Here is a 144,179-nt window from a genome sequence, read left to right as displayed (position 1 = left end):
TCCAGCGTCTGGGGACCCTTGGACTCCAGAATCCCATTCTGAGGCTCAAGGAGCTGGTCGGACTTGGTAAGTGCTTATAGTTTCACCAGCCGCGCCCTGGCCCCACGGCCTGCGGCCTGCATCTGGCCTGGCAGAGGCTGGGAGAGGTGGTACAGGCCTTGGGACTCCCAGGGGCGGTCTCCTGGGCACTGGGCTGTGCTTGGCACCTCCTGAGGGGTGATGTGGCCCCAGACGGACATGAGACTGCTGGGCTTCTGGCCACGGGGATGGCTTTGGCTTTTATTCTGAGAGATGGACGTCCTGGCAGGGTTTTATAGGCCCCAGATAATGATGTAAGGGGAAAACTGAGGAGCTGACCCTGAGCGGAGCCGACACCCAGACCTGCCTCACTCACTCCTCCCCTGCCCCAGACTGCACCCCATAAACACAGCCTGCCGGGCCCCCCAGCCTGGCCCAGGGGGCAGCGCTTGGCCGCACCAGACACCCAGCTTGGCCAGGTGAGCAGGGAATTCACCTCAGTGGGTTGGTTCATTTTGGGGTCGTAAATGAAATGAGCTGTCAAACGGATGGGGGCGGGGGGAGCCCGAGTGAAAGAATGAACTGTTCCTTGCGGAAACGCAGGGTGCCCCCCACTCCTCCCCATGAGGGCCGGGGAGCTGGGAAGGGGTGAGGGGCTGCATCCCCCCAACATCCGCATCCACACCTGTGTGGTCCAGCAGCTAGAGGAGCCTGGGGAGCCGGATTCCAGGCTTCCTATTTTTAGTTTTGCAGCTAAACGCTTGCTGTTTGTTTTATATATTTATATTCACCCACAGAGGGAGCCTGCCCTGAGCCCGGCCCAGAGGAAGCCCTCAAGCGAAGGGGAGTGGAGCAGCCCCGAGAGCCAGCTTTCTGGAGCCACCCTTCCTTTGTGCCCACACCGGCTGCTGTAAACAGTTGTGGCCTTGCTGGTGTCCTAATGGATGGCAGCTGTTTGGGCCACACACCCAACTCCACTCTTTGGGCCTGAAGCCTGCAAGGCCTTGGCCAGAGTTCATTCACTCACTGACCAGAGACCCAAGCCCCACACCACCCCCACGTGCCAGACAGCAAGAAAAAAGCCCTAAGACACAGCCGTGCCCCCGGGGAGCTCGCAGGACGGACAGACAGGAAGACAAGTGGGATAACCCATGGGATACATGGTGTGGTTGAGACAAGATGGGAAGATGAGTGGAAATTTACCAGCAGAGAAGCAGCAGGAGGGCCTCTGGGTAGAAGGAACTGCATGCGCAGAGGCCTGGAGGACAGGGTTGTGTATGAACTGGAGAGGACAGTGGGGAAGGTAGAGGCATGGTGAGGAAATACAGGAGACCAGGGGGTCTGGGGGTTGAAGGTCAAGCTGAGGGCTTGGATTTGGTCCCACAGGCACTGGGTAGTTGGGGGCAAATTCAGATGCGTGTTTGTCAGGGGATCACCATGGTGACATGGAGTGCGGACTTCGTAGGGGTGTAGAGACCAGCTCACAGGCTACTGCAATAGTCCGGGCAAAGGAGGGCAAAGCCTGTACAAAATGGTCAGAGGAGGAACTAAGTGTTCCCTAAGGCATCTTTAGCACAGAAGTCACAGGAAAAACCCTGTGACCCAAACTTCAGGTTCAAGTGTCTCTGAGTTTCTCAGGTTTGTGGCATTTGATGGAGCCTCTGTGGACAAATTCTTGATGATAGTTTTCGTTATTGCCAGCTGTACAATAATAACAACCCTGCCCTCACCCCGATCCTTTTCCCCCCAGGTTTTAGTGAAGCCTTATGTCCTGGCTCATGACAACCCCTTCATCACCCCCAAGGCCACAAGCATCCTCTCAGACTAAAGGGTCCAGGGCTCCGAGTCTGGTCTTGCCACCCTACTCTCCTGTGGCCCAAAGATGTAATGTTATAAGACCTTGGGTCTGAGGTTCCCAAGTTACATGTATTAAATTTTAAAATCACATTTTTTAAATTGAAGTATAGTTGATTTACAATGTCATATTAGTTTTAGATGTACAGCATAGTAATTCAATATTTTTGCAGATTATATTCCATTAAAAGTTATTGTAAGAGAATGGCTATAATTCCCTGTGCTGTATAATATATCCTTGTTCTTTGTCTATTTTTTTTTAGAGGGTTTTTTTTTTAGTTGAAGTATAGTCAGTTTACAGTATTGTGTCAATTTCTGGTTTACTGCATAATGTTTCAGTCATACATATACATACAAATATTCCTTTTCATATTCTTTTTCATTTTCATTATAGGTTACTGCAAGATATTGAATATAGTTCCCTGTGCTATACAGTATGAACTTGTTGTTTATCTGTTTTATATATAGTAGTGTGTATCTGCAAATCTCGAACTCCCAATTTATCCCTTCCCATCCCCTTTCCCCCCTGGTAACCATGTTTGTTTTCTATGTCTGTGAGTCTATTTCTGTTTTGTAAATAAATTCATTTGTGTCTCTTTTTTTTTAGATTTCACATATAAAGTGATATCATATGGTATTTTTCTTTCTGTTTCTGGCTTACTTAGAATGACAGTCTCCAGGTCCATCCATGTTGCTGAAAATAGCATTACTTTATTCTTTTTTTATGGCTGAGTAGCATTCCATTATATACATATATTTTATATATATATATATATGACATCTTCTTTATCCATTCATCTGTTGATGGACATTTAGGTTGTTTCTGTGTCCTGGCTACTGTAAATAGTGCTGCTATGAATATTGGGGAGCATGTATCTTTTTGAATCAGAGTTCCCTCTGGATATATGCCCAGGAGTGGGATTGCTGGATCATATGGTAAATCTATTTTTAGTTTTTTGAGAAACCTCCATAATGTCTTCCATAGTGGCTGCATCAAACTACATTCCCACCAACAGTGTAGAGTAGTTGGTATCTGTTTGTATAGTCGTTTGTATGGGTTAATCCCATACTCCTAATCTGTCCCTTCCCCTTTACTCTCCCCTTTGGTAACCCCCAGTTTGTTAGAGAATATTATGCTTAGTGAAATAAGCCAGTGAAAGGTAACTACTGTATGATATCACTTGTTTGTAGAATCTAAAAAATGATATAAATGAATGTATATGCAAAACAGAAACAGACTCACAAATATAAAATCACATTTTAAAATTACACTAAGTAATATATAGTCATGGGGAAAAAAGGAGATAATACAGATTAGCAAAAAGAGCACAAGAAAAATTACCTATAATCTTGCCTCTCCAAAGATAACCTTTGTTAATATTTTCAGGTCTTTATGTAGATTTTTACTTTCTATAAATATATAAATGCTTTTCTAAGAATAATTTTTTTCTAGCCAGGTACACACTGTATATACAACATATCATTTAAGGTAATTAAAAAATAGAAATAAAAGGAATCCAGGATGAGATCACTGGAAGGATATGGTTATAGCTATTGTCTGTTTTCTTCTTTATATTTTTTGGTGTTTTTCAAGTTTTCTAAAGTGAACATATTTGTTAGTGGGACAGTATATTGAACTTCTAGACCTTGATAAATATCCAAGCAAAGGAGTTCAAAAATCATGCTTAGATCAACTCATTTGACATTAGCTGAGGTGTCACCTCTTCCAGGTAGCCTCCCCTGATAACCCTATGCTAGGTTTGGTGCCTTCTCTGTGTGTTTATCTTTGGAATAATAATAATAGCTAATACTGCATGCCAAGCACTATTACAAATGTTTTGCCATTTTAACTCAGCTCCTGGAGGTACGTATCATCATTATCCCCCTTTTACAGATGAGAAAACTGAGAAACAAGGAAGGAATTCCCTCCCAATTCTAACAAGGGCAGAGCAATACCTGAAAAAGTTGAGTTTACATTTCTCATCAGCTAAAGGTATTGGGGGCTCAAGGTAAGAATTAAGCTGACTTTAGGAAAAAGGTGTTATTTCTTGCACACCTGAGTCTGTGCGCCATGACTCATCCTTGCCATAAGGACTGACCATCAAGGGGAAAAAGAAAGGGAAAAGACATGAGAAAATATCTTTTTCAAAAACCCAGAAGCAGGAAGGATATAGGACTTACGGCCCTTTCCCCGCATCTGAGAGTGATGCATCCACCTTTCTGAGTTTTGAGTCTAAGATTTCACAAAACATGAAATTGAAAGACAGAAATCACCATCTCTGGACCCTCAGGCACCCCCCAGCCTGTCCTCGTCCTGAACATTCAAGAGGACGCCCTGTGAACGAGGCCTCCCCCAGTGGGGGTGGACAGGGGGGCCAGCCTCTTGGTGGCAGGGCCCCCCTACCCTGGACAGACACACAGTGGGACTATCAGTCGAGGTGGCAGTCTTCCCCACCTCTAACAAGTGCTAGTTCTTTTTCCATGAAAACAACTCAGTTCTAAATCACTGACGCCTGAAATTAGAAAAATACGCTGCCCATATTATCATAAAAAGTATTTTAACATGGTGGGGCCTTCTCAGTGGCAGGAGGGGTGGCCAAGAGCCCCACAGAAGCCCCTTCCCGTTGCAGCCCCTGGAAACGCTCAGGGGGACAAGAAATTTGGTTTTCATTAGCGGCCAATGTGAGTAGTTCTGTGGCTCTGAATGGACCTTTGATTCTGGCTGGTGGTGGAATCTTTCCAGGACCAGTGAGTTTTGTTTTGTTTTGTTTTTTTCATATAAAATGGGCTAGGCCCTTCTAACTTATATCTCCCCGAACTACACGGGAATTGGGCAACACCCCAACCTCTTGACTTCTAAAGTCAACAGCTGGGGCCTGCAGGAGAGGCACCCGAGACCATTTGGCTTTATTGACTCTGAGGTTTTATTAAAAATGTTATGTTTCATTGAGGTCTGCGCCAGACCCAACAAGAAGACTGGCCAGTGAGGGGCTTGACGGGCAGAGGGGATTTTCACCTCCTGGAAGGCAGCCCACCTTGACCTGCTTCCTCCCACCCCCGTGACCCCAGAAATGGCCTATAGTTTAGAATCTCCACAGAAAACCCTATTGCTTCCCTTCTGTCGACTTCAAGTGAAAGAACACGGGCCTGCTCTATTTTTTGTTGTTCATTTGACACATTTCAGTTAAGCACCTACTGCAGTGTTGGGGGCTTGGGAGGCAGAATAAGTCAAAATCCCCATCCCTCAGCCTCATTGGAGAGAAAGACCATAAACAAACAAATACATGATGTGATTTCAGAAAAGAATAAGGGCTATAGAAAATAAAATGGGAGAATATGATGGAGGAAGATTGGGGGTTGGAAGGCGATATGAGACAAGGGGGCCAGGGAAGGGCTCTCTGCAGAGGTGAGTGCAGACCTCCAGGTGCTTAGTCAGGTGCCACTGAATCTCGTGCTGCATGTGGTACCTTCACTGGGGCGGGTCAGCGGTGCCTGAAATTGACACCCATTGATCTGGCCGACTCTCTCACGATGTCTGACAGCAGAGAGGAGCCAAAGCAGTTTGCCTTTACCTGGTAGGGACAGCAGATCACTTTCCAGGCCCTGCCCCCTCTCCATCATACTGGCACTTTCAGGGATGGTCTCAGCTCAGATTCCCCAGAAGCAGATCCAGAGATAGGGATTTTTGTGGGATGTGCCCCCCAGGCAGCCAGCCTTTTGTACTCCCATGTGTCCAGTCAGCCAGGGGAGTAAGAGAGGGAAGTTACCTCACTGGTAAGATCCCTACTATAGGGCAGAGAGCAATTCTCCAGAGAAAGGGGCAGATATAAGATGCTGGCAGCCAACACTCGCATGATATTGACATGCTGGCCCAGGGTGGTGTCCGGAATGATAAAATGATCCAGGACTTTGCAGTGGACGCTGCTGGAACATTACCCACATCCACTTCCTTGGACCAGTGCCCCAGTTCCCTGCTGCTGTACACCTGGAGGGCAGGAATTGGCAAGAATCACGTGCCAGAGGGTGAAAGATAAACCCCCTGAAGATGCCAGGGTGTTTGTTGATGTCTTCATGTTGATGAAGACATTAAGGAGCCAGGGAGCTGAGGCATACCAACCCCTCACCTCCAAGAAGAGACAAGTTGTGACACTTTGCACCTTTTACTATGCAGAGGGCAAAACAAGTTCTCCCATCAAAAGATATGTCAGTGTCCTTATCCCGGAAACCTGTGACTATTACCTGATTTGGCAAATGGGTCTTTACAGATGTAATTAAGGATCTCAAGAAGAGAATATAATCTTTAGGTATCTGAGCAGGTCCTAAATCCAATGACAAATGTCCTTATAAGTGACACACAGAGAAGAGGAAACAATGTGACCACAGTCACAGAGATTGGAGTAGAGAAGCCGCCGGCCCAGGAATGTCTGGAGTGACCAGAGGCTGGAGGAGGCAGAGAATGGATTGTCCCCTAGAGCCCTCAGAGGGAGCATAGCCCTGCCAACACCTTGATTTCAGACCTGAGACCTCCAGGACTTGGAGAGAATAAATTCCTATTGTTTTAAGCCTCCCTCTTTGGCCTCTGAATTTTGAAGCAGCATATTCCACACTTGGGAATACTGCTCTGATCTATTTATTAGGTGACCAGAAAGCTATCAGCTTTGTGTGTGTGTGTGTGTGTGTGTGTGTGTGTGTGTGTGTGTGAAAACACATACAACATAAAGTATACCATCTTTACCGTTTTAAGTATATAGTTCAGTGGTATTAAATGCATTCACATTGTTGCATAACCATCACCACCATCCATCCCCGTAACTCTTTTCCATCCTGCAAAATGGAAAATCTATATCCATTAAACAATAACCCCCAAGCCCCTGGCAATCACCATTCTATTTTCTGTCCCTGTGATCTAGACTACTCTAAGTGTCTCATATAAGTGGAATCATACAGCGTGTCTTTTTGTGACTGGCTGATTTCACTTTGCATCATGTCCTCAAGCCTCATCCATGTTGCAGCATATGACAGGATATCCTCCTTTTTTAAGGTTGAATATCATTCCATTGTATGATATACCACATTTTCCTTATACATTCATCCATCCATGGATACTTGGGATGCTTCCATGTTTTAGCTATTGTGACTAATGCTGCTATAAACATGGGTGTAAAATATCTCTTCAAAACTCCACTTTCTTTTCTTTTGAGTATATACCCAGCAGTGGAATTGCTGGATCATATAGTAATTCTATTTTTAATTATTTGAGAAGCCGCCATACTGGAGGGGTGGGTTGGGGGATTTTTTAGTTGATTTACATTATATTAGTCGCAGGTGTACAACATAGTAATTCAAAATTTTAATAGATTATATTCCATTTAAAGTTATTATAAAATATTGACTATATTCCCTATGCTGTACAGTATATCCTTGTAGCTGACTTATTTCACTAAGCATAATACCCTCCAGATCCATCCATGTGGTTGTAAATGGCAAATTTTTCATTCTTTTTTATGGCTGAGTATTATTTCCTTGTGTGTGTGTGTATGTGTATATATATATATATATATATATATATATATATATATATACCACATCTTCTTTAGCCATTCATCTGTTGACGGGCACTTGGGTTGCTTCCATATCTTGGCGATTGTAAATAATGCTGTTATGGATGTTGGGGTGCATATATCTTTTTGAATTAGTGTTTTCATTTTCTTCAGATACACACCCAGGAGTGGAATTGCTGGATCATAAAGTAGTTCTATTTTTAGTTTTTGAGGAACCTCCATACTGTTTTCCACAGCACCAACTTACATTCCCATCAACAGTGTCCAAGGGTTCACTTTTCTCTACATCCTTGCCAATATTTGTTATTTGTGGTCTTTTTGATTATAGCCATTCTGACAGCTGTGTGGTAATATTTCATTGTGATTTTGATTTGCTTTTCCCCAATAATTAGTGACGTTGAGCATCTTTTCATGTTCCTATTGGCCATGTGTTTATTGTCTTTGGGAAAATATCTATTCAGGTCTTCTGCCCATTTTTAAATCAGATTGTTTGAGTTTCTCTTATTGTTATTGAATTGTATGAGCTGTTTATAGATTTTGGATTTTAACCCCTTGTCAGTCATTTCATTTGCAAACATCTTCTTCCATTCAGTAGGTTATAGTTTCATTTTGCTAATGGTTTTCTTTGCTGTCCAAAAGCTTTTAAGTTTAATCAGGTCCCATTTGTTTATTTCTGCTTTTGTTTCCTTTGCCTTAGGAGACGGATCCAAAAAAATATTGCTACAATTTATGTCAAAGAGTGTTCTGCCTATGTTTTCTTCCAGGAGTTTTATAATTTCCACTCTTACGTTTAATTCATTTTGAGTTTATTTTTGTATATGATGTGAGAAAATGTTCTATTTCATCCTTTTACATGAAGCTGCCCAGTTTCCCCAGCACCACTTATTGGAGACACTGTCTTTTACCCATTGTATATTCTTGCCTTCTTTGTCATAGATTAGTTACACCATAAATGCATGGGTTTATTTCTGGGCTCTCTATTCTGTTCCATTGATCTATGTGTGTATTTTGGTACCAGTACCATGCTGTTTTAATTACTGTAGCTTTGTAATATAGTCTGAGGTCTCCAGCTCTGTTCTTCTTTCTCAATGTTGCTTTGGCCCACCATACTGTTTTTCACAGTGGCTGTACCATTTTACATTCCCACCAACAGTGCACAAGTGTTCCAATTTCTTTACATCTTCACCAACATTTGCTATAAAAAGTTATCATTCTTGAGACAAAGGAAGAGATAACTCCACAGAGGTTCAAGCTGCAGTGCAAACTGCCCTGTTATTTAAGCTGCATGACCAAGAAGATTCCACAGTGCTAGATAAAGATACTGGGCAGAGTCTCCCACAAACTTCAGTAGAAGAACATGTGTGCAGATTCCTAGGGTTTTCTGCATTAGAGAACCACTCTTTAAAAAAAAAAAAATTCTGGCATTTTACTGAATCCTAATAGAGACTGAATTCTTGACCATGAAACACCGAGTAACTACACCATCTGCACTTCCATTGTGAGCTGGAAATTATCAAATCCACCAAGTCGTAGCGTTAAGAGGCCACAGCAGCAATCCATCGGAGAATGGAAGTGATGTATTTGGAACTGGGACTGGGCAGGTCGCGAAGATCCGAGCAGATTCTATGAAGAGGTGGACCAGACCCCTGTGTCACTTACTTCTGTTGCATCTATACCTGTCCCTCCACACACTCCTGTGGCCTCACAGTCAAAGTTCCCTATGGTCAACTGTCAGAGGAGTAAAGGACTCTGGTCTGGGTCATGGGTCGGCACACGGGACTGAGTGGTAGCTTTGGTCATCCCCTTCATATGGAGGAAGAAGTGCTACACGTTGGCACAAACTCCCAGGCTGGTTGGCCAGCAGCCTGAAAGGACAAGATTCGAAGATCTCAGATGGTGTGGTTGGGAAGACCCGTCTGAGCAGGATGTGCAGGAGACACCTCAGTGTTCCCAGAGGGTGTTTCCATTCACCAAGCACCACCAGCCATGAGTCACTGAACCTTGGGACCCTGTAAAGTGGGTCCCTTCGTGGTTCCCCTGGGCGGGGTTCCCACCTCAATCCTGGCCACAGCAGATGCTGGGCTGCCCAGAGCAGACTTTGAGAAGAGGATTCATGTGAATGTGAATTTCTGAAGAAAGTGTACCCAGGACAATCCGCAAACAGGGTAGGGGAAATTGGACATGGAAAGTGAACTGGTCAGCTTGGGCCTGACCTGTGGGGGGCTCTGGAGAGTCAGTGCCACCTCAGAGTTTGCTCCCAGCTGGAGGCAAGTGAGCTGGACTTTCACATCCTGCATAAGGACTGGTCAGTCATTATTATGCTAAGGCCCCCCAGGGACATACATGCCCAGGCACTTCCAGCTCTGTGTGTGTCTGTGTGTCTGTGTGTGTCTGTGTGCGCAAGCAAGCAAAGTAGTTTTAGTAGCTCAAGGGGAGGCCTCTGAGGAAAGCCGCAGGTGCAGGCTCTTAGAAACAAAGGTGTGCAGTAGGGGCTCCCGGAAGGGGAAGGTCAGCGACAGCCGCCTTCGCAGCTATGCCCTCAGTATTGCCTGGTGCACAGGGTTGCATAGTGTCCCCTCCAAAATGCATGCCCCTCCTGGAACTTCAGAATGTGATCTTCTTTAGAAATAGGATCAGTGCAGATGTAATTAGTTAAGATGAGGTCCTAACATCATCATGAGTAGGGTGGGCTTTTAATCCAATGTGACTGGTGTCCTTATAAGAGGAGAAAAGACACTGAGACAGAGACACAGGGAGAAGGTCATGTGAAGAAGAAAATGGACACTGGAGTGATGCTTCCTCCACCCAGCAGAAACCTCAGTCTGGGCTGTGGACAGCAGCACCATTCGCCTGGTCTGGAAAACACATCTAAATGTTCCCGAGGTTGTTTTTGGAACCACATTTGGCCATATGGGAGAGGTGCTGGGCCTGGCGCTGGACCAAGGCCCAGTTAGGGGAAGAGGAGGGAGCGGATGGGCACCAGGTGAGCAAGCGATGGGGTCACTCTTCTTTGCTCCTGGAGACCCTCGTCCATGAATGCAGTTCTAGGAAGAACAGAGGCGGAGAAGCCTGGCTGAGATCTCGGCAAGCTGTCCCTCTGGGTGGGAGACCTGCGGCCATGTCGCCTCAGTCCTGGCATCTTTTACCAAACAGAGCATCTCCCCAGGCCAGAGGAAATCTTCAAGGAGCGAAAATCAGTAGAAACAGCATTGCCGAACTTCACTCACTCAAGTACCGCCTTCCCACTTTTTGCCATTTCTGGCACATATCAGCTACAGTAGTATTTTACTTAACATTTTTTTCTTTAAAATACTGCCTCTTTCTAGTCTCTTCAGTAAATGGTAATGGACCAACTGGCTATCCATGTGCAAAAGAATGAAGTTGGACCCCTACCTCATATCCTATATAGAAACCAACCCAAAATGGACCAAAGACCTAATGAAAGCACTAAAGCTATAAAACTCTCAGAAAAAAATGTAGTGGTTAAATCATCACGATCTTGAATTTAGCAGTGAATTCTTAGTTACCTAAGCACGAATAACAAAGGAAAAAATAGATAAATCAGACTGCATCAAAATTTTTAAACATGTGCATCAAAAGACACTATCAAGAGAGTAAAAAGGCAACCCACAGAATGGGAGAAAATATTTGCAAATCACATATCCTATAAGGGATTGCTATCCAGAATATATAGAAAACTCCTGAGACTCAACACCAAAAAGACAAACTGATTCAAAAATGGGCGGAGGACTTAAATAGACCTTCTTCAAAGAAGATATCCAAGTGGCCAGCCAGCATATGAAGAGATGCTCTCAACATCAGTAATCATTAAGGAAATCTAAATCAAAACCACAGTGAGGTTCCACTTCACACCCACTAGAATGGCTACAATTTTTTTTAAAAAGAAAGAAAATATCAAGTGTTGACAAGGATGTGAAGAAATTAGACCCCCTCATACATTGCTGGTGGGGATGTAAAATGGTGCAACCACTTTGTAAAACAGTTTGACCCTTCCTCAAAAAGTAATACATGTAGTTAGCATATGACCTGGCAATTCTGCTCCTAGATATATACCCAAAAGAACTGAACATAGGTATTCAAACAAGTACTTGTAGGGAGAGGGTATATAGCTCAAGTGGTAGAGCACGTGCTCAGCACAAACAAGGTCCTGGGTTCAATCCCTAGTAACTCCTCTAAAAATAAGTAAACCTAATTACCTCTCCCCCCCCAAAAAATTTAAATAATAAACAAACAAACAAACAAAGTACTTGTACATGAATATTCGTAGTTAACACTATTCACATTAGCCAAAAAGTGGAAACAGCCCAAATGTCCATCAGTGGATGAATGCGTAAACAAACTGTGGTACATCCATATAATAAACTATTATTCAGCCACGAAAAGGAATGAAGTACTGATACACACTACATCATGGATGAAACTAGAAAACTTGATGCTAAGTCCAGACACAGGAGATCACATATTATATGATTCCATTTATATGAAATATCCAGGATAGTAAATCCATTGAGACAGAAAGCAGATGGGTGGTGGCCAGGGCTTAGGGGAGAGGAGTGACTGCCCAGTGGGTACAGGGTGTCCCCTGGGGGTGATGAAATGTTTTGGAACTAGATAGAGGGTATGGTTGCTCAGCACTGTAAATGAACTCAATGCCACTGAATTGTACATTCAGTGTACAACGAAATTAACAAAAAGTGGAAACAATCCAAGCGTCCATCAGTGGACGAACGGATACACAAAATATGACGTAGCCACAAAAGGGAGGACTATTAGCATTATTTGGCCATAAAAAGGAAAGAAGTACAACATGGAACAAGCTTGAAAACATCATGCTCAGGGAAGCGAAAGACCACATGGTAAATGATCCCGTTTGTGTGAAACTTCCAGAGCAGAAAATCTACAGAAACAGAATAGACTAGTGGTTGCCAAGAGGAGGGGAGGGGAATGGGGAGTGACTGCTAAAAGGTACATCATTTCTTTGGGGTGCAATGAAAATACTCTGGAATGAATAGTGATGGCGGCATGACCTTGTGAATATACTAAAAACCACTGAATTGTACACTTTGTAAAAGGGTTAATTGTATGGTATATGAATCACAACTTTTTTTAAAAAAAAAAAAGCTGTTTTTCAGTCTAGAAAAATCGAGGACCATCGGCTTAACTGAGGCTTTTACTCTTCATGGTAAAAGTACCTACTTCACAGGATCGATGATGACTGATGAGCTAATGCCTTGATTCTCAGCTTTTAGTTTGCAACAGAGTCTCCTAGAGAGGCTGTTAAAATGAAGACTGCTGGCCACATTCTGGGGGTCTCAGATTCAGCAGGAGCCCAAGAATTTACATTTCTAACAAGTTCCAAAGTGCTGCTGCTGCTGCTGGTCCCTGGACCACACTTTGAGAACCACTGAATTAATTCATGGAAAGTACTCTGGGTCTGGTCCCAGAGCAAAGACTCACTGTCACATAAGCACATTGTAACTATTCCCACAACCATAACTGAGAGGTTTGTGAGTCAGGGTTATTATCTTGGTTTTCCAGGAGGTGAAACTGAGACCCAGAGAAGACAGTGACCACCTGGCATCATGAGGAATGGAGGTGGCTGGGGGTGGCAGAGCTGGGACTTGAGCTCAGATATTCTGGTTGAGGCTGAAGGCTCTTCACTGGCCAGGAGCAAGCAAACTTCCCTCTGAACTGGGCCCCAGTCCCTGAAAAACACACTGGGTCTGTTCCAGACTCCCAGCGCGCCAACCCTCTCACTCCATCTTCAGCAAACTCACTGCAATCTCCCTGCTATTTTGAGGTCTTATCTAAACCCACTGCTCTGGATCCACTTCACCCTGGATGCTGCTTCCTGCCACCCCCTCTCCCAGCCCTAGAGCAGGTCCTCCCTGCCACTCCCTGCCTGGCCCACCAGAGACCCAGGCTTTGGCCGGCAGCCTAAACCAAGTCACAGAAGACCAGAATGGTCCCAAGGCCTCCAAAGGGAGATAATGATGCTCTCAATTAACCCCTCGGAGCTTGTGCGAAGCTGATTTACATACCATCCTAGTAGTTCCTGCCAGTGTCACAGAGAAGCATCTCTCCCATGGGCAGAGAGTCAGGCAGGCTGCAGAATGACACATCTCCACCCCCATCTCCCTTGCCCATTCATTCACATATCTCCAGGGTGCTTGCTCCGTGTCAGAGGCCTGCTGGGCTGTGAGAGAACACAGTTGCAAAAGGTCACAGCCAGGTTGGGCAGACAATGCTGCCCCAGAAACAGTCATCACGAGTTTGTGCCCGAGGTGAGACCCCAGAAAGGACACCTTGAGCTATTCTCGGGGAGCACAAGTCCCACCTTTGCACCCAGAAAAGATGGTCCAGAGCGGCCTAGTTTCAGAGCCACGGTTTCCCTCTCTTTTGGGGCCAGAGGTAGCAACACCTGGCTGACCCCGGAGAAGTGGGCAGACACCACCTGGTTAGGGACAGGGCGACCAGTGAGCACATCTGCCTGATGGGGCTTCATCATCGAGACAAGCTGCTTCTCAAAGGAAACTGCTTCAGCAACGGAAGACGTTCAAAAGAGTACTAAGGCACTCTACGCCTGCGATTCTAAGAGGTGCTCTTTTTCACATTTTAATAGCTCTGAAATTGGGATGTGTCTCCCAATCTGCTGGCCGGGGGCCCTCTGGATGGAGTTACCATCGCCTGCCCAAGCCAAGCGTCACTTGGGTATGGGTTTCTGTGGCTTGGAAGAAAACCCTGCAGACAATAGAGGAGTATTCTTCTAACCTCTAGGAACCAGCCGGCTGTGGGTACTGGTGGGGGAGGTGGTAAAGCAGACGTGTTCAGCAGCATTCCTCCCGCGGAGTCAAATGTGGGAAGAGCCACAAAAGGTAAAGCCAGTGCAAGGGCCCAGCGCCTTAGCTCTCGGTCCGTCTGCAGATTCTTGTGAGAAACGCTGCTTCAGAGAGGTTCCTTGGTGGAGAGGGGCCGGGGAGAGACAAAGGGGCCTCTGGGTGCTGGAAGTCTCTCTCCTGATCCTGGCCGGGGAGAGACAAAGGGGCCTCTGGGTGCTGGAAGTCTCTCTCCTGATCCTGGCTGATCATTACTCTCAATGAGGTGCTGGGAAACCAATCTCTCAGGGCAAGGGGGAAAAAAGCCCTGAACTGTAACATTTGCCAATTTCCAGAGTGTAAATATTTCCACCATGGCTGATTCTAAGCGACAGTTTAAAACTGGTTTGCAAAATTCCTGGATATTTAACAATCAGCCCACCGCTGAGCACAGATGTATACGTACATGGATAAAAAACTCATCAGAAAGGCTTATGATTTGTGCACTTTATTATATGTAAGTTTTAGTTCAATAAAATTTCTTTGTTTTACTCTTTATTGAAGTCTAGTTGATTTTTTACAATGTTAGTTTCAGGTGTACAGCAAAATGATTCAGTTATACATATACAGACATATATAAAACAGAAAGGGAGAGAGGGGTCTGTGTTACTAACGCTGGCCTGCACAGACGACAATGTGTAAAAAAGCATGGGCCTCGGCCTCTCTTGAGTCAGAGTCAGGTTTTGAATGTGAAGAAGTTTATTTTCATATAAATTTGTTTTCATTTCACATAAATTTCCTTTTATGTGTGCACAAGAGTGATATATATATATACACACATACACATATGACATGCAACTAAATCTAAAGAGCTCTTTTACTAAATAGGAAATTTGAAAAATTCTAAGTGATAAAGTACCATGTCTTAGTTTAACCGATAGCATCTTTATTTCCTAGGGTATGTAAAATAGTGGTGTGTCTGTGTTCCATGATGTTGTAGATTTGTCGAAATAAAGTAATATTTTTTTTCAGTTTTATAGCTGTTCTCAAGAGCTGGTTAGAACACTGGACCAGGAATCGAGATGGGTTCAAGCTCTGGATTTCCTGCTGTGTGTCCTTGGGCAAGTCAGTTATCCTCTCTGAGCTACAGTGTCCCTACTTCTAAAATAGGGATGATAATATCATCTACCTCCTACAGCTGCTGAGATTAAAGGAGATACTGTGTGCAGTGTGGTTGAGCATCACGCTTGTAGTGAGGCTTAAAAGGTCTTAATAAGGGCTTAATAAGGGCAGCAAATTATTGCCATTGTCATTACTTAGCTTCTCTGAGCTTCCATGTATCAAATAGGCCCAAGCTCCAGGTTTTGCTGGAAGGATCCACTGAGCTGATGCGTATAAAAGTGCTAGGCAAAACAGAAAGTGCTCTGCTAATGAAAAGAACTGTTAAGAACAGTCTAAAGATTGTGTGCAATAGACGTGAAACACATCAGAGCATCAAGACCACGACTAGACACACCACCCATGGGAAAAAAGTGAAAAGGGAACCGTGAAAACACGCATCAAGGCTCCAATCCCACTTCCACACGTGGAAACATCTGTCAATCTGTGGTTAGACCTGCCGTCCCCGCCTGGACTCTTGGTCATTTCAGAATGGAGAAGTGGCCATGGGAAAGGCCTCCTCGTCTGTAAGGGGCCAATGTAGAGGCTTGGACAGAGGGTGGGGGACGAGGAGCCAATGCTGAACTGAAAATGTTCCCAGTGAGGCGTCCTATGCATTTCCGCCCCGCTGCACAGCTGTACTGTGGTGAGACCATGTGGGCCGGCCCCGTTACGGAACACAGTCTTCACAGCCAGAGAAGTGGGTTCAAATCCCAGCTCCAACCCCCTAGAGCCGAGTAGGCTTGGGACCTCTCCCCTCTGAACCTCAGATTCTCCAGCTGAGAAATGGGGATAATGATACCTAATTCCAGGTTATTGGGAGAATTAAATAATGTCGGCAAAGCATTTAGTAGGTTAGCACTGGGGAGGCCAAGTCAAATCCATCAAGCTCCATGCCCTGATGAATCAGGTGGACAAACAGGGAAATTCGTGTCTAATAGGATGTAGTTAGTGCTAAATAGAGAAGGAGGCACAAGGGGCTTTGGATGGGGGTACTGTCACCCTCTATGGGGCTGCTGGGAGGTTTCCTGCAAGAGCTGAATCTCATCAGTCGGATGAAAGTCAGCTGAGCCAGGCTGGGTGGGGAGGGAGGGCATCCCTGGTGGATATGCAAGCATGAGCCAAGCCAGGAGGCATGAGGCAACCACCTTGCACAAAGGGCTCATGCTCCAAAGATAAACCCTCATCTTCAGGTTTGGGGTCACAAACATTTCTTCCTTATTCTGAGCCAATGTTCATACTCAGCAAGCAGCAAAATGGGCTATTGCTGTTGCCTCTAGACTTAGACAGTGAGCTCCCCAGCACCTGGAGCATGTAAGCACAAATCATCATGGACCAGTCCTGGACCTGCAGCCTCCAGTACATTCTGTCTGTGTCGTAGGGGGCTGATGCTTACGGGCCGCGTTGCCCAGGCTCCCTCGCCAGCCACTTTCCGGCTGGGTTCTGCCACGTCCAGCACTGGGGGAGATCAAGGAGAGCGGCGTGAAGGGAGCAGCTGGAATATTCTTCCCCCGTTTAAGTCTGCCTCAGGTGGGGTGAGTGGCAGCAGCTGCATTTCCATTTCCTCTGTGCTCCACCCAGCAAGTTTCCAGGTGGCCAGGGATCCCGGGCTCTGACACCCCACCGTGGTCCTCCACCCCGGGCAGTTCCCTCAGTGGCTGAGCTCTGGGCTGACTCATCATCCCTTCTTTGGTCTCTCAGCTCTGCCACACACAACCTGTGTAGCCAATTCCCTGTTTTGAGTCCCTTTCTGAAAGACCCAGGGTGTGTCTGTTTCTTGCTGATTCTGAAATGACACCAGTCCTTCTGGGAGCCACGTGACAAGCCCATCCTGACAAATCATTAGAGGCTGATCTGTGGGGTCCTTTGTAAGCCTGCAACTCTTTCCCTGGTGTCCATGGCCCCCCTCCCACCTCAGGGCCAACTTCCCCCTGACAGGGTGACAGGCCAGGCCCACCCAGACAGGTCCTAGAGTAGAAATAGAATCACCCCAAAGCACCAGAAAAGTCCAATTGCCTTTCATGGTCAACAGAGCAGAGAGAGTCATTCTGAACGTCAGGGAAGAATTACAGGACCTGGAGAAGAGCCCTCGGCTGTTTTATGGGCTTCATCCCTGTGTGAGGGTGAAGAAACTGAGGCTCAGAGAGGGGAAGTGACTCTCTCAGAACCCAAGTCTCCTGGCTCCTGGCCCGGTGCTCTTTCCCCGCCTGCATGGCCCTATCCTTGGCCCACTTCCCAGGAATCAGGCTCTTGGGTCTATTGGCACCTTGACTGCTGTGGCCCCGCCAGCGTAAGGTTTCCTACATGTGCCTAAGGATGTCAGGGAAGGGGCGCACTGCAGCCTGGTTTAAAAGTGGAAAGCTAAAGATAACCTAAGTGACGTCACTAGGAGGTGGGTCAGAGAGCATGGCACGCTCACACTTTGTGCCCCTGGGCAGCCATTAGAACAAAGGCAGGGTGAGCTGCCCTCCCCAGTGTGTTAGGGGCCCAGAGAACTCAGAGCAGGGGTCGGTGTAGACAGTGGGACGGGGCATGACTGGTGTTTCATGGTAAAACTTTTATGCTATTTACGTGGCTGCCACGGGCACAGCACTGTTTTAAGAACAGCTAATAAAATTGTTTTTCATGTTTCATTTTAAAAAATAAGAAAGAATAATATTGCACTGTATGTGCCAACATGGAAGCCTGTCCCTGACAAATGAACTTTCACTGGGTGTAGTGTTCCCTTTGGGAGGAAAGATTTACCTCCATGTGGAAAGAAAAATGTCTTGAAGGAGCCAAACCAATCTGTCGACAGAGGTTAAGATTTGGGGAGGGGGAGTGATGCAAAAGGGCTTTGCTTTTTACTCTATACATTTCTGACTTGTTTCACATTTTTACAGTGAGCATGTTTTATTTTTGTAATTTAAAGATCAAAAAGAAAAAACATATTCTCAGTTAAAAATCTCTGTGGTTTGTCGGGATCTCCTCTGGTCTCCGGACACATTGCTGGCTCAGTCTGACCCTCCTCTGGCTAAGGAAGGGGGCAGACTAGGAGCCCCAACTCCATGCCTTAGATGGCCGTGGCTGTGCTTTTAGGATGCCTGGAGAAAAGGAAGAATGAGAGAGAGAGAGCTGGCAAAGGTCACGGCCTTCCATAAGCCCACTCCATATAATGAGGATGCCGGAGGCCCCTGTATCTTCTCTGAGTCCTGCACCCAGAATCTCATGCTCAGCCCTGCATGGAAGAAGGATCCGGACACATGAGAAGTGTGGGAGGTGGGAGGTAAGAAGAGTGAGGGGCCTGGAGCATCTGCACAGAGGCTGGCTGGAAGGACCAGAGAGGAGACCCAGAGAGATGTAACTTGTGTGTGCATTGGACTTGCAATGTGCTCCAAGCAGCCCCAAGAGAAAGGATTGGAACCCATAGGAGGAGACCCCAGGATATAAAGCTGGGCACCTTATCAGGAGGAAATACCAATAGATTTGCCTAAGACAGAATGTGCTGCCTTGATCTCCTGTCATCAGAGGAGATCAAGCTGAGGCTGTCACTGCCCAGCAGGACACCACAGAAGTGATCAATCAGAGGATGGAGGGGTGGATTCTCTGACCTGACGAGTCCCTTCCATCAGAAGAGTCTGTGATCCTATGACTTGAGGACCCAGGACTGGGACAGCCCCCATTGCCGGCTTCTCACTAGGGGCCAAGTGCTGAACAGGGGGTTGTGTACACTCTAGCGCCTCAGACCCCTCAAAGCCACAAGAAGGGGTGCTACTGCTCTCCTGCCTCCCAGATGAGGAAGAGGAGACCCGGAGGGACACTGTCAGACTCCACCTCCACGGGGCAGTGGGTGGCACTAATCACCCCCTGAGACGTCCCACAGACACCTCAATCAAACTATATGCACTGGGGAGAAAATGGTATTTCTGGAAAGACCCTTCTAGCTAAGGATCATCATGACTGGTGAATGGACATTAGATGTCTAGGGTTTTTAGAGGGTATAGGACATCCAGGTTACCAATCCAGACTCCTGCCTCTGCCGGGGACCCTGGAAACCTGCCTTGGAGATGTGTTCCAGAGCTTCTGTAGGACAGACTCCAGGTCCCGAGTCCTGCAATCTCACCGCCCCTCTAGGCCTGCCCACATCTCCCTGCATCTGGGGACCTTGGGCTCCTGCTGCCCCTTCCTCCCCTTGATTTGCCCCAGGGCCCATTTCCGCCGTTTAATCCTGCCTGCCTCCCGGCTTCCCATTGGAGCTGCTCCAAGGGGTGAGGGGCTCTGGAGCGGTGCCTCCTCCTCCCGCTGCCCTAGGGCCCTGCCCCAGGGCCCTCATGCTTTCTCCCCTATCCGGTGGTGAGGCCTCTCTCTGTTTCAAGGAAAGGACAAATGTCCTCAGACACACGCCCTCCTCCTGAGACCTGTACACAGGCCCCACCTGATAGGCCCTTGGCCAGGGTGGGGCAAGGAGTCACGCAGGCAGCCCCGGGAAAGCCATCTGCTGTCCTCAGCAGTCCTTGGGACTCCAGCCCTGCCCCTGCCCCTCACTCTGCTCTCACCGCCCTGGTCCCTCAATCACACCAGCTCTTTCCTTCCTCGGGGCTGTCCCTCTGCCCGTGACACTTCCCCTAAAGAGCTTCACACATTGACCTCCTACCTCTTGGCCCCTGTCAGAGGTCACCTCCCCAGAGAGGCCGGTGAAGGCCTCTGGCTGGCTCAGAGCCCAGCCTCTGAGGCGGCTCCATCTCGCCGCCGCAGTCCTCTATCCTCACCCTCATCACCACCCCTGAGCCCTCTGGTTCCCCAGATGATTGTCTGGCTCCAACCTTCGTAGGTAACCTCAGGGCACCAGGACCTCCTCTGTCGTGTTTGCTGCTGTGTCCCTGAGCCTAGAGAAGGGCCCGCCTGGCATGAAAGCAGGTGCGTTATAAATGCTCATTTCAGGAACAAATAAGCAGCACTTTACAGTTTACATGTTGTTCTCATGTCCGCAACATGCTCAGTCCACGCAAGCCTGGCAGGTAGGTGGTCTCTCACCCCTTCTAAAGATTCACAAACTGAGGCCCAGAGAGGAGAAGGGACCTGGCTGAGGTCACAAAGTCAGGAAGTGGCAGAGCTGGGACACAAGCCCGTCTTTTTGATGCCAAACCCCTTGGTCTTCAACATGATGTCATAAATTCCGTCCCCGGTAATACATTCTTTGGGCTGTTTCCCCCTGTTATGCGAGGAGTTTGCTCTGAATCCTGCCCTGCAGAGCCAGCTGCCCAGTGGCTGCTGTGATCAGTGTCCATTTGGGAACTGACAACCCACCTCCAGAAGGCAACTGTACTTGAGGTCAGAATCTGCCTCAGCCTTTCAAGGCCGTGGGAGCCTGGGCCGGTCATCTGCCCATCTGGGCTTCATTTCCCCATCTGTGAAATGGGCATCGTAATAATCCTCACTGCCTGCTATGGAGCCGGAGTTCAATAAGTGGAGGCTATTATTAATGTTATTTATTCATATACAGATATACTAAAATATTTTCAATACAGAAATGGAACCTCAGTACGTTCCTGTTACAAAACTATTAAAAACATTGCAAATAAAGCTAAAGCACTCCTAGCAACCACTATTGGTTTGGTGGGTAATTTCCAGACCTTTTCCTCATCTGGAGAGATAAGGGGCGGGGGGGAGGTTAAAGTAATGAGCATCACCATCCTCTGTGGTTCAGCCCTAACTTGGTTTTCCTGTCAGCCCTTTGTCCCAGAGACGTCCTCATGCTTCGTCTTTCAGGGAAGTGTTTCCCTCCCACCTCCTACCTTGACTTTCGCAGGACCTGATGGGAGCTGGGCAGGCAATATCCCCATTCTGCACATGGAAAAACTGGAGTTCCAAAAAGTACATGGCACCTGCCCAGGCTCACACAGGAGGAAGGGGTGGGGCCACATCCCAAAGCAGGATGGCTGCATAGCTGCCTTCTGGGATGACCCACCCACTCCCGGACAGACTGCTCAGCACAGTTTCATTCATTCATTCACCCTTTGCCGGGGGCCTGTCATAGCCAAGCCTCCTGCTGGGGTAGAGACTCCAACACGGGCCTGGAGCAATTTCCACTCCGGCCCAGGGATGAGAAATCTACAGCTGCTGGGGAGACGGCGCAGGCCGTGTTCTTGCCGTTGGGAGGGCGACTGGGACCAGAAGAGGAGAGGACCTTCATGTCTAATCTGTTTACATCTTAAAGACAAACAGACATTTCTTCTGTGACTTAAAAACAAAAACAAAAGAAGCTGTCGGAAGTCACGACAGAGGTTCAGCAGGTAAAGCCGGGTGAGAAAAGGGTGATGACCGGGCTCCCGGCAAAGCTCAGACACTGAGTGGGTAAAGCAGGGAAGCGGCGAGCTGTCAGCAGCGCTCAGGCCCCATTAAGAAGGCCCCAGGACCCCAAGGTCATTTCCTCCTGCGCGGTGGATGTATTTATTTTATGGATCTGGCCAAATGCAAGGGAGAAACGCGCGCTGCCGAGTGGAGGGGCCGAGAGAGAGAAAGGAGGGAAAAGAAAACATCGTGGGGCGGTGTTTTACGAGCGGCATTAAATCCTCTCACACGATGAATCACGCAGCCGCTAACGAGGACGACTCCGGAAAGTCTAGGGGACGGCGGAGTCCGGGGAGACGCAGGAAATCGGGTAAAGATGGATGCAAATGCACGTGTGCCCCCCACACACACACTCTCTCACACACACACACACACACACACACACACCCCAGATCTGCTCCAAAAAAGAAAGGCTGGGGGAAAACACGCCTGCAAGGTTAGGACTCTGGAAACCATCCCAAGCAGAGTCCCTTTGTTAGGCCCTCCAGGGTCATGGTCACCTGCACCACACCCAAGGTCTACTTCCTTGTCCCCACTGCTCCACCCACAGGGCACAGGACTTGGGGCTGCCAAGACGCAGTATCTCCCTCACACTCACACACTCATTTACACACACACCACTTTCATAGCAGGGGTCTGCTATAGGGATAGGCGTCACACAATTGCCAAAGCTGGTGTGAGGCCTGCGTCATTGCAGGTCACCCAGACTGGCAGTCAGAAAGGAAAACTGGATGTGGTTGAGAGAAGGGACAAACTGGGTCTCCTGAAGATAGGGTCCGTTCATCAACCACTGAGTCTGGATGGGGGTCTGGGGGGATATGGGCTCAGTCACCAGGAGCAGGAACTGGGGTGGCCTGGAAAGATGCCTGGTGTCTGCTCAGTTGTCCATAGACGCTTTGCCTCAAACCGTGTGACACCTGGCTCACCACTGAGTCTCTGGGAATCTGGGGGCCAAATCTCCCCACAGATTTATGGCTCAGGGACCCTGCCCTTCTGGGCCTACCAAGAACGTTCCCTCCACCCCCTCCTTGCCCTGAGTCTCCATAGCTCAGGCAACAGCCAAGAATTTCTACTAATTGCCTCTCCCTCCAAAACAAACAGACCAGAAGAGGTCACAATCCAAGTGTGTTTTTGGTCTGCTGCCTGATCTCCTTTAAGCTCTGCCTAATTTCTTCTAGGCCCAGTTATACAAAGCAGTACCTTACCTGGCAACTGAGAAGCCACACCTGGTTCTGATGCTGTGGGCCACAGCGAGGTGTTTGTTCTGGAGAACAGGTCATCTGGCAAATCTTAGGCTGGTGAGCGCAGAGCTGAAGTTATTCAAGGCCACACCCGAGCCCTCCTAAGCACCTATCCAAACTGCGGAGGCTCTGTGGTGAATTTGTCAAAAGTAACAACGGGTTCTGCCAGGAGGGAGTGTCCGTCAGAACCCGCAGCCCCGTGAGCCAACTTCTGGGCAGGCGAGCAGTAAAGTGTCCATTGTCTGATGAACAGCTCCATGGGTTGGGGTACATCAAGGCTGGAGACCCCAGAATCTGCCTGCGGTCCATGGTCTCCTGCTCCTTTAGGGAATATGAGCTGGGGGCTTCTGGAACCCCTGACATCAGCCCCCGCAGCCCCACCAGGGCTCCCCAGGCCCCAGCTGTTGTCATAGCCAGGGAGAGGGGAACCAGCAACATCACCCCGCTTTCTGGAGTGCCCAGGGCAAGTCGTGTTCCCCAGTCTATCAGGGACCACTCCGTAGGCAGGGAAGCCAGGGTGACTGGGTGCCTTTGTGGGTCACAGCCAACCTCACCTCCTTTCTGCAATCCTGCCCCATGTCTGATGCCCCAGGGAGGGGAGTGACAAGACCACAGCCCTTTGTGGCCCTGGTCACAGACTTCCCAGCGCCTCCTGATGCCCTGTGCACTTCCAGGTGATGAGATTTCTGCCTTGGGGACATACAGGTCAGCCAACAGCCTCCGACAGTGACCAAGAGAGGGCTGGGGCCTTGGATTTCCAGAGTTCTTGCCACCCAGTGATTCCTAATGGGGTTGTGGGGTGGGGGACACATCAGGGTCCCCAGGGTGGGGTGGAGACTCTTTTGAAATCTGACTGCTCAGACTCCACTGCGGACCTACTAAACAGAACCTCTAATGGCCTGGTCCTGAATTGGGCTCCCAGGTCCCTCACAATTACCATGTGAGGCACAGTTCTTAAGGCACAATCCCAAGAGCCAACAGACCTAGGACAGGGCCCTGATCCAACCCCTTAAGAACAATGCAGCCTTGAGCAAATAATGGAAACCCTCTGAACCTGTGTTCTCTCAAGTGAGGATAATACTGGCTGCTCTCCCACTTGGTCACGAAGAAAACACGAGAGAATTCTGTACAGGGCTCAGTATAGAGTAGCGCTCATTAAACACCACTGTTGTCATTGCTGTTGCTGTGTGGCAGGGAGTTGGCTGTTAACCACTACCTTGCTTGCTTTCAAGCTGGAATCTCTCTCTGCCCCGCCTTGCTGACCAAAAGGCCCCTCCCAGTCAGGGCTGCCACGTGAGGTTGCTTACTCTGCGCACTGCCCAAAGTGCTGTCACTGGAATGGGGGCTTGGAATCCAACGTGACTCCACTAAGCCTGGCGCACTGGCATGTGAACTGTGCCCACCGAGGCACGTTTTCTAATCTGCCCAAAAGCACCACAGGGGTGCTAATGGGCTTTGCGGAGGCCTGGCCACTGCCTGTCAGAGGACCAGGGTCAGTGTTTGCCAAGGCCTACCATCCAGCCCCAGCTCGGCCACCCTGAGAAGATGGTGGCCAGTGTCTGGCTCCCAGTCGTTCCCTGACGGGAAAATGCCTGTCCCAGTCCCACCCCCTGCCTCCACCTCCACAGCTGATGCAGGCTGTGGGAACTCTGGTGTCTCCACCTGCCATCACCACTGTCATTGGTGGGGGTTGCTGTGCTGGCCGGGGTAGGAAGAGTAGAGAACGGTGATCCACTGAGGCCTGGTTTGTAAAACTAGATATGGAAGACAACTTGGGAAATTTGAAAATCAATTTATTATTAGATGATCTTAGGAAATGCTTGTTAATTTTCTTAGATTTGGGGTTATGTAGGAGAATGTCTATATTCTTAAGAGACAAATGTTGAATTATTTAGGAGGGCTATGCTATGAAGTTAACAACTTACTTTGCAATGTTCCAGCCAAAATAAAGGGATACAGATAGAGAGACAGAGATAATACAGGTAGGTAAAGCCAGCACGGCCAAGGGTCACCAGCCATTGCATCTAACGGTACATATACTGATACACATTGGACTAGTCTTGTATCGTTTCTGTATGTTTGAAATTTTTCATAATAAAAATATTTAATAATAATAATTTTTTAAAAGGGAACAGAGAGAAAGGGGCTCCAGGGTCGTCTGAGTTCCCATGGTCCTCTCCCCAGTGTGCACCAGCGTCTTCACCTCCCAGAGGGACCAGCTGGGGCAGGCCCCTGCCTCCCTCAGGGCTGTGGGGGTGGTCCTCCCAGGGTGACATGGTAGAGCCATTCAGAACCCAGTGCCCTGGGAAAGGCAGACCCTCACCATCCCTGACTCGGCCTTCCCAGGGGAGCAACAATGAGCCGCTCGTGTCCCCCTCCCCGCCTCATCTATTTCTAGAGGAAGATCTAGAAGGTGGCCCACTGAGCTGTTCATAGTGGTTCCTTCTGGAGTGTGAGAGGAGGTGAAGAAGAAACTCACCTTCCACGTCAATCACATTCGCGTTCTTGGAAACTGCTTCCAGTTCTAATAGCACACATCTCAGGGCACTAACTACCTTCTGGACAGTGTAACACCACCAGTCCTCACGTGGCACTCACTATGGGCCGAGAATGTTCTAAAGGCTTCATGCATTAACACATTTAATCCACATACAGTTTAATCCACACATTATTATCTTCCTCTTTCCCAATTTGGAGGTGAGTGCGGCACAGAGCAGTTCAGTAACTTTCCCAAAGGCACACAGCCAGTTCGTGGCAGAGCTGGGGTTTGAACCTGGGCCATCCCTTTCCACCAGTGGTACCATAGAACTCTCTTATATCACCTCAGAGGCCTGTACACACATCATTGCATTTAATCACCACAGAGCTCTCAGAGGGACTCCTCCCAAGAGGAGGACCCCCTCCCCCCAGAGCAGCCGAGATGGCCCAGGTCCTAAAGCGACCTGAGTCTGAGGGGAGGCTCATCCTTTCCTAAGAAGGAGAAGATGAGGGCACCAGAGAAATAAAGATGTCCATATGTGTACAAGCTACAAAGACACCTCTGGTCCACACAGTGTTAGAGCTGCAGATTAAGGCCCAGCTGACCATTTGACAGATGAGGGAACTGAGGCCCTGAGACAGGAAATGCCCAAGTCTGGGTGAGTTTGTTCAGGGCTTTCCTTGCAGTGGGGAAAGGGAAGAATGCAGACAGTCCTGTCCCCCGAGGGGTTCCTGGTCTTGCTGCCTGCAGGCTGCAAGGACGAGTCTGGAAATCCTATCTGCTTCCCACGTGCAGCAAAAGTGGGGCCGCCCGGAAGACCTGTCCCTGCTAGGACTGGTTGGCTCCAGTGCTCACCCCTATCCGCAGCAACTCTGGGGCCTGGACAGAGGTGTCACACTGGCCCAGAGCCACACCTTAGAATTCTGAGAAGAAGTGGCCCAACACCCCAAGGAGACACACCCAGATGTTAGCAGTGACAGGTCTGGGGCGTGAAATTGCGGGTAATTTTTTATTTCCTTCTTTGTACTTTCCCACAGTTTCCAAATTTTTATTCGGTGAATGCACATCACTGTTATAATTAGAAAAAGAAATACTATACTTTTTTTTTTCCTCCAGGAGAAACCAAGGACATATCACAGGAAGTATTTCAGCCAATGGGGGTAAAACCTGTGAGCCTTGTTAAACCAAGGAGAGGAAACAGGACAGGGAGAGAGGGAGAGGACCAGCATTTGCTGGGTGCCCTCTGTGTGGCAAGCATGGTGCTGGGAATACCACATCCGTTATCCCTTTAATCCTCACAACCTCCCTGGGAGTTTGGTGCCAGGAGCCCCGTTTTACAGACAGGGACACTGAGAGTAAAAGCAATGTGTTCTTTCCACTCACCATGTTGCCTCCCCATGAGGTGACAGAAAATGCAATTTCAAAGCCGGTTTGATTTTAAAGCATGCTTTATACCTACTATTCGGGGCTTCTTAGAGGAGAGTCACCAGTTCCTCATGATACAGATGCCCTGCCAGGCCTTGCTAGACTGTAGCCTGGAACAGCAGCTGGTGTCTCTTGTTTGCCATTTTCTTGAAGACCGACTGTCATTTCATGTTCCGTGTACCATGTCTTGTCTGGTGGTGTTAGTGCCTAATATGGACGCAGCTGCAGTGGACTCTGTCCACCATGTGGCTGCAGCAGCACCGAAAATCTGCACAATCCTTTTGGAAGTAATAGGGGCCAGTGGAGCAAAAGTCACGAACAGGTTGAGATCTTTGGACTCAGGAATTCCATTCCCAGGGATGTAAGTTTCTAAGAACTACTTGAGCAGAAAACCAGATAGCTATGTGCAGAAAGATGTTCCTGTCAGCATTAACTACAGTAGCAAATAACTTATAATCCAACAGTAATCGGAGATGAGATAAGAAGTGATCTTTTCAATAGATAGATGGTTTATCCATATGTGGTAGCCAGCCTCCAAGGGCCCTCCACGATCCTCACCTCTTGGTAGTCACACCCTGGTGAAGTCCTCTCTCAACGCTGAATAGAGCTGACTTGGTGACCAATAAGATCGTGTGGAAGTGACCACATGTGGCTTCCAAGGAGAAATCCTAAAAGATGTTGCAGCTTCTGCCTTGGTCTCTTGATTATTCATTCTGGGGGAGGCCAGCCACCATGTCATATAGAAAAGCAAGCTTTGGAGAGGCACTGAAGCCTCCCACCAACAGCCATGCAAGTGCGCCATCTCGGGAACAGACATTCTCAAGCCCCAGTCCAGCCTTCAGATGACTGTAGCCCTACTGGAAGTTTCAAGGGCAACCTCATGACAGACCCTGAGCCAGAACTGCCCAGCTAAGCTGCCCCTGATAGTCTTAACCCATAGAAACTATGAGAGCTAATAAATGTAGTTTTAAGTCACTAGGTTTTGGAGTAAGTTGTGCCCAAGCAACAGACAACCAATGCCCCACGTGATGGAAACCACGCAGCAATGAAAGTAAAAAGTGAATGAACTCCTGCTACACACACAATACAGGTGAATTTCACAAACATGATGTTAAATACAGGGAGCCAGATACGAAAGAGGACATTCTCTGTGCATCTGTTGATATGAAGGTCCAGAGCACTCAAGTCCGTCTACGAGCATAGTGGTTCCTTTGGGAGGGGGAGGTTGGTGACTGGGACCAGTCCGGAGGGGGCCTCGAGGTGCTAATAACATTCTGTTTCTTGTATAGTTTAGATCATGGGTATGTTTTGTTTGCAAAAATTCAGCAAGCTGTACCTTTACGATTTGTGCCCTAGTTTGTATGCATGCTGGTATTTCAATACAAAATGTCTTAAAATGATCATTTTATAGGCAGTCTTTGAAATCCAGAGACCTACGATCAGGCTCTGGTCTGCACCAAGGGCAGACCCTCAGGAGAGCCTGTACAATGATTTGCAGCCCTGTAAAATGCAGGCACACATGGAAGACAGGATGGGAAAAAATGAAATGTTTGTGTTGGGAGGCAGGGATTCTGGGTAACTTACAAATCTTTAAGTATTTCATTTAGGAATGTATTATACTGTCTTGTCAAAGAGAACAAATAAAGGGCTGAGAGGTATAATACATGTTCACAAAGTGTCTAACCAGAAACTAAAATACAGTCCTCTAAGGAGTCAGCTTTTAGTCACCAAAAATCTGGCCACCCAGAATAAGTCCTTCCCAGAGATTTTACAAATTGTTCAAGTGCGGTTTCTCCAGCAGAATTGGTTATTGAAACTGCCGTTTTCATTAAGGCAGAAAAGTGGAGGTTTGCTTTCAAGATTCGCGGTCTGGGCCAGGCTTGGAGGGAAGCCATGACCAGCAGGGAGGAGGTGTCGGCGACAAGTATCAATTTGCTGTGAAGTGAGGAAATTTGCGGGCCTGAAGGAGCCTTCCCAGCGTTGATAGTAACAGAATCAGAGCAGAAGTATCACCCTCTAACACCAAAACAGCTGCAGACTCAGAAGACAGGGGAGAGAATTCTCAAGTTTCACTGGACTAAAAACTTTGGATTTCTCATCATCGCTTTCCAGAATAGGTTCCACATTATTCCCAGTAGAAGTCACACATTCCAATATTCAGGTGTCATCCTGAAGACATGGGTTCTGCTGGGCAAGCTCTTCCTATATGCCATCTCCCAGCTCAAAAGCAGTCAGTGGGTCCCTCACCTGCAACCCCAAGCACAGCATTGAAAGGCATCCCCGATCTGGCCCCAAGTGACAAATCCAACCCACCCACCCAAGACTGTGTCACCTCTGGCCTCCTGGCCAAGGCCTTACTGTATCCTTCACCTGGGAATTCCCTTCACCAACTGATCTTTACATCCTAAGCTTCGAAGTCGTGGAAGAAACCGCAAAGGAAATGCTTGACAGATCCACGCAACATAAAAACAAAAAAATTCGGTGTGATTAAAAAAATTCAAGCAAAATTAAAAGACAGATAACTGGGGGGAAATGTTTGCAGCAAATACCACAGGCAGATGGTTAGAACCCTTACTTTATAAAGAACCCACACAAATCAATAAACCCCCCACACTCACACACATACACACACACACACACGCACATACACACACAAGATGCCCATGGATACAAGGCGCAAAGGACATAATAAAAAGCAAATATAAGTGACCAGTGAATAACTGGGTTGGGGGGGAGAATGCCCCTTCTCTCTAAAGGCCAAAGAAGTGCAAATAGCAATAAGATGCATTAAGTTATCAAAGACACTGCTCCAGGCAGGCTGAAGCACAGCGGGCGGGCATTTGTGCACAGGTGCTGGGTATGTGTAAATTTGTGAGATATTTCTGGCAAGGCACTGGGTGATGTTTATCGAAAGCCTGAAAAATGTTCCTATTTTTGATCACATTTTTTTTTCACCATTTCTTTAGAAACTTTCCAGCACATAATTTGGTGTTATTTATCAATCTTCTTAAGCTGTTTGTACTTTTGACTCACATTTCTGATTATTTCCTCCAAAACCTAAAAGTTGAAATAGGGCCAAAGATGTACGTACAGAGATGTTTGCTGCAGTGTGAACGTGTAATAATGAAAAGCTGGAAAGAACCTAAATGCCCTACAGTCGGGAGCAAATGAGTCAAATACTGGGCATCCATGTGACTGAAAGCATTGGGTAAAGAGCCTTACAACAGTCAAGAGTTCCAGATGACGTGGGAAAATGTTTGTGATGTAATAGATTTGAGAATGGGAAGCAAGCTCTCAACTTCTTAAAGAAAAAAAAATTTCTAGCTAATAGGCTGGAAAACACACCGCACATGGATTGCCTCTGGGTGGTGAATTTGGGGGAAATTTGTATATGTGCTTCTTTACCCGTTTCTGTACTTTCCAAAGTTTCTGCAATGTGAAGAATTACTTTGATAATCACTTAAAGAGTTAAAAATCTGCAAGAAAAATTATTCCCCTTGATACACTGTCAATTGTCCTAGTGAAAAGTGATTGTTTCCTTTGTGAATCTGGCACAAGGTAGGCTCAATAAATATTCGTGAGTGAATGAATGAATAGTGCTTTTAAGTCTCCGGTGAATCATTTCTCACCTTCTGCTTTTATTGCCTGGTTATTTGTGTTTATGTCTTTCTCCCTTGTGATCCTGGAAGTTCCCAGAAGGCAGAAATCACATGTCTCCATTTATTCACATCCAGCCAGTGTCTTGCAACCAGGAGGAGCACCATAGTGTTATTTCTTAATGAACAGAGCATCTTGTACAGTTAAGTGTGTTTTAACATGAGATAAAGATTTTGGATGCCAAGAATTATTTGTTAAGCCCATGCCTTATGAAGTCAGGGAACTCCCTGAAAGCCAAGGACAAGGGAATTGAGATGGGGTTCTAGTGGCAACACTGTCCCTACCTGGAAGCCATCACGTGTTTATGCCAAATCCTGTCTAGTCCTGAGAGCACTGTCCTAGGAGTCTCCATCCTGCAAGTAACTACCTGTGGGGACTTGGGCAAGTCACTCACCCTTAGTTTATTCACGGATGAGCCAAAGGTGCTGGAGTATTTCTAGTTTGCTCTCACTATGATTTCTACAAAGCATCTGATCATGAGAGTTGGTTTAGAATACCAAGGTGAAAGGTAACTTGAGAACACTGAAGGATTTTTCTTTAAAAAAAGAAATCTCCATTGATAATCAAATCAATAATGTTGCCCAGTGAGTTGGGCCGACTTCACTTCATCTACATTTTTTGTCGTTACCTTCGATTTTAAAAATAATTAAATTAAATTAGGCAACCTTTTCTGACAAGGACCATGGGATTCTTGGAGGCTCTGAAGAGATTAGGAACAATTCCTTCACAGTAAACTATTTCAGAGAATGAGATGACATCGTCGAAATGACAGTGTTTCCAGTGAAGGAAGGAACTGGAGAGGGCCCTGGGCTTGTCTTCTGCTCCTTCCTTGGTTGGGAAACCTCCTGGTCATCCATCAGCAGGATGGTTTTGCTGGCTTACAGTGACCTCTGCAGACAGCAGGGAGTTGCACGTCTATCTCTAGTCAAGGAGGTGGAGAGGCCACTTCCGCTCTTCCTGGCTTCCCAGAGTCCCCTCTCACCAAACAAGACCCTCCCTTTTACACAGAAATGAAGCGTCGGTGCACTTGGTCCATAGCATTAGAGCCTTAAGCTCTGCTCACATTGTCCTTGCTGGCCTGTGTGCTTTGGAGGCTGGAGCTGGGCCCAGTGCAGCTAGGAACCCCCTGAACTTCCCCTAGAAAAGTCCACTTGGGGAGCTCCGGGCTGCTCCACTGCTGGGCCGAGAAATCAGCCTTCCTGAGTCCACAGCTTGAGCCCCTCCCAATACAGAGCGGTGACAGCCCAGAACCCAGTGCTCTGAGGGTGAAGCTCTGGAGCCAGACGGTCGGTTCCTGGCTATGTGAGCTTGGACAAAGTATTGAAACCTCTCTATGCTTAAAGTTCCTTATCTTTAAGATGGGGTTAACAATCATCCCTGCCGCAACAGATTGTTGACAAGATTAAAAGACTTGAAGCATGTATTTAAAATAGACGTATTTATATTTATTTGTTTTATATTTAAAACATTTATATATTTAAATTTATTTATACCTATATGTATATAAACTCAGTACAGTAACTGGAACATAGGATTCAGTGAAAATCATTTATTCTTATGTGCCTGAGGAAATTAGAGAAAGAGGGAACACTAGAAGAAACTGAAGTATATTGATTTCTTATAAAATAAGAAATGGCATCAGAAATGTGTCACTGGCTGTCTTTTTTTTCCCCCCAAAGGCAGCTTCCCTCGCTTGAGGCCACTCGTCCCTCCAGGGGCACAGGGACCCTCCTCTTAGAGACAATGTCACCATTCAGTTCGCTCACGGCGTCGGCTCTTGCTGGGCGGCGGCGCCGCGTGGTGGTGCACCTGCGGGAGCTGGGACAGCCGCGTCGCCGCACCTGGCGTGGTGGCAGCGGACGGCCGGCAGTCGCAGAGGCGAAGGGGGCAGGAGCCTGGGACCAACCGCAGCAGCTTCTCCCCGCCCCCCCCCCCCCCCCCGCCTCGTCCCAACTGCCACGAGACCTGTTAGTTTTGCTTCCGAGGCGCTTCTTCTAGCCGCCTCGCCGGCCGGCGAGAACTAACCGCGTGCAGAAGTGCAACAGGGCTGCGAGAACCAGGCGTGCGCGGCGCTGGGGCCGGTGGAAGCCAAAGCCCCCGGCGACTTGACCTCAAAGCTGGGTCCCACCCCCCAAAGAAGGCTGCGAGCGGGACCCGGCCCGGCCTCTGCGGGCGGGAGGCGCCGAGGTGTAGATGAGCGGCTGCGCGGGGAGCGTCCGTTCCACACAGGAAGGAGGCAAGAGGCCGGAGATGCCTTCACAGTGCAGCAGCCCTGACAGATCTGATAAAGAGGAAGGAAGCCCTCCACGCGGCTGAACCGAGCTGCCGGCTCCCCAAACGGACGAGGTCCTGCAGCTGGCACGGCCCTGTTTGCAGCCGCGGAGCCGAAAAGAGAGGAGCCTGCGCCCCCTGCCGGTCATTTTTAAACGGCGGCCATCGGGGTCAAGGAAAGCCAGCCGGGGCTTCAGGGACAAGAGCGCCGCCACTGCCTCCTCCGCAGAAGGTGGTAACACCCCTGGGGTGGTAAGTCCCCTGGGGTACGCGGGGATTGTCTGGGCCTGGATCCTTTACCTTTGGCTCCTTGCAACAGCCCTGACTCAGAAAAGAAACACAAAAATAGATTTGCTCCAGCTGAGCTCTGCTTAGCTGGCAACCCAGTTACCTTGGCTGTCCCAGGTCAAGGAGCCAAGTCCACCCTGATGAGAAAAGCAGCCGCATTTCTGCGTATTGCTACATTCCTTGGGCGCTAATCTGGGCTCTGTTACTTACTAGCTGTGTGACCTTGAGCAAGTTTCTTAACCTTCCTGTGCCTCAATTTCCTCATCCATAAATGAGAATCATGGTCTCGATCTCACAGGATTGTTAGGAAGAGTGAATTAATATCTGTAAAGTGCTTAGAATAGTTCCTGGTCTACTGAATGTATTTGTTAAATTAAAATGTTTACATTTAGCATAGGGTGTAGGCTTGTTGCACTTGCTGTAACTGGTTCCTTATTCTGGGATTTTCTTACTGTCTCTCAACCGTTGATTTCTAGTTCAATGCCACTGCAGTCAGAGAACATACTTTGTATGATTTAATTCCTTTGAAATTTGTTGAGGCTTGCCTCATGGGCCAGCATATGGACTATTTGCTAAAAGCTCCGTGTACACTTGAAAGCAATGTGCATTCTCCAGTTGTTGGATATAGTGTTCCAATGTCAATTAAGTCTGATTAGTTAATTATTTCTTACTCTGTGTGTGTGTGTGCGCATGTGCAGTCTTTTTCTTGTTCTGTCAGTTAGTGAGAAAGGTATGTTAAAAATCTCGTTACGATGGTGTATTTGTCTACTCCTTTTAGCTTCGTTAACTTTTTCAGCACTTTAAAGATTCTGGCTTCCAAAGTTTCTGCTGGAACGTCAGTCATTGTTCCTTCAAAGGTTATGTGATATCTCTCTCTGGCTGTCTTTAGGATTTTCTGTCTTTGGTTTTCAGCCATTTGACCATGATGTTCTTAGGTGTGATGTTTTTTCTCTTCATTTTGGTTTGGTTTGGGTTTTATTCCATAATAAGTTTGCTGAGTTTTATGAATCTGTGGGTTGATGTCCGTCAGCAGTTTTGGAAAATTCTCAGCCATTTATTTCATCAAATATTGCTTCCACCTCATTCCCTCTTACGTCTGGGACCTCAATTACATGTATTTTTAGACTGACTGTGTCCCACATGTTTCTTATGCTCTTTTCTTGTTTTGTTGGTGCATTCTTTTACTCTCTTTGCTTCCATTTGGATTTTTTTCTATTGACCTATCTTCTGTCTTCTGCTGTGTGGGCTCGGCTATTAAACCCACACAATGAACTCTTAATTTCAGATTTGTGCTTTTATCTTGTTTTTCAAACAGCTTTATTGAGTTATAATTTACAAACTGTAGAATTCACCCATTTTAGGTAAACAAAACTAAATGATTTTTGTTAAATTTATAAAGTCTAGCAGCCATAAGCACATTCTTTTTTTACCCTTTCCCCTTTACGAATATATTTTGGATGACATTTAAAGTGAACTTTAATTCAAACACAAAGGAAATAGACATCACTAATGTTGCCAATCAACCTATCAATACACTGATTATCCAAAACTTTTAGCCAGGCAGAATTGCTCCCTTGCAATTTTTAAAGATTGAGATATAATTCATATACCATAAAGTCTACCCTTTTAAAGTATACAATTCATGGTTTATAGTATATTCACAAAGTTGTATGATCATCACTAATAGCTAATTCCAGAACATTTTCATCACTCCAAAAAGTAGCCTGTACTCACTAGCAGTCACTCCTCATTCTCTACCCCCAGCTCTTGGCAAATACTAATCTACTGTCTATCTCTATAGATTTGTCTACACTAGCCATTTCATACAAATGGAGTCTTTTAATATGTGGCCTTTTGTCTGGCTTCTTTCACTGAGTGTAATGTTTTCAAGGTTCGTGTTGTAGCTTGTATCAGTACTTTTTTTTTTATAGCCAAATAGTATTTTTACTCTTTGTTTATCCAGTCACTGGTTGATGGATATTTGAGTTGTTTCCATTGTTGGCTTCTGTGAAGGATGATGCCATGAGCATCTATGACGTAGTTTTCAATTCGCCTGGTTATAAGCCTAGGAATAGAATTGCTGGATCATGTGGTAGCACTATGCTTAACTTCCTGAGGAGCTGCCAAACTGTTTTCCAAAGTGGCTGCACTATTTTACATACCCACCAGCAGTGTATGAGAAATTTGCCTAATTTCTCCACATCATGGCAAACACAGAATTGTCCTGATTATAGCTATCACGGAAGGTATTTTTTGTGTTTTTTTAACACTTCCCTAATGACTAGTAGTGTTAAGCTTCTCTGTGTTTATTGGCCACATGTATATCTTCTTTGGAGAAGTGTCTATTTAAATTCTTGCTCATTTTTTACTTTATAATTTGAGTTGTATGAATTATAATGTTCTGGATACTAGACCCTTATCTACAATCCATCTTTAGAACGGAGCCCTCATGCCTGTTTGCGGTTAATTCCCACCCCCACCACCAGTGACAGGCAACCACTAAGCTGAAGCTGCTTTCTGTGTTTCAGGTAAGCCCTGCCTCTAATGAAATTTTGTCTCCTAAGTATTGTGTGATTGTGGGAGATTTCACTCTGCCTTTTGGAAGCTGTGGGTTTAGCTTCTAGCAGGGCATGTAGAGCTCTGGAACTCAGCAAATGTCTTGTGAGAAAACCAGTCATGTATTTAAGGAGCCTCAGGTTTCCAGTGTGCCCTGTCACCAAAAGCCTTGTGATTTGTTTTACCCAGTTGAAAAAGAAAAAAAAAAAAAAAAAAAAAAGTATGTTTTACTTGGCATGGACCAAACCCAATCCTCAGTTCCAGGCCCAGAATCAGCAAATGCCCCTAGAGGAGAAAATGGCCAGACCATCACTTCACCTCAGAAAGGCTTCCTCTTCTGAAATTCCAATTCGTTTACCCCTTATTACTCCCACAGTTTTCCAATGTTTAAGATTATTCTGGTGTTTTAAACTAGTTCTTCTCAGTACTCGCAGCAGGAGTGTTGTGTCGCTGTGACCTACTGTATCCTCCCCAGCAGTCCCTATAAGCTTAAGTCGTTACATCTTGTCAGGCAAGTTACCTTCTTTTCCCGCCCCACTCCAGATATAAGTTGGCTGTTTGGGAGGCATAATTCTTCCATATGAATGTTTTAAATCCATTTATCTGGTTCCCAAAAAAACCCTCTTGGGATTTTACTGGGAAAAATGTACTGTATTTATAAACTACTTAAGACAGAAGTGCAATTCTTATGCTTTTAAGCTCTCCATCCATGAGCACAGTACACCTGTCTATTGAGCAGATTTCTGTTAGGCCCATTGATAGTATTTTGTACTTTTCTCCATAAAGGAATTGCACATTCTTTATTAGATTTGATCCTAAATATTTTACAGTCTATCTTTTAAAGCACTTTTTATTTTTTAGAATAGGTAATATACTTATGGTGCAAATTTCTAAATGCTCAAAGTATACATTGACAACTTCCCATCCATTTTTCTCAGTCACCCAGTTTTCTTCCAGAAGAAACCAATGTTACTAATTTATTCATTTTTAATGTGATTAATATTAGTATACAGTAATTATACTGATTTTTGTTTCAGTCATGTATCTGGTAAGCATCTGAATTTTATTTTCTAATAGTAGGGTATTTTAGATTTCTTTTATATAAACGCATCATCTGCAGAAGAGAAGTAATTTGGTCGATTCTTTCCGATTCCTTATTCCTCTTGCTGATTTCACTGCATTGACTTAAGATGCCTCTAATAAAGCAGCTGTGGAAAGTAGCTGAATAACAGCTGTGAATGAAGGCGACCCTGTCTTATTCCTGACTTCAACAAGAGGACTCATGTGAGATTTCCTGTAAGTTCTTGGCAGGTGTCTTTGTTGGGTTAAAAAAAATTAATCTCTGGTCCTATTTTGCTAAGAATGGGTATCGTGGAAGTTTTTATCAAGTTATTTTATGTACCTATTGAGATGATCACAGGGTTTTCTCCTTTAATCTATTAAATGTGCTGAACTGCCCACTTATGAAAAGACAGTAGTCTCAAATAAAAACACTTTTAACACAAGTTGTTATTTATTTTCATGAGGGGAAGAAAGAACCTTTTATGATAGTGAAAATATACTTTATTTTTTTAATACAATAGCTGCCAGCAATATACTGGTTCCAGAAAGAGAAAAGAAAATACAAGCTTTCTATAATAAGCTTTCATTTGTCTTTTCAAGTAATTCTAAAGAAAATACTCCAATTGTGTTCAACATTATGATTTGGGGGGGGTTGAAGTGTTTTTCCATGACAAAAATATAATTTTGACAGCCCCAACCTTGGTAATTTGAAAAGGATGGAATAAAAAAGAACATACAGTAAATCAATAATGAATGAGTCCCTCTCTTTGAATCAAATGCTGATTATAACCAGTGTAAGAAATTGGTTAATCAATAAACTTGATGAAATGTGTATCAAAATGTTCCTGAAAAAATACATTTCTATTTCTTCTCATTTTTACCTTGTAGATACTTTCTAAGTGGGTATTTTTAATGCACAGCAATAAAAGCTATCTACATGCAACTCTGGAGAGAGTCAAAACTCAACAGAAGTAAATATTCCTAAATTCTAGAGTCAAACAACTTAGTGTAAGAATAAATGTCAGAAACCTCTTCATTGTATACAGATTGCTCAGGGATAAGCTGTATAAGCCAAAGATACCAAGAAATAAAGTCTTACATGAATTTTATCACAGAAGTCAACAATCCTGGTAAAAGAAAATAATAGAATTGTATAGAAAATCTGCATCTACATTTTAAAAAATGGAAGTTATATCAACCAAAATAGTAGAGCACTTTCCAACTGCTGAACACAAAAAATTATCAGAATCCCTTGGAAATTAGTAAGATCTTCCAGTCAGACTCTAATCTCCTTGTTTAAGGGGAACAAGAGGGGTTTAAATGAAGGGGGAAATAACTTAGTAGTTGCAGAAATAATATCAGATGACTTCTATTATGTTAACCCATACATTACATGAACTGCTATGAAAACGTTCATGTCCCAAATCTCCCAAGGTTTTAAGCTATCCTCTGTCCACAAATGCAAGATACGTTAGAAAGCACATTCTAGGATCATCTTTTTACTAGCTTTTGTCCATTTGCCAATCTCATCCCATTTGACTAAACCTCCCTGATAAAGTAATAAGATCTGCCTTTCTACAGAGAAAAATAATCCTGCCTTCATCAAAATTATAACAGAAAGACAGCCTTCCTCAGACATCCAGAGAGGCAGCCAAGTGTAATCACAAGATAAATTTTAAGAAAAATCAATATCCAGAGTAAAAAGACTTCAGAATTGAGTTTCAGAATGTATCTTTCTTCTCTCTGTTTTGAGGAATGCAGCTCTTTCCCCATTAGCCTTCTCCTCTGCACCACTTAAGTCTGCCATTCACTTGTAAGAACAGATACCCACCTCCCTTCTCTTGAATCTTTTTCATACTTTAAGCTATGAGGCAAGATTCAGTATCATCACCTGAATGCCAAGTCACCACTGATTTACAAGTCAGTGGGAAGTGAAGATGGCTGGCCGTGTACTGGCGCAGGTGTGACATTTTCACCCACAGAAGCTGCTGTCATAGAATTTTTCAATAGATAACCCAACAGTGCTTGTTCTTTGAACCAGATAAAATCATCCAATATTTAATTACAAAAAGGTGGGCACTCAAACTTTTGATCAGCAGGAAGGAGTTCTAAGAAAAGTAAGACAAAGAAATCTCCCTGAGCCAAATGGATACAATATGGAGCTTTCCCTATCTTTCTATACCAAGCTAATTAGTGATGGGCTTCAAAATGCAGAATGCTTTTAAAAATCAGACTGCTCTCATAAAGTCAGTGCTTAGTAAATGTTAGCATATCAAGAGGAAGAAAATATTGCCATTTTAAAGCAATATACTTAAAATTTCCAAAAACAGCCTATGAGAAATAGCATTTCGTAAACAAGTTAGGTATAAAAAATTACAAAAACATTATTATAGTCACAACCAGTCTTTGGAGTAGTACTTAAAAAGTTGCTGGGTGTTGTTTTTTTTTTTTTTAATGAATAAATACATAGCAAACTTTGTTTTATTTTTACCAAGTTCATCCTCCCTTGTTACAACACAAATAATTCCTGCTTTAGGACTTCAATTTAAGAAACAAAACAAACATGCAGAGTGCTATTCCTCAATGTAGCTGCAGAAAAATTTAATTGAAGGAAGTGCAGTGATTGAGATTAGGCAAAACTGCAGTAAATATGTAGTCACCTTAACAACTATAATTTAGTCCAAAAGAAGTGAACCATCCTCTACCCAAAGTCTTAACAGTCAGTGGAAGTGGAATGGTAATCTGTGTCTTTTTTCTCATTTTTAATGTAGGATGGATAATTCATTCTTTGGATTATCCACATTAAATACACTTTAGAAACATTCTACTTGATATTTTCACAAACCCACGCTACATTCCTTAGGTTAATTTTTACATTACTAATCACTGTACTGCTATAGCTAAATCAACTAATTATCAATTTATGTAGTGTTGCTCAAAAGATCTACAAACAGCAAGACCTATGCTTACCTAAAAAAGGAGTTTTTTAAAATAAAGGAAAAAAGCAATAATGTTCCAAATGAATGGCACTGGGCAAAATACATATAACCAACAATATATTTAGACAGAGAGTGTCAGGTGCCCATTGGTTTCTCTTATATGGCTAAAATGCTTGAGGAAGATCTTGAAAATATTCCTCTCTCTAAACTTTTAGCTTCTACATAGTGTCAGGTGTTCTAATTGGTATGAAATATAAATGTTTTTAGGCAAAAGTAAAAAATCCATGTACAAAGTAAAATAGCAAAATCTGTAGTGACTTTCTGTGGAAGGCTGTCTCCTCTGGTGGTAGCGTCCTTTAGTACACATCCAGGATAGACCGAATTGAAGCAGTATTTTGATACAGTAGCAACCCCTTCATATACTCTTACTAAATATTATAAACTTCCAAAAAATACATAAATATTCCTTGTACCATGCATTATGCACCAGTTTGGGCCTGACTGATGAGGTCATGGTTACTGTTTTAACAGTTAAACAACGCACCTCAAAAGTTCTGCCATCTACACACAGTGAATGGATACAGTGGTGAGGGCTCTAGAGAGACGGCAAACTACCTTTAAAGTGAAGAGCTTGTGATGGAGTGACTGCAAATAGAGGAGAGGAGGATACCAGGTCGGGGAGGTAGGCGGGGTAAAAGATTTTTAAAATAATACTGCTTAGGAGTATATATGTAAAGATAGCTACTATACCTGGTCTATCCTTTGTCCTAGTCTGGAATAACTGCATGTTCATGCAAAGTAAAATTTCTACTGTATAGGAAGAGGAGCAGTCTGTTAGGGAAAGCATGGTCTTAGTCAGGGGAAGATGTCAAGACATCTCTCTCGGAAGTACTGTTTTATTTGGTAAGTCTTTTGGCGACATCACTATATGCTATTTCAACCTCCTTATCACTGGGGCAGGTATTGGTGAACTCATCCCTACTATAAGCATTAGTTAAGTATCTCCAGATGCCCGTCATTCCTTTTGGAATATCAAAGTTGCGATATTTTTTGGCCACCACCTGAAATACAAAGAGATCAAAAGTTAACATTTATATCCCATGTCTTATAAACCAGACATATCTCTGATTTTAGGGCAAATTAATTCTGTGAATCTCTGAGAACTGCTTCTACTTGAAAATAAGTCTGTCACCTTCATACCAACTAGAGTTTTAAATAATAACTGCAAACGACACCAGAGATTCAGAAGCAGTGACTGCAAATGCCTGCCTTGGCCATCCAGAGAAACAGCCAAGTGTAATCACAAGATAAATACTTTAAAACATACACACTAGTTTAGATCCCTGTTTTCCTTGATCTTGATCTTTGTTGCACAACTATCCTATTCAGCAAAGTGTCTCACACAATAAATGCTCAATAAATACTGTCTGCCTTGAACAGAAAAAGCCAGGTAGGTGATCATAGAACAAAGCTTAATCATATATTGTCAGTGTAGCAACCAATTCAAAGTTACATCTTTAAATTTTTATGCAGTCACAGAAAACAAATTCCTATTTTTCATATGCCTCAATTTTAAGACATAATTTTCCATTTAATTAACCCTACGGTGTTTCACCTATTGTCCTGACAGCATTAAGTTACACTATTTGGGGGATTCTAAATAGTGTGTGTCATATGTCAAAAGATCAACAAAGTTCTGCACACAGAGGAAGGGCTGTCTTAGCAAAGAGGTACTAGGTATCAGAGCAACGTGACCCTGCAGGCCTACCTTGACAATGTGCAGTTTGGGCAGCAGGTTGCAATCAGCTAGTGTCATTTCATTGCCATCCAGAAATTTACGTGTGGAAAACTTAATGTCCTCCATACTATTCTCATCAATTTCATCAGGGAGGGGAGAATTCAGATACTCATCCAGTTTCTGCAGTGTCTTCAAGAGACCCCTCTCCAATGCTGAAAGAAAGAGGGAGGTACTTTAAGAAGGAAAACCACCCAAGTCCAAAGTAGAAACATTATTCTTTCAGTCAATAAGTGTTGTCAAATGCTTAATCGACACTAAGCACTGGAGAACAAAATAGACAAGGTTTCTGCTCTCCTGAAGTTTATTTACATGGGGGAGAGAGATAAGATAAAAGAAATTTATGGATAAAATTATAGATAAATATAAAAACAAGCATAAAAATTTCAGATAATGGTATCTGTAAAAATTTGCTAATAACTAAATGCCCCACATACAAACATATCATGGCACAACACAGCTGATGTTTAAATTGTAAAAATGGATGAGAAAAGGCAAACCTATTATTTCAAATCTAGAGAAGAAAATCTTGCCAAGATAGAGATTCTTGCCCTCAATTTTAAGTCCTGCTCCCATAAAAATATTTGGATTTATATCCATGAAATGTGTTGAGAAACTCCAATCCAAACAATCCAAGCAGGGAAGCCTGAAGTTTTTGCTCTGTCTTATAATACACAATAAGCCAAAAACAGCACTATTTTATAATAACATGAAAAGCAGAGGTCAGGTTAGAGGGTTCAACTTACAACACTGAATTGGAGGCCTCTTTAGCAAAATAGATTAAGATGCTGTGCCTGCTATGATTCAGAGAGAAGCAGGACAGAGACACCCCTGTATATCTGGAAAGTCAAGGTTAGTGACTTAGCGAAGGGCAGGTGGGAACATCATTAGAAAGGAATACGGAATAAAAGGCAGATCTTCTTTCATCACGTCTAATCCTTTGTCTTCTCAATTCACCTTACCCTCCCACTCCCAGAACAGACGAGTTCACACTGATGATTACAGTACTTGGCCATAACAGAAAATTAAGTATCATCAGGTGGCACTCTTTGTTAGTTACGAGTTTGAATAAAGTTGGATCCGTTAACAGATTAAGGCAAAAGTACACATGCTGCAAATTAGGTATTTCACCAGCAACATAAATGCCCTAACCCAATGCCTCTTCTTCCAAACTGCTCCCACCCACTCATCCCTTGGTCCCTTCGAAGTAGTCCAGACGACAGATGGTAGTCTTAGCTAGGTAGGGGGCCACAGGCATAAAAAGAGTTTTAGATGTTCTTAGTAGATAAAAACTTACAGAGCTTGGAAACCAAACTGAATTATGGAAAAAGGAGGATAGAAGTACTCAACAAAATATAAATTGAGACCCTACTACATGCCAAGTTTTGTTCTAAGCATCGTTAAATTCACTCTCAGAGTTTATATTTTGGGGAATGGAGTAGTACAGAGAAGCTGGTGAACAAGATTCCCAGAGTGAATACTGGTACCACTGCTGAGACATGTGCCTTCCTAGAGGAGAAGCGGATTCAGAGGATGTGGAGATGAGCTCAGTACACGCCTGACTTAGAGATGTCTCTAAGACATCTGAGCAGAGATGTCCAGTAGACAGTTGGGTTCTAGTCTGGAACAGAATGGGCTAGGGCAATATATCTGTAAGTCCTGAGAACATAAATGAACACTGAAGCCATGGGAATGAAGGAGAAGCAGAAGGCCTAGGCTAGAACCCTAAGGAACATCGGTGGTAGTTTCGTACAAGGCTGATAATACATTTTCATTGTTATGTAGCATTTTGTTATATGGTTATATAATAAGTATGCATCCATTCTAACGTTAATGAAGTCTGTGCTATTTCTAGTTTGGGGCTTATGGCTAACGTTTTTGTGCAAATCTCTTGGTGCACATCTATTCATATTCCAATCAAAAATGGAGCTGTGGACAAGATATCATCTCAGACCTGTCAGAATGGTCATTATCAAAAAGATAAGAAATAACAAGTGTTGGCAAGGATGTGGAGAAAAGGAAACCCTTGGGTACTTTTGATGGGAATGTAAATTGGTGCAGCCACTATGGGAAACAGTACGGAGGTTCCTCCAAAAATCAAAAATAAAACTAACCAGCAATTTCACTTCTGGGTATTTATCCAACATGCAAACAACCTAAGTGTCCATGGACAAATGAATGGATAAAGAAAATGTGGTGTGTGTATATATATATATATCAATGACATACATATAACGGATTATTATTAAGCCACAAAAAAAGAATGAAGTCTTGCCATTTGCAACAACATGGACAGACCTTGAGGGCATGATGCTAAGTAAAATAAATCAAACAGAGAAAGACAAATACCATATGATCTCACTGATATGGAGACCCTTAAAAAAAAAATCATAATTACAGAGAACAGATTTGTGGTTGCCAGAGGCAGTGGTGGGGAGGGGTAGCAAAAAAGTCAAAGGTACAAAATTGCTGTTATAAAATAATGAGGATGTAATGTACAGCATGGTGGCTACAGTTAATAACACTGTATTGCTTATTTGAAAATTTCCAAGAGTAAATCTTAAAAGTTCTTATCACAAGAAAAAGAATTTGTATTTATGTGTGGTGTTTGATGTTAACTAGATTTATCGTGGTGATCATTTCACGTAAGATACAAATATCAAATCATTATGTTGTACATCTACGTGTACAACATGCAATGTAATGTATGTCAATTATACCTCAAAAAATTTTTTCCGGTTTTTTTAAATGGAGTTGTGGGTTACAGGGTATGCATGTGTTCAGCATTAGTAGAAACTGATCAATTTTCCAAGCTCAACACAACAAACAGCAGTGTATGGGCATTTCAGGTACTTCACATCTTCAGCAATGCTTGGTTTGTTAGTCTCTATTTTTAACCATTCTGGAGATTGACAAATTAGGTTTAACATCTTTTCATACTCATTGACTTTGTCCAATATTGGTGTAGCTTTGCCAACTTTCTTTTGGTTAGTATTTACACTATTTTACTTTCAACTTTCCTGGGCCAGTCTGTCTGTCTATCTGTGTGTATTTCATATGTAGGTGCATGTGTATGTATTCCTTCTTGAACATAAGCAACATATTTCTAATCCAGTTTGCAAGTTTTGTTTTTTACTTGGAGTATTTGAATCATTTACATTTAATGTAATTACTACAAACTTTGGTTTAGATCTGCCATCATATGTTTGTTTTCTATTTTCACACCTGTTCTGTGTCCTTCTCTTCTTTCTTGCCTTCTTTTGGATTAAGTTCTGAAAATTTTATTATTCATTTCCCCCTCTGTTGGTATATAATACGTTCTTTTGTAGACTCTGCTAACTTGACTTATTAAAGTTTAACTTTTACCACTTCCAGGATAATGCAAGGACCTTAGAACACTCTAACTCCTGCCTTACATGCTACTATTGTTGTATATCAAGTTGACACATATTTTAAATTCCACAAAACATTACTGTTTTATACAGACAGTATTTATTTCATTTTACAATATATTTATACTACTCTTTGCTTTTCCTTCCTTCCTGCATCTCTGAGTGTTTATCTGAAATCATTTCCCTTCTGCCTGAAAAACTACTTTTAGTATTTTGTTTAGTGTGAGTCTGTTGAGATGAATGTTCAGTTTTTGTTTGAAAATGTCCATTTTGACTTCACTATTAAAATCCATAAATAAAAAACCAATATGTTCATCGTTACATTCTGACAGTATTTTTCAGTTTAAAAAACTTGGTGAATACATGTTAAGAGAACTGATTCTCAGAGCAGCCATGAGACATAGGAAGAGTAGATATTATCCTGTTTCATAGATACTGAAATGAAGGAGAAGTTGCCCTTATTCTCAACATCAAAGAAAGGAGATATGACATCTTGGGATGTGACCTGTTATAACTACTAGAAATTATAAGTTGACTGGTGAATTTTAGAGGCTCACAGAAGAGGCAGTAAGGAAAAGCTGACTGGTTACCAAGTACATGGATCACGGCTATAAATATAAATGGCACATCTTGAGGCAAAAGTGAAATATTTGGATGTGCTTGTTTTTGCTTTTGGAGAGTTTTCCACTGCTTACAGAATTCTAATTCACTTCCTTTTAACTCTTTGATGATCTCACAACAGTATCTTCTGAATTCCACTGTTTTTGTTAAGAATCAGTGCTCAGTCTTTTGCTTTTATCTTGAAGAGATTTCTCTCTGCCACTTTTAAGATTCTATCTCTGGTATTCAGCAATCTAACTATGATGTAAACAGGTATAGTTTTCTTTTATTCGTGCTATGTGGGTTTTGTAATCCTTGAATCAACGGCTTGTTATCTCTCATCAGTTTGGAAAATTCTTGGCAATTATCTCTAACTCCATTTTCTCCTCTCCTTCTAGGATTCCAGTTACACTTTTTTCATTGTGTTCTACATGTCTTACATTCTTTCCTGTGTGGGTTGGTTTTGTTTATTTGTTTGTTTTTTTGTCCTTTTGTCTCTCTGTGCTTCCATTAGATATTTCCTTCAGCCCTATCTTCAAGTTTACTAATTCTTTCTTATCAATGTCTAATCTGTTAAATTCATCTATTGAATTCATGATTTCAGATGTATTTTTAAGTTCTAGAACTTCCATTTGATTTTTGTTTGTTTGTTTAATGGAGGTACTGGGGATTGAACCCAGGACCTCGTGGACGCTAAGCATGCCAAGCATGCCCTCTACCACTTAGCTGTACCCCCCACCATTTGATTCTTGTTTATAATCCAGTTCTTTACTGTTCTTTGTGTTCAGATCTTAATACAGGCACTTCCTATTATTATCAGATTTTTTAAGCAGGTAGATTTTTAAACTCAGGGCTGGTTTACTAAATCATGAACTTCTTCCTTCAAATTCTTATTATTAAATTAATGCATTATTCTTGCTCCCCAACTGTACTATATGTTCTTTGAGAGTAAAGTCTGTATCCTGCACTCTTCTGCATAGCCCCTAAAATTCACTTTATCTAAGTACATATTGGATACTTGGCCAACATCTGGTCCAGACTGAGAAAAGTTTTGAGTTTCTTAAAAGTATGGAGGGAGTTTACAGGGAAATTAGGTGAAAGGGTAGAATAGACACTTTTTAAAGTCAGATAAGTGAAGATAACTTAACTGTTATATCTTTGTGGGAAACTGAGAATAAAGTAGGCACTCCATTTTGCTGTAGAACACATAGCCATTCAAAAAATGTAAAGAAAAATTGGTAGTAATTTTTTTACTTAGGTAAATATCGAACAAATTGGCATGTGTTACAACAAGCGAGAGACAACAAGATTAAGATCAAAGAACTACCTCTTTTATTAATAAAAGGTCACACTAGCCATAGCCAGGAACAAGTGAGTTTATTTCTTAAAGACAATGGTTAAGAAGCAGGGCAATGGAACCCAGTAAAATGAAGCTGAGGAATTAGGGGAGCTCAGTTGCAACTGGGGGAGTAATAGGGAACTGAGCCATTTAAAAATAAAAGATCAAAAATACAAAGGCAATAAATATAACCTTTTATGAATTACATACAAGCTATTAATAATGCATACAGTAAGCTGAAATGTAAAGTTTATAAATTAAAAAGAAAATGCAATATAAGAAATAGCTAGGTTGGTAAGGAGTCCAGGGCATGATGGAAAACTTTTCATGGTTGCACTTAAAAAGGAAAAAGGAGACAGAATCTCAGGGCTGTAAAAGAACAAACTTTTAAAGATTCAATATGCTTCCTGTCAAAAGCAGTGGATACAGAATAAATACATACTAGATATAAGGTCCTGTTCTTTGATCAGATTACAATGAATAGGGTCATGGCCTCTAAGGAAGATAATACTGCCTGAATTCATACACTGAAATAATGTCTCAAATGGCACTTGAGTGGCATGGCAAGTCTGAGCAAGTTTATGATCTCTGACATGCTCTAAATGAATACTATTCCTGAACTAATTCTCAAATGTATCCAATAGATAAATAAAATATTCCCAATTTACAAGGTTTATAACATACAAAGCTTATGATCCTAGATGTAAGGCATAGACTAAAATTAAGAAGCTAGCAAAACATTACAATTACTGCTCTTTCTATAATTTGGGACTTAGCAAAGCACCTGCAATTAAGTTGAACATTCTATACTCGACTAGAATATTAGTGATTTTTCATTGTTAAGAATGTCAGAATAAAGAATGCTGAATTCGTTTGATAGAAATTTTAGTCTCAGCATAAGGAATGGACAACAAAATAAAGAAAAATCGAGGTAACAAGAGTGTCATTTAATAAACATAATAAAGTTTTGAAGACAAATCATAACAAAAGAATTTGAAATTGGTAAACATAAAGAAACTGTCAAGATTAACCACTAGAAGGCAGTAGCAGGCCATCAGAAAGTAGCTCCTTGTCTTTTTTTTTTTTTAGCTCTTTGTTTTTTTGTAATTAATAACTAGCACTGTAATTTTCTAATACCTCTGCTGTAGTAATGCTGTATCTCTAAGAAAGTACTTCAAAAGCTCTCCAAAAAAATTACTCAGTGCAATACAGGCCATACAATCAATTTTAAGTTAACTATGAAAGTCAAAAGATTAACACACTTTCACACACACACACACACACACACACCCCAGGGTCAGAAGCGTGCAGAAATGAATACTTCCACATCAGTGGGACTATAAACTATCATAGTCTTTTGGAGACTAAAACCTTTTGACCTATTTGAAATCTAGCACAAGGACATTCACTGGCAGCATAGTTTGTCATAATAAAAAAAAAAAAAACCAATCTAGATGTCTATCAATAGGGGAATAGCTAACTAAAAATCCAGATTATGGAATATTAAGCAGAATTTCTAAAAAATGAGGTAGATCTACATTTTGATATGGAAGGATTTCTACCATACAATATGTGAAAAAGACAACCACAGAATGTGTGTATATATACATACAAATACACATTTAAGTAAAATTTGTGCATAGAGAAAAGAAGGATACATAGTAAGTGTTGGGAACAGGTTACATGCTGTGTTAACTAAGGAGGGACACTGAAAGTTTATTAAATTTATTTCTGCACTATTTTAACTTTTTCAGTAAGCATGCATTACTCTACTGTTTGTATAAATTGAAAGAGTAAATGCAAGGCAGAAAGCATTAAACATAACAAGTCCGTTTCGTTGTAGAAAAACAATATAATTTAGAACAAAGAAAACAAAAATTATGAGCACTTACATGGGTAATATTGTATTTTAAGCTACTGCTAGTTTTAATAAAACAGTAATCTTACTTGAGCAATTTTTAAAGGCGCGGTAACACGTTAGCGGAAAACAGGGAGAGGTAATAAGTATTTAAAGGTGATTAAATATCCAGTGCAGTTTCTTTGCTTCAATGATGAACAACCATCCTCTGATTCCACATACTTTTCCAAAGAGGGATGGAGAGAGGGAAGCAGGTAGGGAGGGGAAATAAACCTTGAATAAAAAGAAACTAATCAGAACCTAAGATTCCTTGCCTCCATTTAAAAATGGGAATTTGGACATTATGAAATATGCCTCAGAGCATATAAATGGCAGACCTCATTACTCCTAAATTCACTGATCTCTTAAGAATATTATAAATATCAACAGACTAATAAATTATCTATCAGTTACATTTGGGAGCTTGACAAATTCTTTAAATTAATGAAATCACACAACTAAAAAAACTTACAAGATCTGGAAGAGGTCATATCTAATCCATCCCTACAAAAGGAATTACCCATTAATTTCTCTTTTAATGCTTCAAAAGAAAAAAAAACTTACTCCTAGTCACCTTGGACATATTACCAAAGAATTATATATTTTAGCTAGCTAGCTAAATCAATCAATCAATCTATCTATCTATCTATCTATCTACCTACCTATCTATTTCCTTTTATTTATTGTATTCTTTAACTCTGCTTTCTTTACTTTGTACCCCAGTCTAAGCACTGGCCCTTCTGTTTCACTTTCAGTAGTCCAATGCTGTAGCATCTGTATCTAATCCCTTACTTAGAATTAGGTCTTAAAAGGTCTTAAAATTGTCCAAACATATTGGATTTTGTAAAATATTTAATAGCTTGGTAAAACTAATCAACAAGTTGCTTACTCTGCTTGACCACGTAAAAATGACAAATCCATCTCTGTGTTAAGTTGTTTATTGTTTGGGGGAATGAGGAGGTACATCACCAAGGCTTATTTAAGGCATTTAATTGCACTAAAGAAACAGATAAGAGACCTGCAACAAATACACATAGGGAGACCCATTAAGCTCCAAAGTGATTTGGAATTTTGTTTTCTAAAGTCTCATGGCAGTGACAGGCCACTGTGAGGGAAGGTTGCTTGGCAACTGGAGTTCTTATTTACCAAAAGGTAATTTAATATAAAGACTTCTGCATTACTTAAAGTAATGCACTGTATAATCCATTATGTTGTTTGTTCTTATTGGTTACAGCACTTTAAGAACAGTAAGTGTAGGTGGCTACTTAAGACAGTAACAAATTGATAGGAAAAAATAGAATACAAAGTTATACTTAAATGAGTCACTTTCTTCCCTATTCACTCCATCCCTCAAAGCAATTGCTTTTTTTAAAAAAAGCAAACACATTGTATTTCCCTCTCCTCCCCACCAAGGGTCAAAAGAAATTCAACCACCCTCCAGTTTCTAAAAGCCACACAGAGAAATAAAAACATTATGTCTTTAACTAAGAGAGTTCAAAGAACTATGCAGCAAGAGCATCTGGGGATAAAGAGAACAGTCACCTGCATGAAGGAAGTATAGCATAGAAAAGATACTGTCTGCGGATAGGAGGGGCTCCAATGTAACTGATCACTTCGTGTATAAAATGCTTAGACAGAAACATTAGTCAGAAAAAAAAGCCAATTACTAAGGAAAATTACTCCCAAACCAAGGCAGCTGTTGAAACACATTTATGTAAGGCAGCCCTGGGCCCTAAGGTTCTTCTCTTTTTTCCCTTCACTATATAAAAGCTATTTCATGCAGTGAATATTATTCCAGAAACCACTGAAATTCAATACTAAATTGTAAAATGGTGCAATTTTAAAATTTAATAATAAAAAATAATAGCCTAAATAGCTTGGAAATCTACCCACTGAAATAATATAAGGAAATCAGCAATTGTTTCAATTTTTTAAAAGACGTTTATTCTTGCTTAACCAACACTGGTATTTTTTCCTTTTGGTATTCTTGCTCATTTGGTGCCATAAGCTCTACCCAAAAGAACCCCACCCAAGCTACCAAATAGTCTAAAACTGTGAATGGATTAAAGTGTCTTTAGAAGTTGCCTCTTTGGTTATTATTGTTACTTTTAATTAAACACTAAGACTCTCTTTATATAGTTTCCCCCAGAAAGAAAAATGCTTAATACCTCAAAGAAAAGAAAAAGGAAAAAGACTGAATGGTGTAGTTAAGATAACGTTCATCAAATGAGGTCCTTTTCAAAGAGGCTTCCCTTCACTATTCGTAAGTTTGGTAAATGAAGTAGTAAGATAGTGTCTGTTAATAATTTAAAGAAGGAAGTTGCATCTGTACTACATAAACAATTCTCACAATGAAAATATAACTTGAAACTAAAATCCTACTTTTAGGATGCAGAGAAATTTGCAAGGCTAGTGAATCTAAATGCTCTCTTAGAGCAACTCCAAAAACTATTTTTTAAGGGTAATTAGCACAAAAATCTACCCAGGCTGATTTTAGGTTGCTGGCACAAAACAATAAACGAAAGATTGATTAATAGTTTAAATTAAGTTGTGTCAGTCTATTCCAAACCACCACAACCACCCAATCTATTGTTTGAGGTACTGTTAATTCTTTGCATAGCTCCCTTCATGGTAACTCCTCAGAAGAATATGAGAACAAATTCACTCAATAAACATTTTATCACACACCCCACTATATGCTAAGCACAGTCCCACTAGCTAGAAACAGGAAAAGGCAATTTAAGGACTTACCCTGGCTTATCAAATCTCTGATCAACTCTGAAAGCCAGTTTTTAATACTTACAGGAATGTATGGACTACAAAAGATTCATGTATAATCACTGTCATAATAGGATTTTTTTGGTCTTTTTGTTTTGTTTTGGGGGGGCAGTTTGGGCGGTAAGTGTGGTTCTACAGCATTAATTCAAGCACTTGGTGTTTTTTTGTTGGTGGTGGTGGTGGGTTTTTGTTTGTTTGTTTGTTTGTTTGTTTGTTTGTTTTACCTTCATTAGCCTCTGGCCTTGAATTCTTGATATATGCAGAGAATTTGGCAAAGATGTCCATTCCAGCAGTATTTGATTCTGGGTGTTTTGGTGAAAGCTTTAAGTACCTAAATGAAAAATATAATAATGGATTATAGATCCTCCAAAGATACATTAGCATAAACTCTCCTAATCAAACCATTGTGCTAGCAGTTACTAGGTATCTTTTAAGTTATTACCCTAAGAAATGCCATCATCTGTTTTCTATGATATTTTTAAGATGTGTTTTTTCCTTAGGAAATGAAGTTCCGCACCATTTTGCTCACATATTAATATTCTTGGCAACCAAAGGGCACTTGTACTCCACCTCCATTTCATAAATTAGAATGTTGGGGAAATAGTCTACTTGTTCAGAGACTTGTGCCAAGCCAAAGGGTCTCTTAGAAGCAGAATTCTAGGGCAGAGCTGTCCAAGAGAACTTTCTGTGATGATGGAAATATTCTGTATCTGAATTGTCCAACATGGTAGCTGTTGGTGACTTGTGGCTATCTAATTATGAATTTAAATTAATCACAATAAAGACAAAAATTCACTTCCTCAGTTGTACTAGCCACATTTCAACTGTAGAACTTTCTAAAATAGGAATAATATCAACCAGATAGATCTTTGGCGTGCCATGCACTGAGACAGTCCCATACAGCAGCTCTGCAGAACCTGGCAGTAGGGAAAGAGCCCAGGCTGGTCAAGCATCTTGATCACCCACGGCAGGTAAAGGACAGAAAAGCAGAAGGCTGATCACTCACTTCAATCCTATACTCAGGATTTTCCAAAACCTCCCATATACTAAATATTATTAAGGGTGACACTGAGCAACATAAAATAAGATGTCAGGAACTTTGCTAACAAATCCTCTACTGTGTTGTTACAAAGTCTTTTTACTTTTAGAAGAGACATTCATGACATAAAAGCTTTTTAAAAAAAAAACACACACACAAATGTGTATTTTATATACTTAAATTTCAAACACATATACTTGATGTTTATCTCTCTCTCAAATTAGGAAAATACATGTGAAAAAGCCTACTTTTCCCTTTAGCAGAGCTTGCATCAGCTTCCGGTAGTCGGGACTAGACTCTTAGCACCATTTCACGGAAGATGCCTCAGCTTAAAGGCCCTGCAAAACTTCACCAGAAAATGGACTTAAGGGCAGTAAGACTATGGAAAAAAATCTTACATGGAACTAGTTATTTATATTTATTCATATATTTTAAGATGCTGTCTTACCATTTTTCTGTAAATTAAAAATAAAAGTGAAGTATTTTTAGAAAAAAATTTAGTTCAGTAGCAAGTTGTAGTTTCAAGTTAATTTTTTATATTCTATACTTTATGTTTACCATTTTAAATTCAAGAAAAGATATATCTTCTAAATTAGACAGTACTATATTGCTAAGGAGAATATATTTATTGAACACCTATATGCTCAAGTTATTTTTCTTTTTAATATCCCTCCATGTTTAAGCTTAAAGGGTTCTCTCTTAAATGAAATTAATCACATAATGAGCTTTTTAAAAGTGAATGAGTATAGTAAATAAATTTCATCTGTGTATGTATATTTATATATGTATATATAATATGTAATTTTTTGCTAATTATAGAAAACTTTACCTTCTCTCTCCCTCTCTCTGTCATTTTTTCCTGCCTGAGTTGAAACAGTTAATTCCAGCTTCAACATCCCTGGATTTTCCTTGACTATGAAAACAACCAGGCTCTAGTTTAAATGTTTCCACCCACTTGTAATACAGTAACTTCATTGATTCATTTCAAAGAAAAAACAGTGCAAGGTACAGAAGTGCCACTTCAATACATCTATAACCTCCTCTAGCCAAGTTTCCAAAATTACTCCTCTTTTCCTCAACCAATATTTATCAGTACCTACTTTTTCTAGTGAAGTAAACTTCATAATTCTCAAACTTACTTACAGGAAGGTAGGCTTGAATTACAGATTATTGATATATTTATTTTTCATGCATATATTCACTTATTCTAATTATTAAGTATCAACTATGTGTCAGGAATTATGTTAAGTATGCTTCTGTGATGAACCCACAGAAGCATACTTACTAGACATCTGTATTAATGAACAAGTAAGAATAAAGGACTTGCAATGAGCATAACCTTTATTCATATGGAAATAGCTGCTATCACAATTCTTTAAAAAAACTCTCTAAAGCAGGTTAAACAGGCCCTACTCTTCTCCAAGACAAACCATTAAATTTGTACTTAGTTTAATGCATACAACATTATAGTTACAAAAGACCATTCATCTCAATGTCTCATTTTGCCTAAAAGGAAATTATATTGCAGGGAGGTTACACACTTGGACCCAAAAATCACTGGACTAGTTAAAAGTATCACCAAACTAAAACTCAGATCTCCTGTCCCCAGGTCAGTGTTATTTTGTTTTTGTTTTATTACAGATCAGGTTCTCTCTAAAAGATAAACCAAATGCTAAACTAGTAGGCCCAAAATCAGTTGTCAACTGTTTTCTACATTCCCCCCAAACACTGGATTTTAGTCATTCACTCATTATTATTAATTTTAGCAAACTGCTTGATAAAACAGTACTTTTCAATTATTATGAACATTCATTTTAACATTTAACAAAAGGAAGGCAAATAAGTAATAAAAGACTATGTGTCAACAACAGAATAGACATGAGCATCCAGGACTTTTCAGATCATCGGGGCTTTCAGATCATTCCTTTACTCTGTATTACATCGCAGACTATTAATGGTAGACTAGCTAAGAATATTTCCATCCTTTTAGGAAACACCTTAGACATTTTCTCCCTTCTCATGCTAATATAAAAATCAAGTGTGATTATACAGTCTATTACCTTATTCTTGTAAATTCAACTTTGTATTTCTCAGTTTAAAAAAAAGGCTTAATAACACTTTATAGAGCACGTCTCCAAAATTATCTAGCTTTTCTTTATCCTTCTATCCTTTATCAGTAAGGTAGCCCAGTATACAGGCTTGCTTCAGTTAAAAAAAAAAAATCCAAGTTTCAGTTTTTTTGAAAGCTTTTATTTGGACAAAGTAGTTCCTTCATTCAAGCAAGGGGAACTGAAAAAATATATATATAAATACTTCTCCCCAGAGAAAAGATAATGTTTCTTCTTCAAAACCTACAGTTACCTAGGCCAGAAAAAAGTTCCTTGATCTTAGCTTTTCATTACTCCCTAAATTCTAAATAACTCTAGAATAGGTAGTTATCTATATTTATAGATGTCATGATTAAATCAGAGATGCTCACGTAAAAGGCCCTCTGTTCTCAGTATCATCAAACGCCAAAAAGATATTAGAAATGCTAGATTCTAGTCTACCAGCTGTACAACTCTTCTGCCTTTCTCCTTGTCCTATTTGGAAACAGGAAGGCTTACAGAGTGAGGAGGATCAGCAATAGCTAAGGACCTAAAGACCTCCTTATCCTACAGGGAAAAGGCAGATGGTCCCCAACTGCCCTAGAACAATAGAGGAAAGGAAAAGGAATACATGTGGTGGTCCCAGAAACATTTCTTTCTCCCCTTCATCCTACAGAAACAATTCTGCATGACAGAGTATGCTGTTTGGTCAGCATTTCACATTATGGGTTATGGAGCCCACTAAGGGCAAGGCACTCCTAGTCCAAACATGCTGTTCCAATGCATATAAATAAAAACACACCAGAAGTGAAACCACACCTACTTTTTAAAAAGGATTCACTAAATTAAGTTTAACAACCACCTTCAGTCCCACCTGATCATCACAGTAAAACAATCTACCTTTGCTTTCTCTCCTACCCTTCCTCTAAGCTTGAGCTAGCCTTCAAGTCTGTACTCAACTAAAGCACAACCCCAATTAAAGACTCACATTTTACCTCTTTTATAAAAGTCAAACTCAACTAAATGAGAAATAGAAAGAAGAAAATGGAGGAAATACAGGTTTCTGAAGTCATACAGACCTGTCTTTGAAAGTAACCTGTGCCATTTCTGCCACCATTAACTGTAAAACTTTGGACAAGTTATTTGGATTACTCGCCTTCAGTTTTTTTCATAAAGTCTTTGAGAGGATTAGTTGAGATAATCCCCAGTGCATGGCACATAATTAGCACTTGAATGTTAGTTAATAACAGCAGAGGCATTAGTAACATCAAAACTACTCCCTCCCAAGTAAAATGTTAAAACTTTAGAAACTCTCTTCAGAATATAAACAGAACGATCTCCAAGTTTTAAATTAAATTATTTAAACTAAAGGAAAAGACCTCCTATGGTTATAGTATCTCTATAAATATGCCTAAATGAAACGAAAGTAAAATTTCTATTTATAAAAAGCAAAGTGAAAATGTTTATTTTCAAGGTCCAATTCAAAAAGCTAAGATGTCTTACAGAGTTCTAGATACCAAAAAGATGGAATATTTTGATATTAGCTCTACTATTTCTCTTAATGTTTATTCTGAGAAAAATCAAAAGAAAGAATAATGAAAATTATTTTTGTTGTTGTTGCTGCTGCTCTTGTTAAAGAAGACGACAAGAAGAGAATATGAGAAAATGCCCATTTTATTGAAATGGCATATAATGTTATCAGCATATTGATTTCAAAAACATAAATATCCTCAGAAGGATTTACACAATAAACACTTCAGAAAATGCTTTAAAACAACATACAGTTTCCTTCATAGAGAATGAATGTCATTCAAACTGTTTCTCTATAATTTAACGTTGATACAATGATCTACAGTTACGTAAGAGGAAGATCACTTTCATTAATCAGCATCTGAGGGTAAGTCGGCAAATATAGAACTTTCCTCAGAGCTGACAGCCTTTACAAATAAAAAGGGTAAGATATACATAATTTGTACATGAAAAGAATAAAAAGGGATGCAGTAGGTTCTATGACACAATAATCTCTCAAAAGTTATTTCTAACTAAGTTAAATGCATGTTCATAATAGTTCCTTTCTGATGTGTACAAAGCTCCAATTTCAAAGATTCCAGTTTTGATTTCTTGGTATTCTAACTCTATATATGGTCTGGAGGGAAAAATCAAGATACAGTTTTATTAATGTTGGTCTAGAGAAACTTTACTGGGGATAGAAGGAAGGATAGGACTCCTGGAAAGCAGAGATAAAAGAAGTCTGAGGCTCTTCGACAAGAAGGAAGGCAGAGGATAAGTTTTTAGGATACAGGATTACGAAAATGAAATTTTAAGCTTAGAGTAAGATTGCTAAACAGAGGGCAATTCTGTTTACAACAGAAGGTGGGCTAGTTGTAGACAGAGTGTCATTACTCATGTCTCCTAGCAGCCTTCCTGCCTGCCATCTCCAACCCTGCATGCCACGCTCCAGCCACACCTTCAGGTCCCCCAAAGAAACACTATCCAAAATAATTCTTCTGCCTGGAATGCCTGTCATTCCTTCACTCACCTGCTGGATGTCACTTTTTTTTTTTCAACTAAAGTTTAATTCAAGTGTGATCTCTTCTCCAAAGCCTTTCCTGATTCCACTCATTTTCCCACATCATCACTACCTCCTCATCCATATTTGACTGTGTTTCTTGAGAGCAGGAACTGTCTTGTTAGCTATTGTATCCGTAGGGCTTTGTTGCCCAGTAACTGTTTGCAGAATAAATGAATGAATGAATGCTGAGTAACTAATTATTTTAGAACTTTCTGACCCAATAATCCTATTCTTGGGAAATTTACCTGTATATGGTGGGAAAAAAAACAAGTTAACTAGCAAGAACAGGCATGAGCCAGAAGAAACATTCCAGTTTTCAGGATAGTGAAACTAGAAAAGTCTAAAAGAAACCAATGATGTTTTGAACCTTTGCCAACGTTACATTATGATACAAAACTTCATAGTTGCAATTTGGGTAACTGTCATTACAGTGCATCTACTCCTCAACTGTACCTCACATTACAGGAAAAAGTTCAGTACTTTGAACTCATTAACCATGTGGCCTAATATGCAGGACCTGGGGCTCTAGAACACCTTAAAAGAAATACATAAATAAAAATGAAATCCCAGCAACGCAGTCTAAAAAATTCATTCTCTTTGGTGGTAGCTTTAGAAAGTTACCTTTAAAATGGCCTGAAAGGAAATCTCCCAGCAACCTGTACCACACCCCTGCTTCGACATTCTAGCTGGGTTCAGTTTGAACCTGTCTTCCCCATCTCTTCTTCTCCCCAAACTTCTCTCTCATTTTGGGACCTCCATCCCTCAAATAACCTGGACTCACATGTCCCAAACCTATTTCCACCAAGTACTCTATAGCTTAATCAGATTCCTGTCTTTCTTAGTGTGACTTACTGGCCTAGCCAGCAGCCAGTTCTGACATTTCTGTAGCATCATAATGAATGAAGAGAAGTCCTAGTCATTCCAACCTAATGCTGTGACAATTTAACTCAAGTACAATCAAGAGAAATGTCCCTAAGGACCAGATAAGACAAAGCTTTAAAGAGATGGCAGTATTTCCATGCGTATTTTCTATGATACTCACTTGGGAGGGCATAAGACTTCTTCAAGAAATTCTTCAATCTTATTTACATCCGTTTTGACCTCATTGTTGAACGTTATAAATGGTGGGTGGGTCCCCGGAGCCAAGTTCTGCAGGTCTGCAGGCTTCCTGTTAGGCAAAATAGTGGTCAAAATCAGGTCATTTTTTTTACTCTATCTGAGGAGGCAGCAATATTTTAAATTCTCAGAGTGGTTCTAAATTTTAAAGTATATAAAAGTGAATCAGAAATCGTATTTTTTCCACTCAGTATAACAGCTGCAGTGGTACTCTAATAAGAAGCAAAAGCCTCCACAAAGCACAACATTTATGATAAGAAAATTAAGTTTTTGATTTTAACCAAAGACAAAGTCCTTCATTCTCATTCCAAATTTAACTGAGGTACTTATTAGAAATGGTGGTAGAATGAGGGGAAGAAGAGTTGGGAAAGTCAGTCTCTAGTCTCAAGTCTAACCAGCTCATTGGGTAAAGATGAGCAAAATAGCTTCCCTAAGCTTCTAAGCTTTTCCTTTTTTTTTTTTTTTTTTTTTTTTGTAAAATATGGGAGAAGAACAGCTGATTCCTACAGTCCTTTTCATAACAGATTCCAAATTCAGATGCTATCTCATTTTGATTTTCCTGTAAGTTCAGACTTAATAATGAAAAAGCTGACCAGATTTGACTGTCTAATATCAAAATTACTTCAACGTATAAAAGATAGCATAAGCAAAAAGTAAGTGGCAACAGAAAATGGACAAAATATTACAGTAAATAAGAAAGACTTCAAATATGTATTAGGTAAGGATTTTTGTCCAAATTCATTTAAAATGTCATCAAAAAATCAAATAGGTATGGTTCAAAATAAATTGATAAGTCATAGATAAAATAAGTGAACACATGGAAAAATGCCCAAAAATTCCAGTCATTAAAGAAATTCAAAACTAAAAAATAAAGACATTTTCCTCCTACTAATTAGGAAAAACTGAAAATACACAGAACACTGATAAAGATGGTGAAATTGGTATGCTACCCTATTAAAAAACACAATGGTTCACCTAAACCCACCAATGAATCCTAGAATCAATAACATAACCAGATACGGTGCATATCTTAATGATAAAGTATGAAGTATACATCAAGAATATGTAGTATTCTTACCAAAAAAGTTGAACCTGAATCTAAAATCAAGCCTCCTAGGGCAGCTGTCTCTCAAAGTGTGACTGAGGAGACCCTTTCACCAGACGGCCCGTGAGGGTAAAACCATACGCATATTATTAAGACATCATTTTCCTTTTTCACTCTTATTCTCTCATGCCTGGATAGTGTTTTCCATAGCCTATTCAGTGTGTGATGTCACAGGGTAATGCATACAGAAGCAGATATGAGAATTTATCTTTTATTAAGGCAGACATTAGAGATGCACAAAAACGTAAAAGAATGCCAGTCATCACTAATTCTGTTTTGAAGAATACACTTATTTTTAATTAAAAGAATTTTTGTGATATCAAGTAATGAGTTCATGATGACTCTATTTAAATCAATTAGTAAATATTTTTAAATTTTTCAGCTTTGCTTTTTAATGTAGTAAAATCAATAGTAACTGAAAGCTCCTTGAGGTCCTCAATAATTTAAGAGTATAAAGGAGTCCTGGGACCAAAAAGTTCATTTACAGGAAACATGAGGAGTTACAGGACAAAGTTAAATGATACCTCAAGGAAGCAATCAGCCAAATCCAGAATTTGGGATCTACAGTTCAACTGATTGGATTTCTACCAGTCAATGGCATGAGGATAAAAAGCCACAAATGGAAGCTGGAAGGGATTGTTGTAGATTAAGAAAAAATTAAGAGACACAACAACCAAATATGAATAGAATTTGTTTGGATCCTGAGTTGAACAAACCAGCCAAAGATTTTAGAGATAACTGGAGAAACTGGATTACACACTGGGTACTAGAGGTTATAAAGACATTATGGTTAGGTAAGAAAATTTCCATATTGTTTGGAGATGTACAGTGAAGTAAGCAGGGGTAAAATGACAGATTCCCAGGATTTGCTTTAAAACATTTCAGGAAAGAAGAAGGAGAAGAAGACAACGACAACGACGATGATGACGGCAAAGACAAAGAAGAAAGGGGACAAAGCAAATGGGGGCAAAATCTTGATAAGGAAACTGAAGTTACCAAGTTTATTCTATTTTTGTATGTTTGAAAACCTTCATAATTAAAAAGATGAACTTAAAAAACTTTAAAAAGCAATAATAACTTATTGCTTCAAAGAACTTCTCCCCCTCCTACTACTGCCCTTCCTTCCGTCCCTCCTTACCACAAATGCACATAATTTGAATAAAATAAAGGATATCTTAAAGTGTATCATGAAGGTGAAATACTTTGTCATTAAAATGAATTTTTAAAATAGAGTGTACCCTAAAATCTAAATTCAGCCCAGCTTATCAATTTCCCCTGGTCTTACATCCATTCTCTCTCTCTCCCTTTCTTCCCTCCTCCTCCTCCCACTCGCTGCCTCACATACATCCCCTTCTCTCCCTTAATTTAGGTTCAGAGAGTGCCTCATCTTTCTATTACTACATTCCACTCAATACACAAAGACATTAATTATCCAAATAGTCCAAATTTTCTATCCAAGTTTTAGAGCCTACCTCCTTCCCCAAGCAAAGAAAAATAAGACTATCTATTAACTTCTACAATAACCTAAGCTCCAAAAGAGAACTTTTAAAAGTCAAAATCTGATTTGATTTTCAACTCTGATTCTTTTACTGAGCATTCTTTGGTCAGACAAGGTAAAGTTGAACACAAAATGATTGGAATACATGAAACCTGAGTAAGTCTTCCAGATTCACATTTATTTCAATAGTGAGGTATGCCTATAAGGTTCCAGTACATTTTATAAGTACTCAGTTTCAAATCAGAACTAATCCTGTTCTATTTTTAATTTCACTGGTTTCTTTTGGTTATTCCTTTTTACTCAGCATCCTCTCCACCTGTTCTTTGATCACTAAAGGGTCCTCCACGTCCAAGACCGTAGTCATCTTTCATCTTCAAGTCACCCACTCATATTCTCACTCAGACTCACATTTGTTCCCACTTATATTTTTTTCCTCTCAATTCAGGAAGACCTTGTACATAATCAAGAATCTAGAAACCCTAACAGTTTAGGGTTTATACATTTATTTTCAAATCCTTTTAATCAAAGTACCATCAGTTACAATGTGTCAATTTCTGGTGTACAGCACAATGTCCCCACTCATGCATATACATACATATATTCATTTTCATATTTTTTTATTAAAGGTTATTACAAGATATTGAACACAGTTCCCTGTGTGATACAGTAGAAACTTTTTAAAATCTGTTTTTATATAGTGGCTAATATTTGTAAATCTCAAACTCCCAAATTTATCCCTTCCCACCCCTTTTCCCCGATAAGATTGTTTACTATGTCTGCAAGTCTGTTTCTGTTTTGTAGATGAGTTCATAATGTCCTTTTTTTCTTTTTTTAGATTTCACACGTGAGTGATCTCATATGGTATTTTTCTTTCTATTTCTGGCTTACTTCACTTAGAATAACGATCTTAGATCCATCCATGTTGCTGCAAAGGGCATTGTTTTATTTTTTATGGCTGAGTAGTATTCCATTGTATAAATAAACCACATCTTCTTTATCCAGTCATCTGTCAATGGACATTTAGGCTGTTTCCATGACTTGGCTATTGTAAATAGTGCTGCTATGCACTTTGGGGTGCTGGTGTCTTTTTGAATTAGGGCTCCTTCTGGTTATCTGCCCAGGAGTGGGATTACTGGGTCATATGGTAAGTCTATTCCTAGTCTTTTGAGGAATCTCCATACTGTTTGCCACAATGGCTGCACCAAACTGCATTTCCACCAGCAGTGTAGGAGGGTTCCCTTTTCTCCACACCCTCTCCAGCATTTATCATTTGTTGACTTTCGAATAATGGCCATTCTGACTGGTGTGAGGTGATACTTCATGGTAGCTTTGATTTACATTTCTCTGATAATTAGCAATTTGGAGCCTTTTTTCATGTACCTATTGGCCATTTGTATGCCTTCACTGGAGAATTGCTTGTTTAGGTCTTCTGCCCATTTTTGGATTGGGTTGTTTGGCTTTTTGTTATTAAGTTGTATGAGCTGTTTATATATTCTGGAAATTAAGCCTTTCGCAGTCACATTATTTGCAAATATTTTCTCCCATTCCGTATGTTGTTATTTTGTTTATGGTTTATTTTGCTGTTAAAAGCTTATAAGTTTAATTAGGTCCCATTTGTTTATTTTTGCTCTGATTTCTATTGCCTGGGTAGACTGACATAGGAGAACACTGCTAAGATTGATGTCAGAGAATGTTTTGCCTATGTTTTCTTCTAGGAGATTTACTGTGTCTTGTCTTATAGTTAAGTCTTTAAGCCACTTTGAGTTTGTTTTTGTGTATAGAGTGAGAGTGTTCTAACTTCACTGATTTACATTCTGCTAGCCAGTTTTCCCAACACTACTTGCTAAAAAGACTGTCTTTTCTCCATTGTATATTCTTGCCTCCTTTGTCAAAGATTAATTGACCATAGGTCTGTGGGTTTATTTCTGGGCTCTCTATTCTGTTCCATTGATCCACATGTCTGTTTTTATGCTAATACCACAGTTCTGTTAAATCCTAACATTTTAAAGTTAAAAAGGTAACACAAAGGTAAGAAAGAACAACAGAATCTCACAGCAAGTAGGGCTAATAAAATTGTAGAAAATACACAAGAAAAAGAGAACACACTACATCTCCCATTAATACTAGTGATGAATAAGAATGTTCTTTAATCTTGTCATATACAAATTATGATCACCTGGAAAAGACTTCTCTTATTCCAAAGTTAAAAAACATATCCAGCAACATTTTTATGATTAACAAACAGTCCATTAATGCCTAAGTATAAGGCATTAATGAATAGGGTAGAGTTAGGTAAAGGAGAAGAAAGAGATCAATGCTTTAAAATAACCCACAGGGGGAGGGTGGCAAAATAAATAGCTATTAATTCTATAATAAATTATGACAGCTGTTAAGTTCTCCAAACAAAAATATTTATGAGAGCAGGAATAAAGTTAGCATGGCAAAGAAGAAAGAACCAAAGACTGAATGAAAAGAACCTGGTTAAAGTCCCAGATTGAATAGTTCTGCCATTCACCAGATATAAGACTAAGTAAATCACAACCTCTGTGGGTCTGGATTTCCTCATCCGTACTATGAATATAAAACTTGCTTTGCTGGTAAAGACTAAATCAAATAATGGGTGTGAAAGTGAACTAAAATTTATGCAAGCAATGAAATTGACAGTTTTAAACTCTATGATGGTTCAAAACTGGTTATCTAGCATTAACTGGTAATAAGAAATCTGTTAATATAGAGGCGTTTAAGTAAAGTGAAACCAGGCATATGCTTACCAATTTTCCCCTTAATATTAATGACTAGTGAATAGTCCATCTTGTTTCTGCTAAAGGCTTATTTATAGATTTAAAAATTTTTTAAAGGTGATGAAACTATTCTCCAGGATTAACTGTTGAGATGAAGGACAATCATGTTAGGTCCTTACTTCAAACAAAACTAGATTTGAGAAGAAACTTTAATGCTTCTAAACAGATTAGCAGACTACAAATAAACGGAGAAGTTGTAAGCACTGAAGTGACTCACTTAGAAGCTATTATCAAGTCAGCAACCAGATAGAATCAAAGATTCTTCAACTTCAAGTCCTCACCTGGCACTCTAAGGTCTCAGGTGTTTTGATGGCCCCACAAAGGCTCATTTTTACAGATGCTTCACAGAACCTTAATATTTCAGGAACTGCAGTATCAGAAAAATGAAACTGACAGACAAATGACTAAAAATTTCAGGACATCTTTGGCTTATTTCATAAAAGGCTTCAATAAACATTCAATAGTTCGTTTAAACTCATTCAAATATTTATCTTAAGTGATATCTAGAAAAAGCAAAGGGCATAGAATTCATGCTTTGAGCTGAGAGCATGACTGTTCTTCAATGTTTTGTTTTGTTTTGTTTTTACCATCACTTACCAGAGTAGACTTTTTTTTTCATATAGTAGTCTTTTATTTAGACAAAAAAAAATTATTCTGTTATCTCCCATTTTGTTTCTAGATGAAGAAAAGGAAATGAATAAAGAGAAACAAACTAAAACAAGAAACAGAAAGAGTGAAAGAAAGGAATGAAAAGGAGGCGCCTTACAGAGGAGCTAATACTTTAAGCAACTTAAGGAGCTTAACTTCAATTAAAATTTAATTCAGTACAAACAATTGGAGGCCCTCTGGCTGGTGGCTCAGTTCCAGCTGCTTGGTATGAAATGAGTACAGCACAGCCACTGGAGCTGGTTCTTAAAAATGACCTATCTGTAACTAGTTGACTTAGTCTCATTCAGTGGGAGAAAAAAAATACTAAGTATGTAGAACCTGTCCTTTAACTGAATTTCCTTTTAAAGGTGCTGATTTTCAAAGCATAAAATTAATCCACACAAACCAAGAGAATGCTGGAAACTATGTGGCAAATGAGCCAAAAAAAGGTTAACACCACAATTTTTTTGTTTCAGAACACTTTACTCCTATTAATTATTCTTCACTAGGTTTGCTATGTTCTAATACTAAAGTCACTAACTGAATGATTGACACATGGACAACAAAGACACTAAGATCCCAGTTACTAGGCATTTGTCTATGTGTCCCAGTTCAACCAGTTAAAGGATTTTATTTATTTTGATTAAATGCGGTATACTGCTAATCTACCTACTATAATGTAAATTTATGATGCAATCATTTTAAAACAAAATAGCACCTATGAAAATGTTTCAAATACAGCTTCTATAATTCTTAACAGATTTTATTAACAGTGTATAAGCAGTTTATAAATTTATATAGATAATAGGTTTAGGAAAACATTCACTAACAATCCATTTTTCTAATTCAGCTCTTAGTAGCCTCAACAGGATTTTTTACCTTTGAAAACATCTTGAAAAAGAACATAAAGACATGTGACAGCTAAGTTCTCCCTCTCTGCTTTTGTCTCTGTCTCTCTCTGTCACACACACACACACACAGTATGCATGTGATTCAGAATATATTCATGAGACACATATCTTGAATCGCAGGATTGTTCTAACAGGGACTTTATGTAGGTCAGGTCAACTTTACCAACGGGAAGAATGGAGTCCGTACTTTCCTGACTAACCAGTAGCAGGAAATGAATGATTTCTCTAAAAAGTCTATCTGTTCCACTCCATTTAGTCTCTCTGTATGTTTTATTCATGCTGCTGTTTACTGAAGATGTATACATGGAACTCAAAGTGATCTCTCAACTTGCTGAAGACTATTTTCAGAAGCGGGGAGCCACAGAGACATGATAACGAAAGAATCTATTTAGAAATCAGGTTTTGTTCTGAGTTTATGACTCTTTTTAAGCTATATGGAACTATCAGTTATATAGTTCCATTGAAACATTTTAAACTATTACAAAATTATTAAAGTTTAAACTAACATAATAATCTTTCAAAATTTTATGCCATTATTATGGCAATTTACGCATGGGTCTGACTCACACAGTATGTGACAAATGCTATGTTGACATCTGAAGCAGAAGGAAATCATTGGTGATGACACAAAGGATGAGACAGTTTCAATGTTTAAGGTGGGAATGGGAAAATGAAAACATGCCTTTCCCAGACTTTTAAAGTGGTCTTCTCCGATTTCTTTATTTTTCTCAGAGAATACCATAGAGGAGGAATTTCATTCATCACTGGTAATACAGAAGATATCACTGCTTTTACAATAAAAAGATAATTTCTTAAAGTTATCATTTCTACTCTCATTTCTCAAAACCAGAAAAGTTTATCCATAACAACTATGTGACAAAACATGACCACACTGAGCTATATCCAAGTCAGTGTCTGTGTGTCTGTCTGTTTCTCTTTCTCTCTCATATTACTAATTTCATGCTTTCATCTTTCTCTTCCCCCAACCTCTCTCTTCGGCTTATCTATGCTCTAATGATGCTGGTCTCTGATTTAGGAACTTCTGAGCATAATGAAGATTGTGGAAGTCTTCAAGTAAACACCTTGATCACCACCACAAACCTGTCAGCCAGAAAGGCCCTATAAAACAAGCGTAATAAAATAATGAATTCTATTCAAGAACAGGTCTGAAAATGGTTTGATAAAGAGTAGTAAAAAGTACCCCGAACCATGTTTAGCACATAGTGGACACTGAAGAATGTTAGTTTATTTTTCCTTTCTTTCTTCCTGAATTTAAAAGTAAGGTAACTGACCTCCAAGAAAATGAGGCAGCTTGCCTAAGGCCCTGGGGAAATCAAGGACAAGGCTCTCTCCGCACAGAACCGGGTCTCTACCCTTAACACCTTCTACTATGCCCTGGTTGCTCCCAACTTGATGACATGTGGTAACATCTTGAAATGTGCCCTGCATTTTAATATTTTCACTTATATCTACCTGAATCTTTTGTTCAAATGGCAGTTGATATAAACCTAAATTCCTTCTGAAGCCTGAGAACTTTTTTTTTAATCTAAAAGTTCTATAATATAATTGCAGCATAAACAGAAAATTAGGTTTAGAAATTAATCCCACAAAAGCATTAAGGCAGCACTGGCAGGCAAGCAATGGGAGGTTCTTCCAAACCTCACAGCGGCACGTGAATACCACCAGCACGGTCATTAGCACCTACTGAGATTCAGAGAGAACGTGTCACAGCGCCAGAACTAGAAACTGGTTTGTTCTCATGGATGAAATATCACGTAACAATCATTTTTCTCAGAGCACAGAGTGGGTTTCTAAATAGCTCTCCGTTGAATTCTATTGCTCTCCACCAGTTTGTTCTGGGATCAGTACTTTACACCAAGGAATTAGGCAATTATCAGGAAAAGCAGAACAATAAGCACTATAGGCATTTTCTCCCCTACAGCTTTCTAAAAACAGTCATATTTCAAAGTTTTAAAGTTAAGACTATATTATAAAAGGTACTTTTTACTACAGGATGTCTTATTCCTCTTTGAGAACTTTTTAATTTATATTGGTATTTCAGACAGTGTTCGGTCACTCTTTTGGGATACCTTCTCTTTGAAATCTTACTTAAGACTATATATAAGTGTGTAAACTCATAGAAAAGGTCTGGAAGGATGATAAAGACCAAACCAAAATTCAGTTATCCCTGTGAAGGGGAAGCTGATGACCAAGGGTTGGGGATGGAGGAGACTCATTATCACGTACTACTTAATACACTTTGAATTGCCCTTAAGAAGAGTTTTTTTAGATGTACTTTAGCATCCTAAAGAAAGCTAAAGAATATAGACTCCTCCATTAAGTGCTCTCTGCTGACTTCACAAAGTCCTAGGAAATAAACATACACTTTTTTGAGTGATAATATTTTCTAATTAGGAGGCCCTGAATCTTTCATCTTACTTTCCTTATGTCATTTTTTACATGTGGGATACATTACTCTTAAACATATATAAATCCTAAAAAACAAACAAACAAAAAACCATATACAAATCCTCAAAGATCAATGAACTTCCAGGAATAATGCCTTTAAAAGTATGTAAATGAAAAGTGAAACAGATGACTTAGAAAGAGTCATAAATAGTTCATATCCTTTTCTGAACCAGATTTCCACCATTTATGGTGCTATTACTGGTATGTACCACAATCAAGCACTGTATTGAGCTGTTCAAAGAAGGCTTTTTCAAAGCATGGCAGTCAACTCACTTGCTCCAAGCCAAAAATGGGATAGGAGAAATCCGTATTTTAAGACACAGTAAGGGTGTGTGCCTGGCAGCAGGTTTATTTTTAGCAGTTATGTTGGGAAACTCCCTTTGTGAATTCAAGTAGGAAAAAAACAGTAACAGAAGGGCAACTACATGAATTATTTCATTCTTACAATAGCTTTGTCCAATATCCACTAGATATGTCTTTGAAAGAGCCTCTAGTTTTAATTCTTACAATCTCCAAAGGCTTTCCTCTACATTCATAGATATAACTAAAGGAGTTCCTGGAAGATTTCACGGCTTATTTTTATCAGTTTATTTAATCAATAAATAAATTTTAAGTATGCAAAATCTCAAATAAGTGCAGTAAGCAAAAAATAACTTTAAGAAACTGACAGGGGTCCCAGAGAATGCTAACTGAGAACTGGGAATAGGACTACAACTCTCCGATAATTCTCACTTTGTGATGCCCGAGAGATAACATACATGAAATGAATTCTGCCATCCATCAAGTGATAGCCTATCAATATTTTTCTTGGAAACTGTTCATGACTGATATGCTTAAAAAATTAGCAGCAAACCATGTTGTGGCATTTGTGTCAAGAGGAATACATTTCTGCTGTTGAATCCTAGATTTTCTGTTGGTATAAATGTTCTTAACCCTTGGTTTAAATTTTTTTTTTTTTTTTAAGTATGAATGTCCTTTGCCTCAGACTGATTTGCTATGGAAGAACAGAAGTTCCTGAGTGAAAAAGCTTACCACCTGTCAGGGCCCTTAGCCCTCTCCACCTCGGTCTATGGAGAGAAAAAAGTTAGAAACAACTGTTCAACTAGCAAGAACAATCACGGGGCTATAGATAATTGTTCTTATTCTATAATTATATTTAACCAAATATGGTTAAAATCATATTATAGAAAATTCCTATTATTCCCTGAAAGTAGATTAAATCAAAATAGACCATAGTAACATCCAGCTTCCTAAAATCCCATTGTTGACTTTAAAGATACAGATTATACAGGTCACAAGTTTATTAGCACATTTGAGAAGGCATTTGCTTAGAAAGTTCTTCACAGCTCCATTTTTATCCTGGAAAGTCAAAGATTTCACTGCATCCGCAATAAAACTTAGCTCCTGGTGCTGCTCTTGAAATATAAGGTGAACATACAATAAGTTCTTAAAAAGACTGAGTATGCAATGTTAGTATGCAACATACTAACATTGTAAATTATCCATAATACTTAATATGAGTTAAACGTGTACATAAATCAGCTGAACTTTAATACAGTATATTTTGTTTAGTGAACATATGCAAGCAAAGTGAGAGAATCAAACTGAAAACAGTAAAGTACACACTCAGTTTAAGTTGATCATCAACTGCCACCAAGTCTTACCTTTTCAGGTCAACAGTTGTGACACTAAACACAACTCCTTTAAGCCAAAGAATCATGAAGAGCCTCTGGGAAAAGGGACAGTTTCCTATGCTTTCACCATCACTGCCAGCCTGGGAAACAGAAATAAACATTTAAAAACAAGGTCAAAGTGATGATAATACTCAAAACTTATTTCTGAATGTTAATTAAGGATACTAGAAGACAGGAAAAGTTGCATTATGGAAGGAAGGGTGGAAATTCAGGTGTTTATTATTTGACTTGGATTTGCCTCTCTCTTTTCTTAAAAATGCCCAGACTAGTATAGCACTGACCAAGAGAACTTTTTGCAATGATAGAAATTATATTACACTGTCCAACATGGTAGTCACTTGTGATATATGAGTACATTAAATATGGCTAGTTTGACAGAATTGAATTTTTAATTTTACTTACTTTTAATTAATTCAAATTTAAATAGCCACATATGGCTAATGGCTACCAAATTGGACAGCATAGGTCTAATCAATCCTTACGGGGTACATATATTCTTGCCTTGGGGCAAAGACAAAGTCTATCATAGGTTTTATGAAATGTAAGTCATTTCTTTTTCTATAAGACAGTATTCTTTATAAGGCAACATAAAAAGGAAAACTTGTGCCTGTCTCTGAGGAATAAAGTAATCACCAACATCCCTTGCATTTAAAAATGATTCATTATAAAAATCCCATATCCTGTGTTTACACATTGTTCAGAGCAGCAAAATAACAAAAGATATCTTTATAATAAATCATTTGTAACCCTACTTAATGAATGGAGCCGTTGGCTTCCCTGAGTTCAATGATGAAGTAGAATTTTCCTAAAAAATCAGAGTGGGGCAAATCTTTAATTCCATCATATGTGTCCCAAGTTTAAAAAGCAGGGAAGGGGGAAGCAGGAAATGAGAAAAAGAGCCAGCACACTGGAAGAGAACATTCTGACACTTATTAGCAGCCAACACAGTCCTCTTCATCATGAAGTTTATGGACAGGGCCAGAAAGTAACTTTAAGCAAGTTATTCAAAGACGCTGGTAAAAGAACTATTTATTATAACTCTCAAAAACTTCAGAAGCCATTTCAGTAAAATATTACATTAGTAGAGTCATTAATTCCTAAAGTAAAGTCATTAACTCCTAAACTAATGAGAAAATGGAGGGGAGTTTCTAAAAAAGCAAAAGCAGTTACCTGACTAAACATAATGTAACCAACAAAATACATGGGCATATAAGATGTCAGGACCCTACTCTAATCAGACAGCATGGGATAGTTACAACTGAGCTTGGTTCAAAAAAAATTTTTTTTATTCTTTATCAGTAACAAAACATACACAGAACTGTAGCCAGAGTGAACTATATTAATTTCTAATACTGCAACTTGTATAAAATTTTACTTCCTAAAGAAGTTTCACTTCTTAAACTTTGGTGTGATTAAGATTAACCCCCCCAAAAACATTCAAAATTAAGACTTCTTTCTGGGCCTTACATCCAGTGATTCTGATTCAGAAGGATTCCTGGGGTGTAGCCCAGGAATCCTTACTTTGTTATAGGCACGCAAGGAGACCACTAAGTGAGGCATCTGATGAACACACTGAGAAATTCTGACGTGGAAAAGTTAGGACGATATTTCTTCTTCAGAACACTGGTCAGTTTATAGTACCAAGTCATCCTACTATGTAATATGTATAACAAATTGGTAACCCAAATTTGCTTTTTTGAAGATGCTGACCACCTAACCACGTATGGAATACTGATAACACACAAGTGAGTTTATACAGATAAGAAGTTAACATACGACCTTTCTATATAGCTTGATGATTCATATTTTCACACAAAGCTGCGGCTTTAGATAACTAAATTTGTTTTTTTTTTTTTGCACTTTTCCCCTCCCTGCTTTAACATGCTTCACAGCAGAAGTATAAATACAAGAAAAAGTACAACAAATTTGAGCCTTACTGAAAAAGCAGCAAAGTCTGGTAGACAAAGAACAAGTATGACTCAAGGTCTTCATCCTATTCCATTTATTTAATCTATAAAGTTAACTATAATTTCCCAAGCTCCCTGTCATGGCAGTGTTAAAATAAACAAATTGGCAAAGAAGATGGTAAATAGAGATGTTCTATGTAAGCACTTGGAAGCACATTCAACTAAAGGCAAGCTGGAGATAAACAGTGACTAGCTACAGATCAAAGCCCTGCACTGTCATTTCCTACAACGGTCTGCAGAGCTTATCGCAGAGTACAGACTGAAGAATCTTGGTATATGGAGTATGGCAGAAGAATCTTCCTCATGAAAACCTGGTTAGATTGCAAATGCCCCTTTGCTTTCACCTCCTTTGTCTATAATTTCCTACCAACTTTCCAATTTATTTCTTTGAGGTATAGCAGAAGCTTGTTACACATCTCACACTCATCAAACTACTTTTCCTTATGCACAAATAAAAGCATGTGTACTCTTTAAGATAAATCTGGAAAACTGCCTTTTTATTAACTGTTCTCCCAAAACTCATGACAATTCAAATAAGAAATACTGCCATGAATATCTTTTCCCAAAGTTATAACAGGACTAGATAACTCAGAACTACTAGCCAGATGATGTTTTCATAAAGTATAGTCAAGCTGTGGAAAAATTCAGATTTCCAGCAGTCATAAATCAAAAGCATCCTCCTTTAATCCAAATTGTACTAATAAAATTCCATTTCAACAAAGTTAAAGGATCAAAGTTACTCTCTTCAGTATGAACTACACTGAATAAAACCTATTTGTACAACTGACTGAGGAGGGTATTACGGTATAATGAAAAGCATACTGAGAATCAGGGTAACTTATTCTACACCCAGCTTTGTATTAATGGTAAAAAATTAACACATAGGTCTCTAACAATGGCATCCAAAAAAGATTTGCTTTTTAAAAATTGCTTCTAACAGTAATATATACACTATTTTTTAAATGAAAACTGACAACACTACAGAAAGAGTTCCCTTACCCTTGAATCATTCACTACTTATTCTTCCAGATTTTTATTTTCTATGTACACACTACTTTTTTTAAACCTGTGATCATGTTTTACAATGTATCTATTTTTTTCCCAAATTAATGTAATCAACTTTCTAGGGGCTGTAATGCTCCCACCAGGATGGTATCTGAGAGGGCCAAAGAGGGAGCCAGGGCTTTCAACCCTGCCAGCCAGTAATGAGAAACCTTCCTTCTCCTTGGGGGTGGGGAGGTGGGGAATGTCAGAGGAGGAGGTCTAGTACAGAGTAGTCTGGACTTTCACCATCAACCAGCAATAATGAGGTCCCCTCAACTGGGGTGTCAGTGGAGACCACATAAGGAGCTGGAATGCTCACCTCTGCCCACCAGTAATGAGGAGCCTTCCCACCTTGGGTATCAATGGAGGCCAAGTAGGGCACCTGGACTTCTATCTCCACCCAGCTGTTACAAGGTGGTATAGCCACCCTTCTCCCCTCCCACTCTCCTCCAGAGCAGTGTCAGAGAAGTCTTATTTGAGTGTCAGAGAAGTTTAAACATGTTTAAACAAGATCCAGAGTCTCATAACATAATAAGAAAATGTTCAGGTTTCAACTGAAAATCACTTGTCATACCAAGAAGGGTATCAAACTGAATGAAAAAAAAAGCAATCAATAGATGTCAACATCAAAATGACAGAAATTTTAGAATTATCTGACAAACATTTTAAAGCAGCCATGACAAAAATGCTTCAATGAGCAACTATGAACAGTTTGAAACAAAAGAAAAAATAGAAAGCCTCAACAAAGAAATACAAGACGTGAAGAAGGACCAGAAATTTTAAGGACTGAAAAATACAATAACTGAAATAAAAATCTCAGAGGTTGGGTTCAACAGGCATGGAGGGGACAGAGGAAAGAAATCAGTGAACTGAAAAATAGAACAATAAAAATTACCCAATCTGAACAACAGAATAAAGGTAGACTGAAAATTTAATACTTCTTACATATTTTCAGATTTAAATGTCATCCAATGGTCATTTTTGAAGGCTTCATTGTATGCAATTGACCCAACAATTTCACACCTAGAAATTCATTCTGTAGAAATACTTAATACAGATATCCAAAGATACAAGTAAGACAGAGGAACAATGAAGCACTGTTTATGACAGCAAAACACCAGAGACCACCCAATGCCCATCAGTAAAGGACTTGTTACATGATCACACACCATCAGAGGGTAGAAGTTGGGACTAACCCATTTGGCCTTTGCTGGCATGGGTGGGGCAGAGTCATAGATTTTTCCTGTGGTGCTTGGAATAGAGCAGCTATTGTGTGGAAGTTTGGTCTTACTTAGGCTGCCCCCTTCCTGGTTCTTCGGCTAGAGAGAGCAGACTTTTGTTGGAGTTTTTGTTTGTTTGTTTTTTCACTTTTTCTTTTTTCATTTCTGGGTCTGCAACTGTTGGTGTTTCCAGGTTGTTTGCTTCTATAGCTCCAAGTCTGAGGATATATGAGGCAAAAAACCAGGAAACTCACCACCACCATCCATCCACTCCATCTTCCCAAAAATGTAAGTTTCTCGGGAGTACTAAACTTAAAAAGCAATATTAAAAATATATAAAAGGTGGCATTATACATAACAATGGAATTTATTTGACAATAAAAACCAATGAAGTACTGATACATGCTGTATCTTGGATGAACTTTGAAAAATTATGCTAAATGAAAGAGGCCAGTCACAAAAGACCACATTATTATATAGTTCTATTTACATGAACTGTCCAAAATAGGCAAATCCACAGACACAGGAAGTAGATTAGCAGTTGCCTAGGGTTTGGGGGTGGGGGAGGTGGAGAAGGGGAGGAGGGTTGGAGAATGACTGCTAATGGGTACAAGGTTTCTTTCTGGGGTGATAAAAATGCTCTAAAATTAGACTGTGGTAATGGCTGCATAACTTTGTGAATATACAAAAAAAAAAAAAAACACTGAATTGTACGCTTTAAATGGGTGAATTATATAATATATGAATTATATCTCAATAAACCTGTTTTTAAAATATATAGACACAGATTACAAGTATAAATATACACATACTGGACAAAATTTTAATTTGAGATATATAAATAAATGAAATATAAAATTTCATATTACATGTCTGTAATGTTTTCTTAAAACTTAGAAACCCAAATAAATAATCAAAGCAAAAACTTGAACAGTACCACTGACCCAGAAATAACCACCAATTTCAGATAAATAATGAGTCTTAGCATTCATTTAGGTTTTGCTCTTATAAAAGGGGTAGTTTTATTTAACCTGCTATCTAGGGTTCTTCTCATAAGTTCTCTATTCCTCACCCTCCTCTGCCCAGCCCTCCACCCCACCCCCAACGCCGGACTTCTGTTGTAATTCTTGAATTGCCTAATACCAGTATTTGATCAGAAACTGCTGGATTAACTCCTATATTGCAGAAGTGGGGTCAGTGACAGATGCCATAAATATTTTAATGTTTTACTAACTCAAGGTTAAGGAACTGTTCACTTAGAAAACCCAGTTTAATCAGTTTTTAGAATAGTAAGATTTTAAAAACACCCTAGAAAGAGAGCTTAAACTTGGTTCCCCTCTCTGTTTCTTTGTGTTTATGGGTCTGGGGTGAGGGGTGATGATCACTAGGGGAAGAGAAAGAGATGCTGGGACCTGAGGGTAAGAATGAGCTCCTGATCACTGATTTAATTTCCTTGACACGTTTTCTGGGGAATATATGAGAACAATGTGTTGCCATAAGAATGAAGTCAAAAATTTTTAAGACCTCCCTTACCTTTAGTGTGGATTCTATCTAAATTAGTTGTCTGAATACACAAAATGGCCTCCTTTGATTAAGATTAATTTAAAAGTCACAAAACAATACAATAAATGGGCAAAGTTCACCTGGCTTCTATTATCTATTTCTTCAGAGTCTTTGCTAAACACATGTTGGAACCAAGGTTTAGAATCTAGAGGTTTAATAAGCTGTTATCCTTCTACAGTGTCTACAGAGTATGAAGGTTTAGAATTAACAAGGTTTAGAGAATCAGACATACGTGAATCTGAATCCTGACTACTTATTAGCTGTGTGATCTTCAGTAAATTACTTAACATCTGTGAAACTTGACTTCCTACACCTTAATATTATGAGGATCAAATCAGTTAGGATAAACACAGTTCCTGTCAAATGTTAAGAGTTTAGTAACTGTTACCTGACTTGAAAGACACTTCATGCACAGAACTCAAGGCCTAACAACAGCTTCTTCAGTTAATCTAGCACTTCGTCATCAGAATCCCTAGACTGTATCATTCTTTCAGAAAATAAGAGAGTGGACAGAATCTAAGTATCTTCCACACTAAGTTCTTCCAAATGACATATATTATGCCCTAATACTTTAAGAACTATGGTCTATATGAAGTTTAAATAGTCCACTAAATGTAGTAAAGCAAAGATATCTTTTATTTAAGAAGATGTCAAAAATCTCTGGCCATGCAAAGAATGTATCACCGTTTCCTGGTCATAACCATATCATAGGACTAACACTGAATAAAGTCAAAGGATATATAATGGAAGAATTACCACATCCCAAGCTCTGCCTATGTAAATAAAACACAGCCAGCCAATGACAGGACATTGAAAAGACCTCAGTTGCTACCATTTACTTGTTCAGTATTACCAATTCATGAAGTCCACTCTCCAGAGCCTGTGCAACTTAGAGAAGAGCTGATTAGCTTGAAATTACATGAGGATTAGATGAAACTCCAGGGGTAGGCTGTAGAGTTCACGTGAAATATTTACCTTATTGAAGATGAACTCTATACTCTCCCAAAACAAGCTCTACACATGTGTTAATCTAGTTAATCCTTTATCCTCTCACTCAGCAGAGGATGGTGGTTAAGAGCTAGATTCCCAGATGACTCCAGCACTTACTAGCTGTGTGACTTAACCTGTCTGCACCTGTTTTTGCCTTCTGTAAAATGGGGACAATAATGTGACCTGTTTCACTGGATTGTTGGGAAGAACTGAATGAATTAATACATTAAAGGACTTAGGACAGCACAATGCTCTAAAACTAGAGAACGGAAAGGGAATTGTTCACTGTATAACCTTTCATACTTTTGGTATTTCTCCTGTGCACATGAATCTTTCATTTAACAAAAAAAAGCAAGCAATTAAAAATCTTCCCACACCAAACATATGAGAATTAAGTAAAACACAAGTTATAGAATGAATGGGGAAAAGCTCCAAAAATGAAAGACATCTACATTGAAGCAAGACTCTCAAAATCTTAGGATACATAAAAATCCATAAGGAAGTGGGTTTAAAACACAGATTACCAGGTCTTACCTCCAGACACTGATTCAGTAAGTCTGTGGTGGTGTCCAGCAATCTGCAATTTTTAACAAGCACTTCATACAATTCTAATTCTGATGCATTTGGTGGGCGGACTATATTTTGGTAAACACTGACATGGAGGGAAAATATGCCAAAAAAAATTTTTAAAGACTAGAAAGAAGTTTACTTCATGGCTAAACTTTGAATTCCTCATGATGCCCTTTGGACTCTGCTCTTTGTAGGCCAGTAACCTAGTCACCATTTGTTAGGGTCAGATTTGATAAATAACAGCCTCCTCCTACACTTTAAAGGAATGCCATGCTATCTTGACTCAAACTTGGCAAAAGCCAAGTTACTCAAATCAAACTAGCCTAAAGCCCCTTAAAACCTAGACACTCAAAATCAAGAACATTCTTATCCACACAAACTAAGAAGCAGAAGTAAGTGCCTTTTCGTGCAAAACAGCACAATATTAATGTCGCTAACAGCTTATCTTAAGACTAAATATAATGTCAAAAACAATTATGGTGACCCAGAGTCCTTTATAGATCAAGTCCTTTTTGCTGTGGGATGGTTACATCTGGTTTAGAAGAACAGTTACATATTTTAATTAGTACATTATACTACTAAATGATTCGACCTGTCAGGAGAAAAAAAGAAAAGATTCTGCTGTGATTTAGGGATGAGGACCAATATCTGACTTGCAAAATTGGCTGGATTTTCAACTTAGAAGCTATATAACCATGAGTAAATCACTTAACCTTTTTGGGATATACCTTGTGTAACATTACTGTTATCAACTTCTGTAAATCAGTCTCCACCATAACCCCAGTCTCCCCTTTCCAGAATAGAGTTACAAAGAAAGGTTATCAGTACAGAAAAAAAGCTTAAGTCAAATCTGTCTGATTAATCATTTTTCTCAAAAAATTTAGTTAGGTCTCTAATCACCTTGGGATAGAGCTAACAAACCACAGAAGCCACTATAGCATAATCTGACAGTTGCCTGCTCAAGATCCATTCTCCCACTTTTTTGCTGATAGAACTTATAATTTTGATCAGGAATCCATTCCTCCCTCCCCCAAGTGACATGGGAGATGATAACCCAATCCCCATTCTAGGGGTAAATCCTGACTGATTCTAAGCCAATCATGGTAATTCCAATCTTCTGGTCAACGACTGACTTAGTGTAATCATGTGACCCAGTTCTAGTCAACAAGATAGTCCCTGAGAAAAGTTTCTCACTCTTAAGACAAAGACACCAGAAGAGGAAACCCTTAGATGTGAAACCTGTGGCCACTGTGGCCAACTTTGCAGTAGCCCAAGGCTGCAACCAACACCAAAAAGGACAGAGCCAAGAGAATCACAAAGGGAGCCAGTTCTCCTACCAGACTTCTTTCATTAGATACATTGCCTGAGTGGTTAAAGACACTTTGGGGTGAAGTTTTCTGTTATTCACAGTCGTAAGTATCCAAATCAATATGGCCATTTGCCCCCAATTCAGACTAGCAGGAAGAATGAAAATATTTTGAGTGTGGCAAGGAATGAAAAAACAAAATTCTCAATGTAAGTTAAAGGAGACATAATAGCCATTCCAGGGCTCTGCCTTATTTACAATTAATCTATTTTCCATAGGCTGCCATTTAGACTTTGCTCAGGAATTTCTGTAGTCTGTGTAGCATTTGACACTGAAGTTCAAGCTGTGGGCTCTCTTTCCTCATTCACAGAACATCTCATACACTTCCTTGCCTATATTTATTTATTCAATATTCAATACATATTTACTGAGAAGCTACTATCTCCCAAGTGCTGAGACTTGGCACTGGAGAAACAATTGTGAATGAGAAAGATAAGACCTGACCTCATGAAACTTTAATTTTTGTGGAAGAAACAGACAATACATTTATCAAGTTAAAAAGTGTAAACCGCAATAAGTGCCTAAAGGGAAACAAAGCACTACGAGAGAGGACAAGGAGCATCTACTTTAGATAAGATGGTAATAAAAGATCTCTGAGACCTAAAGAATGAGAAGTCAGCCTTGCAGGGCCTGGATGACTAGATTGCTGTGAATACAAGAGAAAGTGGTATTGGCAAGGGCCAGATCATGAAAGACTTTCTAAACCAAATTAAGGAGTTTACACTTCCAAACGGAACAATTTATTCCTTTGTTTAACAAGTGTTTACCAAGTAGCTACTGTGTAGAAAGAAATCATTTAACACAATGGTTAACAGCAAGGACTCTGAAAGCAGAGTGCCTGGTTTGATATGTGAGTTCTACTTAACTACCTGCATGTTGTTGGGCACTTACTTAACCTCCTGGGACTCAGTTTCCTTGTACATAAAATGGGAATAATACCTACTTCATAGGGTTATAATGAGATTAAATGAGTTAATATATGAAAGTCTTAAAATATTGCCCAGTGTGTAGTAAGTGCTTGGTAACAAAGCATGTGCCAAATAGAGAACACATTCCTGACTTCATGGAGCCTGTGTGTGTGTGTGTGTGTGTGTGTGTGTGTGTGTGTGTGTGTGTGTGTTGGAATTGGGGAGGCAGGGGGAGAAGTCAGAGAAGGGGGTAATGGGATATCACTGAAGGGTTTTGGTGTATATGAGGGTATAATAGGGCAAAATCCAATCTCCAATTTAAGACAAAGAATAACACTTGCTACCACATGGAAAACAGGTTGGGGGCATGGAACTGATGAAGAATGGAAACTGAGAATTACTACAGTAGTCCCAGTGGAATGTGGCTTGGATTAGGTGGAGGCAATGAAGATGGAAAGAAATGCATGGATTAAGTTGAATTGGTGAGGCTACAATCCTAAAGACTTGTGGATGGTTTGCATGTGGGAAGTGAGGAAAGAAAAAAATGAAAAAATACCTCTTAGATTTATGGTTTGAGCAAATGAGTAGAGGAAAGCCTCAAGATGGACGTGAGGGTGTGCCTGCATATACTTCACTGAAGGACAGAAAGAGAAATCCCTTCAAGATATAACCACAGAGATATAATCCTGGCTTGAAAATGTTCCTCCAGTGTTGAAGTGTACAAACCAAAATTGACATTGTTTATATCTCAGGACAAATGTGCGAAAAGGTAGAAAGAGGGTTATTAACTATTACTCTGTACTGTTTTGTTTTTCTTCTTTTTTTTCAGGTTTAAGAAAATATTAAAAAGAAAATGTTCCAAATGTTTATACATGATAATCTTATTCCTGTCCCTAATCATTGCCAAAATATTAAGCTATTTAAATATAACAGAATTTCTCTTGAATTCTTCATATTGCTTGAAAAAAAAATGCTGAATGCGAAGTAGTCACTCAAACACTACTACCTGAAACAACGTAGGGAATTAATGACAGCTGAGAAAGATTCTACTGAGTACTATTTTTGTTCTGTTACATATTTGAAGCATATGCTGAAAATGAAAACACAGGCTCTAATCCATACTAAAGCCAAATCTGAAATGTCTCAGCCAGCACCATTTGTTACAACTAAGTGTCAGATATACAATAACCAGACTTTCCAGCTAAGCACAATGGAACAAGCTCTGCTAGAATGTTTACATTCATTCATCAAAAGCCTAAAATAGGAAGAACAAAACTATCATCTCTTCAGAATGAATTACAACCAATATAACTAAAAATACTGAATGACAAGAAAGAAAGAAAAAAAAGATAGCCAAAGGTATAACCCTTTTTCCTGTCTGGATCAATATTGAATCTACTCCCTATAAGGATCAACTACAATAAATGAAAATGTTGCCAAAATTGCATGCAAACAAGTTAACAGCTACTGTTTAATTTAGTAGCTGATTTCTCACTCAACGTGCACTATGTGAAAGTGCCACACATATATATATATGTATGTATGTATATATATATATATATATATAAAAATCCTCACAATAACTATATGAAGTTAGGTATTGTTTTCCTCATGAGGCAGGAGGGAAGTGGGCAGGGCACAGCCATTCAAGGAATGATGCAGCAATTCACACCAAAATGGTGGAAGATTCAACTCTCAGTAGGCCTTGAGGCGCAATATGGCGGGGGATTTGACTTCTAGCAGACTTTGAGCTTCATTATACGCTCACTGTAATATATTAGCATGGTAAATAACATTCCCCCAGGCGCCATGAGTTTCAAGGCTGATCATAAAAGGTCAAAGAGTGGGCAGTGACCCAATTCCTGGGAATCCCAGCCCCTTTCCCAGGATAGTTGGAATGGTCCTTCTAGTTGTTAGCATATGAAGCTACCAAGCCCATAAAAACTAGCAGCACCGGGCCTCGTGGCCTCCTCTCTTGCTCCCACATCTGCAGAGACAGCCCCCACTCTGTCTATGGAGTGTGCGTCTACTTTTACTTTAACCAACCCCAACACCTCATGGCCTTTCTCTCACCTTCTGAAACAGCCTACACTCTGTAGTATGTATCTGTCTAAATAAATCTACCTTTACTCAACTGTGGCTCACTCTTGAATTCTTTCCTGTGCAAAGCCAAGGACCCACACTTGGTGGGGCATGTCCCAGGGACTTAGCCGAGACCTAGGACACGGCCCTCTTCTGGCCCCACATTCGTTTTCCCTGTATCACTCGTATTTCAGATAAGGAAACTGAGATTTAGAGAAACTAAAGTAATTTGCCATATATCTACAACTGAAGAATGGCAGAACTGAAGTTTGAACTCTATTAACTTATTAACCACTTTTATAGTTTTTACACCAAGATAAGAAGGAAATGCTGGAATCTCACCTGCTTAGTCTCATGATTTGTATGGTACAACCACCATCTCACTCATATACACATTACTATCAAGTAAGATAAACTACCTGAACTACAACCATCACAATGCAATCCAGAAATGTTTAAAATTTAAAATTTTCCAGCAGCCATATTTTAAGGAAAAGAAGTGAAATTAATTTAAATATTTTATTCAATAATCTAAAATATTATCATTTCAACATGTAATCAACATGAAAAGTTACTACATTCTTTTCTTTGTACTAAATCTTTGAAATCTGGTGTAGATTTTATACTTAAGAGTACATCTCAATTCAAATAAGCATTCAATAGCTACATATGGCTAGTACCTATCATGCTGGACACCACATGGCTAGAGAAAAAACCTCTGAACAACCAACAGTAATGTATATCAATAAGACCATGTACTAAAAGGTCATGTACCTGACTCATCAACTCAACACTCAAGCTCTCAGAAACTATTTATTCTTATTTCAAAAATATTTTAACAAGTTTGTTTATCTGGCTTACCAAACCACAAAAGATTACAATAGAAAATTAAAGGAAATGAGCTGCATTAATAGAGCTAAGTTGGCAAAGGAAGAAATAGAAAACACACACACAAACACATACACCCATTCACTGGAGTGCACGTGCACACACACACGATTCAAAAAGATAACAGCTGAGGCCATTTAGCAGAAAGGCAAAAATAGTCCTACATACCTCAATAGTTCCCAAGTCCATTGCTACATTACTAAATTTGTATTCAGAATGTGGACATTGACAGTTAAATTCAGCATTTTAAAAAGTCAAGATAGCATTAATATATTTTAGAAATATTTTCATTTAAAACCAATTAGGGAACTCTCTGTACTACTTTGCAATTTTTCTATAAATCTAAAACTATTCCAAAATTATAAAGTTAATTTTGAAAAGTCAATTTGAAGCTTTTAGCACGGCCAAGTAATTTACAAAAGAGCAAACCTTTGCACCCGTAACAATGATAACATCTAGACAAAAACAAGACTACACAGGAGAATTAACAAAAGCAAGGAGAGGAGTTGACACTTGGAAAGGAAATACACTGGACAAGTTCCCCCAATTTTTATCTTTTAACCTTGTGCCATGCTGGGCAGCTAAAGTTCCACTGGACAATTCACAGTCCTGCTGGCTTGAAGAACCAAAGGACAGAGTTCAAAGCAACAATTACCACCAGAAAATGTTACGGAATACCACAAAAACAGAGAGAACAAGACAGGGGGAGCCCTAAAATCTGCATAAAACTCTATCTAGATCCCTGATCCCTGGCGTAAACATGTGTAGGGCAGACTCCAAGGAGGCCAGCTAAAAGAACTGAATTGAAATTTGAGTTGTCACCCACCACAGGAGAGACAGTTTTTCAGTTTTAGTTCAGCTGAGTAAAAACAAAAGAAAGAAAAAAAAAAAAAGAAAGAAACAAATAAACAAAATCAATACTCTTCAGAAGAACGTAACAAAATCCAAAGTTTCTATAACTTGTTATTTGCAGTATCCAGAATACAATTTAAAATCATTCTCCATAGGAAGAAACAGGAACACATTATCCAATCTCAAAAGAAAAATAATCAAGGAGACACAACCTAAACTGACCCAGATGCTGCAATTCACAGACAAGGATTTTTTAAAGCAGTTACTATAACCATGCTTAAGGACATAAAGAAAAATATCTTCTGATAAAGGAAGGTAGGAAATCTTAGTAATGTAAGAGAGAGACCACAATTCTAGAAATAAAAAAATACAACAGCTGAAAATTTTTAAAATCACAAGATGGGCTTTCTTTCTACTGAATAGAGAAAAGAGTCTATGAATGTAAAGACAGATGCAAGAAATTACTCAATCAGAAGAATTTTTTTTTTAAAATGGAAAAAAAATCAACAGAGCCTTAAAAGCCAATGAGAAAATATAAAATATCTACTTTTTAAAAAATTTTTAATTTGTTTTTAATTTTTTGTGGGGGAAGGTAATTAGGTTTACCTATTTATTCTTAGAGGAGGTGTTGGGGATTGAACCCAGGACTTTGTGTATGTTAAGTATGCACTCTACCACTTGAGTTATACCCTCCCCCTTAAAAGGTTTACATTTTTAACTAGAGTCTCAGAAGGAGAGGAGAGAATAAGGCAAAAAAATTTCAAATGACAACAGCTTTTCCCAAATTAAGACAAATTTATAAATTCAATTTTCATTTACATCAAGCAGTAGTAATATAAAGAAAGACACACCTAGGTATATCATAATTAAAATGCTAAAAAGAAAAGAAAAAAAGAAACTCTTAAAAGTAACTAGAAAAAAAAACACACAGTATACACAGGAACAATGATTTGAATGGCTGCTAAATTCTCATCAGAAATAATGGAGGCCAGAAAACATGGAACAACATTTCAAAGTACTAAAATAACAACAACAAAAATAGCAAAAATTATCCCCAAAATCTTACATCCAGCAAAAAAATCTTTAAAGAATGGAAGTGAAATAAAGACATTTTTAGATAAAACTATGTAGAATTTGAATGTTTGACACTTAAATGAATTAATTTCAGGAACACGGAAAACTAATTAGTATTTACTATTAAGGTATAACTGATTCTTAAAAAGAAACATATGTCCTTTACAATTAGTTTTTCCTCACTTTGGTCACACACAAAAAAATGTATCTCAAACTTTTTCATTGGTTAAGCCTCATTCTTTTAACATCTTCTAACCAAAGATAAATCCACTATCTACCACAGTGTTCCCCTGCTTATCAGTTGAAGACAAACATGTCAGAGGGGTGAGTGAAATTCTTGCGCAAGTCAAAATCAAGCAGTCCACTTCCCCTGAGGGCAATTTAAAAATACACATGCTGTAGTATAAACTAAATTCAGAAAGAGGCCTCAGAGAGAAAAAAAATAGTTCAGGAAATACTTCTCTCCAATTTGTGCTTGTGGCAACTATCTAAGTTTAGTAGGTAAGAGGTATTTCTTTTCATCAACAAGTTCCCAGACCAAGCAATTTTAACTAGAAATTCCATCAAGAGTTGAGTAGCAGAGTCAAAAATTTCTCCCTTTGTAAGGAATCTAAATTCTCCAGAAAGTTTTTTCTTAAGGGAAAATAAAGAATCCAGAGGATAAAAGAGATATGAGAAGGACTTTAAAAACAATTACATGACATGGTTGTGCATAGGGAACTGGCTATAAAGATACACATTACAGTTGTTTTTTCTTAAGTTTTTTTTTTTTGCAGATTTTTTAAAATTGAAGTATAGTTCAGTTACAATATTATGTGGGTTCAGGTATACAGCAAAGTGATTCAGTTAAATGTATTTTTCAGATTGTTTTCCATTATAGATTATTATAAATATTTAATATAGTTCCCTGTGCTATATAGTAAATCCTTGTTGCTTATCTATTTTATGTATAGTCGTTTGTATCTGTTAATCCCAATTTACCCCTCTCTCCCTTTCCCCTTTGGTAAATATAAACTTGTTTTCTATGTCTGTGAATCCGTTTCTGCTTTGTACGTAGATTCATTTGTAGTATTTTTTAGATTCTACATATAAGTGATATCATATATAACATTGGTCTCTGTACATATTATCATATAATATTCTCTGATTTATTCACTTAGCATGATATTTTCTAGGTCCATCCTTGTTGCTGCACATGGCAATATTTCATTCCTTTTTGTGACTGAGTAATACTGCATTGCATATACACACATCACATGTTCTTAAACCAGTCATCTGTTGAGGGGCACTTGGGCTGTTTCCATGTCTTGGCTATTATAAAAAGTGCTCCTAGGAATATAGGGGTGCATGTATCTTTTCAAATTAAGAGTTTTCAACATTTCCAGATATATGCCCAGGAGTAGGATTGCTGGATCATATAGTAGCTCAGTTTTTAGTTTTTTAAGGAACCTCCATACTGTTTTCCATAGTGGCTGCATCAATTTACATTCCCACCAACAGTATAATAGGGTTCCCTTTTCTCAGCTCCTCTCCAGCACTTATTTGTAGACTTTTGATGACAGCCATTCTGACTAATGTGAGGTGATACCTCATCGTGGTTTTAATTTGCATTTCTGTAATATTTAGCGATGCTGAACATCTTTTCATGTGCCCATTACAATATTGTTTAATAGCTACGTTATGAACCTCTAAATGGCTAAGAACAGAGGATGAATAATGATGACAATGAGCAATGTAAAACTGCAGACATAAAAGTACTACAGAATATTTTAAATAAAATATTAGCACTCAAACATATGAATGAATGAACCCTTCTCTGAAAGTTTATTTTGGATTATCTATGTTCAAATTTCTCATTAAAATATATTACAAAATGAGTTTCTTTTAAAATTATATACTTAACAACATATTGCAGCTTTGGAAAGCTAATGTTCAGAATTCCTATCTCCTTGGCTGGCCTACTATAAATTTCAAATATCTAAACAGCACAAGATAGCAAGTTTATTACTGAAATTATTTACTTACCATTTCAATGCACAGGTGCCTTAAATACGACAAAGGTACATTCTAACTTAGAATAATTCTATATCTATTTTATTTTAGACACAACAAAATATTCCCTTTATTTTTCAGGTATTTCAGTGGAAAATATAATATACTCTTTCTGGTCAAAGAATTTACTCTTGAAATATTTTTCATTTCTCTGGCAAACTGCCCCAATTATCACTGAGAATTTTTATTGGCTCCATTTATATTTGTTTTCTAATAAACTGCTTCTAATTATGAAAATTTGACTATCTGAATCTGACTTTGGAATCTCGGGTCTCAATTTTCTGTCCGGGCCTAAGCACCCAAGACTAAGGCTACTTTGGGTACATAAAATAAATCTTGACTAGATTAGACAGCACTTCTAAGAAACACACCCACTTTACAGATGAGAACAACAACTTGAACCTGATCTTCCAGTTATATAATTTGAAGATTTTAAACCTCTAAACCAATCTGTTATTAAGTTTAGATGCATGGCTATCTATCTAGTGAGTACCTTAGTCATAAAACTAAAATTACAAGTCTCAAGTTCAATAAATGAACACTATTTTTATTTGTGGTATTTTACTATGAGGTAATATAGAACAAAACACCAGAAACAGATTTAGTACTCTTACATGCTTCTATCCCCAGACTATGCATACCAATTTGCCCCCAAACATTAATAGACATCTACTGAATTAATGAGTTATCTCCTATATACCAAGATCTGTGTTAGGACTGAGATAGAAAAGATGAAAAATACAGCCCCTGAACCGTGATCTCCGGAAATTCACATTCTAGCCCAAAACAACAAAATGATGAAAAATGATTCAGATGAGTGGCAGGATATTCAAATGCACAAAGTGCTCTGGACACATAGTAGGAAGAATTAACTTTGCTGAGGGAACAACAAGGTCAGAGATGGATTTAGAGGACATTTGAATTGAACTTTGGAGGGCATTTGGTTTCATGGACCAAAACCCTTGAAATATGTTAAGATAAACCTTTTACAGAGTTAGTTGTAACCTAAAATATTTCTAATAAAGATATTCCATAAAGGTGTATCATTCATCTCTTCAGCAGCATAGTACATTGCTAAACACCTGAATGTTTTGGCCCTGTAAAGGGGCACAAGAGCTGAAAACAGTTATTGTGAGTAAGAATGTTTTTGGGGGGCTTTCAAAAGTTCTTATTTGAGAATGACCTGTGCTTAGGCCAGAAACAGGAGATTTATTCCTCCATTCTGTTCCACTACAATATCTACAATAATCAACCAACCAGAAGAATCCAATTACCACTTGGCAACACTGACATCTGACTTAATGGTTAAATGCCAAATAAACCAAAAAAATACTAATTAAAACAAATGTTTCTTTTTTTATTTTATTTTTTTAGGAGGGCAGATAATTAGGTTTGTTTATTTTTAATGAAGGTACTGGGGATTGAACCCAGGACATCATGCATGCTAGGCACGCACTCCATCACTGAGCCCTTCCCCCAAAACAAGACCACAAGAGTCTAGCCTCTCAGTAAAAATGTGTGAAAAAGACTTAAGGGTAAACCAACTTTAAAAAAAAAAATGACAGGAAAATTACAACAGGATCAAGAAACTGAAGAAATGAACATATTTATTACATCCCATCAAAAAGAGGCATAATCAACTATCCCTTATCCACAAAGCAGAATTTTCTTTTATTTGGGTGTTTGTTTAAAGAAAGATTCTTTATTAAAAAAAATCTTAAGGAATGGAACGCAGACCATAGGATTAATCTGTTTGGTAGCCTTTTAAGTGAGCCAAAGTTTAAAAAAAAAAAAAGACTAAACCAAAAAACCGAGATCTAAAAGCACTGGCTGATCTCATTAGCTCAGCTTAAGAAACTTTATAGATGTGACTTCACTCCTGGATTACACGTCTATATTTAGTTTATACCTAATATGGATAAAGTCCTGAACTAACAGCCATTTCCTCTCTCCACAAAAAGAAACTTCCTTGCTTTTTTTATATCAACAATGCAAAGATCAGTGTAGGCTCTCTGAAGGAAGAGGTTTAAAAGGGGGAAAAAAAAAAACAAAGAAAAACATTAACAATTTAGTATGTGATTTTTGTTAAACTTGAGATTGCTTTGACATTTCCAAATTAGAAACAATCCTAAAATCAAATATGTGATGTTCAAGTCAAGCTCCTTAACAAGTTTATACATAAACCCTTAAAGTACTTTTAAAAATACTAATTAACCAGGCCCCCAAAATGCAAAGAGGTGAGGTCATGGAAAATTCACAGTTTCCTTTCAAATTTAACCAAGAGAACTGGAAGCACCAAACTCATCTAGGTTCACTGGTTGTTAGTGTGTTTCAGAAATATCCCTAACATTCTCAGAATTCTTTCTTTTTATTTTTCAGTGTGACTGGAAACAAATAGTGAAAACAAAACTCTGTTAAGTAAAAATTCAAGTTTCAAATAGAGAAAAAGAATATAAACAAATAAAAGAGCTCTTACTGGTTAAGAGTCAGTCTCACCTAGTACAAATCCCAGTACTGCTACTTACCAGCCTGCGACCAAACACAAGAAATGATCTAAACTTCATGTGTGAAAGAGCATTGATGGTACCTATTCCAGAGTTTATATGAAGATTAAATTACCAAACATAAGTAAAAGGCTTGGTACACTATGCAGGAACCATAGTAAGCACTCAAGATAATTGTATCAATTCTCTTATGACTCTTATTCTGACTTTAACAGGAAAACAAAAACCTACTGCTCATTTTCATGTATCAGTGGACTCTATCTCATATAGGAATAAATTAAGTAGTTTCAAGGAGCTTATAACATTATAAAATGAAGGATTTTAAAGTCACTTTATGATCCTTACTTTATCTCTCAATTACAGCCTTATCAAAATTTACCATAAAAATCAAGGAATAGTGAAATGTAGTAGCACAGGGTGCTAAGCGAAATATATATATGCCAAGATGCACAACTCAGAAGTACTTCTAAAGAACCACTAGATCCTATGTTTTAGATTATCCCTCTTTACTTCTTTTGTCCTCTCACTAAAAGAATAAAAGAAAAAGAAGAGGAAGAAGAAATGCAAAACAAGAAAAACACCAAAAGCAAGAAAAACACACTTACTAATTAATAATGGACTCTCAGCTTAAGCTACAAGTCCAGAAAGAGCTGCTGAGGCAGATGTTCTAAAATGGCAGAGTCCAATCTGACTGTCCTTTAGTTACATAATAGTTAAGTGTCAACAGCATCACGGTTCACTGAAGTTAATTCAGAATAGCTCAGGTCTAATCTTGGACTTTTTTTGTACCAACCTGCTCTTCTGATAAAGAATGGAAAGTTCCCCACCTATTTGTAACAGCAGCCTGGCAGATGCTTTTCTTAGTAATGTTCTGAGCGTTGAAATCATATATTCTGAACATATAAACTAACCATGAGCCAATGCTGAGTCTTAACTCAGCATTCCCAAAGGCTCATGGAATAATAAGAAGCAAACAATGCTTACTGTGTCAGACACTAAGTGCTTTTCTTATATTAACTCTTTTAATCTTCACAAAAACCCAAGAGGTAGATACAGTTACCCCAATGGAGATATCAAGGCAGAAAGGTAGAACTAGGATTAATAGTCTACGTGGCTTCAGACCTCATGCTCTTAACCACTGCACCACCACAGCATAACACAAAGACCCAGTCCTCCAAATGACACCTCAGTTGACTACCTGAAATATTAATTCTAATTAATTCTAATTCTCTTCCCCACTCAACTCTGAAATAGTCTGTTCCAGCGACTCCATAGGGAGTACAAACGATACTTCAAGCCAACAATCATCCCCTGGCTCTGACTTTGGATCTCGAATCTCAAATATTATAAAGGATAGAAAAAACCTCTACAAGCATCACTGAGGCAACACTATCATCTAAGAGCACAGGGGTCCCTGCTGAGTCATCAGGACAATGACTGTGACTCTTCATCCCAGTGGCTGTCAAACCACATACTCAGGGCCAGAACGCAGTTGCGGACTCTCCCTTCGGTCTTTTTTATTTTGCAAGGAAAAAAAGTGATTTTGAGGCACTAAATTAAAACTACAAATATGAACTGAGTCCAGTGATTTACATCACACTCTAGCCTATTTCTCTGGCTTCTCTATATGAAGATCTCTGTGAATTTAATAGGCATCTCCTGTTTCCCAATCACGTGATCTTTTATTTCTTCTTTTCCCCCTCAGGCTCCTCTGGAATCAGTCCTGTTCAAGGCAAGGGGAAAAAAAGCTTCTGTATATTTCTTCAACAAATATTTTCTTAGAGAACGATCAAATGAGTTAATACATGTACTGCAGTGACTGGCACATACAAAGTACCCCATAAATATTTATATTAGTCCAATTAAGTATGAAATATTTTTCTATATTTCTATCTCATACATTTGGAAAATGCAACAGAAAAATAAGGCAGTGAGATCAAGCATCTATTCTAAACATACACAAAACAGACCTTTGCACTGAAAAAGGCCTTCCAGTCGGTAAATTATGACTCTCATGGGAAATAGTTCCCTCTAAGATGATGGTATCCATCAAGTGTTCTTTCCTACGTTATAGTCCTTACAACTAATACTTAAAAAAAAAAAAAAAAAGCCTTCCTTTGATATGTATCTCCTTCTAGCTACCAATCCATCTCTTCTACCCCGTCGTTTCTCGTTAGGGTTGGCTTTACATATTGACTCCACTCTCCTATTTCTAAATTCACTTTTTTTTTAAAAAATATATATTTTATATATATATATATATATATATTTTTTTTTTTGGTTTGGTTTCTAGTTTGGGGGGGGAGGTAACTAGGCTTATTTATTCACTCAGTTATTTTAAGAAGGCTAAGCAGGCATTCTACTACTGAGCTCTACCCTCCCCTTCTATTCACTCTTCCATCCATTCTATTATGGCTTCCCCAGCACCACTCCACCAAATCGGTTACTACTAAGCTTACCAACGACTTCCAGGCTGAAAATCATCTTACTTGACACAACTGGTCACTTCCTCTTTAAAAACTTCTCCAGCTTCTTTGGTAACTTGCTCTCACAGTTTTCCTCTTCCCAATACTGCTCTACTGCAACTCCTCCTTGCTCTGCTTTTCCAGATTCTCTATTATGCAACCCCTTAGTGTTATGAGTTTCTCAAACTTGACTCTGAGCATTTTCTTTACTCCTCACTCATCCACAGAATGATCTCACACACTTTAAATACCACATAAACAAAGTATCTGTACAGACACACACACACAAAACAAGTCCCAAATATCCCTACCCTGCCTAGATTTCTTTCTGAGCATAAAGTCTATACATCCAACTTTCTAGTAGACGTCTCCACTTGACATCTCAGTTATCTCAAACTCAGCCAAGTTGAAAACTGAACATTGTCTGTTTCGCCTCCATCTCAGTAAAAGGCACCTGTATCCACCAGTCATTCTAATAAGATACCCAAGTCATTTCTCACGCTTCTCTGTCACAGAAATCCTTCAATATCTTCCCATGGACCCCACTTCCAAAATTTGTCTCAAATCCATTCTCTTCTCTCCATCACCATCTTAATCCAAGCCATCACCATCATCTTTCTCCATCACAACAGCGTACAGGTAGTGCTTCTTATTTCCACTCTTGCCTCTCTTCGATTGGTTTTCCACAGAATGGCCAGACTCATCGTAAAATGCAAATCAAATCATGACACTCCCTTTGAGAACTGCCTTTTTACTAAGGATAAAGCTCACATGACACACAAGGACCTCTATGATATGGCCTATCTATTCTTCACTCTACACATCACCCTTGTTCTCTCTGTTCCAGCCGCGCTCTCAATTTATGAATACTTCCAGCCTTTACATATGCCATTTCATCCAGCCTGGAATGTCCTTCATCTCATTCTTCTCCTAATTACTATTCATCCTACAAGTCATTTTCTCAGAGAAGCCCCTAATGAGATTCCATCTAAATTGGGTTTCCTGACATTCTTTCTCAAGTCCCCCTGGCTCTTGTTCTTGTCCTTAATGTAATTATATGTTGTCTATACTTGTGTATTTCTTTAACACAAGCCTCTCTCACTAGACAATAGATTTCACGAGGTCTTAAAATATTCAAATTTAAAATGTCAAAAACTGAACTCCTGCTCTTTTCATCAGAACTAAGCCCTTTTCACAGACTTCCCCACCTCAGTTAATGGCACCTTCATCATTCTAGTTGTTTAGAACAAAAATCTCAGAATCATCTTTGACTTCTCTTTCTCTCATAATCCACATTCAATTCATCAGGAAATCCTGTGATCCCTATCTTAGAAATATAACCAGAATTACACTACTTCTCACCTTAGTCCAAGCCACCATCATTTCTTGTCTGAATTACTAAAAAGCCTCCTATTTAGTCTCCCTACTTCTGTCCTTGCCTCCCTATATGTTATTTTCTGCAAGGCTACAGATTTAACAGAATGTCCTGTTAAATCAAAAATAGCACCCAATTATGTATAATCAAACTGTAACAATTGTACCTAATAAAACTGAAAAATGAAAAAAAAAGCACCCAATTATTCTCTATACTCCTTATCCTATTTCATTTTTCTTCATAGCACTTGTCACTAGTAGACATACGTTTATCGTTTGCCTCCCCCAACTGAATATGAACACCATACTGTTATCTGATGTATCCAAGTCCCTAGAACAGTGTCTCAATATTTGTTAAATGACTGGATGAAAAAACAAATGTTATTCTGGCAGGCAGAAATTGGAGGTTGGGGGAGAGGCTAGAGAAGCCAACGACATTCCAAATGAAAAAAACACAAGCAAATATCTTCCATGGAGGCAGAGAAGTACAGAGTATGTTGAAGACCAATCCAGTTAGAATATGAAGTATATTTGCAGCTGCAGTGGAGGCTAAGACTGAAAGCACAAGTTGGGACCATGAACTGAAAGACTATGAATGCTAGATCACGGAGTCTGTATCTAACTCAATAAGCAACTAGAGAAAGTAAGCTCCATTTAAGATTTATGGCAAGAAGTATCAGTTTTATTTTAGACAAAATTATAGAATATAACACACAACTAATTATTGAGGGAAAGGATAGAAGTTTCTTCATGATAATATACCATGCCTGGTAGATTCAGTAATATTAACTACCTTTCATTTGTTAGAATACAACATAAACACTTCACTCTTAAGTCAGTTATCGCATTTAGGCTGCCACATAAATCATTTCTTAAGGTCTTAATTCAACTGGATCTTAAAAAACACGTGAGACAAAAATTCACTGTATTATAGGAAAAAGTCATTATCAACCATGGCTCATTTACTGAGTCTCTGTCCATTAAGCTGTTCTGTGAGCTCCTCTAAGACAAGGGAACCTGTTCTTATTTCTTTATCTCTCTAGTATTTACTGCAAGGAAAGTATTCAATGTTTGCTTCTATTATACTGTGCTCGACTGTTCCTAGACAAAGATTACATCATATATCCTTCAACTATAAAATGGGTATACTTCATCTACTAAATATTGAAGGGGGAAATTAATATTAAAAAATAATTTTACTTTTCATAACAGGTTTCTCCTAAAGAGCACAAAAGGAGGGTCTACCTTTAAACCATTTAATCAATGTCTATACTATAAGCAATTCTGTATGTTGGCAGATTTCACAACATAAAAGCTTGCCTTCTTCCACCAAAGATCAGACTGGGTTAATGTCCTTTTAGTGCCATTGGGAAGATAAATCCAGATATAATATGAGTTTCTCTGATAAAACCTAAATAAATTTTCTTTAAATCAATTCATTTAATTCAATACATGTTACATATTAGATTGGGCTTCATTTTTCATTCTTCCAAGTATTTTGCAAACATGAAGAATATTAAAACATTATACATAAACTCTCATCAATAATTCATGAAGTTTATGAATAAGACTAGGAATAGGACATATAAAAAATAGCAACAGCAGCCATTTCAAGGAGGGGATATAAGTAATTTTTATTTTATTGTGCTTTTCTGTGTTTTCTAAGTTGTCTATAGTAAACAAGTGTTGCTTTTATAATTGGGAAAAAAATATTTTTAAAGCATAATACATACAAATGAATATACTGAGAAGCAGAAAGGAAATGACATTACTTTTCAAATTTAGGACCAATATTTAAACTAAAATAGACTAAGGTTAGATACTACTTACGCTAAGTCACTTTTTAAAGTATATTTGCAATCAAAGGTCCTGCCGACAATTACAAAGTGTAAGTAAAGTCTATGTTATTGATGGCTAGCAAAAGTTTTTACTTGATTTAATGAAGAATCAACAAGCCCTCAATATATTTAAGCCAAAATTTTAGATTCCTGTATTAGCTAAAATATTCTGTAACCTAGAAGATCAAATAATATAAAACTTCACACTCTTCATAAGTTTATGTCTTTGCAAATTTTTCAGTTAAGTCTTCAGCATAGGAATATTCGAGGCCAAAATTTCACTTAAGTCTAACCACCTTCTTTTTCTCTCAATTAGTCTCTATAGTCCCATCTCACAGCTACCACTTCTTCATTCTATGAAGCACAACAGCCTCATCTGGTTGTCTTTAGCTTTTAATGAACTTTTCACTCTAGGAATCTACCACCTGATCCCCACCTCCTTACTAAAGCAGCTGGTTGGTTGTACATTTGGATAGCTCAGCTGGTAGAGCAGGAAACTACAGAGGTAATAAAGCAACTGGTTGTTAGCTGTGGAAAACATGCATAGAACTTACACATTTTTAAGTTCTTAATTACCTCTTCTTTCATCTAATTATTTGTTTTCGTATTCTCCAATGTTTGTTCAGATTCTCTTTTTTTTTCTCTCACACATACAGATAAATAGCTATGCTGCATGGTGGTAAAATTCAATACTTAAATTATTACAGATGACTGACATTTTTACAATTCTATCATAATGAAAACTTAGTCCTTTTCATAAAAATGAATTATTTCACATGTAAAGTTGGAAGTAATAATTTTATTACCAAAAGAAGAAAAAAGGTTGTTATACTTCTTGCTTAGACTCATACTGTATTTCAGCTTTAAGTAAAACAAACAAAAAAATCTATAGAACAAAATATATGCTCTGAGGTCAATACCTGGCCTTGGTTTTAATATTGTTGCTTCTTCAAAATGTTTAAAATATAAAATACTCCCAGTTCATCTTTGGCACACATTAAGTTGTTACTTTCACAAATTGAGACTAATACAGTCTCCTGGTTTTATATTTTAAATAAAGGAAAACAACAGAAACCAAATAAGGCTAATTGATATTCCTTATACCATTTCTTGGTACTGAGCACTGAGAGATAGTCAAGTCTCCAAAACGACAAAAAGATTAAAACTTCCAAGAGAATTCACTAACTGATGCCCTGAATTAAATTTAGATTTCTGTTAAATCATACTTGGACAGTTTATAATCATGACCTTAATGTTATTTTCCCTCAGAAAATCCCTTTCCATTTTCTGCAAGAACCTCTACAATGGTCATATGCATCCTAACTGACTCTCCTCCCTGAGCAAAATCTTAACTCATGCCTTAATCACACTTCCTATTTTGGCTAACAAATTTCCCTTTTATGGACTCCATTCAGGAGACATTAGAACACTGAGACTCCACAGCACCAATGAAACAGGAAGTGGGAAAGTCTTGCTCACCATCCCTTTACTGGCTTCTAGGCATCTCTGTAAGCATCCTTCCAAACCAACTGTGACTTTTAGTGACAGCCAAGTCCTCCACATTGCCTCTTTCCTATTATTCATACTGTTAGGCTTTTCATGTGTTCAATCCCCTTGTCTTAGACTCCTCCTGTCTCTTTCTCATTTTGTGTCCCTTCTTCTCAGAATTTTACATTCAAAATTATCACCTTGGTCTTTGCCAGGAGCAGCACTGTTAAGTTTTCAGGAACAGCTCAAACAAAACATAACAAGAATAGATTGCTCATTAACTTCACATTTTTACATTCATTTGCATCTCCTGAATTTTCCCCTTTGGAAACCTCAGATGAATGTCAAAGCAATTACATCCAAGGTAGCAATGTCTTGATCTGGAGTTAGTTTTTGTTCAATTAGTAGAACAAAGTTCTCAGCATCATTTCCTGTAGAAAATGTATTTCATTTGTCTGTGTTTAAAAGAAAAGAAAGAAGAAAGTTGAAGCCTGCCAGCCGTTCAAACAAAACACGAAGAACTTCCACTTTATACTGGCAAAACAGCTGAGAGTTTGCCCATCTGTACAATCCATTTGCACCTTCCCAAATTCCTCTGGGAAGCTATTGAATAGACAGCAATCCAAAAAACAAGGAAGTGTTGGGAGACCAAACAAGACTAAAAGTTAGGTTTTAAAAGTCTCATTCTCATCTTTTAAATAACTTGTCTCACTGTCACTACGGGTTGGAATTATTGCTGGGCTCCTTCTTCCAAAAGTATCAATCTATCTACTGTTTCCTGCATAATGAGTTTACAAATGATGTCAAAACTTACATTCCCATTCTTGGCTATTCCCAATCTACTTATTCCACCCACTTTTTCAAGATCAAGCTAAAGCTTACTTCCATCTTTCCCCATATCTCCTGGCCAAACTTAATGTGAACCACACTTGACTCCTTAAATACCTACCATCTTGTATTGTTTTCTTTCCAGTAAAGTTTCCAAACCTAAAGATAGAAAATTTTTAATAATTTCTTATATCTCCCATAGTACCTAACTTTATCAGGCACTTAGTTCATGCCAATAAATGCTTTAAGTCACAAGAAATCAGATGGAAGTGACTTTAATGATCATCTAGCCCAAACCTTTCTTCTATACCTTACTTATAAGAATTATTCTTGACAATCAGAATGCCACCATTTATTTTTTTAGAACAATGGTTCCTAACCCTTGGGTTAGGAATCCCCGGGGGGGGGGGGGGGAACTCATATAGATTTTTAACATAATTCTTCATGAAGGATTTACAGGATCCCCTGAATCCTATTAATGAAGTCCACATTTAAGAATATACTATCATCAACAATAAAAATAGGTGCCTGTGTGCCAAGCACTATTCCTAATGCTTCACTTAGGGTGGTATATGGCTAGATCACATTTGCCAGCACTCCTTGCAATTAAATGAAACAAGATGATTAAGTTCCCCCCAGCAGAATATGAAAGGAAGTGACAGGTAGAACTTCTGGGCAGTGGCCCTTAAGAGAGATAATCCTCCTCCATACTCTTCATCTCCCATTGCTGCAACCAGGACTTCTTAGCCACCAGCGTTGCCAACTCAGAGGAGGACAATACTCTGGGGCATGACGGAAAAACAAGGTAGAAAGAGCCTTGGTCCGTAAATGACTCTAAGGAGTAAAGTCACCAACCTCGAGAACACCCTCCCTGGATTGCTAGTTGAGAAAGGAAATAAACTTCCATCTTGTTTGAACCATTGTTTGGGGCAGATTATTTACTACAGAAGCTTAGACTTCCCTAATTAATACACACAGATCACCAGTTAATCCCCTCAGCAATGCTATAAAATTGTTACAATTATTATCCTGATATTTGAGCTCAAGAAACTGAGGTACTTTGCAGCAACATGGATGCTCCTGGAGAATGTCATTCTAAGTGAAGTAAGCCAGAAAGAGAAAGAAAAATACCATATGAGATCGCTCATATGTGGAATCTAAAAAACAAAAACAAAAACAAACAAACAAACAAAAACAAAGCGTAAATAAAGGACAGAAATAGACTCACAGAGAATACAGACTTGTGGTTACCAGGGGGGTGGAGGGTGGGAAGGGATAGACTGGGATTTCAAAATTTTAGAATAGACTACACTGTATAGCACAGGGAAATATACACAAAATGTTATGATAACTCACAGAGAAAAAAATGTGACAATGAGTGTGTATATGTCCATGAATAACTGAAAAATTGTGCTGAACACTGGAATTTGACACAACATTGTAAAATGATTATAAATCAATAAAAAAATGTTAAAAAAAAAAAAAAAAAAGAAACTGAGGTACTGAGAACTTAAGAAACGTGCCTGACACACAACTAGAAGCCAGATTCAAGCCAAGAAGCCTGGCTCCAGGGTCCATGCACATTAGAAACTCTGCCAAATATCTCAAAAGAAACAGTTATTCTTATGTGTTAAATCACTCTGTATCAGATTAACTTTTTATACCATTCCAACTCCAGCAGTTTAATGACAACTGCCAACAGTGAGCGTCCCAATTCAAAAATGGCACAACAACTTTAAATTCCAGCCAATAAAACTAAACTCAGCAAAGGAACTCCTCCTAAACCAAGATCAGAAATACCATCACATCATACCAAAGATTCTAGTGGAGGGTGGGGAGGCAGTATCATCAGTAAGAGTTAGGCTTATACAAGCAAAAGAAAAGTCCAAAAATTCAGTCTCTTCTCAACTTCTCTCATTTTGTCACTCAACACTTAATATTTACTTTTACCCAATACAGAAATCTTGATTTCCAAAGAAGAAATATTTGTGGAAAATATGATAGATATATATGAAAAGACTAGAAGTACCAAATAATGGAGAGGAAAAAAAGACTGATAAAACCACATGGAGTTTTGGAGGCAGGAGGCTAGGCAAAGTTGAACAAATGAAGGACCAAGGTTTGAGACTCAAGACCATCAGGATCTAAATAAGTAGCTCCCAGTTCCAAAGCATGGCAGACACATATAATGACACTAAAATGCTCAGAAAGAAGGAACTAATCTCATTTCAACTATTTGGTACCCTCTTATGTTCCAGACACTCAGAACAATATACAGATCTTACCCTCAAGGAACTTCCTGCCTATCTAGTAGGGGAGATGCACATACAAATACGTACATATAAAATGACACACAACTAGCATTTACTTACTGTGTAGTAGACACTGTTCTAAGCTTATTACACACCACATGTATTAACTAACTTAATCCCATGAGGTTGGCCTAGTAAAATCCCATCTATGCAGATGAGGCACAGAAAGGTTTAAGTAATATGTCTTGGGACACACAATCAGTAAGTGGACAAATTGGATTAGAAACCCAGGCAGCAGATAAGAGACCTTATAACCTTGTTAAAAGGTTTGAACTTTACCCTATTTAATGGTGGTCCCCAAGTTGGGCAGGTGTATCAAAATATATACCACCTACCAGGCCCCTCAGGGTGGGGGAATAGGGCACCCTCACTCTTGACGGTGACTGCCTTTGTAAGCCTCTTTTACTATTGGGAGGGTGCCCTATTCAGTAGATGTTGAGGTAAACAAAAATGGAGAACTGCTACTATACAGGTGATGAGGAGTCTCTGGGCTCATGGGCAGATGACTCTAAAAACAATACTCGCAAGGAAGGAAAAGCAGCTATGAGCTATGAGTCCAGTCACACTCGTTGGGAAGGTCCTAGTCTATTTCTCTTATATTTCATGCTACCTAAACAGGTAGCACATTTACATTCATGTCCTTTAAGTGTAGGTAATAGTTTTCTGCTACAAATTCAGTTACCTCTTGGCAGAATAATTAACAGTATTTAATACACCACACTGGACAACCACAGCCTCTGCCCCTTCACTGCTTTCAAAATAATTATATTTACAAGGGTATTTTTCCCCATTTGCATTTCCCACACATAGTTTTTGGAAATCAAGAATACTCTTTACTTGGGGGGAGGGTATAGCTCAAGTGGTAGAGCACATGCTTAGCATGCACGAGGTCATGGGTTCAATCTCCAGTACCTCGTCCAAATAAACCTAACAACCTCCCCCTCATAAAACAAACAAAAAGGAATACTCTTTACCACAATTTACTTGGCCCCCTTATTCCCCTTTGAAACAGCCATCCTGATTTATAACACTATAAAGTTTTGCCTATGCTGAACCACAGGGCAGCAGAAAAGATTTCATCTCTTACTTCACAAAGAAGGAAAACAAGTCTGAGAGAAAGAAAAGAACTTGCCCAGGGTAAACGAGCCAGTGAGTACAGAACTGTGACTTGAACCAGGTTCTCTGTCACCAAGCCTAGTGACAAAGGCTTACAACTAGTGGCAAACAGGATGCCTTTAGGTGGTTCACAAACATTTTTTAATAGTTATGCACGTAAGAAATATAGTCACCATACCTCATCCACAGTTTCACAGCTATTATTGCTTAGGGTGATGTGTTTATTATTTTTTTTAAATGGGTTGAATTTAGTAAATAATAATAATACCAATCCAAGGGGGGGAAGGTATAGCTTAGTGGTAGAGTGCGTGCCTAGCATGTGTGAGGTCCTGGGCTCAATCCCCAGTACCACCACTAAAAAAATAAATAAGTAAACCTAATCACCTCCCCCCACTCCTGAGAAACAAACAAAAAAAATTAAACAATAAATAAAACTAGTAAAGTGAAATTAAAATTTAAAAAATATATTAAGATACCAATCCAACACATGTATAGAAAACAGAGAAGAGGTATGCAAGTGACTCAAGTTTGGGAAACAATGAACCACACCCCTCTCCTTCTAACTGAAGAGTTAAATTAATAGCAGGGCATTAAGCATTGATCTGTTCCTCTCTAATTCATGCACTTCATTTCTTTTTCTTATCTTATTGTATTGGCTAGACCTCCAGTACAATGCTGAAGAGAAACCATTCCTCTGGTATCCGTATCTGACTCAATTTAATGATACTTCTAAAGTTTCACCATTAAGTAACATTTCTTAAGTTTTTAGTAGATACACTATTTTTGAATTTATGAAAATTCCTTCCTGTTCCTGGCTCCAGTGAAATTATTTGAACAACTGATCTCTGACCCACCCTTCTCCCTTCTTCATGCTACCTTCCATGCCTCTTCCTTTCTCTTATTTCAGGTTCCTTCCTACATTCTCTGCATCTCAAAGTCCTCTATCTGTCACTCGAAGTAATTGAGATTGAAGATATTCTGGAGGTTCTATACCTGTCTGCTGTTTCAGTTCCCTGAACCAAAATGTTTCTAAAACTGATAACTGAAAGAAAAGCCTAAAACATTGTTTCCAACACTTGCAGATCATTTATTTCTTATTTTCATGTCTCAGACACACCCTTCAATGTCTTCTGTTCTTTGAAAACTCAGGAAAAAAAGAACAAAATTGTTCTGGAATTCTGTTCTTTCCAATTCAGAGCCTAGTTCTGAATAAGCCTGCTTAAGTAAATGACTAAGAAAGGAAATCTCAAGGATTTTAAGGAAGTTTTGAGGAAGCCAGCTGGATCCAGGTGTTCATAACTTCTACTCTCTCCTTTGCTCACATGAAAATTTTTAAATAAAAAAGATAAGGGTTAGGGATAGTACTTGTCAGTAAACATGGCAGTTCCAAGATATAAAAACTGAAGAGACCAGAAAGGAAAATCAACCCTTTTAAAGCCACGCAAGTTAGGAATTCTTTTCCCTCGTCAGTTTTTCTTTCAAAACAAAGGGCACACACACTCTTCCCACAGGCAGCAACACGAAGGGAGCAGCCAAAATGTTGCATCATACAAAACACTCCGCGCTTGAGAAACAAGAAAACCAGATGGTGGTAAGGTATCTAAGACAGGAAAATCCAAGGTGGGAATCTCGGTCTTTTCTGGAGGCCCTGGAAGTTCTGCTCTTTTTATAAATACTTATCTGATGGAACCGAACATTAAAGTTACAGTTTCCTAACAGCCGGGAGTGAAATGCTCTTTCCGAGACCGTTCAAAGAAGTTGTTCATCAACTGAAGACTGGCTCGAGGCTTCGCCTCCCGGGCCGGGGGTGGGCTCGGAGAGCGGAGGAGTGGGGTACGGTGGGGTCGGGGTTCGGGCGCCCGGGCGGTGGTGGTGGGAGGCGGGTGACAGGACTCACCCCCGCCCTGGTCCTGGCGGCTCGTGGCCTCCGGGGCCTGGGCGGGGTGGGCAGCCGGTCCCACCCAGACGCGGGACGACCGTATGGCGTCCGCGGAGCCCGCGCGGCTGGAGGCGGTGCCCTCGCCCCGCATTGCTGGCTTTCTGGGGTCCTGGTCCCACCCCGACCCCCTCGACCGGCCTCGGTGGCGGGAAGGCGCGGGTGGGCCCAGGACAATGGGCCGGGGGCGCGGGAGCTGCGCTTCCCTCCCTCCCGGGTGCGGGGCGCCGCGCGGGGGCGCTGCGGGGGCGCCGGGGCTGACGAGCGCCCAGGGACGCCGCCCCCTGCGGCCCGACGGGCGCCCGGGGCTCCGCAGGGCCCGACGGCGGCGAGCGCTCACCTTGACGAAAAGCTCGATGATGGGCTCTTTGTCCTCCTCCTTCAACCCGTTCAGCGGCATTGACAGCGCCATGGCCAGCTCGGCGGGGCTCCGCGGACGGCGGCAGCGGCAGCAGCTGCTCCTGCTCTGGGGTTGTTCTGGCTGCGGACTCCCGCCTCGCTGCGCCTCCCAGGACGGTCCCGGAGACTAACTCGCCTCAGCCTGACACCTCAGAATCTGCTTCTCAGCACCGCCCCACGCCCCGCGCGCAACTCTGAGGCGGCAGCAGCCCTAACCGCTTCAAGTCGCGGGGCGGGGCTCTAGGGGCGGGGCTTCGTATTGGGGCGGGACCAAGGCCCGGCGTCTCCGGACTCTCCAGAGGAAAGGGCGTGGCCTCGGGCGGGTGAGGTGGAAGGACCGCTCCGGCGCCCGGAGGCAGCTAAGGTGGCTTGACCTAGGCTCGGGGCGTGGCCTTTGTTGGGACCCGACGAAGCCCAGGCTCCAGCAGGCGATGGGCGGGACCCCCCAGCCACGCCTCCCGTGGGGGCAGGAGGAAGGGAAACTCCCCCGGGGGCCAGCGCCTGACACCGCCTCCCGCCGAAGCGCGGGCGCGTCCTCCCAGCTGCCGCTGGCGCCAGGCCAGGTGACCTCAGCCTTAGGCCGGCCGGGGGAGGCAAGAAGGCGCCTCCTGCCCTCTCCCCAGCTGCAGCCCCGAGGACTCATCGCCCTTTCCCGCAGCGGTCGCCTCCCCATCTCCCTCTTGTTAGACGGAGCTCTCTTTTCCCTTTTCGGAAAGTTTTCATCCCCTTAGAAACACCTTTTTTTCCCTCTCGTCTGACTTCGTTTTTCCCTTTGACTCTTCCCGGCAGTTCTGTCTTGGGAGCCAGCGTATTAACAAATATTTGTGAAAGCCTAGTGTGCTCCAGGCAGCCAGTGATAAACAGCACGGACGGGATCCCTCTCCTCCAAGAGCCTGCAGTCTTGAACTGCAGCCCCAGTGCCTGAGGGCTAAGAAGGATTCCCAAGCCGTTGTGCATGCGGTTCCCCTTTCCTGGAGTGATTTCTTTCCCCGTTCATCTGGTAAACTTGAGTGTGCCTCAGAACCACCTGCTACACCCAGACATGCTTTACCCAATTCTCTGATTCTCCTCCTGTCAGGTAGGGAGAAATTCACATTTTAACAAGCACCAGGACATTTTTGCTGTACGTGGTCCTCAAACTGAAAATCTGTGCTGGGTTTTAAGCCCCTGAGGACAGAGGCTGGGATACTTTGCGCGAAGCAGTAGGTAAGCACGTGGTCTGGATTTGCCCCTGTTGGATGCCTGGGGCAAATATCACCCCCTGGCAACAGTTACTTGTTCCCTCTTCTGACTTTTGGTAGTACATGACTCAGCTACTCCTCCTCACTTCCCAGGTTAAGGTGAATGCTGAGTCCGGAGAGGGCCAGACATGGATTCGTCTCTCCACATCCTCAGTACATAGCACATTACAGAATGTTCGGACAAATTGAATGTATGCATGAAAATACAGTGAAACCAGCAGCTTCTTCCTCTCCCAGCCATAGCAAGTTGCTCAAATATTCTTGGAAGGACTCTGTTTTTAAAAAAAAAAAAAAAAAAAAAAGCATGCCCCAGAGGCTAGGAGCACATGCTCTGGAGTCAGAGTAAGTCCTGAAACTCCAAGATCCTGAAACCCTTAAGCCTCAGTTTCATTTTCGAGTTGGAGGTGGGGCTGTTACTGGTCCTAGCCTTACCACTCATCCTGCTCAGTGATGGCTTTTATCATTGCATTGGGCCTTGTGCTGTGCCTTCCACCCCTGGAGGCTAGGATGGCATCATATTCAGCTCTTCCCAAGACCAGCTTGTTTGGTGAAGAGAAGTAAACTCCAAGAGGCTGTCCCCCAGGTAGGGACTTGAACCAAAACCAAACTGAAGTGTCTGGCTGGACTCTGAACTAAACCTAGTGTTAGTTTTTCACAGAATTGGGAAATGGAACCAAAGTTCCCTTCCAGCCTTTCACTGCCTGAAAAGGAAACAAAATAGTGATCCAACTTAAAACAGATCCAAGTCTAAAATGATCAAATGGAACCTCAAAGATGGCCCCAAACTGGCCCTGAGGCAAAAGACTATTTCAAGGCAGTCTTGTTTTCAGAGGTTTACAAATTCAGTTTAAATCAGTGAATATTACCTGTGGTGAGTGACTGTTGACAGTTCTATCCTGGCCTCACAGCACAAGAATTTAGACATGACCAATGCCTGGAAGGATGAGCAGACCAGGGTGTTTTAGGTCTTATTGACTCAAATCTTAACTGAGAGGAAACCAGAGACATTCTCGTCCACAGAGCCTTGAGGCGGTGGTGATCGCCAAGGCTCAGATCCAGAGTCTGTGCTTAGAAACCTGATCACAGTTACTCATATCTATGTTTCCCAGTTTCCACCCCCCATGCGGCTCCCATGGTTGGGCAGAGCCAGTCTAGGGAGGGAGAGAGAGAGAGAAAAGCAGGATGTTTATGTGAGGAAGGGTCCATAGCTTATGGCATCCAAGTCTCATGTTCCAGCTTTGAAATGCTTGCATATTTTGCATTCTATATTCGTGTTTGTTTTCATAACACACACACACAAATCTTGAAGACTGATGGAGATATGTTCTTCCTCCTCCACCCCCACCCTCTTCTGACCTCATCTCTTACTTCTCTCCCCTTTGCTCTCCACCCTAGCCACACCTGCCTCCTTGCTATTCCTTGAATGTGCCAAATGCACGCTTGCCTCAGGGTCTTTGCACTTGCTCGTCTCTGTCTGTGGAATATTCTTCCCCTAGAATTCCTGCAGTTCCCATTCCCTTGCCTCCTTCAGGTTTTCACTCAAATCCCACCTTCTCCGAGAATTCTCCCCCAATACCTTCCTTACTCAACATTGCAAGCAGTTGGAGCCCATTCTATCCACTTTTTTTTTTCACTCTGTTACACTTACCACCCTCTGACATCTATTTTATTTCTTTATTTGCATATTGTCTGTCTCCCCAAACTGGAACGCAAACTCCATGAGGACAGAGATTTTTGCTTGATTTTGTTTATGGCTAATGCTCCCAGCTCATAGAACAGCTCATGGTACACAGTAAAAACTCACAGAATGGGTGAATGCGCTGTGTTTAAGCTATGGTTTCCTGTACCCATGACATCCCCTTTGGAGGGTCTTGCTCGCCCTGTCTGAGAAGTCAGGTGTTTTGTGTTTGTTTATGATTGCCACTTCACAAGAAATCAAGTTTTGCAAAGGACAAAATGGCACCTCCAGAAAGCCTCCCCTGATGATGCACTTCTGTCCTCTCACTCGTAATTCTGTGCTGCTGCTGGCTGACTGCCTCAGCCCTGCTTTCTGCAACTTAGGCAGGAGAATGAAGTTCTCTGTACGTGGACGCTGGGCCAGACTCCCTGAGTTCCAGTTCTGCCGCTGTCATTTACTAGCTCAGAATAACTTATTTAACCTCACTATGTTACCCTTTCTCCTCTGTAAAATGGCCCTAAAAATAGTACCTAAAAATAGTTATGATCGTTAATAAGTAATAGGATCATTGATAAGTAAATCCACGTTAAATGCTTGGAATTGTGCCTGGCACGTGGTGGGTGCTCTACAAAGACTAGCTGTTGGCATGAACCCATTTGTCCATAATCTCAACCATTGAGCTCCCACGCTACATGCCAGACACCTAGCTGGGTGTTTCTATATCCAATCACATTTACTTCTTGTGGTGTTTCAGATGAATAGTTTTCAATGTCCCTTTTAACAAGGAAACTGGGAATGGAGGAGATAAACACAAGTCATTTAACTGGGAAGGTGGCGGAGCTGAGCTTCAAATCCACAACTGTCTCTCCACTACACTGTACACTAAGTGGGTGTGGGAAAAGGTAAGCTCCTACCCATCCTTCCAGACCCAACTCAAATATCCCCCTACTCAAAGGAGCTTCCTTGTGTCAATGCTTCGTTGGCCTGGAGTCTGCCTCACCCATCAGAGAGGTCAGGTGGTTTTGCGGTTACCAATCTGAGCTTCCTAGCCAACTGCCTGATTTCGAATCCCAGTTGGGCAAGTTTGTTAACTCAAGCAAGTTTCCTCACTACTACAGTCAACTATAATAGAACCTAACTCATGAAGTCACTATAAGGATTAGATGAGATCATCCACGTAAAGCATTTAAGAAGTATTTAATAAATGTTAGCTGTTATTGCTATTTATAACAATGTCTTCTTCCTTGGTATACCGTGAGATTCTTGGAGCCTGAGGAACCTTGTCATATCCTTCTTTATTTGAGCAAATTGTTTAATTTCCCAGCTGTGATCCTCTCTAGACCTCAATTTCCTCTTATAAAATGATGATAATTACAATACCTACCTCATGGGGTTGTTATGGAGATTAGGCAGGTAAATAAATGTAAAGCATTTAGCGCACTGCCTGGCATATATTAAGTGCTCAATAAACATTACAGGCATACCTTGGAGATATTGTGGGTTCACTTCCATACCACCGAAATAAAGCAAATACCTCAATAAAGCAAGTCACACAAATTTTTTGTTTTCCCAGTGCATATGAAGGTTATGTTTCCACTATACTGTAGTCTATTAAGTGTGCAATAACATTATGCCTGAAAAAACAATGTACATACCTTAATTTTAAAATAATGCTATTGGTGCACAAGACCTGGGTTTCAAATACTGGTTCTTTATTAGCTAAGTGACAATAAGCAATACAGCAAGTTAGTCTCTAAGCCTCAGTTTCTTCATCTATAAGACAGAGATGATGATAATAATGCTAATTTCACAGGGTAATTGTAATGATTAGATGAGATAATACATGTAAAGTACTTAGCAGAGTACTTGGCACATTATGGATATGAGGTATATTTTTTTTAAATAAAAATAATGCTGTTGGGGAAATGGTGCCAACAGACTTGCTCAACACAGGGTTGCCAAAAACCTTCAATCAGTAAAAAATTCAATATCTGCAAAGCACAATAAAGTGAAGTACAATAAATCAGATATGAATGTAGTTACTATTTGTGCTCTTCTATGCCTAACTCGGTGCCTGGAACATAAGATAATAATAATCTTGATAAGATTGAGTGAAAGAATAAATAAAACAAATTCCAAACATTGCCTTTTAGCTTCTCATCTCCTAAGTTTCGTATCATTGTTTCTTTCAGTGTGCCTATAATGGGTGCTTAATTCATTTTTATTGATGTCAGTCCACCCAGTTATGAAAAATCCCAATGCAGCTTTGAGCATCTAATCTAGCCCCATGATAAGAATTAGGTCCTAGAAAATCCTGCTAAGTGTGACTTAGCCATAATTTTGGCTAAAGTGTAACCTGCGAGCTGTGTCCACAGAAGCACCAGCTTTCCAGCCTCGCTGTAGCTATGGGCTCCCCTGGAGGAAGCAAAGTCACTTAACAAACACAGGAGCTGGAGACACATTTCAGCTTTTCTGGGCTCTAGGAAGAGTTCCCATGAGTGGGTCTGAGGACTGAGGTGTTCAGAGAAATCAAGCGGTTTGCCTAGGGTCACACAGCTGGTAAGTGGCAGAGCCAATAATCAAACCCTGATCTCTTTGTCCTTGTTGTCCAGGCTCTGGCCAGCCATCTGTTCATAATGCCGGCCTCAAAGAGTTCTTATGAGCATTAAAAAAAGATGGTATGTAAATTTTGGGCACCGTATAGGCATCCAAAAATTGTCAGCTTCTGCACAAACCCCTCTCCAACTCCTTTTCTCTTTGTTTCACCGTCATTGTAAGATTAAAAGCTTTTGCATAACAGGCCTTGGTTTAGTTCACATTCCAACTCTGCCACTCACTAGCTTAGACAAATCATTTCACCTTACCAAACCTCAGTTTCTTCTGTCAAATATGGGAATAATGTCTATAACAGAGGCTTATGTTGAGTCAGAGAGAAAAGGGGAAGTTTACACAGATGTGAGAGGTCATCATTCACATCAAAAAAAGTTTATTAACTCAGCATGCATGAGTACAGGATCTCCTGGGCTGATTGTTTTCAGCATTAGTTCCCAAGAAAAATAACCAGAAAACAGTTACCAACAATAAGCGATCTAATGAAAGTGATGATAAAAAGTTAATTTTTTTTTTTTAGAAAGCAGTGCCTTTGTATATTCAAAGCCCCACCAGCTGAAACTGTAATCGAAGAAAATGTCTCATTTATTAAAAGCATCCCGAAATATAAAAATATCTGGGAAATAGGAAAATATTTCAATAATATGTGAAATCCCATTTGAAAAAAGTATCAATGCTTTTGAGAAACATGTATGTGAGACAATATACATATTCACAAAAAAACTTTGAAAATGCTTGGATAAATGGAGAAACATATCTTGAATAGAGAGATTTAAAATCATCGTGATATTAGGTATTCCTATATTAACTTAAAATGTAGTGTGATCCTTGACTATCATCTTTGTATGCCTGTATGTCACATGCACATATCTGTAATCATCTTTTCATAACTATATGTCACAGATGCATTTTTCTCTGGAAGGATACACAAAAAATTGGACACAAGTGTTTACCTCCAGAGAGGAAAACTGGGTCACTGAGGACAGAGGTATACATTTGTTTACTAGATACTGTCTTTTTCATAAGTAAAAAATTTTTTTCCTTTGTGTATGTATTACCCATCCAAAACTTGGCTTAAAAAGAGGGAAAAAAACAGTTGAAAGAGCATTCTGAGTGCAATTAAGCCTAAACTTGTGGACAGTCACCTGTCCAGTTCTGCAGTAGGGAGCTATGTGACCGGGGGCAGGGCTCACCCTCCCCACCTTCTTGGTTTTCTGCCCCATCATACAGCTGGGTGGGAGCAGAACTAAGAACCCATGTCTCCTCGCTTTGCATCTGCCTCCTTCCCACCGCATCCAGCTGCTTGAGGACGGTGACCGGCCTCTGTGCCTGGTGCATGTGCACGACCACACACACACACTCACACACAGAGTAGTGAAACCATTTGGGTGAAAAGCAGATCTGCTCCCCTGGGAGCAGAAACCCTACCCTCAGCCCCCTTCTGCCCTGCTCGCTTGGAGACTGTCTCATCTTGGGAAAGTTACAGGTTTCATTTTGTCACTTGGAAGCTGCTGCAGCCAGGAAGGGAACCCGAGTTGACTTGGAGCCAGAGCCTTAATTGGATTGGATGGATCCCTGTGGTGGCAATTAGCTTCTTGCCGCAGCTTGGCCGAGGGGAAAGAATGCCTCCCCCACCCCAGTCCCCACTCACGTACACCTAGCCCAGATCCTCAATGGCCTACCACCCAAGTAAGGTACCCAGTTATGTTTCCAATTATTCCTATTCTTCCTTCCATGAACAGCTTTTCACTGTGTCCAGACACTAGCATATAATGTGAGTATTGTGAGTAGTCTCATTCGGTCTCTTTATTTACTCATGCCATAAATGTTTATTGAGGGCCTCCTGTGTGCCAGGCACTCTTCCAGGCCCAGGACAGACTTCTTGGCTTTCACCAAGATTACATTCTATCTCGGAAGACAGATAATTAACCAATATCCAGGCCAATATGCCTATGTCAGGAGGTAAGAAGAGTTATGAAGAAGAATAAAGCAGAAGGAAGGGATGGAGAGAGATGTTGTGGGTAGGCAGTAGGAATGACCTCTTTGATAAGATGACATTTAAGTAAATATCTGAAGGCAGTGAGGGCTGTATCTGGACAAACAGTCCTCTAGGCTGGGAGAACAGCCAGTGCAAAGGCACTGAGGCAAAAATTTCCCAGGTGTGCTGAGGAACACTAAATAGATAAGAAACAAAAGGTCTGGCAGTTTGGTGACTTGTTTGCTGAGACCTCCTGCCAATTCAGTGGCTCTTGTTCACTTCTTTGCCTAATGCACACTGAAGAGTAGCAGAGGGCTTAGAAAAACTTTTTTAAGCTGAATAACAAAAATCATCCCATGATGATAAATAACCTATCCCCAAAAGAAAAAGATGATATCCATGCTATACTACCTATAAAGGCAAGAGAATTTTATATATTAATAATAATAATATTATATTAATATACAGAAAATATATTTTATAATATATGCTTATATATGTATATAAAACCACTAATCATTAAAAGAAAGAACTAATGTTCATTGGCCAAATACTGTGCTTGTAACATTGTACATTGAGCTTCCATATTGAAGGGAACTAAGGCTCAGGGAAGATACGTGACTTAAGGTCACACAGCCAGGGTTTAAACTTAGGTCCAGTTGTATGCTTGCCACCCTCTCTAGATCATAAGCATTGTGAGGGCAGGTCCATGTCTATCTTCTTTACCTTTATATGACCAGCACAGAGCACAGGGCCTGGCCCAAAGTTGATGCTCAAAAAATGTTGACTAAACAATCGAAGGTCTCTATCTTCAAAGCCAGTTCTAATTCTAATACAGCACTTTGCTTCCCTATAAAATATGATCCACCCAATCACTGGAATATTCTGCATCTGTTAAAAATTATTCAAATAAAACATAGTTCATCTGTATAATGGAATAATACACAGTCACTTAAAATGATGTTGAAGGTTGCTGAGAATGGAGCTGCTGATAGGGGTAGGAACTAGTGGAGTTAGCCACCAGGATGATGGCATTCTGTGCATGGTGGCCCCAGTTCAGTGCCACTCACCACTCCCTTGGCCCACATCCCCACTCCTAGCTCCACTCCAGCTCCAACTTCCTAGCCAAGCCTGATTTAACAGCCTAGAGGCTCAGAAATAATAATAATAATGACCACCATCATCACTATTATTAGAAGTGCATTGAGCACTTATTATGTGCCTGACTGAACACACTGCATGCAGTCTTAGTCAATACCTACATCCAAGTCAAGTATTATTGCATGCCATTTTGCAGAGAAGGAAACTGAGGCTTAGAGAAATTCAATCACTTGCCCAACTCAAATAGCCGATAAGTAAGAGGCAGAGCTGGGATTTGAACCCAAGTCTATTCTGATTCCAGACAGTGCACTGTATGTCACTGCCCTCTCCCGTCACCCTGTGGGCCGTGCCCTGTGTTCAGCAGTCTTCCCCTAGATGCCTGCTCTGCCCTTTGCCCCTTGACCTAAGACGATGGATATGACTTCAACCTAGAGAATGAGCTCTCACCATCAGAGCTGGTGGCCCTGACTCAGAGGAAATGCCTGTTTCCTACTCCCTAAAGGTGCAGGGACAGCCAGCTGTTGCCCCAGGAGAATGCCAGGGGTGGGCCATCCACCTCCCGGCTGCTTCCCTCAGACATCAGACCAAAAGCTGACAATCCTTTCCAGCCATAAAGTTTGATTTGAATAGAACATTTCTTCTCCATCCTTGGGCATTCACAGTTCATTTATTTGGTACTCTGAAGCCCGAACAATCAGTTCTTTAGATCACAGCTAGGTAGAAGAGGGGGCGTTAAACTATTTGAAATTCAAGCAGGCAACTGTATTTTTTCAAAGCTGAGAAGTGTCCTTCATGCTTCAAAAGAATAAACAAGTCCCCAGCTCTGAGCTGTGCCGAGTTTCAGCTGCCAGAGGAGATCCACAGGCAGGAAAAGGGAAGAGCACAGCTCCGTGTTTCACCAGCCACATCCCATGCCCCACCGTCCACCTCCCTCCCTCGCTCGTTGGTGGCTTGGTGATACTTGGAGGCATAGGCGTGGTGAGTTGGTTGGTTGGTTTCCCATATAAAACAGTTGCTAATGTCAAATAGAGCTATCCTTCCTATTGCGATGTCTGTATTTTGACCAGGACTGCCAATCTTTGTGTGGACACTGTGGACACACAGGAGACAGTCCCTAACAGAAGGACAACAGCCTTTCCTGAGCTGACCCCAGACATGGCCAAGGTCCTGAAGGTTGAGCTCAACACTTATTTTCTTTTCTCATCTGGTTTGCCTCATTACCTGGTTTTCAGGTAAGTCTCTAAAAGGAGTCCTTTCTTCCCTTGTACCTGCCCAAACCCTTCCACTGTTGGAGCCACTCTGCCAAGGCAGGGACTAGAGTCCCTGGATTCAGCCAGCGGGGCTTCCAAGTCAGGTAAGCATGTCCAAGCCCCACATGGTCCTGATATAGTGTGGTAAGAGAGGCCGCAGCCCAGTTCCACGGGGGAGGATGGCAGAGATAAAGAAGGTGAAAGGGGACTGGGCACCTCTTCCTGCTGATCAGAAATAAACACTACAAGATCAGCAGGAACAGGATATTTACATGACCCTTAATGTGCCCCAACAGATTGCTTTTTCCTGGCCAGTGGGAAAATTGTGACTTACATAGTGGAGAAACCAGACCACCTCTTAACAGGGTGATCAAAATGAACATCCAGGCAGATAGACGTCAGGGGCTTCTGGCAGTGATACCCTGAGAAGCACACAGTGTCACTCATAATATTCCAGCTGAGAATGCATAACTCCAATTCAGTCAGGAGGAGCCATCAGACACACCTAGATCGAGCACCAGAATATAAAATAAGTGCTCTGTATTCTTCAAAATTTCATTGCCACGAAGGCAAAGAAAGGCAGGGTGCTGTTTCAGATTAGAGGAGAGTAAAAAGATAGGACAGCCAAATACGGCACAGGACCTCGGCCTGGAGCTTGTACTAGAGGAAAAAGAAGACTATGAAGACCGTTACCATGTCAATTGACAGACTTGCAATATGATCAGTAATTAAAGTATCATATCAGAATGAATATATGTATGTATATGCATGGCTGGGATATTGTGCTGTACGCCAGAAATTGACACACTGTAATTGACTGTACTTCAATAAAAAAAATAAAAAATAATAAAAATAAATAAAGTATCATATCGATGTTAAATTTCCTGAAATTTCATTTCATAACTGTGGTTATGTAAGGGAATATCCTTGGTTCTTTGGAAATACTGAAGTGTTAAGGGGTACACTTAAGGAGTGTGATATCTTCAATCCATTCTCAAATGGTTCAGAAATCATAATATGTATCCTAGAATTATATGTGTATATCCATATCTCTATCTATCTATCTATCTATCCATCTATCTATCTATGGAGAGAGAAAATAAACTTGGCAAAATACAAAAAAAAAATTGTGATTCTAGGTGAAAAATATTTAATAGCTTTTGTATTATCCTTGCAGCTTCTCTGTTAATTTGAAATTATTTTTTAAAACATCATGGGGTTCCAGAGGGAGGAAAAGCTGAATCTCTGACATCCAGGGACTTTTCTTCTCCTTCCTCTTAGAGTGACTGAAGTGGCAAAACTCATTCTATGACTTCTCTCTTTTGAAGGACTTTTTTGTGGGTTGGTTCATTTCCCTTTTGGCAATGGCCAGGAAGACACTTGAGCCCTCTTATTTTTATTTATTTATTAATTTATTTTTGAGTAGACTGCTAGGGATTGAACCCAGGACTTCGTGCATGCTAGGCATACACTCTACCATTGAGCTACACCCTCATTATCACTGGGGCCACCCCCAAGCCCGGCTGTAAGGGCTGGGCCAGCCAGGAAACAGGGCGGCACTGGCTTACCCCCTGGCCTTTCCAGGGATTCTGAGCCTCTGGGACCCTCATTGGAGAGTGAGGAGGAAGACAGGCTGTTATGCCCTTTCCGAAAAGCCTCGCATGATTCCTCCCTCTTCAGTCTGGTCCAGCACCCCACCCCCCATTGTCTGGAATGGGCCAGGAATCAGCAGAACCGGAACCAGGAACCACCTTTTTAATTTCCTGCCTGTCAGAGGCACTCAGAAGACATTGTCAAGTGCTCCCCACTGAATTTGTGACATAAATGACTGCTGTCTTTTCTGAAGAGGCAATGTGTGTAGTGGTTAAGGATCCCAACGCTCAATTCAGACTGCCTAGACCTGACACTGCTGGCAAGTGACTTGCTGGTCACTTCACCTGCAGCAAGCCTTTTTGCCTCCATGAGCCTTAGTTTTCCTCCTCTGTCAAATGGGGACAACATGCGACCTCATAGGCTCCTTGAAACTACTGAATGGGATAGGTACCTCATGTAAAGAGTCGGCCAGTGCTAAACACTCAATAAATGTTCATTGTTAGTATTATTATAAACCACAGGTCCTGCCCTCCCAGAGTTTGACAGTTGGCCAAGAAAAGCATGAATTTGAGAAGCAATATCAGAGAAGCCTGATAACTACTGGGTTAGGGGAAGCAGACATAATTTCTATCTGCTATGAAAGCACAGAGTAGGGGCATCTCTCAGGATAGGGTGGAGGACAGTCAAGGAAGTTTTTTCCAGAGGCAACAGCATTTAACACCAATATAAACTGAGCAGCTGCTCTGTGCCAGACACTGTTCCAGTCCCTGTGAACACCACAAAATAGAGTCTCTGTTCTCATAGAACTTCCATTCCAGTGGGGAGGCAGACTCTCTCACAAACTGACAAATAAATGCATAATATGTCAGGTGGTGATGTGCTACGATGAAAAAAATGAAATAGGTTAAGGGGACAGAAAGTTTACCCATCTATGAAGTGGGTACACTACAGAAACCTAACTCAAACTCTAGTGACAAGGATTAAGTGAATATTGCATAGAAAGTTTTTAGTAGCCCAATGTCTGATAAGAAGTGTTAGATACTGTACAGCTTTGCAGATACTCAAGAATTGTTTATTGATCTGCATGGATTATTTCATTTATCTAACAAGAATTTTTTGAGAATGTTTTAATATGTCCCAGGCCCTGAGTGAACATCAGGACATCACCCAGCCACAGTGTTCAAGCAGCATCTTACAGTCTAGTGGGGGAGACAGATAAGCAGGCTATCCCAAATATCATGTGATAAGAACCAAGAGTTAGCCAGTGTTCACAATGTACCAGGCACTATTTTCAGCATTTTATCTGCATTAAGTCATATAATCTTTACAACTCTGAGCTCAGCACTGTTTCACAAATGAAGAAACTGAGGGTCAGAGAGATTAAGTACTTAGCTCAGAACTACCCAGTCAGTGTAAAAGTGGCATAGCTAGAATTCTGCACTAGGGAATCCCAGTGTGTTATGGAAGCCCAGAGAGGGCCCCTGACAGGATGGATCAAGGAGGGCTTCCTGGAGGAGGTCCCACCTAAGATGAGTTTGCACGTTCAGTAGATATTAGCTGGACAGATGGACCGCTCAGGTGAAGGGAAGAGCTTGTGCCTGGGCCTGAGGTGAGAGAAGATAGGCCCTTTTGGCACCTAGCCATCAGCCCGATATCGGAGAGCAGAGAGGATGAAGCTGAACAGAAGGACAGGGCCTGTTGAGGGGGGCCTTGTACCACCCTAAGAAATGTGGCCTTTCTCTCAGGTGTGGAGGTGCAGTGAGGAGCCCTCCAGGTTGAGAAGGGGAAGAAACCTCATTAATGCAAACACTTTGTAGAGAAGGAATACAAAGTGGGGCAGGCAGTGGGGCATCTTCCCAGTTCTGCTTCCTGAGCTGCCTGGCACCCACTTCTGTGGAATCAGCCATTTGGCTGGGAGACAAGGCAAGTCTGCCTTCCAGTCGGACCCAAGGTCTCTCCAAAAGGGATGTCTCTTGAAAAGCCATAACAGTGAAGGGGAGGGGGGGTCCCAGAGATGGATCCCAAGAATGGCAACCATGGGACCCAGTGGGAATTTGGGACTTGGATCTGGTTCTTCTTGACTTGAAAAAAAAAAAAAAAACCACAAAACTTTGTTGAGAGGTTATGCAAGCATATGGTAAGATAAATAAATCATAATTCAAGCAGTCCCAGGGAGCCTGCAGCATGAAGGCAAGCCCTCCTTCCTCAGTCTCTCCTCTCCCCTCCCCCAGGCTTCATACAGCATTTTCCTGGGTTGCCTTCCAAAGACAGTCTATGCACATGTGCATAGACTTATGTAGATACACTCCATTGAGGAATTTTAATAATGAATTTTAATGTTCTTTGGGGGCAGTGGGTGGGGGGAGTCCATTAAAAAGTAAAATATGTTCGTTGTGTTGAAGATTGGGAGGGGGGGAAAAGCATAAAAAAACAGAACAAAGCACTAAGCTGCAAAGGCAATCACTGCTAACATTTCCAACCCAGGATATAAGAAAAACAAATAACCTCTGAATGACATAGTAAAAAGCTGCTTTGTATTCTTTGCCAGGTTCCATCTGCCTCCTCCTAATGGCATGATATTTGAAATAACGAAAATTATTCCTATTTCAAAAGAGAGAATGGAAACGTGCAGAACTCAGGTCCTAGGAAGGAATATCTCCCACCTCCAGGTTCCCTTTCATATCCGTTCCCCCACCTTCTCTCAGGTCTCAGGAGAGGGCCAACTCCTTGCCCACCAGAGATTAAACTCAGCTTCCCGAGCCTTTGTCTGCCAGATGCAGGTCCCCCTGCTGCGGCCGCCACCAGATGCAGTGACTAATGGAATGACATACTGGCCTGATGGAACCTCCCCCACCCCCTACCCAGCTGCTGCTCTCCCCCTGCTGGGATGGGGACCCTGTGAGGGAGCTACAGGGCAGGTTGAAAGCACAGGCTCTGGGGTCAGACTGCCTGGATTTGTAGCCCAGGTCAGCCCTTGCCAGCTGTGTGACCTTAGGCAAATTACTTAATGGCTCAGTGTCTCACTTTCCCCATCTGTAGAATAGGGTAGCAACAATACTTCCCCATAGAGCTGTCATGAGGATTAAATGCCCAGGAAGTATGGAGACACAGTAAGCTCTCAGCAATGTTAGCTGTTATTCTGGTCCTCTCTGCCTGGAGGTGAGGTGGGCAGGAGCGAGTTCTGTGCTCTGAGGGCCCTGTCTCACATTCCCCCATCCTGCCCGCAGGCTACTCTGCCCACAAGCCCCAGCTTCCCCAAGGCCCACAGATCTTCCCTCACTGCTGTCCCCTCTGACCCTCTTCCTAGGCTTTCCCAACTGAGGAAATTTTTCCCATATTTCAGGATTCAGAGGCAAAGCCTCCAGGGATCCTCCCAGAAACGCACCTCCGCCCTCAGTCCAAATAAACCTCTCCCTCTGCTGGGTCTGGCACCACCGGACACTGGATGAACATGCTGTATTGAAATTATTTGTGTAACCCAGGGGTCTCTCAGGTCCTCCAGCTAACAAGAGTCACTGGTCCTTCAAAGTTGCATCCACAAGCCCCTTATGCCTTCCCAACAGAGTTCTCTCCTAGCCAGTCCCCCTATTCTGGGAAACCTTGCCCCAATTTCAGTTTCAAGAGGTGGAGCCAGAGGCCAATCCAATCAGCTCCTGGCATTGTCTTGGTACTGTTATTGGTCCAGGGATGACCACATGACACAGCGTGCCCAATCAGACTGAAAGGAAGGCTTTAACTGTCTGGTTTTGGGACACTGCCTCTTTGCTGGGGAGGAGTGAGGATGCGTGATGCCCCAGGTGTTGCTGGCAGCCACCTTGACACCAAGAGTGTAGCTACCCTTGGATTGAAGCCAGTGTGCAGAGCAGGAGACAGAAAGCTTCTAGCTCCTTATGTCATCACTGAACCACTGAATCAATCAGTCCTGAGGCCATGAAAGCCCAGGGAGTTTCTGTTGGTGAAATAATAAATTCCCTTAATGTTTAAGCCAATTGAGTCAGGTGTTCGCATTTTCACTGATCATAACACAAGAGCTCACATTTAATTTACTGAGCACTTACTTTGTGCCAGGCTCTGTTCTGAGAGCTTCACGTGCATAAATCCATTAAACACTCACAACTACCTTAATAGGTAGATGTGATCTGTGTCATAGTTAATAGTGCATTTTCTGGAGTGAGACCTGGGTTTTCAAATCTCTGCTACTTATTGTATAAACTTAATCATCTGCTTAACCTTCTTTTGCCTCATTTTTCTCATCTGAAAATGTAACCTATTTCATAGGGTTGCAGTAAGGATTTAAGTAGGATAGTCCACATAAGATATACATATATCAGTGCCTAGCACATAGTAGGTGCTGAAAAAAATTAGTCTTTATGTTATTATTCTCACTTTATAGACAAAATCAAGGCTCAGAGAGTCTGGGACAGGCCCTAAGGCTGCACATGCAGGTAAGTGTGTCAAACCTGCATAATCTAGCCCCGAAGTCTGCAGTCTTAACCACATGGCTCGAAGCCCCGGTACTGGCCTGGTGAGAAGCCCAGATGTGCAGGTTACTTGCAGCCTGTCTCACCAGCCTTATGGGGCCCTGTCTACTGACTGCTCAGTCTCCAGACACCTTTAGTGTCCCGTGTGTGCTTTCCACACCCCCAGTCCCACTCCTGGAACACCACCCCATCCTTCCCACCCTCACAATTTACCACTGCCGCAAGTTTGGGATGTGGCAGGTGGTCAGGGAAGTTTGGTGGTGACAGTGAATGGAGCCACCACAAAGCAAATGAAGTTTGAATATTAAATAATATCCTTCTTCTTAAAAGTTCAGCAAACGTTTCCACCCAGGAACTTCCAGACTCTAGACTTCTTTTGCTTCTTTCTTCCAGCTGCACTTCCCTGCTCTCATCCCCTCTTTCTCTTTTCAAGTCTCAAGTCTCCCCTTATCTCCCGACCCAAGGCCTCCCTCCACTCTCCAGGCCTACAGGATGTGGCCAGTGACAGGGCGGTGCCTTTCATGCCCAAGGTGGCCATTACCGTTTTTGGCCGTGCAAAGACTCTCATCTACCTGGAGAAGTGCCGTAGGCAGGTTTTAATCGAACACATGTTTCCTCCCCCAGTAGTCTGGGGGCATCTCGAGGCTCTGGGTTGAAGGGATGCAGGCCTTCGACTCCAGGGCCCAGCCTCATTCCAGTGAGGGTCCGAGAAAGCAAGGATGAATTTAATGCCCTCCTCGCCCTTCCCTGTTGGCTGCTCGCCCCACCTCCCAGTGAGTCAGCACTGAAGCCAGGCCTCTCAGCCTTTCCTGTTCTCTCCTTGAGCTCGGAAGAACAGCCAGATGCGGGCTGCACAGGGCCGTTTCTGGACTTGGCAGAGTGGCAGGTGTTGGCAAGCTGTCCCCCAGAGCCTGAGACCATTGCTCAGTTCCCCACACCCCACGGCCAGCCCCCGCCTCTCACCCTAAGGATGGGGGAAGCCTATCCCAGGGGACGCCTAATGGACACCATGCACTTCAGCTCCTGAACAGAGGGGACAGGGGACAGAGGGGTCAGAGAAGGTCAGAAGCCAAACCTGGGCCAGAGGGCCTGGGTATGAATCCCAGGCACATCACTCCAACTCTCGCGTCAAACACCTCATCTGTAGAAAACACTGCCTCCAAGACTGCAAAGAGTGAACACATGTATCTGAAAAGAAAGACCCCGGAAGCGCGCCTGGCACGCAAAAAGCACTAAGTCAGTGTTTGTTTCCTGAAAAACATAAATTCAGTAAACATTTAGTGAGGGCCTGCTGAGTGACAGGTCCAGGCAGGTGCCGGGGACACAGCAGTGAGCAGAGCAAGAACAAGAAGCACACAGCTGCTCCCTGGAAGAAAGGACATCTGGCCTCACCCCCAAAGGGACTGATTCAGTAGGGTGGGTCGGTGCCCAGGAACCTATCGGTAAATTGCTCGGATAGTCAAGTCTCAACTTCACCGAATAGATGGGGAAACTGAGGCTTGGGGAGGGGCAGGTCGTTGCCCAAGGTCTTACAGCTGGAGAATAACACCAACAAGCGCTGAAACTTGTGGCACATCTTTAATGTGCCAGACACGCCAGACACATAGTTGTTTTATTATGGTTTTGCCATTGTCCCCAATTCACAAGTGAGGATCTGAGCACAGAGAGGTTGAGTAACTTGCTCAAGGTTATACTGCTAGGAAATGGGAGAGCCAAGACTGTGTCCCAGACAGCCTGGCCAAGCAAACAGCAGAATGAGACCAATAATCAACAGTCTTTTACTGAGTACCCACAACACATCCTGTAAAACACATCATCTTCTTTCATCCTCACACCACCAGATCAAGTAGGTAACATTACTGTTCCCTTTTCACAGATGAAGAAACTGAGGCCCGAGGAGATTATGTGATATGCCTAAGTGCTCACATCTAGGGAGTGGCAGAGCTGGGGTTTCTAGAAACTAGGCCATCTGGCCACCCCAGTCCTCTGAATTCCCAGCAGCTTTCTCTGGCCTGGCTGGAGCCCGTGCTGTCCCCCTCCATCCCTTCTGGGCCTGGAGGAATGCGTGCGGAGAATGCAGAAGCCATTGAACCACAGTCTGGACAAATGAGCATTATGAGCAGAGTCCTTCTGCCAAGCAGAGAGAGCCCTAAAATACAGCCAGAGCCAAGTGGATGCTGTCCTAGACCAGCCACAGCCACACTCCCCTCCCTCCAGCCTGACCCTGAGGTCCAGGATTCTCTGGGAAGACTGGACTCTACCAGGCTCAGAACATACCGTGGTCACAGCAGTGCTCAGCTCTGCTGGATCCTCCACACATATTATGTGAAGGTTGAACTTCACAACATTCTTAGGAAGAAGGTTCTAGTATTGTCCCGATTTTCCGAGGGGCAGGACAGCCCCTCTGGAGACAGGCTGTGTGAGTCCCAACCCCAGCTCTGCCGCTTCCTAGTCATGGTGGTTTAGGCAACACTGACCCACCCTGGGCCTCTGTTTCCCATCACTAATAATAGTACCGACACCTCACAGGGTGGACAAAAGAACCAGAGGTGCTAGGACATGTGAAGCACTTAGAACAATGCCCAGCACGTAATAAGCACTGTGTGTTTGCCATTTTAAGGGAACTGAGGCTCAAAGAAGTTCTGTGACTTGCCCTGTCTTACATGAGTGCCAAGGGGAAGAGCCAGGACTTGAACTCAAGTCTGTTCAGCTTCAAAGCAGCCCTCTCATCGCACATGGCAGCATTAGCACAGAGGTGGGACTGGGCCAATGGCTGCCTAATAGTAGTGGCAGAGTTAGGGCCCCATCCCCACTGTGCCAATACCCAGCCAGGGCCTGCCTGTCTGATGGCAACTCAGATCATTCTGCAAGCATTTTCTGAGCACCTACTATGTGCCAGGCCAGGTACTGGGCCCTGAGAAAAGAAAGAGAAATCACAGTTCTTGCCCTCAAGAAGCTCAACAATCTAATAGAGGAGATGCAAGTACAGACAAATCACCAAGATCCAGCCGAGTAACTGGCATTTGAACTGGACCTTCAAGAGCTGAGCAAGTACAAAAGGGGAAGAGTGAGTTCACCTCAGACAGAAAGCCCAGCAGGAGTCACAGGGTACGAGGGAGGGCCCCTGGATTGGTTAGATCTCTGGGTTGTAAGACACAGAACGCACAATCCCAAGAGGCTTAAATGAAAAGGAAATTTGACACCCTGACAAAAAATTCATTTTATCTGCTTCAGGTAGAGCTGGATCTAGGGGGTTCAAATTATACCACAAAGACTTAGTCTCCATCTTTCTGCTTCTCCTTCTTTTGACTTCACTCTGAAGCAGTCCTTTTCCAAATGGAGGCAGCTTGAGACTGACATCCTCCCAATTCCAAGCCCAGTGGAAGGAAAGATTAATTTCCCCAAATGTTTAAACACAGCTTCTGGGACTGAATCTCCCTGGACTGGTTTGGGTCAAATGACTGTGCCTGAACCAATCACTGTATGGGGTGGGGTGAATTACTCTGAATGGTCAGGTTGAGGTTACATGTCTTTCCCTAGGCATGAGCCCCACCCAAACCACATGGACTGACTGTGAGGGAGGGATGGCTTCCCAAGAATAAGAGATTTAGAGATAATAAGGAAAAGGAATGGATGCTGAGTGGACAAAGATGACAGTCTGGACCTTAAGGTCATGGTCCTTTGGGCAATGGGGAGACAGTGAGGGCTTTAACTTGGGAACTGAGCAGCTCAGATTAGATTTGGATGCCAGGAGTAGAGAATAGGGAACTAATAGGGACACAGATATTTGTAGGAAGATGCAGTCCCTTTGAGAGATCCTGGAGGCCTGGGGCAGAAGGAGGGGGAGATGCAAAAGATGCCTGGCTGGGATGCCAGTTGTTACTGGAAGGGCTGTTTCAAGGACCAAGACCACGTCACCCTTTTGCTATGGGCCTGCAGATGCCAGCCAGAGCGTGGGCTGAGGGCCCAGCCTCCCTTTCCCCCGAACCCCATGACTAACTCTTTCCCTCCATCTGCTCCCACACTTACCGGTACCCCCACCCCCGGGCCCTAGGGAACCTGATCTCTGTGGCCCTGGTTGCAGAGTGCTCACCTCAACATCAGGCGGTGGTGGTGGCAGAGGCTGAGCTCTTTCCCCTCTCCCAGCCTTAGCCACCCCTTCTTTAGTCTCTGACCTCCTACTCCATGCCTCGGGGGCCTGGGACATCACCCCTCGGGCTCCAGGCAGGCCAGCTCCTCTCCCTGGTGAAAGGGGCCATTGTGAGATCGGCCTGGGAGCTGGCAGGCGCTGGGCTGGCACACGTGGCTCTCCCTGAGGCCCTGGGTCCAGCCATTCCTGTCTCTGGCTGCTTGGGCCTGCCCAGAGAGGAGGGAGGAGGTGTGAGGCAGCTCCAGGCGTGAGACGTGGGCTGCTAGGTGGTCTGCTGGGCCTGCTACAGCTGGGTCCTGAGGATATGCTGCCGTCTGATTTCCACCTGCCTCAGGGCTGAGGGAGGAGGCTGGCGGGCAGAGCACACTGCTGAAACCTTCAGAAACTTGGAGCAGGATGGACTTGCCAGTTGGACCCTGGCAGATCTGGGACCTTCACCAAACTGTAAGGCATGGTGCACTAGAAAATTCCAGAACCCAGTTCCCCAGAAGCTCAGGCAAACCTGTGGGGCACCGAGGCCATCGAGGAAAGGTTATGAGGTTTGAGGGTGGGTGGTGAGGAAGGGAGGAGCCTAGGACTTGCCGTTTCCCCACAGACTTCCAGAGAACTTCCAGGCAGAGCCTGTGATCACGATGTCACAATACTTAGTTACTATTTATTGAGCGCTTACTAAGTGTTGGGCATAGTGCCAAAGACTTAACATACATTGTCTCATTTAGTCCTGATAACAACCATATAAGGTCAGTATTATCTCCCTGTGGGATGTTGTGTACAGTTGCCCAGGTTATTCACTGCACAGGAGGACCCAGCCAAAGGAGGTGTGTGAAGGCTAAAATCCACCCAGTGTTTTACTCACCTGCAGGTCTGTATTTTGAAAAGATTCTTTTCTCCATATATTGCAGCAAGGGAAGGTAGGTTCTGAGGAGATTAAATGATTTGTTCAAGACTTCATAACTAGTAAGTGACAGATCCAGGATTTATGCTTAGGCTGGTCTGACTCCCAAACCTCTCCAGTGACCATGGTGCTGTCTGTGTTTGGTCCCAGTCACTTGCACGCCTCTCTACCTTCCCCATTCCTCAGGACCCAGCTGCTCAGAGGCAGCAGTATGGTGGGAGGCAGGACACCTGGGCTGGGAGGCAGGAGACCTGGGTTGCAGTCCTGGCTCTACCTCTTGTTCACATTTCCTCTCCATACCTCACGCTTCTCATCTGTAATGTGGGTATGTCAATTAGAGCTCTGTAGAAGCAAGCAACAGAAAGTAACTGTGGCTTACTTAAACAATAACAAAAGGAATGCCCTGGAAGGATCTGGGACTGCCCATAGAATGGGGGAGGAGCTTGGAAAGGCCTTAGAAAGGCCAGAAACCAAGGCCACTCCAGGGATCCAGCAGCAGGGACCAATGAACAGTACCTTTGAGCTTGTTTCCTAAATAATAAACCAGGCCCTGTTATGGGAAGAAGGGGGCCTGGTCATGGCAGCCCAGAGCAACTCACGAGCACGTCAGAGAGGAGGATGGCCTGCTTGTAGGCATGTCCTGAATCAGGTGAGTTCTGGTGGGGAAGCTCTTTGCAGGCTGTAAATTAGTAGGAGACACACAGGAGCATCGCGGTTCCCTCCCTCCCATCGGGATGAGGGAGTAGTGTCAGCTTCTGGTCCTGGCTTTGCTGCTGACTGGGTGTGTGCCCCTGGGCAAGTCACTTTTCCTCCTGGATCAGAGTTTCTTTATCTATAGAAAGAAGGTGATCATCTTGCAGGGCAGCTTTTAGCTCACTAAGGTGTTAGTAACCCACCCCAGAGGGATTTTAGATATTAAAAGAAATTCCTGGGGGCAATAGCTCAACTTGAAGGAATGAATCATGAATGGTGGAATTTCAGGCATCCGTGAAGATGATATTGGGTGGGGTTTGGTGGGGTCCCACCAAGTGGAAAAACACACACTTCCCCCAAGGGACCAGGCAGGGAGAGGGGCAGCGTGAGCACAGAGCCCTGACTTCATGCCTCCAGAGCTTCTGCCTCAAGAGGACAGAGATTAGTCACAGTTGAAACTTCATTTACTGGAGGGCTTCTAGGCAGAGGAAGCACAGCTACCTGACAGGAGACAGGGGGCCTCCAGACCAGACATCAAGTGCCTTTGTTGAAGGGACACACAGATTTGTGGCAGCAGACTGAGGCACCATGTGAAAAGGACATCATTTCTCTCTGGGCCTCAGTTTCCACCTCTGCCAAATGGGGATAAGGCCTGCCAACCTCATGGGCATGGGGGCTTTCTGAGGATTAAAAAGGACAACACACACGGAAGAAAACCTGAGGAAGCGTCGGGCCCAGGTGCTGGATAAGGACTCGAATGGGAGACTCCTGGGGCCAGGCCTGCATCTGCCTTGTTTGCTGCTGCATGCTCAGTGCAGCATGGGCCCCAGCACATACTAGGTGCTCAAAAATGACCTGTTCTATATTAACGGCTAACATGTCATATGTACTTATGTCCAACCACTGTTCTGAGGTTTTCCAGGTACACATTCTTTTAATCTTTATAATAAGATGGGTACTGTTATTATCATTCCCATTTAGAGATAAGGAAGCTGATGTCCAGAGAGATTAAGTCCCCTGCCCACGCCCATACAGGTAGTGAGGGGTCATGTTGGGCTTTGAACCCAGATAGTCAGGCTCTAGGGTCTGTTTCCTTAAGCATACCTGTCTGAATGGGTTACTAAATGAGTGAATGAAGGAATAAACGAATGTGGATATTTATGAGTGAGGTTTGGGGTTCAGATTCCTCCAATATTTGCTTTGGGAACATGAGCGGAAGCTTCTAGCAAAAATTCCTCTTTTTTTTTTATCAGCCTATCAGCATGTTCTGGTATGTACAGAAAACAGTTGGCAAAGGCAACTGTATGTCCAAAACTGGTCTCGTCACCTTCCTCCAAACCTGCTCATCCTCTCCCTCTCCTCTTAGTTTCGGCTCCTGCTGCCACGGAGGACAGGAAAGCTGCCCGAGATGGAAACTTCTGAGGCATCATCGACACCTTTCCTTCTCTCACCTGGCCAGTCACTGAGCCAGCTCCTCAAGGTCACAGCAGAAACTGTATCTCACACCCAGTTTATCCAGATGTCACCCTTGTCATTCTCCAAGTATAACAGCTTGCTGAGGGCCCCCTGTGCTTCAAGACTTCACAAGAGATTTGCTCTCTTATCCCATCCCACTGTGATGGGATTCATGGCTTGTCTCCTGTTCCACGTAAACTATTGCTACAAAATTAATCAACCAAGAAACTTAGTAGCTTAAAGCAGTAGCATTTTACTGCTATTTCCCAGGGATCTATGGGTTGACTGGGCTCATCTCAGCTGAGTTCTCTCTCAGGGTTTTTCATGTGATTGCGATCAGATGGTGAATGGAGTTGGAATGATCTAGAGGCTTCTTCACTCACATGTCTGGCAGTTGACGCTGGTTGTCAGCTGGGATGTTAGCTGGGACTGTTGGCCAGGACACTTACATGTGGCCTCTCAGTGTGCCCTGAGCACAGCATGGCAGCTGGATTCCAAGAATAAGCACGTGTTCCTCAAAATAGGAAATGGAACCTACCAGTCTCTTAAGATTTGGGTCACTTCCACTGCATTCTATTGGTCAAGCAGTCACAAAATCCAGATTCAAGGGGAGGGCACATAAAACCCCACATTTCAATGGGAGGAGTATAAAGCACTTGGGGGCTGTGTGTTAGAACCACCACACCTCCCAATCCTTCGGGGGACTCTCAGAAAGGGGGTCTATTTCTCCTAGTCAGCTTCTCCAACTCCTCCTTCTGCTGAATTCTTGATCTCCTCCAGCTCTCAACTCCCTTGGAGGCCCTTTCCACTCCACTGGCAGCCCAAAGGCTGAACATAGCACCCCCCCATTCGCCCTTTTAAAAACTTTCCCCAAGGTCATGTGTCAAGATGCAGTAGACACCTACATCACGGGTGATGGGTGAGAGGAGCTGCACTGCAATGCATCTGTGTACAGATGACTTTAAACATCAGAGCTCTCTGTACTCAAGTGTCCTTCAGCCATCATGGCCCCTGGTCCTCCCTCCTGCCTTGGCTCCATCATCCCACCAGATTGCCAGACCCTCTCTCACCTTCAACCCACTCTCATCTCCTCTTTCATCTCCCCCTCCCAAGTCCCCTTCCTTTATTACCCTGAACAAGGAGGTTCTCTGCCCCTTTCCTTCCCAGGGCATCCCAGCTGCATTGAGGGGCCCCTCTTCCCACAATGACAATGTCTTTTCAGCCAAGAGAACTGCTGGAAACAGGTGGTTCCCTCCCCTAAGAGGAATTCAGTTGCCAGAACATTTCCCCTTCTCCACTCTTGGGGTTGGAGGGACCCTGAGATATCCTCTAGCTCAAAGTCTTCCAGACCATGTTCCTGGGAGCAGTTTTACTTCTTATGCAGGTCATAGATGTCCTGTAGAGAGAGTGCGATCAAATGTTTTTGGGAAATATACTGCGTTAAAGCGAAGCAGACCTCCCCTGACAGCAGCCCCATCAGACACCATCCTGCCGTCAAGGGAAGACTCTGATCGCGCCTGTGCAACACTGTGCCACCAACCACACGTGTCTACTGAGCACTGGAAACGGGGCTGGTGAGAAAGTGAATTTTAAATCCTCGCTGATTTAAATTAATTTAATTCAGATAATGACATGTGGTTGATTATTTGATTTAAGTAATCGATCTAGTCACACAGTCACCGTACTGGAGAACACGCCCCCAGAGCCTTTCATATCGAACAAGTTTATTTTCCCAACATGTCTGGCCAGAGATTCAATCTCTTTTTGTGTATGGTGTGCTGTTGACCCTGCTTTGTAGTTTGGGAAATTCTCTTCCAGTCCAATCCCTCAGATGGGGAAATTGATCCCAGAGAGGGGAAAGGACTTTCCCAGGGTCACATAGCAAGTCAGATGCCCCGCTGAGGCTTGAACTCAGGCCTCTTCTCTCTCCTGGTCCAGTTCTGCCTCTCAGGTCTTTTGACCGCTTTAACTAAGGGCTGACACCAAGAGGAAGGACTGACACTGAGTTTGTTTGGGGTCCAGTTCTGTGGCAGGAGCTCACCCACACATGACTCCTTTCATCCTCTCAGTAACCCGGTGAGATGGGCATTCATAGCTCCAGGACACACACAGGAAAACTGAAGCTCAAAGAGGGGAAGAGACTTGCACAGAGCAATACATATAGCCATTGCTTGAAATGAGCAGAGCTGTGTCCAAAACATGCAAAAGGCAGGAAAAAGGTGGGGAAAACTCCAGGAAGGAGAAGAATAAGCCTCTGTAAACAATGAACAAAGAACTAGGGTGAGGGTTGGAGCATAGGGAACTGGTCTGGGCCCACAGGAAAGTCGGGATAAGAGGAGAAAACACTTGCAAAAGCCAAAGCTAAACAATGACCCCAGCCATCACTGTCCAGGGATGGGCGGGCCTCTGATCCTCGGACAGCCACCCTATTGGTTGGCTAGCAACCAGCAGTGGGCCTGGCATGAATGCTATGGCCAACAGGGCTCTCCAACTTGCCCTGACAAGTTGGTGAGTGAGAGAACCAATCAGATCCCTCATATATGGGGTTTGGCTTTACAAGGTGTAAAAATTGTTTATAGCAGCCAAAGAAGCAGAATGACGGAACAGGTGGTTGCCTTAATGTAAACTTGTGTAAATGCTGCAGCCACAGACGTGAGCAGGTGAGCAATGGCTAGTTCAAAAGAAGGGATGACTTAAGATCCCTTAGTCAATAATGAGTAATAAGAGACAATGGATGACTTTGTGCTGTATGGGTAGTGAGAGCACCGTCATGGGAGATATTCAAGACTTCTTGTCTGAGGGATGGGGGCGGCGAAGGGATTAGATCAGCTGACTGGACTGGGGAGGCATCACTTCATCCCCTCCACATTGCTCTTTGAGAAGGCACCATGCCCCCATCCTCAGGGTCTGCTCCCATGACCCTAGGCCATGGCAGGGGGCCCCTGGACCAGGGCGGCTCCCCACGCAGCTGGCCAATCAGGTTCACACTCTTAGAATATGAAATTGGAACCTAGACACTGGCCTTTGTTGGGTATTTGAACTAAGGACCTGTAAAGCTGGGGCTGAGGCAGCCAGGAGTCCTGAGAAAGCTAGAGATCAGAGAAGGGGAGAGAAAAGCGGGCGTACAGGCGAGATGATTAGAGGCGGTGGGGGTAATGTCATTTTTTATTTTCTGGATTTGTTCCTGGTCCCTTGGAGCCGCAGCTGCTTCTCCTGCCTTTGCTCTTACACAAGGATCCTGCCAGTAAACCTCCCAGCCTCCCACTCCCCATTTATGCTTAAGTAGGTTGAAGGGGTTCTGTCCTTGTAACTAAAGTGAGGGATGTGTGTGTGTCTGGGTGTTGGGGACAACGTAGTAACTATTGTGTCTGTGAGAGCCTGTGTGCCTTGTGAGGGTGTATTTTTGATTGTGGACAAGCCACTTTTCCCTGACTCTGGGTGGTCGGTGGACTTCCCACGTGTGACATCAGCGTTTCTCTTCTGACAGCCAGCTTCTTGTTGCAGTGCTAAGTGCCTTGAAGAAACCGCATTCATTCAAGGAATCAGTCATTCATTCTACAGATGTTCGTTGAAGGCCTACTATGTGCCAAGCATTGTTCTAGGCACTAGGGAATAAGGCAGTGAATAAAACAGATAAAAACAAACTAATCTTTTATGCAAGATTGGCCTCAGATTTCCCATCTGGAAAGTGGAGCTTTGGACCAAAAGCCCCTTGAGGTTCCCCTGGACTGCAAGCATCCGTGGTTTGCTGTACTATCTTGGGAGCATTTGCTACCCATAAAACCTGAATCTGTACCTCAGGCTCCTGCAGGGGCCTGGGGGAGAGACCTGGAACCTGAGAGGCAGGCGAGGTGGGTTGGAGGTGGCTCCTGGGCTTGTGTTGCAGGCTGGGCTGGGCTTGGCCTGCCAGCTGGCCTGGCTCCAGCCCCGTTTCTGGCCACTGGGCTTCCCCAGCAGCTGGCCTTCACCTGTCACTGCTTAACAATCCCTATTTGGCCTGGGGGCTGCCCCACCCACCCTCTGACTCACCCAGCTGGCCTCCCCCATGCCTCACATTTGACATTTGTGTGTAGTGGGATCCTGGAATTTCAGGCAGGATTCAAATACCAGGGCCACCACTTTCTGCCTATGTGATCTCAGGCAAGCTTCTTATTCTCTCTGTGCCTCTGTGCCCGCCTCTGTAAAGTGGGTAAAATAATTACACCTGACTTCGTAGGGTGGGGTAATAGATGGCTGGCACATAAAGCGTTCGTGGAGCAGTGGGACCTGCTGAAGGAAGGTCCTGGTTTCCACAACAGGCGCCTCAATTTTCTCCTCTGTAGAATGAGGATAATAAAGATGCTGGAAGGAAAACAAGCAAAGGGAATCACCTCTGTGTTTTAGGGCTCAGCTCCGCCGCTGACCCGCCAGATGACCTTGAGCAAGAATCTTCTCCTCTGAGGCAGATCCCTTCTTCCTCATGAACCAGACCCTTCTCTCAGCACCCGGCCTCCAGGAGGGCCTCTCCTGGGAGGTGGCTCCTGAGGGGTCTGAGCCACACAGGCTGCAGGGTGAGGGCTCTGTTCCCGAACCCAGTGATTGGTTTAGGCAATTCTGGCCAATGAGAAGTGGGGGGGGGGGTCCTGCTGGGAGCCTCAGGGAGGGTCTCCTCCCTCTTCAAAGGGGTGTCAAGGGAAGAGAGGTCTCCCTCTTTGCCTTCAGATGCCATTGTTGGCTTCTGGCCCCTGAAGCCATTGCCGCCATCTTGGGGGCTGTGAGGGAGGGATGAGCCAAGATGTGGAGGATGGAGCTCACGATGAGGGAAAGAGTCTGGGTCCTGGAGGCCTGTGGGGACCCTGGATAACAAGCTGGGACTTGCCAAACCTAGAACATTGGGGGTTTTGTCAAGTAAATATATTTATGGTTGAAGCCACTTTCAACTGGCTTCTCTGTTATTGAAGCTGACAGGAATCTAACTGATAGATTCTCCTCAGCTTCAGTTTTCTCATCTATAAAATGGAAATGCTCATTCCTGTTGCAGGAAAATGAGACATGAGAAGATGATCACATCCCGGGTCTCAGGCGAGTCCCTGGGACGCGCTCTCCATGTGAGGGGTCTTGGCTTTGCACAGGAAAGAATTCAAGAGCGAGCCATGGTAAAGTGAAAACAGATTTACTCAGCTGCACACTCCTTAGACAGAGCGCAGGCCATCTCAGAAGACAAGCAAGGTGGACCCGGGAGATGCGATTCTCTCGGAAAGTGAGAGCAGCCCTAGGAGGCACACATCTCAGAAGCAGAAGGTGGTCTGTGTCAGAAGGGAGCGTGGCCCCTGGGCGTGGGGTCATCTGGGAAAGTGAGAGAAGCCCCAGGGGGCCAAGGCGTTTCATCTTTATGGGCTCGGTAATTTCATATGCTCAGGGGTGGGAGGATGATTCCAATTATTTTGGGGAAGGGGCAGGGATTTCCAGGAATTGGGTCCCCCTGCCCACATTTTGGCCTTTTATGGTCAGCCTGGGAACTGTCATGACGCCTGTGGTTGTGTCATTTCGAATGCTTACATTACAGTGAGACTGCAGTGAGGCTCATGGTGTACTGGAAGTCAAGTCTTCTGCCATCTTGGGCCTAGTTTGTTCTAACTAGCTTATGTCATGTCCTCAACAGTTATATCATTCTGTAATGGTTGTGCCCTGCTCCTGTCCCTACTGTCTCCCTCCTACCTCGCAGATTTACCGTGAACGTTATAGGTGAGAATATGTGTGGAAAGTCCAGTGGCCTCTATGTGACAAAGGGCTCCCTCTGGTCTTTCTCTGCCTGGCCCGGGACAAAGGGCCCCTCAGGAACGTGGCTGACTCACTTCCTGCTGCTGCTCTGGCCCCAGCTCCCTGCCGTGCCTCCCAGGCTTCACTAGGTGTCCCAGTGGGCCCAGCACACAGACAGCCAGTGCCAGTATCAACCCCAGCCACACAGTGAGTTGAAGTGAGCCAAGGAACCAGGGCTGATTCTCCTTACAGGCGAGTAGTGGCCACGGGCTTGGGCTCAGAGTCACAGCTCTGCCACAGCCTGGGTGTGTGTCATCATGCAGCTCTGTTCATGCCTCTGTGCCTCACTGCAAACTGGGAATAACAATGGCACCTGCTTCCCAGACGTGAGTAAATGAGCAAATGTGGTCAGGTGCTTGGCACCAGCAGGAACTCAAAAATGGCAGCTCCCTTAGTCCTTGACTCCCCAGTTTGGTCCATGACAGCCCTCCGGTCCTTCAAAACCTGTGACCTTGGGGATCATCTTGTCTAGCTTTTTTTTTTTTTTTAATAGTGCAACTTCTTCAGATTAAATCTTATGTGAAAGAATGTATATCATGGGAATGTTCATTTGTAATAGATGCAAACAACCCAAATGCCCATCAACAAGTCAATGGATAATGGGAGGAGGGTATAGCTCAGTAGTAGAGTGTGTGCTTAGCATGCACGAGGTCCTGGGTTCAATCCCCAGTGCCTCCATTAAAAATAAATAAATAAATAAATATAATTACCCCCCTCCAAAAAACCTTTTTTTAATTAAAAAAAAGTTGATGGATAAACGAATTGTGGTGCGTCTGTACAACAGAATACCCCTCAGCATTAAAAGGGGACAAATTACTGAAACTTGTGCCAACATAGGTGAATCTCAAAATAATTATTCTGAGTGAAAGAAGCCAGACCAAAAAAAAAAAAAAAAAAAAAAAGGAGTACATACTGTGTGGTTTCATTTATATAAAGTTGTAGATAATGCCAACCAGTTTGTGGTGACAAAAAGCAGATTAGTTGTTCCTGGATAATGAGGGGACCTGAAAGGGAGCACGAGGAAACTTCTGATGGTGAGGGGTGCGCTCGCTCACTTGACTGCAGATGGGTTCACAAGCGCATATATATATATATAAGTCAAAACTTAGCAAACTGTACACTTTAAATATGCCAGTTTATTGTGCTCCAGTTTTGCCTCAGTAAAGCCTTAAAAACAAAACAGAACAATCTCACATGGGAGCCCAACGTGTAAAAGTTAACAGTGAAGGACAGAGCAGCTCTGGGAGGTGGGGGTAAGGGTCGGGGTCCCAGCTCGCGCCCTTGGCCTCTCCCCGCCACCAGGGACCCACCACTGCTCTCCACCTGGAGCTGCAAATCCACTTGGTCTCCGCTGAGCACGTTTTGGAGAACCGCAGATGCTTCTGGGGGAGGGGAAGGGCCCTGTGTAAAGTCATAGAGGTGGGGTGGAGTGGAGCTAGGGGCAGAAGGCGGCATTCCTCCCCGTGTGGCCAGAACCCTTTCCAACAGGCACTGGGGGTTCATCAAGGGCCCCAAGGACAGCCCAGCAGTAAACGGGTTTGAGGTTCACTGTGCTCAGCCCTCCACTGGGCTCCGAGGGGAGCACAGAAGTAAGCGGGCCCCAGGCTCTCATCCTTTAGGACCTCTCAGTCTAGCCGGGAGCAAGAAAGACCTGGAATTCAGCAAGAATCAGAGAGACAAAAATTATAAAGATGGCTTGAGCGTGGAACCACTGGGCTGTTACCCACAAGCCACGAGGGCCGGGTGTGTGGAGGAAGCCGCTTCCCCAGCAGCCCAGGGGGAGGAGTGAGCAGCACGTTGAGACAGTGCAGCACTTAACCTCAGGAGGAGACAAGCCCCAGAACTGCAGTGCGCTGGTACCTTTAGCTGGTGTTCCTATTTTGCAGAGGAGACACTGAGGCCCGGAAAAGGGAGAAGACTAAACCAGAACCAGAACCTGGGAGTCCTGCCTCCAAATCCCAGGTGCCTCCAAAGCTGCCCCTCAGGAGGCCTGGGTGGTTGGTCATCACTGCTGGAGTCTGCTGTTCCTCTTCGTAGGACAGGCTCTGGGTAGACTGGGCCTTGGGCCACGTCCTGGACAGTGAGACTAGGGCAGGGCAAGGCTGGAGGCTGGGAGGAGAGTATTCCAGCCAACCCATGCGGGGCTCTCTCTGGCTGCCGCTGGGTCAGGCGATGACAGGCTTCCTCCCCACTGAGCCCTCTGGAATGCTTGGAACTCACTGGTGACAGTCCAGAGTTTCTCTTCCCCAGGACAGTCCTGGGGTGGAGGGAAGTTCTAGATAAGAACTCAGGGCTTTGGTCTTTCCTCTTGCCCTGCCCCTTCCTTTCCAGGGACCTCTTGTACGCCAAGAATGGAAGCAACCACTCTGGGACACTTGGCCCACCCGGTCTGCCTGCCGACTTCCTGCCCCAGCTCCTGCTCTGGGGTTAAGAAAAACAACACTGTTCCATTTAGACAGCTCTTTGCAGCACATAAGGGACACTCGCTTACCTGCCCCCACTACAGATGTTTTTCCCTAGGCCTCACAATTCAGGTGAGAATCATTATCCCCATTTTAAGGATAAGGAAATGGAGACTCAGATGAGACATTCGCCCTGGCCACAGAACTAGTAAGTGTTCAGAGTTTGTTCCGGAACCCAAGCCTCTGGATGCCTAGTTTGGCCCCACCCCATTCCTGCCCTGTGTTCCTGTTAATACCAAGAGGGAGTGTTGTGTGATGGAAAACACAGGCAGCTCTGAGACATTCCAGCTGGGTTTGCATCCCAGCTCCATTGCTTAATTTTGCTTCCTTTTCCTTGGACAGTTACTTCACTCCTCTGCGTTTCACTGTCCTTATCTGTATAAGGGGGTAACAATAGTAACTGTTCATCAGGGTCGACGTGAGAATGAAGCAAAACGATCACACATGAAGCACTTGGCTCCCAGCGAGTGGAAAGGGCTCAGTCAACAGCAGTGGTCATTTTATCACAGGCCCTGGGGCGAGACCTTGTCTGTCCTGCAGGTGTGCCTGGTCCTGTTCCTCACTGGCTTCTGGAAGGATCAAATGAGATGGCAGATGGCGAAGGGCATGGACCTATGCATTGATCTCTGCTAAGATACCAGTGACCACACACGGCCCAGATTGTCTGAGTGAGGCAACTACTTTCATGTCTCCTCTGGACAGAAGTGAACTAAAAAAATCCTGAAGCATGCTCAGACATGTTAGTCCAATCTTCTACTTCCATAAGGGAGGGCACTGAGGCCCAGAGAGGAGCAGGGACCTGCTCAAGGTCACACAGCAGGGAGGGTGGAGGTGGCCATCTGACTGATTCCTCTGACCCTCTCCTCAAAGGAGGGACTTGGAAATTGTTGCCAATGTTTAAGGGCAGGTTCAGGATGGAAAAGTCATGTCTTCGCAGGAGCAGCTGGTGGAAGAATGAATGTAGTGGGTTATGAACTGACAGAGTGGTGTCACGGCCAACGATTTTCCACGGCCATCTTCACCGGTGGTCATGGAACCGTGGTATATACTTTGTGGTAGGATAAGGACTCTCTCCCGAGCCTGGGTCCGGCTCCCACCACTGCACTTAAGAGGGACACAGACAAGGCAGCTCTGGAGAATGAGAAGAGGAAGACGAAGGCGCTTCCCATGAGGCACTGGGGGTACTAACTGGGGCTCTTTGGTTTGCATGGATCAGAGAACTCAGCTCAAACTGGCTTCAACAAGAGGAGTGAAGCAGCTCACCACGTATCTAAACTTTCAGAGATGGGGCCTCAGGTGTGAGCTTGATCCAGCAGCTCAAGTGATAGCACTACAGTGGTGGGTTAAAACTAGCTGGCAAATTCTTTGACACTCCCTTCAGAGAAGCCCAATTACCACACCCCACCCCCCTCCAGGGTGTGGGCTGGGCTTAATGACTCACTTCCCCTGAAGATAGAAAACATTGGCGATGACAGCATGCAACTTCAGAGATTAGGTTCTAGCAGCAAAGTTTGCCCCTCCTCCCCCCAGGGGAAGCTGTCTGCCATGCAGAGGCCCAATGGGTGAAGAACTGAGGCCTCCTCCCAACCATTGTGCAAGTGAGCCATCTAAGAAGTGGATCCTCCAGCTCCAGTCAAGTCTTCAGATGAGTGCAGCCCTAGCCAACACCTCCCTATAAACTCCTGAGAGACCTGAGCCAGAACCACCCATCAAGGCCTTTCCAATCCTCAACTGTGTGAAATGATAAATGTTTACTGTTTTTAAGCTGTTAAGTTTAGGGTGATTTATTACACAATAGTAGCTAATAAAACGACAGACTGGGTTCTATTTCTCCATGAAGTCTCTGGGCTCTGCCTTCCTCTGCATATTTGCTTCCTCCTCAGAAGAAATCCTCTTTTGCCATAAGAGCTGCTGCACTTCTAGCTCTCACGTCCCCTCAACACACTCTCCAGGAAACAGTATCCTTCACAGTACTTCTGCAGAAGGAAAAATTGGCTTCTCCTGCTGAAAGCCTGCTGACTTCTGACAAATCACTGGCTCTGGCTGAGGCAGTGTCTGTTTTTGTGACTGAGGATTTGGAAATGATGCATTGCTCGGTTCTAATCCATCGGAGCCCACCCTGGAGCTGGAGGTGCCACCCCCGACCCCGGTCAATTACATGGGATTTCAGTAGAGCCAAATACAGCTCTGATGGTGTGAGAGATGGGGAACAGATGCTGGGAAGCCACATAATAGCCATGACGGTTGTGGTGGTGGGATGTTCAGAAACAGGAAATTCAGGGATGACAGGGCTTAGAGGTTAAGGTGTGAGCTCTGCAATCAGATAGGATCCAAATCTGGGTTCTATACTCACCAGCTTATGTGACCTTTCTGTGCCTTGGTTCCTTCACCTCTAAAATGGGGTTAGATGCCCAGGACTGAAGGTGGAAAAATGAAATGAGGTGCAGTAAAGGCTCAATAAATGTCTTAATATTCATTTAAAACAGTCACTGGGCACCTACTGTTGCTTGATTGTCTCTCAGGCTAGACAGAGAGGTACCCAGAGGAGGCAACTATGGTCATGCCTTTGTTGTGGGCACCCCAGTGCTGGGCACACAGTAGGCACAAAAGGCTGCTGAGCCGAATCATTTGAAAAAGGGAGTAAATGTTCTTTGTGGCTCCAAGGGACAGGGCTAAGACCAAAGCCTGTGTGTGGAAGTTTTAGGAATCAGGATTCAATTTGCTCTAAAAGAAAACTTTCAGATAATAGTAGAGCGATTCACAGGTCCAAAAGAAAATGAAAGAAATATTCATAGAAGACTTAACTATATTCCAGGCACAGGGACTAAGGCTGTTTCAGATCCTGTTTAACCCTCACAAACTTAGGAGATATATACTATAATCTACCCATTTCACAGGTGAGCAAACTGATGCAGAGGACAACTGAGTTTGTCCATTTACTTAACTCATTTTGCCAGATGAGTCTTTCCTGTGTTAGGCCCCGTGGGTTTGCCCATAAACAGACACAGGTTTAAGTCAGCTGAATAAGGAGCAAAGCCGGGACATTAGAACCCAGCTGGGTTTATCTTCAGAGCCTGAGTGCATGACTATTACATAGATTCCTTCCAGAACAGGATCTTCATAAAGTAGTGAGTTTCCTATCACCAAAGGCATGCAAGTGAGAACTGGAGATAGCTAGGGGCTGGCTCTGAAGGAATTCCAACTTGGGATGGATGGGGTGGGGCCAGTGAGCTGCAAGGGCCTTGTGGCTGTTCCTCAGGCTCTGGAAACCTCCCAGAGCCTCTGACCACTCGGTCGGGCCTCTCCTTGCCAGGAAAAAAGATAGGGATGGAGGGAAAGGGAAAGAGAAAGAAAAAGGGTTAGCGGGAGGGGCAGACTGACTTCCAGGGCGTCAGCTTCCTCTGCAGGCAGCCAGGGCCAGGGCGCCACCTAGTGGAATTAAGTGAGAAGCGGCTGAAACAGGAGGGAGGGAGACAAAATGGAGCTGAGAGCGTCGTGTCTTCCTTCTTCAACGTTCCAGACCCTTCTGTGCATAACATTGCACATAACGTAAGATATATATACATTATAATATGGAGTGTTAAGACTTTCTTCCCCCACATTTTGACCTCTCTTGAATCATTGTGTACAATGAACGGGGTGATAGTTTAACAGACGGTGGGTTGTGTAACCTCCAATTGCCAGCATCCAAGATTTGATGAAATGTGGTCCTAACTCCTATTGATGAAGCGCTCACAATGCGCCAGGCACAGCTAAGCCCTTTACATGCATCATCTTATTGAATCCATGCCCATTTTACGGAGGAGGAAACTGGCTGGAGGTGGGCCATGATGGAGGAGGAGGAGGATGTGGAGCTCACCTCCTCCCACACAAACTCATCAAAAATACGTCTATATGTGCAAAAATTTTCACAGAAACACAATTGGAAACAGGCTGAGGGAGCTGAAGTCACTTGCCTAGCCTCACAGTGTGTCTGTGACAGCTGAGATGCTGCTGCAGAACATTGTTCCTGACCACTGCTACCCTGCACAGCTCCCCTCCTTTTATGCCCCCAGTCATACGGTTTTAATCACTCTTTGATTGCCCCTCTGCTCCCACCCCCTCCCCTGCCATATACCATGAGCTCCACTGGAGCAGGGACTGACTTTTGTTCATCTCATTTAATCCTCCTCAAAACCCTATGAGGTGGGTGCCATTATTACCATTTTACCTCTAGAGCCGAGAGTTTAATAGAAGCATCTGACTTTTTTTTTAATGACTAGATAATATACAAAAAGAAGAACTGTGTTTTGATGTTGGCATGGGGTAATTCACTCTTTTATCTAGTTTCCAAATTTCCTGGTTGTAGAAAACATTAAAAATGTATTCTGCAATTTTAGTTCATGATATGCCCAATGGAAAAAAAGAGTATTAAACATTATATACATGGTTTGATCCTGATTGTAGCTACATAAGTATTTATACATATATGGCGGGGGGACCTGGTTTGTTCCATTAGAGGAGGGGAGCTCAGTGTGTGTTGGGTGGAGTTAGGTAGAGTACTTGACAGGAAGGTAGGTGTCTTTGGTTGTATCTGTATGATGCAATTGCCAATTTTTTTTCCAAATTCTCTAAAAGTGAGTGTGTATTTTCTTTTATAATTTGAAACCATTGTCTTAAACACATTTATGAGTCCAAAAAGGACTTGGACATTAGGAGACAAGAAAGGATATCCCAGGTAGAGAACAGCAAGAGAAAAGCACAGGAACGGAAGTGGGAAATCGCAGGGTACCAGCCCTGGGGGCTGTTCAGCACATCTTGGCTGGCTGGGTGGGTCCTGCTGGTCGGGGCGGGCTTCTCCCTCGGGGCAGGGCCCAAGACTCATCAGGCTTACCACGCTTCTCTACTCTTGTTGGCTATGTAAACCGAAACCTCCATGCTTAAAATGCTAGAAGGGTCCCTACCCAGTCATGTGCTAGGGAGGTTCTTGAAAGAACATGTGTGGGACTCTGGGGTTCACAAAGGCCATTCTTGCACATCCTTTCCTATTTAGGGCTTTTCCCTCCACATCTCCAGTTCACGGAAAGCTACTACCCCTGCTTCAGATGCACCTGGCTACTCTCTGTTCCCTTTCACTACAACAGAACTGAAGCTGGGTGCCTTCAACAGCCCCCATGCCCCCTCGCCAAGGTAGTGATGAGGCAGGAAGGCACCTGGGGAGCCGTGGCTTCACCTCGGGGCAGTCAGCTCCCCTCTTTAGACTTTACATGTCGACGACAAAGCCTAGGCTGGATGGGAGGTTTTCACATGGGTTTTGGTTGCGGATCCTTTTATCAAACAGGATCCAACAGGGAAGCCCAGAGCTTTAAAAAAAAAAAAGGCAGAACAAAGTCCTTGCGAAACATCCGTATCATCTCTCAGTCCCTCAACAAAGATACATACTCTAGTAGGTCCCGTCCTACAGAAAGTCTGAATCATAACTATTCCCACTTAGGGCTCTGCAGGGCAGTTTAAAAACTGGTGGACCAGATGGTCTATAAGGTAGTAGCTTTTCATTGTGTTGACTATCAATCACATAGAGTACATTTTACATTGCAGCCCAGTACACAAACACACATGCCCACACAAGCACACACACACACACTCACACACTTCATGAAATAATACTTAACCTACTCTATGCGATTTGCATGGAAATTTACTCATTCATTTTTTTCTCTTAATGCTGGTTGTGACCCATTCAATTTTATAATTCACTACTGAGTCTCAATCAGCAGTCTGCAAAACACTTCCTAAGGTAGTTTACAACTGCCCTGTCTAGTGAGAGGTACCCGTGGCCCACTCCTGAGAATCAGCACATCAGCTCCTCCTCCCGTGCTACACCTGAACTAAGAGGGCATGTTGGCAAAAACTCCTTATGATGTGAAAGCCAACCAACTTACTACACACTGACAGATGTGGAAGGTTTTTTGCAAAGAGCTTTGGAAAAAAACCTGTATTTCAGATCTTATCATCCTTTCCTTTGAAAACAGATTTGCATGGAAGACCAATTAGGAGTACAACAATAACTGAGTTCCTAAGAGCCAAAAGGCAATGTTTGAGCTAAAGTGGGCCTTTCAAATGAAAAATACCACAAATAAGCTTTCAAAAGGTAAGTCTTCAGAAGGGATATGAGCAGAGTTAGGTCCTCAAAATTAATATTAATGCCTTGCAATTTTCAGCTTCTCGACTTGGATTTTTCAGGGTGGTAAGCTGCATCCTTAATTCCAATGCTCTTCTAAGAACCACACATATTTGGCCATTGTTTCTACATTCATCATCTTATGTGATTGTTGTAATACCAGAGAGGTATATTGAGAAAAATAGGGTTATTTATCAGATGGTAGGAGGGACAATATTAACGAGACCTGCATCTACCTTAAGTAAGTCACACTCTCCCTGATACTCCTTACAAAATGGGAACAATTTTTTTTGGCCACAGTGCCCCAGCCCCAACCTCCACAATGGGTATCAAAGTTCTACAGAGCACTTTACAGCACATGAAAGGATGTTCAACATCATTAGCCATCAGGGAAATAAATATCAAACCACAATGAGATGTAAGTTCACACCCATTAGGATGGTTATTATCAAAATGACAGATGACAAGTACTGGCAAGGAGGTGGAGAAATTATAATCCTCCTATACTTCTAGTAAGAATGTTAAAATGGTATAGGTGCTTTGGAAAATAGTCCAGCAGTTTCTTAAAAAGTTGAGGTACTGTATGACCCAGCAATCCCACTCCTACGTACATATACCCAAAAGAATATATGTCCACACAAAAACTTCTATGCAAATGTTTATAGCAGCTTTATTCATAATAGCTGGAAAGTAAAAACAGCTCAAATGTCCAACTGATGAATGGATAAACAAAATGTGGTATATCGATATAAGGGAACACTACTAAGCGATTAAAAAAAAAGTACCATGGATTAACCTTAAACACATTACGTTAAATGACAGAAGCCAGACGCAAAAGGCCACGTATTATATGATTCCAATGAAACGTCCAGAATAGACAAATCTATAGAAATAAAGTAGCTGCCAGGAGCTGGGGCCGAGGGGACTGTCAGGAGACTGGGAAATGACTGAAGTTTTTTAGGGTGATGAAAAATGTTCTGGAATAGGTAGCGGTGATGTATATACCACTGAACTGCACACTTTAAAATGGTGAATTTTAAAAGATTAAAGAAAATAATTTTTAAAAAGGAAAGAAATAAAATGGTGAATTTTATTTTTTTTAAAAAAGGAAAAATTACATTGAATAGGGCTATGATCGATGAAGGTCTTACTGACATCCAAACGAACATTTGCCATGATTAGTAGAATGAATGCATACTACGTTAGCTAAGAAAGCAGAACTTCTCTTTGTACTATCATTGCTTTGTATGTATTAACACATTTAAATCTTCAAACACAACTCTGAGGTGGATTCTGCCACTTTTTAACTCAGAAGAGGAAATGGCAGCACTCAGAGGTCAAGTAACTTGATAAAGGTCGCACCCTAGAAAGTTCCAGTAGAAATCCTGGTCTACCAGACTCCATGTCTGTCCACTCCAAACTGTTGTCTGCATGTTTCTATCCCCAGTAGGCAAATACTAGAGGGCAGCAATCACCATGTCTTAATTTTCTCTACCTCAAGCTCTAGCAGTGCCGGTCAGTCAAGCTTATTTATTCATCTGTTCATCAAGCATTTCTGCTTCTACAATGTACCAGGCGCTGAGGACATAGTCATGAACAAGACCAAGTTCCTAGGGATCCAAAAAATACATCATTTCAGGTAGTAATAATTGCTATAGATGAAAGGGAGGAGAGGAAGTTAGGGAAGCCTGTCTGAAGAAAACCGAGTAACAGGCCAGACTGGGAGGCGGTGCCTTCTAGGATGAGGGAACAGTGGAAATCAAGACCCTGAGAGAGATCAACTTTGACTGGTTCAAGGAAGAGCAGGGAGGCAGGTGTGGTTTGAGCAGACTGAGGAGTGGAGACGAAGGTACAGATGCTAGTGGGTCTTGTAGGCCACAGGAAATGTGGGTTTTACCAAGGAAGGGCAGTCTGAGGGTTTTGAGCAGTACTATGATCTGACTCAGGCTGCCAGGAACAGAATGGCCTTGTGTGCATGAGTGTTAAGAGGGTGGACAATACTGCCACTGACAGTATCAACTCAATTTTGAGTAAATGAGGGACAGGTACTGAAATGAGACAGGGATAAGATCAAACGACATGTTCAGTTTGGTATGCCTTCTAGGCATCCAAATGAAGTTAACTAGGTAGCTGGATAGGAGTCAATGTCAGGAGAAAGGTTAGACTGCAAAGAACTTGACATTCAACAAAAAGATGATAGTCAAAGTTAAAGAACTAGGGATTAAATGTAGGGAAAGCCACCAAGGACAAAGACAAATTCCATCACTTCCCACTTGAAAGGATCCACCAGAGATAAAAGAAACAGCAAGTGAAGTAGGAGGAACTAGTGTTGCACCTAGAAGGGAAATCAGTGTTGCCTCCCTGAACCTAAGAGAACGAAGTGTTTTAACAAAGGAGTGACCGATTGAGTCAAATCCTGCCAAGAGGGCTAGTAAAGGATAGAGAACTGATTATTCATTTTTGGTGAAGTGTAGGGTACTGCTACCCTTGACAAGCAGTTCAGTCAAGTGGAGGAATGAAAGCATACTGAATAAACAGTACGTGAACAATGGATTGAATGAATGAATGCATAAATGGCTAGACAGACAGAAGTACCCCCGTGAGATTCATTGGTCTGTTCGCACTGGAAAGCTTAAGTCAGCAGCAACCATCTTCCGCCTAAGTTTTCCTGAAATTGAGATATGTAGGCATTGTCTTTCTCTTTTTGCTTCAACTACCAGAAATTATAATCAAATTAGCTGCTCATGTGTCAACCTGCTAAGTAAGCTTAGATTCACTTGTCAAAAATTCCTTTCCTTCTTTTATTCGAATGCTGTTTTACGATACAATGTTATCAGTTCCCAAGATTCCTCAAATTATATTTTCCTGCTAAATCTTAAATACAACAAAGGCCTGTGGAGAGCCAAACATCACTCACACACACACACCCGATCAAGGGAGGATGCTCTAGTCATTCGTAGCCTAACATCACTCACACACACACACACACACACACACCCACACCCACTCATGATCAAGGGAGGATGCTCTAGTCATTTCATAGCCTTCATTCACTTTCTGGAATGTGCCAGGCTCCTTCTGCCTAGGGGTATACACAGATACTGTTTGCTCTGCCTGAAACTCAACTCTTCCCCTGTGCCTGGCTGACTTGTCCTGTCCATTATATAGTTCCAATCTCACTTCACTTTCCCTTCATAGCACTTATCACATTATTAACATAAAGATGGCAAGACAATCTCATCACCTTGTATTTCCCTTGCCCAACCCTCATGCTGCCAAAGGTGCCAAGGGGTTAAACATATAGGCACTGTAAGATTTCTAAGGTAAGTTTCCTGCATTATTGAGATGGGTAAGTAAAAGTGAGTGGCCAATATTTTTAAATTTAGAAATTTATTCTGTTTAATCCACAAGCTTTATATAGCTTTAGTTTAAAAAAAAAAAAAACAAAAAACAAAAACAAAACAGTGAAAACAAGACACTATTTCAAAGTCTGGGCCCTTCCAGCCTTCCAAATACAAGAGCTCTGAAAGCTGTATATACCAATTGGAAGAACAAGACAAAATTATGAATGGAGCCATGACATTTCATTAAACAAAATTTTATATAACTGAAGGATCCTTCCTGGGACTAGTTAATTGCCTTAAACAAAAAAAACACAACAGAATAGAATGAAATTCCAGTGTTCCAAATCAACTTGTTACACATCAATATAAACCCACAGTGTCCTGGCAAACAACATGCTTTCATTTTCTGTCTCATCCTAGAGCTCGAATCCTGATTCATTTCAGCAGAGACTCCACAGGCAACAGGAAAGATTGTGGCATTAAAATATTCATTTATACTTTTGTGGTAGTTCAACAGTGGTCTTATTTCTGGGCAAGCTTGCAAACCATACAAGGATGGAAGCATCATAAGTTAAACGGGTGCTAAGACTCAAATGAGGAAAAAAAAAAACAAAAGACAGAAATAAAGAAAAGGTAAAAAGAAGAAAGAAAAACCTCTGGGAATAGCCAGGGGCATTTAAAGGAACCATATGAATGCCAACAGTATTTAAACCCCCTTTTTTAAAAAGGAGATTTTTTTTTTTGGCTTAAAATAGTTCACGCTAAATGAATTTATGTCAGCTGTCAATGAAAGAATGTCACTAATACACTGTGGACACCTTTTGCAATGTAAATCCATGCCCTTTTTTTACATGGTGAACTTCAACCTAGCAATTATTACAACAAATGTTATAGTCTAAAGCTCAAACACATTTTAGCAATTTTGAAATTGAATTGCGTACAAACCAAATAAAATTTACATCATAACAAACATTTCCACCTAGGACTGTGGGGACACTTGAGCCTTCCGCATTGATCTCAGGGCCTTCTCACGCAGA

The 144,179-nt window shown here is 41.8% G+C and overlaps 2 protein-coding genes across 18 annotated transcripts in view; both read right to left on the bottom strand.

Annotated features, from left to right (window-relative positions):
• Positions 1-37,165: 37,165 nt before the first annotated feature.
• Positions 37,166-102,599, bottom strand: CLIC4 (chloride intracellular channel 4). The gene is made up of 6 exons (XM_032495514.1): positions 102,194-102,599; positions 69,387-69,496; positions 58,217-58,342; positions 51,701-51,807; positions 41,444-41,625; positions 37,166-40,736 (listed from the first exon to the last, which is right to left on the bottom strand). The coding sequence occupies exons 1-6, from the start codon at positions 102,263-102,265 to the stop codon at positions 40,572-40,574; spliced, it is 762 nt and encodes a 253-aa protein (XP_032351405.1). The 5' UTR covers positions 102,266-102,599; the 3' UTR covers positions 37,166-40,571.
• A 40,570-nt stretch (positions 102,600-143,169) lies between these two features.
• SRRM1 (serine and arginine repetitive matrix 1) overlaps positions 143,170-144,179 on the bottom strand; it is a 29,265-nt gene continuing 28,255 nt past the window's right edge. For all 17 annotated transcript variants that reach the window (XM_032495499.1, XM_032495500.1, XM_032495501.1 and 14 more), the window contains one exon: positions 143,170-144,179. This exon is cut by the window's right edge and continues 47 nt beyond it. In XM_032495499.1, coding sequence (XP_032351390.1) covers positions 144,122-144,179 — 58 coding nt within the window. In that variant the 3' untranslated portion in view covers positions 143,170-144,121.

This window comes from Camelus ferus, chromosome 13 (genome assembly GCF_009834535.1).
Source record: "Camelus ferus isolate YT-003-E chromosome 13, BCGSAC_Cfer_1.0, whole genome shotgun sequence".
NCBI lineage: Eukaryota > Metazoa > Chordata > Mammalia > Artiodactyla > Camelidae > Camelus > Camelus ferus.
The sequence above is the reverse complement of the archived record's forward strand: the minus strand, read 5'-3'. Positions and strand labels throughout refer to the sequence as shown.

Bases quoted from the DNA above. Each gene is read 5' to 3' on its own strand.
- CLIC4 (XM_032495514.1), bottom strand. From the start codon at position 102,265: ATGGCGCTGTCAATGCCGCTGAACGGGTTGAAGGAGGAGGACAAAGAG. The intron at 69,497-102,193 runs GTGAGCGCTCGC...TCTGTTTCCCAG, and splicing joins TCATCGAGCTTTTCGTCAAG to GCTGGCAGTGATGGTGAAAG. The intron at 40,737-41,443 runs GTAGGCCTGCAG...TTTGTATTTCAG, and splicing joins CCAAACTGCACATTGTCAAG to GTGGTGGCCAAAAAATATCG.